A 124,506-nucleotide genomic window follows, 5' to 3' on the forward strand; every position below is an offset into this window, starting at 1 on the left:
GGAAGCAAGGAAGGTAAAACAGGCCACTGTGTTCTTAGAAACAGGGAGGCAAGGCCAAAGGAAGAAGCAGGACCCTAAAAGAAGGAGGAGAGACTAATAGGTGCCAATCAATGTGCCTATTGCAGGGAAGAGGGCCATTAAAGAAGGAAAGGCCCAAAACTTAAAAGAAGGAAAAATAGAATACTGTATTTTGCATGGATAATGTGCGCCCACATTTTTGGTCCAAACTTTCAGGGAAAAAATCTTTTAATTTTTTAATTCATTTTTTATGTATTTATATTTATTTTTAACACCCTAGGAAGTTTTCATGTCTTTTTTTAAATTACGTTTTATTGATTATGCTATTATAGTTGTCCAGGTTTCTCCTCTTTGCCCCCCTCCACCCAGAAACCCCCACTCCCTCAGGCAATGCCCCCATCATTGCTCATATTCATGGGTCATGGGTAGAAGTTCTTTGGCTATTCCATTTCCTACACTGTACTTTACATCCCCAGCACTATTCTGTAAGTACCTGTTTGTACTTCTTAATCCTCTCACCTCTTCATCTATTCTTGCCCTCCCACCTCCCATCTGGCAACCTTCCAGTTGGTAACTAGCTTCTTTTCTATTGCTTTTAAGAGTCTCTCTTTATCTTTGACCTTTGGCTGTTTACTAATGATGTGTCTTGGAATGGGCCTCTTTGCATCCATCATAATTGGGACTCCCTGAGCTTCCTGGACTTGCACGTCTATTTCCTTCACCAAATTAGGGAAGTATTCTTTCACTATTTTTTCAGATAGATTTCCAATTTCTTGGTCTTTCTCTTCTCCCTTCTGGCCTCCCTATGAGTTGAATGTTGGACCTCTTAAAGTTGTCCCAAAGGCTGTTTATACTATTCTCATTTTTTTTTGTATTCTTTGTTCTTGTTGTTGTTCTGCATAGTTGTCTTTTTGCTCCTTATGCTCCAAATCATTGGTATGATTATGGTCTTCTTCTATTCCACTGTTGTTTCCCTGTAAATTGTACTTTATTTCAATTAGTATATCCTTTCTTTCTAACTGGATCTTTTTTATACTACTGAGGTCCTTACTAAGTTCCTTGAGCATCCTTATAAACAATGTTTTGAGCTCTGCATCTGAAACATTGCTTATGTCCATTTCGTTTAGCTTTTTTTCTGGAGTTTTGATCTGTTCTTTTGTTTGGGCCATAGTTCTTTGTCTCCTCATTTTGTCAACCTCCCTGTGTTTGTTTCTATTTATTAGGTTGAGCTGCTATTACTCCCTATCTTGGCAGTGTGGCCAATATAGTAGGTGTCTTGTGGGGTCCAGTGGCACAGCCTCCCCTGTCACACAAGCTCAATATTCAAGGTATGCCCTTTGTGTGGGCTGAGTACATCCTTCTTTTATAGCTGAGACTTATCTGCTGTTGGCAGATCAATGGGAGGGATTTACCCAGGCCAGTCAGCTGTAAGGAGTGGCTGTGACCACTGACCACTAACCTCCACCCTCCATGGAGGATCAGCTATTCAGGAGCAGTGTGGTTGTGCTCCAATGTGGTCTGTAGCTGTCCACTGGCTGTGTTGGTCCTGGGGTTTTTCCCAGGTGGTGTAGGCCAAGTTCAACCCTACCTGTGTTTTTGCCCAGGTTACCCTGCCTGAGCTATAAAGCAATCTGAGATGGCTGACTTGTGCTGGGCTTGGAGATTTCCAGGTGAAGCCAAGCTGTGACTCTAGTCTGACTGCCTTTAGGGCTCACTGAAGCCAGCTATTGCTTGTTTGACAGGATTTAGGTACTAAAATCAGCCATTCTAATGGAAAAGCAGTTTGTGTGGGCCTGTAAGTTGGGTGGGATAGAGACTCTGTGAATCTCCAAGGTGGGTCACATTGTGTTAGCTGGGTTGATGGAGTCTCTGATATGGCACCAGCCTACCAGCTCTGTTGGGGGAGGGCTAGGAGAGGGATAATGGCCTCTGCTCACCCTGATGCCAGACACTTCAGTCTCTCCATGTATACCACTGGTGCCCTTAAAGCTGCCACCCCAGTGCTGGAACTCAGAGGGTGCAAGTCTGAATTGTTGTGTTCATGTGTGGGTTCTCCAAGAGGAACTGCTTAGGGATCCAGCAGCCTCCACCACCACCAACTCAATCCCTGCTGGTTTTTACAGCCAGAAGTTATGGGAATTTAGCTTCCTGGCACTGAAATCCTGGGCTGGGCAGGCCTTGTGTGGATCTGGGACTCCTGGCTTCTGAGATATCCCTCCTGAATTTTTATCCATGTGGGTGTGGGGCCAGCCTATTCTTCGTCTGTCCCCTTCCTACCAGACTGGATGGATGTGGTTTCTTCAATTCTGTAGTTGTTAGTCTTCCATTCAACTCAATTTCTGATGTTCCTGAGTGATGGTTGTTCTATATTTTAGTTGTAATTTTGCTGTGATTTTTCAAAGAGGTGAACCACGTCTGCCTGTCACCATCTTGACCAGAAGCTTTATTTATATTTAGAAACAAAACTGATATTTCAAAGTATTATTTTACATACAAATATCATTATTGCAGTTATACTTTTAACACATAAATATAAATAAAAGAATTAAAAATACTTATATAGATACAGAGTTCTTACTACCCATGTACAATGCACATCCTTATTTTTCCCTCAAAAATTTGGGCAAAAACATGTTCATTATACATGGCAAAAATGGTAGATAGTTTACAGCCATCTAGTAAATTTTAAAATCCTATCTTCCCTAAAAAAAGGACACTTAAGAGTAAATGGTTCATACTTCTCCCCAACCAGAGGGTAAATAGCTTAAATCACCCTACTCAAGGAAATAGATAGCCAAAATCCAATTAGTGCCATTTCTACTAACCATACCCAAAGACAAATGAAAGACGTGGAAGACACAAGGCCATGAACAGCAGCTAGCTGAACAATGGAGTGGTCCCTATGATGTCCTGTTGACAATGCATTCTCCTCTTGACCAGCTTGATCAGCAGGTCAAGCTGATGGAAATCAAGCCCTGGATCCACCACATACAAATAAAATTGGCACTGCCTGAGGAAGATGCAGACCCTGCTACTGTGGTTGATGATGAAAGGAAAAGCTTGACCTGCACTCCAGAAGAAGATTAGAAATTTTTCTTCCAGAAAAGAACAGTGACTACCCACTCCCCCAAATACAGGACAACAATTTTTTTTTAGTCATGTGCTTGTAAAGCTAAGGACTTTTAGCTGCCAGATACTGAGTTTGAGTACAGTCCTTCCCAGGGTGGAAAAGAACAAGAATTGAAAGTGAGTTATGGCTAAATCTGAATGAGTAAAGGTATATATAAAGGTTGTGAATGTTTTAAACCTGGTGGAAAGGAAACATCACTCAGTATGGTTATTCTTTGCTTGCTTTCTGATATTATGGGGATGTGGTTTGGATACAGTGAGAATTCTCTGTCTCTGCTGTTTTGCCATTTGGGAACTACAAAGAGTCATTTGGTGCCAAACCGTACTTGAACAATGATTAAAATAAAAATATTTTTAAAAAGTCATTTGGTGCCAGTGGAATCTGGCTTGGAGTGAGAAAGCATGTCTCTGCCATAAGACTGGGTGATAAGAGATCATGTCTCTGCCTTGGAAGACCAGTGGAGGAACTGGTAGGTGAGAGAGCCTCTACCAGTGAGGCTTTGGGCCATTTGGGACCTAGGAAAGGTTGCCTGTGTGACTGGTTAGTGGGACCGGTGGGAAATGAGACAAGATGTTAAGGCTAGTTTCAGTCCCCCTTCTTCTTTTGAAAATGTCTTTGCTTATATTTTGCCCTGTTTCTGTTCTGGAAGGAAATTGAGATTTCTGAGGGAGAGTTAAAACTTCACATCAGGTGGAAAGTAACCAATGAAAGGTATAAGGCATGGAGATGCAATTTTGGTGGATATTAGAAAAGCAAAGATTTTCCTTCATGGTTTCCATTTTTCTACCTGAATATTCCCTCCAGAATTTGGTATTCTGAAGATGGCATAAAATTTCTTTGTATGAAACCAATAAGACCAGTTTCTAGTGCTGGTTTTGTTAACCAAGACTCGGACTGGAATATCATTACTTAAGAAGGCATGCAGGCTCTAGTTGTTACCAGAAAGCCTTGAGGAACTGAGATTGACCTTCAAAGCTAACGCAAGCCCACTGGAGAATGGCCTGGTACCGTGTCATGTCATGTGGGTCATGGCAGTGTTTGCAGGGAAGGAACAAAGGTTGATTTCCTGAAAGATGGCAAGGAGGAACCTTAAGACATGACAGGAACCTCAAGGACTTGAGGAAGATAGGTCCTGCAGGCAAAGCCAGATGGCAGGCATGTGGCTTGATTTCTGTGCCCCGAAGGGTGAACTAAAGGGTCAATCTAAAGGTTCCTTGTGCTAGGTCCAGCAAAGCAGATTTAAGGATCCTGTGCAATTGATTGTTGCTCTTGTTGTGTTTATTCAAATGAACAAGCAAAAATTAAAACTACATAACACAGTCCCTTTGAGGACAATGAAGGTGATCTTAAGGAGAAATTTCATGTACAAGGAGAATCACAATGCTCAATGGTGGACATTGGTATAGTGCTGCTGTCTTCAAAGTTTTGCTTTCACTTGGAAGTTAAACTCAGTTTGTGACATCATCAGAGATATTTAATTTATGGACAGGAAGAATTTGTCAGATTGTCACTATTTAATATCATTCCAGCAAAAATCTTGCAACTGGATATCTTCTCAAAACACAGTCTGACAGACTCACAGACAGGTTTGTAATTAGTTGTGTTAATTAACCTGTGTGTTCTTACTCTATTTTCATAGGCTATATGCATATGACCTCATTACCTAGGTGGTTGTTTACATAATATAGAACTCACTTGAGAAGCCCATCTGCATCACCACCTCCTGAGACTCAACAGTTTGGCTGGACTAAGTAACTTGGTTGGTGAAGTATGGGGTGGTTTGTGGCCTTCACTTTAAAACTGGTTTCTTTTTCTGCCCTAATAGCTTAGAGAGAAGGGGCCCAGAGGTGTTAAAGGGTGACTACTAGAATATTTCCCCTCACCCTGAGCTAAGTATAGTGGGCAAAAGGACTTTGGACAGGTGTGACATGCTTTGCACACCTTCCTCCAAAAAAGCCACTTTTTCTAATTTGGAGACAGTGTAGAATTGATCCTTACCTTTGTCATTTAGTGCCTTCTAACTCTCTTGACAAATTTGTCACCTCCAGATTACAACAAGAATGCCAACTTGTCCATCAGAGCCATCCTTTGGACATTGTGCACACTACTTCCCAGGGACAGCCAATTGACCAGGACTTTGCAAGATCCTTCTCCCTAGTGTGAAGGCCTCCTTCCACCCCAGACCCCCTTTCTGTTAGGGATCTCTGGACCAGGAGATAGGTAGAACTACACCCATGACCAGAAAGAAGTATCTACAGAAGAATGAGGCTTTTGCCCATTTGCCTTTATAAGAATACAAAATTCCAGACATGTTAAAGAATGAAATTGACACACAGAGACCTGATCAGATCACTTGGAATAAGTGAGAAGGGACCATAGTAGGAGGAGTTTTCCAAGGCAATGGTGAACAACTTAGGAAAGGGTTGGCTGAGAAGCTGAATGCCTCCAGAGCACATGGAAATATAAAGAGGGTTGGCTCCCTGGCTCTCGAGCTCTCAGGCTCTCTCTGGTTCTCTTCCTCAAGGATGCCTGGATGATCATGCTGCAGCTTCCTGTGTTTCCCAATGAACAGTATTTTGGATGGGAAGGAACTCCAGGTGCAGCCTGGGATCTGGCCAGCCTGGCAGAGGCTGGCAGCATTATTATTTTTTGAGTGTTCTGGAGAGAGAGATCTCTAAGGCAGGAGACTGCCCTTCTTCCAGAATTGTGTTGCTTTTGTATCTTATGTTGTTTTAGTTCATAAACTAACCCTATAGATATAAGATAGTTAAAACCTAACAGGGGGAATTATAGGAGAACTCATGTGTTAAAGAATTTAGCCTTAATTGATAGGCTTAAGTGACTAATGCATGTGGAAAGCTGTTATTCCAAAATTGTGAAGCTTTTAAATAAAGACTCCTTTCCTTTATCACCAAACCTTTGCCTCTGGAATTTTGCCTAAAGGGTGCTGTGGACAGCAGGATCCCACTTGCTGCACAGTAACAGGGTGAATTTCAAAAATGAACATTTCAACTAATGGAAGGCTGGAGCATAATTCACTAACTCCTCTATCATTAGTTGAGAGTTACCTCTGAGGGTATTAACTCTGTATCTTCTTCTAACCATTCAGAATTGTGCCTGCCTGAAAACTGAGGCAGAAAAGGCTGCATATGTCTTAGCACCAGGCTTTTGATGTAGGACAACATCAGTGTGCCTCAGAACTGACTACAGACCTGCAGCTGCAGTCATGGATGGGCTAAAGGGATGTGGCATAAGAAACCAACAGCATATCCACAAGTGTTTGTGCATGACAGTGGGAAAGTAATGGGCTGGAAGAGACACTGAGGAATTAAGAGAATGTTCAGATTTTTTCTCTTGATTCTTGTCCTAACAGGATAGGGGCATTTGGAGAAAGGGCAAGAAAAGCAGTGTTTTGAAGAGAGAGGGAGAAGAGAAGTCAAACTTCTGGTAGGAAAGAAGGTGTAAGGAATAGCATTGTGTGAAGATGTTGAGGAGTTCAGGCAATCTCTTTACTGTGGAATTCCAGATGTCACAAAGGAAAGGGCTCAGAGAAGAACAGTGGGGTAGGGCAGAACATAAAGCAGTTACGGGGTAAGAGCATGAGACAGGTTAGGTGGCCAAAGGAAAATTATGGAACTAAGAGTCTCAGAAAAAAATTAACAGGTGTCAAGTTTCCCAGTTAATGGATAAACTTACCTTGGTGCCAGAATGACATGACAAGCCTAATCCTCCACAAGTGTTATTTTTTCATGAGTGAAATAAAATCTCCACCTCAGGCTGTGCTGGGTATTGAGAAGAAAGCAGCACCCAACCTCCAAAGTCAAAAATCTTGACTAAGGTTTTTGTTACACATAGGCACCCAGCTATTCCTTCAGCAACAGGTTGGATTGAGGAGCATTTTGCAAGACACATACTCTAGAAGGCGGAAGACAAAGTAAATGACAATTATAACAAGTGCTTATGATCAGGGGAGTTGCCTCACCTGACCTTTTGTTAAGGGTTTAGGGCAGGCTTCCTGGAGGATGATACCTGAAACACAATTATTAGTTGACCAAAACGAGGGTGAATTTTCTAGGCAGAAAACCAAGTGTATATAGAAGATTGGAAATAAGAAAAAGAAAAGGTATAGAATGATTAGGCATCTACTAATCATTTCCTATACCTAAAGCATGAAAGAGGAGGAGGAGGGTCAGGGACAAGATTCGACTTCCCACCTTCACCAACACTGGATTTTATAATGATCCTGAAAATGATGGGGGTGTGTTTCAAGCACCAACCAGTAGTGTGACAAAATCAATTTTTGGTGTATTTTTTTAACACAGTAGTTCATTTTTTGGTTGTTGTTCAAACACAATTGTCTCCACTTTCCCCCACCATGTTCCCCTGCTCCACGTACTCCCACCACCCATCCTCAATCCTAGCCTCTTTTGGCTTTGTCCATAGGTCCTTTGTACATGTTCTTTGACAACACTTCCCCTTCTTTTGCCCGTTATCCCCCTCCTCCATCCTGTCTAGTTACTGTCAGTTTCTTCTTCATTTCAAAGTCTCTGTTTATATTTTGCTTGCTTGTTTGTTTTGTTGATTAGGTTCCACTAATAGCTGAGATCATATGGTATTTGTCTTTCACTGCTTGGCTTACTTAGCATAATGTTCTCTAGTTCCAGCCATGCTGTCACAAAGGGTAGGAGATCCTTCTTTCTTTCTGCTGTGTATAATTCTATTGTGTAAATGTACCATAGCTTTTTGATACATTCATTTACTGATGGGCACTTAGGTTGTTTCCAGCACCTGGCTATTGTAAATAATGCTGATATGAACATTGGGGTGTGTAGGTTCTTTTGAATTGTTATTTCAGGGCTCTTAGGATATAATCCCAGCAGTGGAATTGCTGGATCAAAAGGCAGTTCTATTTTTAGTTTTCCGAGGAAATTTCATACTGTTTTCCACAATGGCTGCACCAGCCTGCCTTCCCACCAACAGTGCACTAGGGTTCCCTTTTCTCCACATCCTCTCCAACATTTCTTGTTTGTTGATTTGAGTATGATGGCCATTCTGACTGGTGTGAAGTAGTATCTCATTGTGGTTTTAATTTTAATCTCTCTAATGGCTACTGATGCTGAGCATCCTTTCATAATATGAACAACTATATGCCAAGAAATTTGAAATCCTTGGTGAAATGGACAAATTTCTTGAAACATAAAATCTTCTAAAACTGAATCAAGAAAAAGCAGAAATCCTGAACAGACTGGTAACAGCTAGTGAAATTGAAGCAGTAGTCAAAAAATTCCAGCCACACAAAAGCCCTGAAGCAGATGGTTTCACAGGAGAATTTTACAAAACCTTTATAGGAAGAGCTAACCCCTATCCTTCACAGACTATTCCAAAAAATCCAAGAAGAAGGAAGACTCCCAAATTCTTTGTATGAGCCAGAATTATCCTAATCCCAAAACTAGATAAAGACATAACAAAGAAAGAAAACTACAGGCCAATAGCACTGATGAACATAGACGCTAAATCCTCAATAAAATATTGGCAAACTGCATGCAGCAATGTATTAAAAAGATCATACACCATGATCAAGTAGGATTCATCCCAGGGAGGCAAGGGTGTACAATATTCTTAAATCAATAAACATAATGTATCACATAAACAAAAGGAAAGACAAAAATTACATGATCATATCAATAGATGCTGAAAAAGCATTCGATAAGATACAGCACCCATTTATGATAAAAACACTCATCAAAATGGGAGTACAGGGAGCATATCTCAATTTAATAAAGGGTATATATGAGAAACCTACAGCCAACATCCAAATTAACAAGCAAAAACTAACAGCTTTCCCACTAAAATCAGGAACAAGACAAGGGTGTCCACTTTTACCACTTCTATTCAACATAGTATTGGAAGTCCTAGCACAGCAATCTGACAAGAAAAAAAAAAACAAGAGGCATTCAAACTGGAAAAAAGTAAAATTGTCATTGTTTGCAGGTGACATGATAGTGTACATAGAAAACCCTATAGACTCCACCAAAAAACTACTTGACCTAATAAGTGAATTTGGAAAAACAGCAGGATACAAAGTCAATATTCAGAAATTGAAGGCATTTTTGTACAGCAACAATGAAATATCAGAAACATATCACATAAGAAATCCCATATGCTATAGCAACAAGAAAAATAAAGTACCTAGGAATAAAGGAGGTAAAAGACGTGTACTCAGAAGGCTACACAACACTGAAGAAAAAAATTAAGGAAGACACAAACAAATGGAAGCATATACTGTGTTCATGGATTAGGAGAATTAACATCATTGAAATGTCCCTACTACCCAAAGCAATTTGTAGATTCAATGTAATGCCTATTAAAGTACCAATGACATATTTCACAGATATAGAACAGATATTTCAAAAATTTATATGGAACAACAAATGACCCTGAATAGCTGCAGCAATTTTGAGAAAGAACAACAAAGTAGGAGGAATCACAATGCCTGATATCAAACTGTATTATAAGGCCACTGTAATCAAAACAGTCTGATACTGGCATGAGAACAGACACATGGATCAATTGAACAGAATAGAGAGCCCAGAAATAAATCCATGTCTCTATGGTCAATTAATATTTGCCAAAGGGGGCAGCAACATAAAATGGAGTAAAAATAGCCTCTTCAACAAGTGGTGTTGAGAGGTCTGGACAGCTACATGCAAAAAAAAAAAATGAAATGACCACCAACTTACACCATACACAAAAATAAACTCAAGATGGAAAAAAGATTTAAATAGAAGTCACAACACCACAAAAGTCCTAGAGGAGAACATAGGCAGAAGAATTTCAGATATGCCATGCAGTAATATTTTCACTGATATGTCCTCTAGAACAAGGGACATAAAGGAAAGAATAAACAAATGGTACTTCATCACATTAAAAAGCTCTACATGGCTAAAGAACACATATTTGGAAAATATATTTACCAATGATACCTTGGACAAGGGTTTTATTTCCAAAATATATAAAGAACTGACATGACTCCACACCAGGAAGACAAATGACTCAATTAAAAAATGGGCAAAGGACCTGAACAGACACTTCTCCAAAGAGGACATACAGAGGGCTCAGAGACATATGATTTCATTTATATAAGTACCTCAAATACTCAAATTTATAGAGACAGAAAGTAGAATGGTAGTTGCCAGGGGCAGGGAAGAGGGGAGAACAGGGAGTTGGTGTTTAATGGGTATAGAGTCTTAATTTTCCAGAATGAAAGAGTTCCGGTGATTGGCTGCACAACAATATGAATGTACTCAATACTACTGAGGTGTACACTTTAAAATAGTTTGGAGCAAATTTTATACAATGAGTATTTTACTACAGTTTTTTAAAGTGACAATCCTCGGGGTGAGGGGGAGAGCCACTACTTAGGAACTGAAAGTTTGCTAGAATCTGAGAACAGGTGGGAACCATTTGGGAAGCCTGAGGGGAGAACATGAATAAGTAGACTCCCAAGAAAGAATTAGCTTTTAAATTGGTCTAAAGGCTGTGATGCAGCTTTAAGGTAAAGTTCAGAAGAGTAGCTTCATTGCACAGCAAGTATTTTGTGCCCGTAATACTGATTTCCTAGTCAATTGCTATGTCTTTCTGTTCATTTTGGGAAGAAACTGGAGATTAGTATCTATGAACTCAGGATGGAGAAAGGCTTTAGTGATTCTTAACTGAGATGGTACTGTTCCCTAAAGGGTATTTTGGAAATGTGTGGGATGCTAGAGGCATATATATAGTCAACCAAATACTGACATCTTGCAATGCAAAGAGCAGCTCAGCAAAACAAAGTATTGTCCTACCTCTCACATGACTTTCTGTCCAAAGGGACACTCATGGACATAGCAATTGGAAGAACCCTCACTTCAGTTTTTTGACCAGCTAGTAAGAGCTATTGTATTAGCAAAAGTGAGTGGAAGCCCTGAAACTTTCTATGATTCTTAGTTAAGGTTGTAAATTTTAAAATATTGTATCCATTTAATTCACTAATTTGGCCTTTGCAAAAAATGAGGAATTGTTGTGCATGAGTGGACTACTAAAAACTTAACCAAGTAGTAGTTCCAATTGCAGCAGCTAAGCCAAATATAATATCTTTACTAAAGAATTCACAAACAAGCAACAATATACTTTCTTGCTCTTGCATAGAACTATGTCCACTCTCTATCATAACATAATTGAAAGGGTCCAGAATAATCTGGACATTCTTCAGAACATTACATTGGTTCCCTGTATCAATGACATCATGCTAATCAAATCAAAAAAGCAAGAATTGACAAGTACTTGGAGGTCTTAGGGAATGAAAGATAAACTCTGTGGAGATTCATTGGAACAGACTCCAATATGGAGGTGTAAGTAAACATGACTCACCTCCTCACACAACTACATTAAAATTATAACTAAAATATAGAACAACTGTCACTCAAAACCATCAAAAATCTAGTTAAATGGAAGTCTACAACTATGGAATTAAAGAAACCACATCCATGAAGATGGGTAGAAGACACAGAGATGCAAAGATGTAGAACAGGCTGGGCCCACACCCACTTGTGGTGGATAAAAATTTGGGAGAGAAATGTTGTGAATGACAGTCTCAGCCCCATAGCAGGACCCCAATCCCTGGGTTCCAGTGCCAGGAAAATAAGTCCCAATTACTTCTGGCTGGAAAAAAATAACAGGGATTGAGTTAGTGGAAGAAACTTCTGGAGCCCCAAGCAGTTCCTCTTAAAGAACCCACATGTGGACTTACTCAGACTCACTCCCTCTGAGCTCCAGCACTGGGGTAGCAGCTTGAAAGGTACTGGTGTCATGCAGAGAGAAACTGAAGTGTCTGGCATCAAGGCAAGAGCTGGGGGACAGGTTTCTCACAGACAGCAAGGGGGACAGAGGCCATTATTCCTTTTCTGAACCCTCCTCTCACACAGCCACAGAGCCAGCAGGTGGGTGTCTTATCTGAGACGCCATCAACCTGGCTCACACTGTTTCCCCCACTCTGGAGATTCCCTGAGGCTGCCACCCAACTTACCACCACACCCAAGGTGTTAAAAATGGCTTTTTCATTGGCTGATTTGGCTCATGCTTCACAACTTCCTGAATCCTATCAAACAAGCAACAGCTGGCCTCAACAAGCTCCCAGCCATGAACCTTTTGCTGAGTAGCCCCAGGTCCAGCACTAGCAGCAGCCAGCCGAGATTCACAGCTTGGTTTTGCCTGGGCATCAACAAGCTCAGCAAAAGTAACAGCCATCTCGGGTTGCTTTATAGGTTATGTAGGGTGGATCCAGGGAGAATACAGGTGGGAAGTGGTCTTGGCCTGCACCACTCGGGAAACCCCAGATCATGCACACCCAGTGAACAGCTATAGACCATATCAAAGCACCACCATCCTACCGCTGCCCAGCTGATCCTCCATGGAAGGTGGAGGTTGGTGGTCAGTGGTCACAGGTAGACCTTGAAACTGACAGGCCTGGGAAAATCCCTTCCATTTACCTGACAACAGCAACCAAGGCTTAGCTATAAGATGAGGGTGTACTCGGCCCACACAAAGGGTGCACCTTGAGTACCCAGCTTGGGTGATAGGGGAGGCAGTGCCACTGGACCGTACAGGACACCTACTACATTGAGCCACACTACCAAGACAGGAGTCATAGCAGCTCTACCTAATACATAGAAACAAACACAGGGAGACTAACAAAATGAGGAGACAAAGAACTATGGTCCAAATGAAAGAACAGATCAAAACTTCAGAAAAAGAGCTAAACAAAGTGGAGATAAGCAATCTATAAGGTGCATAGTTCAAAATACTGATCATAAGGATGCTCCTGGAACTTACTGAGGACCTCAACAACATAAAAAAAATTCAGTCAGAAACAAAGGATACACTAATTGAAATAAAGAATAATTTACTGGGAATCAACAGTAGAGTGGATGAAGCTGAGAATCAAATCAATGATTTGGAATGTAAGGAAGAAAAAAAACAACCAATCAGAACAAGAAGAAGAAAAATAAAATAAAAGTAAATGAGTATATTATAAGCAGCCTCTGGAATAACTTCAAACATTCTGACATTCACATCATAGCAGTACCAGTAGGAGAAGAGAAAGAGCAACAAATTAAAAACTTATCTGAGAGATTCAGCAAGATGGCGGAGTAGTAAATGGAAGTCACACTAACCTCCTCCAAGGACCAATTTGGAATTACAACTAAATTGTGGAAAAATCACCCAGAGCAAACAACTGAATAATAGTGAGACAGAAGCCCTACAACTTCCTACAGACAGAAGAATCAGCTTCAGCACAACCTGACTGGTAAGGAATACGGTGGAGACTCAAGAAAGCTGGCTGGGCACCCACAAGTGACAGCACCAGAGGGAAAATTAAGCACCTGATTGGATACTCCAGGAAGTAGTGAAGTCTAAACCCTAAGTTGGGATCCTGAGCCTAAAGCACTAGAGTCCCAAAAGTACACAGATGACAACCAGTGGCAAAAAGCAGCAGGGTTGCTCTCTGCCAGAGATGTAGGGCTGGAGACACAAAGAGCTGTTTATAGGGTCAACACACAAATTTTCATTTGCAGCCACTTACCCTGGGCTACTGTAAAGGTGGGGAAAGAGTGGGCTGGAGAAACCTGCAGATGGAAGGTTTGGGGAGAGAACTGAGAAACTAGGTGCTGGGATTCCATTGCTGAGTCATCCATCCCCCATATGGCAGCAACCATTATGCTCAGGCAGATCATTCCCCTCAGAGCAGCAACAGCCTGAGGAAAAAAAAATAGCCCTGATCCCAGGAAGTACTCTGCCCTTGTCCTATGAGTTTAAACCTGACAAGGGAGTGCAGAGCGACTAGAGTAACGACTGAAGGAGACAGCCAGAGATAGTAGATCCTTGGAAGTCTTGAACAGGATGCCTAGGGTCAGATGGGGTCAACATCTGACGTCACCACAGGTGGATCCAGAAAGAAAAAACAGTGGTAAATACTAGAGGCTACAGAGACGAAACCCACTGTGGTCTTCTCTGTGATTTGCAATATTTTCTTTTCTGCATAGCTTTTTAAAATTCATTTCTTGTCCATCAAGTGTGCATATTCCACCTTCTTCATTCCCTTTTTTATTAATGATGTAAATTTTACTTTCTCTCTTCCAATTGTTCTGACTCCCAACTCTTAGTTGCTCCAACTATTAGTGCTCCTCCCTCCACCCTCTCAAAATCATTTTTCTTTCAGTGGGTCATCTCATATTTGCTCTCCTTTCTTATAACATTCTTAATCTCCTACCAACCTTATTAACACTGGTTTATTTGCTGTTGAGAGTAGGACTGCAGAGAGGGGAAATTGTTTTTGTGAGTGTGGATTGTTTTCTGGGCTTTGTGATTTTGTTCTGGAAGAACCTACACAAAAGCATATAAGAAATGGTGGGCAGAATGATCCTCATTCTACCAGCTAGAAGGAAGGAACCACCAAAGAAGGATCCGGGAACAATCAAAACACAAATACATCCAGAAAGCCAACATAAACAGCATAAAGGGCATACCAAGAGCATCAAATTCAGGAGTTCAAGGAGACTGCCCCACTGAATCTCAGAGGTCTCCTACTGTAGAAGATCATACCACAAAATCAGGGAGTCAAAAACAGATCATTTTAAGAAGCAGAAGCAAACAAGAAGAGTCTAACAAATGACAGGAAGACAAAGAAACAACCCCAAAACAAAAGGAAAGGAGGAATCCTCAGAAAGAATGCTAAATGAAATAGAGGCAAGTAAACTATCAGATACTGAGTTCAAAACAATGATTATAAGAAAGCTCAATGAAGTGAGAATTACCAAAAACTACAGGGAAACTACAAGGAAATCACTGCAAACTATGTCAGCATGAAAAGGACATAGAAACAATCAACAAGAGCCAATTGAAGAACATAGTAGAAGCAATCAAAAGCAGGCTAGATTAAACAGGATCCAATCAGCAAGCTGGAGGATACAGTCGGGGGTGGGGGAGAGCAAGAAAAGGAAAAAATACTCAGAATGAAGTGAGGTTAAGGGAACTGCAGCACAGCATGAAACATAATAATATGCATATAATAGGGATACCCAAAGGAGAAGAAGAGGAGCAAGGGATAGAAAACCTGTGTGAAAAAGTAATGATGGAAAACTTCTCTAATTTGATTAAAGAAAAAGACACACAAGCCCAGGAAGCACAGAGAGTCCCAATCAAGAGGAACCCAAAGAGGCCCACTACAAGGCACATCATAATTAAAAGGCCAAAATTCAAAAACAAAGAGAGAATCCTAAAGGCAGCAAGGGAGAAATAGGAAGGGAAGCCACATACAAGGGAAGCCACATAAGGCTAGCAGCTGACTTCTCAATGGAAACAATATAAGCCAGAAGGGAGTGGCAAGAAATATTTCTAGTAATGAAAAGCAAAGGCCTGCAACCAAGACTACTGTAACCAGCAGGGCTCTCAATTAAAATGGAAGGTAAAATAAGGAGTTTTCCAGAAAAAAAAGAAGGCTAAAGGATATACCTCTACCAAACCAGTATTGCAAGTTATGTTAAAGGGACTGCTTTAAGAAGCTGAAGAAAGAGTGAGAGAGAGAGGAACAAAGGTACAAAGGGGGTATAATGGCAAGCATTAGTACCTATCAATAATAACATTAAATGTAAATGGATTAAATGCCCCAATCAAAAGACATAGAATAGCAGAATGGATAAGACAGCATGATCCACACATATGCTGCCTACAAGAGACCCACCTCAGAACAAAAGACCTACACAGACTGAAAGTGAAGGTCTGGGAACAAATATTCCAAGCAAATGGACAGGGGGAAAAAAAGCTGGGGTAGTAATACCCATATCAGACAAAATAGACTTAAAAAAAAAAGAGCCATTAAAAGAGACCCAGAAGGTCACTTCATAATACCCAAGGGAACAATCCATCAAGAAGACATAAACATTGTAAATATATATGCACCCAACATAGGAGCACCCAAATACATAATGTTGTTGTCCAAAATCCTGGAGGACTTCAAGAAAGATATCGACAGCAACACAATAATAGTAGGGGATTTTAACACCACACTGTCAAAAATTGACAGATCTTCCAAACAAAATATCAGCAAAGATATTGTGGCATTGAACAATGCCCTAGATCAAATGGATTCAACTGATATGTAGAGAGTCTTTCACCCCAAAAAGGCAAAATACACATTCTTTTCAAATGTACATTAAACATTTTAACAAAGACCACAAGATAGGTCACAAAACAAGCCTCAACAAATCAAGAAAACTGAAATCATATCAAGCATTTTCTCTGGTCACAAGGGACTGAAACTAGAAACCAACCTCAAGGAAAAAAAACCCAAAACATTCAAACTCATGGAGATTGAATAGCATGCTATTAAACAATGAGTGGGTCAAGAATGAGATTAGGGAAGAAATCAAAAAGTTTCTGAAAACAAGTGAAAATGAACTCACAACAAACCGAAACTTATGGGACACAGCGAAGGCCATCCTGAGAGGGAATTTCATAGCCATACAGGCCTACCTTGAAAACATAGAAACATTTCAAGTAAACAGCCTAACCATATGCCTACAAGAACTCAAGGAACAACAACAAAGACAACCCAGAGCAAGTAGAAGGAAGGAAATAATCAAGATAAGAGCAGAATTAAATGACACAGGGACTGAAAGCACAATTCTAAGGAACAACAAATTCAGGAGCTGGTTCTTTGGAAAGATAAAGAAAATTGACAAGCCTTTAAGCATGCTCATCAAGAAAAAAAGGGAGGACCCAAATAAACACAATCAGAAATGAAAGAGGAGAGATTACAACTGATACCACAGAAATACAAAGAATTGTAAGAAATTACTATGAAGAACTATATGCCAAAAAATTTGAAAACATAGGTAAAAGGAACACATTTCTAGAAAAATATAATCTATCAAAACTCAATAAAGAAAAAGCAGAAAGCCTGAACAGGCCAATAACAGCCAATGAAATTAAAACAGTAATTAAAAAGCTTCTGACACATAAAAGCCCTGGACCACAAGACTTCACAGGACAATTTTTAAAAGCATTTAAGGGAGAGCTAACCCTCATCCTCCACAGATTATTTCAAAAAAGTCAAGAAGATGGAAGACTCCCAAACTCTTTTTATGAAGCCAACATCATCCTAATCCTAAAACCAGATAAAGACATAACAAACAAAGAAAACTTCAGGCCAATATCGCTGATGAACATAGATGCTAAAATCCTCAACAAAATATTGGCAAACCGCATCCAGCAATATATTAAAAAGATCATACACCATGATCAAGTGGGATTCATCCCAGGGATGCAAGGATGGTACAATATTCACAGATCAATAAACATAATACACCACATAAAAAAAAACAAAAGACAAAAATCACATGATCATATCAATAAATGCTGAAAAGTATTTGATAAGGTACAGCACCCATTTATGATAAAAAACACTCAGCAAAGTGGGAATAGAGGGAGCATTCTTTAACATAATGAAGGCCATACATGAAAAACCTACAGCCAACATCATATTCAATGGACAAAACTTAGAGCTTTCCCACTAAGATCAGGAGCAAGACAAGGATGCCCGCTTTCACCACTCCCATTCAACATAGTATTGGAAGTTCTAGCCACGGCAATCAGACAAGAAGAAGACATAAAAGACAACCAAATTGGAAAGGAAGAAACAAAACTGTCACTGTTTGCAGATGACATGAGAGTGTACATAGAAAATCCTATAGACTCCACTAAAAAACTATTCAACCTAATAAGTGAATTTGACAAAACATCCAGTTACAAAGTCAATACTCAGAAATCAAAGGCATTTTTGTATGCCAACCATGAAACATCAGAAACAGAAATCAGGGGAAAAAAATCCCATTTGATATAGCAACAAGAAAAATAAAGTACCTAGGAATAAACCTAACCAAGGAGGTAAAAGACCTGTACTCAGAAAACTATACAACATTGAGGAAAGAAATTACGGAAGACACAAACAAATGGAAGCATGTACCATGCTCATGGATCAGAAGAATTAACATAATCAAAATGGCCATACTACCCAAAGCGATTTATAGATTCAATGCAACCTCTATTACAGTACCCATGACATATTTCACAGATATAGAACAAACATTTCAGAAATTTCTATGGAACCATATACAACTGTGAATAGCTGCAGCAATTTTGAGAAAGAAGAGCAAAGCAGAAGGGATCACAATACTTGATATCAAACTGTATTACAGGGCCACTATAATCAAAACAACCTGGTACTGGCATAAAAACAGTCACATAGACCAATGAAACAGAAGAAAAGGCCCAGAAATAAACCCAAGTCTCTACATTCAATTAATATTTGACAAAGGGGGAAGAAATATAAAATAGAGCAAAATAGCCTGTTCAACAAATGACGTTGGGAGATCTGGACAGCTACATGCAAAAAAAATAAAACTTGATCACCAACTTACGCCACACACAAAAATAAATTCAAGGTGCATAAAAGACTTAAATATAAGTCATAACGCCATGAAAGTCCTAGAGGGAAACATTGGCAGGAAAATCTCAGACATTCCACTCAGGAACATCTTCACAGATATGTCCCCTAAAGCAAGGGACATAAAGGAAAGAATAAACAAATGGGACCTCATCAAATTAAAAAGCTTCTGCATGGCTAAAGAAAATGGCATTAAAATGAAAAGAGAGCCAACGTATGGGAAAACATATTTGCCAATGGCACCTCGGACAAGGGCTTGAACTCCAAAATATTCAAAGGACTCACACAACTCCACTCCAGGAAAACAAACAAACAAAAAAAAACCCAATTATAAAATGGGCAAAAGGCTTGAACAGACACTTCTCCAAGGAGGACATACAGAGGGCCCAAAGACACATGAAAAGATGCTCAGCATCACTAGCCATCGAGATGCAAATTAAAACCACAATGAGATACCACCTTTCACCAGTCAGAATGGCCATCATAAATAAATCAACAAACAAGTGTTGGAGAGGATGCGGAGGAAAGGGAACCCTACTGCACTGTTGGTGGGAATGGAGACTGGTACAGCCACTGTGGAAAACAGTATGGAACCTCCTCAGAAAACTAAAAATGGAACTGTCTTTTGACCCAGCAATTCTGCTGCTGGGATTATACCCTAAGAGCTCTGAAACACCAATCCCAAAGAACCTATGCACCCCAATGTTCATAGCAACGCAATTTATAATAGCCAAGGGCTGGAAGCAGCCTAAGTGCCCATCAGTAAACAAGTGGATCAAAAAACTATGGTACATTTACACAATGGAAGCAGAAAGAAAGAAGGAGCTCCTACCCTTTGTGACAGCGTGGATGGAACCGGAGAGCATTATGCTAAGTGAAATAAGCCAGGTGGTGAAGGACAAATACTATATGATCTCACCTTTAACTGGAACATAATCAACAAAGGAAAAAAAAGCAAACAAAATATAACCAGAGTCATTGAAATTAAGAACAATTTAACAATAGCCAGAGGGGAGGGGGGAGGGGATAGTGGGAAGAAGGGCTTTCAGAAACTATTATAAAGGACACATGAACAAAACCAAGGGGGAGGGTGGAAGCAAGGGAGGGAGGTGGGTTTGGAGGGGGTGGGAGAGAGGGATGGGGAGAAAAATGGACAATTGTAATTGAACAATAAAATATTTTAAATTAAAAAAATATAATAAAAAGAGGTACAAATAGGTAGTTACAGAATCGCCATGGGGATGGAAAGTACAATATAGGAAATGGAGTAGCCAAAGAATTTATATACATGACCCATGGACATGAACAAAGGTGTGGGGATTGCCTAAGGAAGTGGGGGGTTCTTGGTGGAGGGTAGCAAATGGGAAAAAATCAGAACAACTATAATAGCATAATCAATAACATTTTTAAAAATTAATGTAAAAAAATTTTTAATCACATAAAAATAAAAGATTCATGGACCTGCCACATAAGTGACCTTTTTAGGAGTCCATGGTCTTGAACAAGCCATGCCATCTTTTCCAAAATAGAGGACATGTTACTGGACATTTCACTGCCCTCATCATTAAGGAAGAAATAAAATACTTTAGGTGTCGGTTATGTTTTGAAGATGCATATTCCACACTTGGTTTATTTACTATGTGACATGGAACTCTATTAGCTTTGAGTGGAGCCCAGAGCAGTCAACAGCTCTGTAGCAAGTTCAAGTCGCCGTGCTAGGAGCTCAGCTACTTGGGCTATATTTTGGTACACCTGGTGATAATTAGAAGAGTCTGGGGTAGGAAAAAACTGTCTTTTGGAGTTTATGGCAGGTTCTAGTAGGAAAGTCATAATATTGACACCCAGGTTTCTGACATCCCATCTGCAGCAGAGAATTATAAACCACTCCAAAAGCAGCTCCTGGCATGCTACCAGAGTAGATATACTGATGGAGTTGAGTGACTGACTATAGAACATCAATTGACCACTAAAACGGAACTGCCTGCTCCGAGGTGGACACTGTCAGATTCAAGTCAGAAAGTTGGGTAGAGGCAGCAAAAATCCACCATAAGATAGAAGGAATACAATCTGGATGAGACATGAGCAGTACCAAAGGAAACAAGCTGCAAGAATACCTGGGCCATACTCCCTTGTCATCTATCACTGCCGCATCAACACTTTACCCTCAGTCCAACCTACAACTGCATTACAGGCCTCCCCAAGGACTAGGTTACAGACAAGAATAAAGCCTGAGCTTTGTTGACAGATATTAGCTCAGTATGCAGATGCAAGCCAAAATGGGATGCTGCAACCCTACAGGCTCATGCAGAAGTGGCCTTAAAAGACTACAGTGAGGGAAAATCCTCCCATAGGGCAAAGCTTCTGGAATTATATCTGGTTATCCACTTCATGTGGAAAGGAAAGTGACCTGGTGCAAAAATATAGAGATTCATGGGTAGTGGTGAATGGTTTAATTTATTAGTCAGGAGCCTAAAAGGAGTAAGATTAGAAGAATGGGGGCACCCTGGCTGGTGTGACTCAGTGAATTGAGTGCTGGACTGCAAACCAAAGGGTCACCAGTTCGATTCCCAGTCAGGGCACATGCCTGGGTTGTGGGCCAGGTTCCCAATAGGGGGTGTGTGAGAGGCAACCACACATTGATGTTTCTCTCCCTATCTTTCCTTTCCCCTCTCTCTAAAAATAAATAAAATTTTTTTTAAAGAAGATTGGTAGTGACCAGAGGGGAGAGGGGAGGGAATTTCAGGGATAAAGAAGAAGGGTTTACAGGAATAAGTATAAAGGACACATGGACAAAAACTAGTGGGAGTGGAAATGGGAGGGAGGTGGGGAGGGCTGTGTGGGTGGGCTGGGATGGGAGTAAAAGACAGAAAACTGTACTTGAACAACAATTATAAAATAAAATAAAATAAAATAAAATAAAGATTGGCGACAAGGAAATATGGAAAAGAGGTATGTGTATGGACCTGTGGGAATCATTATAAAGGGTGAAGATCTTTGTGTCACATGTTAACACCCACCAGAGAACATCCATCATGGCACTACAACACAAAATAGAAGAAAATGACTTGGCCAGCTAATGTCAATTAGCCTCTGTCCTCATTCATCCCAATACAAGGACAATGGGGTTGTGAATGTAGTAGCTATAGTGGCATTAGTGGGTACAACAGTATGGGCTCATACTCACCAAGGATGATCTAAGTACTGCTGCTGCCTAAACAGAGTCCCTGCTAACCATCTGATTTAGGACCATCCCTGGAGGAAACCAACCAGCCACTTCTTGGCAAGTTGATTAAACTAGAACTCTTCCAAAACAAACTTGGAAAGGGCTCAATTCATTTAGTAGAAATTGATACATATTCTGGGTATAGATTTGATTTCGTTGCCTGCCATGTCTCAGTTAGCCCTACTACTTAAGAGTTCACATATCATCTGATCCATCGGCATTGGATCAACAGACCAAGGGACCCACTTTATAACAAAAGTATATACAGGCATATAACCAGGAGGTCCACTGGTCCTATCATATGTTACACCATCTTGAAACTGCCCCCTGATTGGTCAATATAAGAGCCAGCCTTTTGAAGATGCAGCTAAGTATAAGCTTAGAGGTGATACCCTGCAGGCTGGGGCACTATCCTTTAGAATGTGTCATACATCTTAAATGAATGACTGTAATATGGTACTGTGTCCCCAAGAGGCAGAATACATGCATCCAGAAACTAAGGGTTGGAAGTAAAAATATCCATGCTTACCATTACTCCCAGTGAACCATTTAGGGAATTTGTGCTTTCTGTCCCATTGACTCTAGACTCTGAGTTTCTAGAGGCCTTGGCTTCCAGGGGTAAGAATGCTTCCACCATGGTACATAGGAAGAGTCCTATTAAACTAAGATACACCTGCTGCATACTGCTGCCAACAGACCAGTAGGCAAACAAACAAAAATTCACTTGCCCAGCAGAGTAAATCTCTCCTTACTATCAGGAGGAGTCAGGGCTTCAGGGAGCAGGGAGAATACATTAGAACTCAAAAGTATACAGACTGAAAAGAACATGCCAACCAGGGGCTCAGTCTTCTCAAGCTATGTATTCCCTTAGGTCAGTGGAAGTGCTAGCAGAGGCTGAAAGCAATCCAGAATAGATAACAAAGGAAGATGATGACTATTAGACAGGACCACCAGAACATATGTCATAATTTGTCACACTAACTTCCCTTTTCTAAGTTTCTTCAGGAAAAGAGATCAACCAGAGTCCAAAAGGGGCTGTTTAAGGATGGGATAAAATTATTATACAGTAAGTAGATCTAAGCAGTGCAAGGGGTGAACTGTGTGTGCTGTGTGGGGCCACCCAAGTCACCCTTTAAAAAAAAAAAGACTATTTATTTTAGAGAAGGAAAGGGAGGGAAAAAGAGAGGGAGAGAAACATCAATGCGTGGTTGCCTCTCATGTGTCCCCTACTGGGGACCTGGCCCACAACCCAGGCAGGTGACCTAGACTGGGAATCCAACCAGTGACCCTTTGATTTGCAGGCCAGTACTCAATCCACTGAGTCACACCGGCCAGGGCCCAGGTCACCCTTTGAGGACTGTTCACTCACTCAGCAGATGGGATTGTCCCCAGAGGATCACAGCTGAGCCCTCTCACAGAAATTAACCTCAGCTTGAGAACTCTTCAAGGGATTGGCTGAGGTCTCTCTTGCTACTTTATTGTAGTTCACCTTCTCTTTCTGCCCAGTTCTGCTTCCTTTTCTTCCATTTGTGGTTCCCACACTCCCTCGCCAACCACCTGCACACAAATCTCAAACCTAAAAAACCTGAATGATAAAGAATGCATATTTAGAGATAAGAAAGTAACCAGAAAAAGAAACAGTTTACAAAGTTAAAAGTGATTTTCTTTAAGGAGAGGAATAGGGCTGAGGCAAGGTCAGGCAGGAGACTGTTGTTCCGTACCCTTCTGTTCTTCATTGTTTTTAACATGTTCATGTATTACTTCCATAATTGTTTTCATTTAAAATTTTAGAGAATTTGATACTGTCACTTCCCTATTTTGAACCCTTCAATTGCTTCCCACTGCCTTTACATTAACCCTTAATTAAGAATCTTTAGACTTCTGACCAAGATGGAGGCATAGGTAGACCCACTGTGCCTCTTCGCACAACCAAAATAAGGACAGCAACAATTTAGAAACAAGATAACAACCAGAACTGACAGAAAATTGAATTGTATGGAAATCGGACAACCAAGGAGTTAAAACAGACACATTCTTCCAGACTGGTAGGAAAGGTGGAGTTGGGCAGCTGGGCAGAGAGGTGTCATGGCACAAAAAGCAGTGGCACCCAGCACGCAAGGCACCCCAGGTGTGCAAGACCACAGTGGGCGGACACTGTGCACGCAGGCAGTGGCTGTCACACCCCAGGGTGGCAACAGGCAGACCCAGCGAGGCAGCAATTGTGAAGTGAGGCACTGCACACACAAGACAGCTGGCTGACCCGTCAGTCCCAGGGTCCCATCGCTGGGAAATAGAGTCTTGGGACACTGACTGAAAACACATGTGGGGTTGAGGCACCAGGAGAGATTCCCAGCCTCACAGGAGAGTTCATTGGAGAGACCCATAGGGTCCTAGAATGTGCACAAGCCCACCCACACTGGAATTAGCACCAGAAGGGCCCAGTTTGCTTGGGGGGAGTGGTGGAAGGGACTGAAATCTGGCAGAGGGTGGAGCAAGCACCATTGCTCCATCTTGGACCCCACCCCCACATACAGTGTCACAACCCAGCGACTTGGGTTGCCCCACCCTGGTGAACACCTAAGGCTCCAACCCTCATATGTAACAGGCGCTACAAGACAAAAAAAAAAAGACCCAAACGGAAGAATAGATCAAAGCTCCACAGCAAATACAACTAAGTGATCAAGAGATAGCCAACCTATCTCATGCACAGTTCAAAACACTGGTGATCAGGATGCTCACAGAAATGGTTGAATTTGGTTGAAAATTAGATGAAGAAATGAAGGCTACAATAAGTGAAATGAAGGAAAATACACAGGGAACCAATAGTAATGGGAAGAAAACTGGCACTCACATCAATGGAGTGGACCAGAAGGAAGAAGGAAACATCCAACCAGAAAAAAATGAAGAAACAAGAATTCAGAAAAATTAAGATGAAGAGAGGCTTAGGAACCTCCAGGACATCTTTAAATATTCCAACATCCGAATTATAGGGGTACCAGAAGGGAAAGAGGAAGAGCAACAAGTGGAAAAGTTATTTGAACAAATAATAAAGGAGAATTTCCCCAATCTGGCAAAGAAAATAGACTTCCAGGAAGTCCAGGAAGCTCAGAGAGTCCCAAAGAAGTTGAACCCAAGGAAGAACACACCAAGGCACATCATAATTACATTAGCCAAAGTAAAAATGAAGGAGAGAATCCTAGAAGCAGCAAGAGATAAGGAGACAGTCACCTACAAAGGAGTTCCCATCGGACTGTCAGCTGATTTCTCAAAAGAGACTTTACAGGCAAGAAGGGACTGGAAAGAAGTATTCCAAGTCATTAAAGGCAAGGACCTACATCCAAGATTTCTCTATCCAGCAAAGCTTTCATTTAGAATGGAAGGGCAGATAAAGTGCTTCTCAGATAAGGTCAAGTTAAAGGAGTTCATCATCACCAAGCCCTTATTATATGAAATGTTAAAGGGACTTATCTAAGAAAAAGATTAAAAAAACGTGTATAGTAAAATGACAGCAAACTCACAATTATTAACAACCATACCTAAAACAAAAACTAAGCAAACAACTAGAACAGGCACAGAATCACAGAAATGGAGATCACATGGAGGGTTAGCAACAGAGGAGTGGGAGGAAGAGAGAGGGGGAAAAGGTACAGAGAATAAGTAGCATAGATCGTAGGTAGAAAATACACGGGGGAAGGGCAAGAATAGTATGGGAAATGTAGAAGCTAAAGAACTTATGACACATGAACATGAACTAAAGTGGGGGAATGTGGGTGGGAGAGGGTGTGCAGGGTGGAAGGGAATGAAGGAGGGAAATGGGACAACTGTATTAGTATAACCAATTAAATAGATTTTTTTAAAAAAAGAATCTTTAATGCCATCTGGCCCCAGCTGAGTTTCCTGTCCCATTTCTTGCCATTCCTCCTCACTCTCAGTAACCTGCCATCCTGGACATCCAGTTTCTTGAATGGACCTCTCTTCCTCATCTAAGCATCAAACATGCTGCTCCCACTGACTGAAATATTTAACTTGTTTTTCCCCTCCCCCTAGTTTATTTCTAGTGATCCATCACATTTCAGCTTAGATGTCACGGTCTCAGGGAGATCTTCCCTACCCCCTGCACTATATTAGTTCCCTTTTATAACTCTGGCAGCATTTGTATGTCCTCCTTCTCAGTATCAATCTCCTGAAATAATCTGTTTAATGTCCACATTTCTTTTTATCCTCCACAAGGACTATCATGTTACTGCTATATTACTAGTAGCCAGCATATATTACAGCATAGAAGATATTAAATATTTACTAAATAAATGAATTTTGCCCAAATGTTTTATAGGATTCCAGCTTTGCAACAAGTTAGATAATTTGTCTGAGCCTCAGTTTGTTCAGTTATAAATGGGGATAAAAATAATACCTACCTTAAAAGGTTATTTTGAGGATTAAATGACATATATTGGTAAAGCCCTCAGCATAGTGCCTGGCACAGCATAAATATTTGATTAAAGCATTCTTAAATAATCAAGATAGACTGTATCAGTTTTCATTCAAGTCAGCAGATTTTGAGACTATCTTTACCCTTTCCAACATTGAATATTGCATTTTAAAATATTTTTTATAAATATTATAGGCAAAAAATAGTATCTCACAGTTTTAAGCCGACATGTATTTTTAAGCCAACAGATTTTGTTAATAAGATAGCTGCACCCTGTTGCTCCATGCTCACACCATAAAGTACTCCTCTCTTTTCCTTTCACAGCTTCTGCTAGAGAGGGAGTATTTGAGAAAGGGGCCCTCAGTGTGGAGGTGCACTGTGCAAGGCCTCAGCAGCTAAACTACATGTATTTCTCACCATACCTTCAGGCTCTGCAAGTCCTGTTTGTCCTATGAAAATATATGGGGGCCCAACTCCCCCCAGCCAACACAGGTGGCTGCTGCTGCCTCAAACGTTTCCAAGTGACGTTGAACCCTGCAGGCCCACAGGCCCCTCCACACTTCCTGTGTGGGGTTCAGAAATCCGCCTCCCCTCCCAGCCCTAGGTGCCTGCTTCGGAAAATGGTGAGTCTCCCTCTTACAAAGCCCCCTTTTTCATCCAAGTGTTGGAAGCAATGGCCACAGGGTCCTCATCTTCAGTAGGGGTTTTGAAAAAGTCTTTTGGTTTCTTTTTCAGAAGTAATAAGCCAACTGGCCTCCGCCATCTTAGGTTAAGTTAGAGTCCAGTGGAAAAAAAGATGCAGTCGGGGAATCTCTGGAGAGTTCTGGGACTCTGCCTCTTATCAGGTGAGTAAGATGGAATAAAAATGAGTGGTGTTTCTCCAGACTATGGCAAGGCTCACAGCCTAAGCTGGTGTTGCCCAGGGGAACCAAGGGCACTGTGGACTAGAAAATGTAACGAGCTGTTTCTGCAAGGCTAGCATGGGGAACTAGGGCTGAAGGCTAATGGAAAAGCAGGCCCCAAGGGCCTCAGAGACCTTTCAGGGCACAGCCAAAGAAAGGCAGTCAGGATGATTATATCTACAGAAAACAAAGTGATCTCTCAGCCTTCAAGAACGAGCTCTTTCTGTCAGTGAACTACCCAGCCTTTAAGAACTGATAAAAAATAGCCCCGGCCACGGTGTCCAGTTGGTTGGAGTGTCATCCCCTACACCAAAAAATTTGGGTTTGATCCCTAGTCAGGGCAGCAGGGCACATACCTAGCTGCAGGTTCAGTCCCTGGTTGGGACACATGCAAGAAGCAACCGATCGAGTTTCTCTCTCTCTCTCTCCGGCCCCCCCCACCCGCCACCACCACCCTCCCAAATCAATGGGCATATCCTTGAGTGAGGATTTAAAAAGGAATACCAAAGAAATTAGAAGAGTCAACCATTGCTCCTTATTGTGAGGAGACTATATAGTTGAACCCAAACTCTGCACAGGATGTAGCAAGCTTTGTGTGTAGGACAATAAAACACTTCCTAATTTTTAGTGCTTTTCAGTTAATCAAGATGTTCCATTAGTTTAGTCTTTTTTGAAGCAAGGTGGAGCAACTGATAAATAACCAAGAGCATTTCCAGTATCTCCTATAGGATAAATAAAATTTCTTTAAAAGATTCCATTTATTGAGTTCCAGATAACTACGTAAAAAAAATCTTTACAGGTGGTAACGAATTTAATCCTTACCTCCATCTTGTGAGATAAACATTGCTTCCCCTATTTTATAGATAAAGAAATTGATACTCAAAGAAGTTAAATAATTTGTTTACAATCACACGGTAAGTGCTAAAGCTGATTTTGGAAATTAGGACTACCTGTCTACAAGTCCTATGCTCTTAATAACTGTACTACAGGAGGCAGCTTGGCTTGCAATGGTTTTGTTTCAGAGCCCTAGGAAATGCTTCCCAGCTGGGGCTCCTATTAAAGCCACAGCCATGATATCTCCTCTTTCTGCTCCATCTTGAGTTTCTCAAGCTTACATGTACACACAAATCACCTGAGGATCTTGTTAAACTGCAGCTTCTGCTATAGTGGGTCTGCATTAAGGATTGTGATTCTGCATTTCTATAAGCTGGCAGGCTTATTAGTCTGCTACTTGTCCAGAAAACATGTTTGGATTGTCAAGGGGCAGGGTTCAGCTCCTGCAGAGAGTAGTCAGGCATTTTCTTAGAGGCCTATAATATCAATTATGCTTTAAAGAGAGAGAGAGAGAAAATGAATGAATGAATGAATGAATATAAAAGACCCAAGTTCTAAAGATTTGGCACCATGATTATGAGAATGTGCCCAGTATGCTATGGGTATTGGAGAGGGGCAGAGGGGTGCAGTCTCTAACACAGTGTAGAGGCTATTGGATTAAAGAGAGGTCCAGGTACACAGAAAACTTTCAGGCCAATCAAGGGAAACTTGTTCGGAATCCCAGTTATTACTGAGTGAGGGGATCTGAAGGGCCCAGTGGAAATGTGACCAGGCTCTTCAGTGCACAGGCTGCAACTGATGAGTAATCAGAGTTTCATATATTTTCATCTGTCTTAGTGCAAAACAAATGGAAAAACTGAAACATCAGACAAGCAGGCACCAAAGATGGAACAAGAACCCTAATGCTTGTACCCAACCAAGAGCTTGTGTTTCTTTCACAGAGACCAACTTTCAAAATGAAGATGTGGCTGCAAAATTTTGTTGCTATTTTTCCAGTCACCCAAAAAGCAGCCCCAGCTTTTTCTAACTTCTGTTTGTCAAATATCGTGTTTTCATGCTTAATACTAGAGGCTTTCTTGCTCTGTTTCATCCCAAATTGACCAGGAATTTGTGGTGCTGGAATGACTAATCTAGCAGTGTTTGGGCAGGACTTTAGGTATTCAGAAATGATCAGACAAGACCACAGCACTTTTTCTGCTTGAAATTTCAGGCACTCACAGATTTACTAACTCTTTTTTTCTTATTATTTATTTTCCAGTTGGTGCTTTTGGGCAAGAAGGTGAGATACACTTTGTTTCCTTTTTATGAAATTGGCCCCAAATTCTTTGTATTTATGAGGGGAGCTTTCTCTAGACCTCCCACAGAGCTTCCACAGAGACCAGTAAAAGGGGTTTCTATCGTTTTCTCCTTTACCTTTTCTTCATGAGTTTAGAGGTAGTTTTGTCTATAGCCAAGAATAGAGAAACAACAGAGGTCATAGGAAATAATGAGTTTTAACTATTCAAAAAGAAAAAAATTGAGACTATTGAGTTAAAAATGCCAACAGTTTTCTTTTGCTTGCACTTGATATTTGATGTGATATTTTGTAGACGGTATGTGGATTGAATGATGCAGCATTTGAGTGCGCATTCAGAAACTCATGTCCAAAAACACTGGATGTGTGCATATGTGCTCATGTGTGCACATGCATACGAGTGTGCCTGGCCTGGACTTAATTTCTCAATCATAGCTGTAGAATCAAAAAGAGTGTCCCAATATTGGAAGCCTCCTTATCTTTTGTGTTTAAAGATAGTCATGGTGCCAATCTACATTCTAGTGCACTTTCTAATTTGTAGTGTCCTTAGGATCCCCCTCTTTTTTTTTTGCCATGCAGCATACTTTAACGTTACATTCTTCACAAATGGTATATATCAAAAAGCACTGATATGTTTCAGAATGGCTCATCTCTTCTGCATGCTGTTGCCATTTAGAGGTGATTTTTGTTTAGTATTTGATTTATGTTCAATATAGATCTGTTTTAGTGCTTACTTTGGCAGCACATATACTAGATCTGTGTTTCCCAACTTTATTGAGATAAAATTGACATAATATGGTGTGTATATACATGTATATATGTGTATATATATATATTTGGTGTGTGTGTACATATATAATTATTATGTAGAATAATCATATGAAATTATATATGAAATATGTAACAGTGAAATGATTTAGAATTCATTTTTATAAATAGCAATCAGCTGTTTAATGTAGGATGTAGGGCCCAAAACAGCTTTTCATATACAGACATTAGGGAACTTAAAGAGCCATTGTTATCTAAAGGTTGAGGAAATAATCTTAACCCATGGGAGCAAGATCTGATCTTTGTTGCTGATAGAAGTATTGCTGACAGTTTCTTATTATTTTCTTTTCAGAGAATGAAGATAATGGTAAGAGGATTTTTGCCCTATACAACTTCTTTTCAAATGGTCATAGAGGACAATCATTGTAATAAACACTGAGAACCAGAACAATTAGAGGAAAAGCACAATTATCTTTCATTAGAACATGTATGTGAAGTGTCTATGTTTGTTTGTTGCTGTCATGTTTAATCATAGCTGAGTATGATAGGTATCCCTCAGTATATGTTCCAGGAAGAAGATACGTGTGGGTAAGGATTAAGGCCACCATGAGTTTTTTGTGTAAATCATGAGTTCATTTAAGGCAGAGGTGGTATCTTATTTACCTGGCCCAGTGCCTGGCACAGAACAGGTGCTCAATGAATATTTTTTAGTGAATAAATGATTGTAAACATGAATAAATCATTAATTCCCTCTCCTCAAGAAGCCAATGGTCTTGTGTGAGAGATAAAAAATTGGTAGTATAATGTATCACATGCTGTGATGTGGGTAGAGACAGAGCAAAATAAAATATAAAAAGAGAAGTGGTCAACTCTACAGAGAGTAGTTGAGGAAAGCTCCCCAAAGGAGGTGATTCTTGAGCCAAGTTTTTAAAATGAGCTTGTATTTTAAGGAGGAGGAGTATTTTAGGCAGAGGAGTTAAGGCTATGTAGTATGAGGTTAAGAGTCTAACTCTGAAGTTATACTACCATATCTGAATTATGGCTGAATTCATATCTGAATCCTTGCTCAGTTTCTTTGAATAATTTATTTAACTTCTCTGTTCCACAGAAACATCATGTGTAAAATGAAAATAATAATGCTACTTATTAGTAGCATTATTAGGATTGAATGAAAAATTCACCTAGAATATTATCTGACATATTGAAGGCAGTTAGTGAATTTTAGTTATTATTACATGGGAAGCATGCAGACTAGATAATAAGCATTAAAGTTTATTGAGCATGTATGTTGTAGGTATTGCTATAAATATTTTACCTGAATGTCCTATGCTAACATCCTTATTCTACAGATAAGAAAAGCAAGTTTAGAAAATAAATAGTCCGATCACAGAGATAAATGTAAATGTAGACTTAGCTGATACTGAAGCTCACATTCTCAAGCATTATAAAACACTGTCTCTGGATATGTGTAAAATTTTTCTGAGCATACATCCTATTTCTAAGCACAAAATTCTAGGCCCTTGTATGAGCATGTAAAAGTCTAAGCTCTGCTATTAAACTGTGCCAATAAAAGTTGTGGACAATTTTCTTTACATTTCCTTTTTCATCAAACACACCAAGCAGATGCCTATTTACTTTTAAATTCTTTCATTTATGATTTCTACTTAATAAGCATTTCTAAAAATATCAGTGCTGAAAAATTATTTCTAAGTCAAAATAATATTGACTATAAATTGTCATATACTCAACTCCCAATTATTAGCAGATGGATAAACCCGGAGAATGACTTGTTTACATTCCATATGATCTTAGCCACAGAGCTACTTGAGCAACTGGGTAAGAACTCACTTCTATTCTCCACTGTAGCAGAACCTTATGGAGGATAGGAAGGCATTCGCTAAAGTTTTTCTTAAGCATTGCTATGCCCCATCCATTTTTACTTTCATAATCCATTTAATTCCCACAGATACCTCGTGAGGCAGATGTTTTATCTCCATTTTCCAGATAAGAAACTGAGGCTTAGAAAAGTTAAATGACTTGCCCTTGGTCATACAATCAAAGGCAGATCTGGAATTCAAACACAGGACTTCTGACTCAGTCTAGCAATCTATCCCCAATAGCATACTATAGAAAAAAAAAAAAACAAAAGAGAGAAGGCTATCTCTGAGCACCACCACCTCTCCTCCTTTCCAGCTGTCATATTCAGGCTCAAACATAGCCTGGTGCTGTTCAGTGTCCCAACTCAAGTCTTCCAGGAAAAGAGGATGCACCCCAGCCCCATATACCTGGGGCAAAATTGCCTGCTATGGGGAATGTGGCTGGATCCCCAAATTCTATCATGGATTTCAGTTGTCCACACCAACAGTTCCTCCCTCTATCAAAAATAATTGAGAGATTATTATACTCAGCAAAGAAACTATTTAAATTGAAGCTGTTTTTTGTTAGAAGAGCCATTTCCTTAAGAAGTATATAGTGCTTCACATAATTTAAAGGCAATAACATAAATATGGTACAGAATAAGAAGAAAGATATTTGATCTCTTTTATGAAAGATGCTGTTAGTTTTCAGAAATAACTTCTGAATAATGAAAAATAGGTAAGCCCAAGAATCAGTGATACAAAAATATGAAAGCCTTTATCCCTGAGAAGGCTTTTCTGTATCTCTCTGGAATATGGTTCTTACTAATGCAAGAGGATAAGCTTGAAGACTTTTAGAACTTTTTAGCTTTAGGATTTGAAGATTTTTTGAGCTTTAGTGGATGTCAAAAAAAAACACATGCTGATATATTCTCAATTTGATGTATCTGAGTTGTTATCTTGTAAGCTTACCTCTTTGGGAATCCTTGGGGATAGTGGCCAGCCTACTTGAAAAATTTTACCTAAAATTTAAACTTAAACCAAGGTTATTTCCTTATACTCTTTCTTTTTTTCATTTTCAAGTAAATTTCCACATACTCTAAAAAGTAAGTTTATCATTCTTCTAGGTATTCCCTATCTGAGGATTCTCTGTTCTTGAGATTCTCTGAAAGAGAAGGAAGTGATTGAGAGAGATAATCTCAAGAACAGAGGTCCTCCTCACATTATAGTTTAGAAACACTGCAAATAGGGATTTTAACAGGTCTTTCTTTACTTCCATTCTCCCTTTCCCCAGTCCCCATGTCCATGCCTACACTTTAAAGTCACTCTCAAAAGGTCTTCTAGTCCCACTCTGGGTAACTTCTCTCCTACCTATTAGCAAGCAGAGTTCCCATTGACAAGAAAATTTGAGACCTAAAAGACAGATGATTTTTTACATTTGGTTGTTTCTTTTGTTACTAATTTTCCTCTCCTGAACTCTTAGTGGTTTCTTCTTCCAATTTCCCTTCTCTTCTATCTCATTCCTCAGCATATAAAATCTCCATCTCCGGAACTAGGGTAGAGCTGACATGCCCTAATAATCTTGAATATGAAGTAACAAATTGGAAGCACAATGGTGAACTAAAAAATCAACAAGGGAAACGCCTAATACAAGAAGATTTTTCAGAAATGAAACACAGTGGTTATTATCATTGCTACAGTACAAGCACCTCGGAGAAGTATCACAATTATCTCTACCTAAAAGCAAAAGGTAAGATAGGTCTCCAATGCAAGCACTACAAGACTCTTTAGGAAAAACCATTTCCAAAGGGTTTCTCAATTATTTCCCCTAACCCAACTCACAGTCCCCTGATATCTTTATGCCTCTCCTACACTCAATACAAGGACTCTCTGGGGCCACACAGCATCAGTGTTTTCTGAAATATTGACTAAATACCAATATGGGACTGTCTAGGTAAGCTCAGTCAGCACTTCATCTAAAACAGCTTCCCAAGAGACAAGATTGGATCATTTGCATTATAGCACTCCAGAATTATGGCATTAGGTACTTTACCCAGAGATAAATTCTTCAGAAGGATTTTCAAAAGAGACTCAAAACTACTCTAATAAAATGTCATAAGCTAAGGCATAAAAATAAATCTTAATGATAGTTAACATTTATTGAGTGCTTATTAAGTTTCAAGCACTATACCAAAGACTTGCCAGAGATTTTTTCCATGTAATCCTCTCAACAACTATATGAGTTAAGTACTATTTTATTCCCATTTTATAGATGCAGGAACAGAGTCTTTGAGGGCTGAAAACAAATTTCACAATTCTCACAGCTAGTAAGTAATAGAGCTAGAACTTAAACCCAGACTCTCTGATGCCAGAGCTTCTACCCATAACAGTCACACTTTGCTTATAGTTATTGAAAGGGAGGGCCCTACTCTTGCTATTGCCAGCATGTGAGTATTGAAAGGAAAATCACTTTCATTTGTTCCTTTCTCATCTCCAATGTCCTTTTGTCTTTCTTTCTTGGTGATTTTTCCTCTTCCCGCACACCCCCTCTCCCTTTCCCACTGCCCTCCAGTGTGTGAGAACTGCGTGGAAGTGGATCTGACAGCACTAGCTGCAATCATCATAGTTGACATCTGCATTACCCTGGGCTTGCTACTACTGGTGTATTACTGGAGCAAGAATAGAAAGGCCAAGGCCAAGCCTGTGACCAGAGGAGTAGGTGCTGGCAGCAGGCCCGGTGGTAAGAAACATGGAGTTGGGTGGGAGGAGATTCCCAGCCTGGGGCCGCATGGACAGCAAGTCCACAACTGGGTCAAGACAGCTTCTATGGAACATTCACTATGTTACCACAATCCCAACAGAGGGTTTCACATCTCAGATTACTCTTTCCTTCCCACCTTAGAAAAGTGTAAAAATGTTCAGTAACAGGATGGGCTTCCTCAAATGCCTGTTAATGTTCTAGAATAATCAGATTGTACCCCAGTCTGTGGTGAGAGAGACTTTGGGACATTAGTTTCTGCCTTTTCCTTTCCCTTACTCTATGAGAAAGGAAAATGTAGAACAACTTTGAACTGAAAAAAACCTACAGAATGATAAGAACAGTAGGTGGGGGCATTAGCAATGGAATGAAAAGAAATGAGAAAAGGTGGCTGAAATGGAAAAGGGAGACTTAGAGGAGAGAACAAATGGGTTTGCCATCCTCGATCTGGGTCTCATTGCCACAAGATTGGTTTTCCCACATGTAAACAACAAATCTTTCCCCTCCTTTTCTCTGCAGGACAAAACAAGGAGAGGCCACCACCTGTTCCCAATCCAGACTATGAGGTATTAAGGAATAGAGTGGGGAGACAGGGTCTTTCTGTGGAAGAAGGGGACAGGCAGGACTGCTCATCTAGCCTGCCAGACACCTTAAGCCCCCATTCAGGGCTCTAGGACAGTTCACCATGTGCCCACCTCTGCCTCCTTCATGGTAAAACAGGGCTATCTCAAGGCTGCCAGCCTCCACCACCACAAAGCAGGTGGGTGGTGGGGGCCGGGCGACACTCCACTTTCTCCAGCTTGCTTATTCATTAGCTGAGATATAGCCATGGGGAATAACACATATGTAAATTCTAATATGATCGACTCAGGACTGATGTGCCACCAGCATGCACTGGTACAGTCATACCAGTTGTTGAATTATTAAAATACTTCACTGATAAGAAACCCCAAGCTTCCCTGTCCCCAACACATACTGCTAAATGTCATAGCCACTCCCCACTGAACTGCCTCCTGATATGACAACTAAAGAGATAATGTCTGGCATAGCAGAAAACCATCCAGATTTTTCTGATTTGTTGCTGTGTGTATACTACAATTGTTAAATATTTTGAATATCATACTTGAATAAAGTCAACACATATTTATTGGGCACCAGCCAAGCATATAGTATTCACTTTCCCATGAGTGACTTTATTTAATTCTGACAAAAGCCCTGAAAAGTGGGTCTTTAGATTCCCATTTTTAATGTAGGAAAGTTGAGACCCACAGAAGGAGGTGACCAGATCAAGTCTATTATCAGTCAATGCCAAGTTAAGAGTTCCAACCTGCCTCCTGACTCCTAGTCCAAGGTTCCTTCCACTGCACTAAAACTAGATGGCTGCAGTCCCTAGGAACTACTGTCTGTCTTAGGAACTACTTCCTCCCATCCTGCTGACCAACTCCTCTATTCACCTCTAGCCCATCCGGAAAGGCCAAAGGGATCTGTATTCTGGACTGAATCAAAGAGGCACCTGACAGCTCCTGAGGACACCGCATCACCCATTGGCCCAGGCTTGGCTCCTTCCTCCCCAGGCACCCTGCTACTCCATTTCCTGGGCAAGTCTTGGATGCCACAGGAAAACTGTCCCTCTGCCTACTGTAGAACTAACTCACACCTGCAGCCTTGTTCCCTCCCTCTTTCCAGTCTTCCTTGCTGGAGCCTAGTCCTAGGGTATTGCTGCTTCATTGTTCTTTGAAATATCATTGCTACTCACCCCCTCACACCTGGCCTGCACTCTTGTCAAGATATTTATTTCTGCTACTCACCACACTGCCAATTCCTTTCTCTCCTAGTGGATGTTACTTCTCCCTTCAGTGCCCTCCTTTTCCTGCCTAAAAGTTGCCCCCAACCCTAACTGTTCCATCTACCTTTCTACTGTTGCAGCTCTCTATCGACCCTCTGTGGGAATACACTGCTGGGTGAATGTTGGCAGAGGTCTTGACCCCTGTCACAAACATTGGCCCAGAGCCAGCCCTTTGTTTTCTCTCCCCTGTCTGCACTGTAGGCTCCCCGGTGGTCATTTCCATCTCCATAAATGTGCTAGGCTCCTTGTCAGCTGGGAGAGAAAAGAAATAAAGTGTGTTTGGCTAAAAGAATTGCTGTCTCTCTTTTCTGGGAGGCCCTTAGAGGCTGCTTTATTTCCTGAAACAGCTTTGGTCCTCCCTTCCTTTGACTAAATTCTCAGCTGTGATCCCAAAGGCCAGTACTACCTGTTTTCACAGTGGGTAAGCCATTACCAGAAGCTCTCTTTAGAGAGGAGGCGTTAGGGAATAATTGAAAGAGAAAGAGATGGGATAATTAGTCTTTTGACTAAGTTCTCTTGGAGAAAAACATCAAGGGTAGTTGAGACTGATGTGTCCCTAACAACGTGGTCAGTTCAGAAAATGGATGAGGCAGAAACAGAGGCCTTAAAAGGCAGATGAGGGCAGCTGCTGAGAAGAGTGGAGGAACAAGGGGCTGAAGGCCAGGACATAGATTTCCACAAGCTGTACCACCAGCCAGGTGACCTTGGGCACATCACTTAACCTCTTAGTGCCTCTCTTTCCTCATCTGAAAATCAGATATGCTGAAAGGGTTAAATCAATTAATCCAGGTAAAGGGGTTCCCAGCACCTGGTTCCTAGTATGATCTAAAAAAAATAAATATCTGAGGTCAGATATTGTGTCTGTCTTATTTTCACAACTGCATTCCTACTGCCTAGAACAGAGCCTGGCAATCGTAGGGGCTCAATGTTGAATGAATGTGAAGAAACAGCTATATACAGTTTAATACCAAGTAGACGTCAGCATGAGTGATCATGATTTGGGGTGATACACACTACTATAACCAACTCCTTTGATAGGACTAATCAAGATGTGATTCACACCTTCTGTCTCAGCAACGGGTTTCATAGTTGATGAAGAGAACTAGGCACACTTCTATTCCAACTTCAAAATGTAAAAGAAAAACGTCTTTAATACTTGCTTGCTTTTTTCTTTTGCTGATTATGTTCCAATTAAAGATGAGACCATATAACCAGAGACACTGAAAGTAAGACAGTAACCAGAGGGGAGGTAGGAGGGGATAATGGGGGGAAGGGTTTTCAGGAACTACTATAAAGGACACATGGACAAAACCAAGGGGGAGGGTGGAAGCAAGGGAGGGAGGGGGGTTTGGCTGGGGTGAGGGGGAGTGGCAGGGGAGGGGGTGGAGGGGATGCAGACAACTGTAATTGAACAATAAAATAATTTAAATAAATATGTCAAACTTTACCAATAAAGTCTTTAATACAATCACTTTGATGTCAAAAAGGTATTTTTAATTATAAAAAGCAATCCAGAAAACAATTATAAAAACTTTTTTATATTTAAGTGTATTTTATTGATTATGCACTAAAAACTGGTTTTTATAAGACTAACTTTATTGTAAACGAACAGTTAAATTTCTATTAGAATTTTAGTAGAAGCTTTCATAATGAAGAATCTTCGTTATATGAAGAAAAGGAGAAAAGGGAAGGAAAGAAAGAGCTGCAGAGCTGGGGCTGGGGGAAATGGGGGAAGGAGTTGCCATCAAGCAGGCACCACTCCCTCTGCTATAAGAGGCAGCAACCTGCAGCCAGAAGCAGCTGCGGTTTAATAGCCAGGATGTGGGCTGTGGGTGGAGCGAGGCAAGAGAGATACAGCAGCAGCAGCCAAAGGCCAAATGTGGGAGGGCTTCTTCCTCAGTCTTCTAGGGCACACACTCAGTTTACAGAGAGGTGTCCAGAGCACTGAGGATCTGTCTTAGTCCAGCTCAAGCCAGCAGGCTCTCTTCTCTCCCATCTGCACTCAGAAACCTCCCTGCTGACCACAGAGCTATTTATGTATGTGACTAGGCCTGAAAAAGTAGCCCTCCACATACTATACACACTCAGCCTTGGGCTTGTGGCTACAGTTTCTATTTGATGATCCCTGTTGAAACACTGCTTCTTTTCCTGTAAGCACTCAATGCTTATGCTCACAAGGAGTCTCCATGATGTTGACCTTCACTAGCTACTAATCAGGCTGGCCCAAGGGTGGCAGTTTTGGACCAGGGTTGGCAGTTTTGTCCCAGGTATATTTGATGATGCCTGGTCAAGGGAAGATGTGGCTCAGCATGATAAAAGCAATAATAGCTAACATTTAGCGAGGATTTGCTATGCTCCAGAAATTATGCTTAGCACTTTACATGCGCTATCTCATTTAATCCTTATGACAGCTTGACAGGGTACATGTTGTTGCCCTTGTTTTACAGATGAAGATACAGGGACTCAGAGAAGTAATGTCATTTGCTTGTAAAGATATACAGTTAGTGAAGAACAGATCTGGAATTAGAAGCCAGGATTATCCAACTCCAATGAACAGTTTCTCAGGGCCAACTGTGATCATAAATAATGCTCTCCATTTTCCTGACTTAAGAGCTCTGTATGTAATTGTTTAGGTATTCTTCCAATGAGTGCTTTTCTAATCACTCATGTGGGAGACCAGCACTGTGCTAAGTGCTCAGGGGATACAAATAAACAGTTTCAGTCTTCCAGGAACTGGCAGTCATATAACAATGCCAGAGCATGCAGAAAGTTAAACAACAACAGAAGAACACATGTGATTATGCACCCATGAGCGCTACAGACAGTATTATAGGTGTTCTGAGAAGGAACTGAGAGAGCTGAAGGGGTCAGGGAAGCAACATGGATAAGGAGATACTTGATCTGGGCCTTAAAGGGAAGGATGGGTAGAATTTGAAGACAAAACAGAAAGCACTGTACTCACTAAATATGAAATAGATAACCTAGATAGTTCTATAACTATTAAATAAATTGAATTTATAGTTAAAAGCTTTCCACAAAAAAACTCCAGACCAAGATGGCTTCATTTGTGAAAGTTAGCAGGCATTTAAGAAAGAATTCCGATTCTATACAAATTCTTCCAGAAAACTGAAGAGGGACTATTTCTAACTCATTCTACGGAGACCAAACTTATCTTCTGTTATAGTTAATTTTATGTGTCAATTTGGCTAAGCCATAGTAACCAGACATTTAGTCAAACACATCTGGATGGTGTTCTGAAGGTGGGGTTTTTTTTTAGTTGAGATTAACATTTAAATCAGTAGACTTTTATTAAAACAGATTACTCTCTAGAATGTGGGTGAGCCTCATCCAATCAGTTGAAGGCCTTAAGAAAAAACAGAATGAGGTCTCTGAAAAAAAAAGGGAACTCTCTCTCTCTAGACTGCCTTTGAACTCAAGCTGAAACATTAACTATTCCCTGGGTCCCCAACCTGTCAGACCAGCAGATTTTGGAATTGCCAGCCTTCACAAATGCATGATCCAATTCCTTATGCATACTATTAGTTCTGTATCTGTGGGGAACACTGACTAATATGCCCTGATATCAAAACCAGATAAAGACATTACAAATAAACTGCAGACTAATATTCCTTATAAATAGATGCAAAAATTCCTCACAAAGTTTTAGCAAATTTAATCTAATAACATATTAAAAGAAGTATTACAATGACAAAAAAAAGTTTATTTCAGGAATGTAAGACTGGTTTAACAGACCAACCACCACTGTAATTTATCATGTAATACATTTGATGTAATTTATATGGTTTTCTAAGAAAGTAAAACCATATAAATATCTCAATGGATGCAAAAGAAGCATTTGACAATACTTTCCAACTATTTTTGCTAAAAATTCTCAACAAACTAGAAAGAGAAGGAAATGTGCTCAGCTTATTAAAAGGCATCTAAGAAAAACCTAGAGCCAACGTCACACTTAATGAAAAACAATACTTTTCCTCTAAGATCACAAACAAATCAAGAATGTCCTCTCTCCACTTCAGATGTTGTGCTGGAGGTTCTAGTCAGTACAATAAACCAAGAAACTGAAGTAAAACACATCCAGATTGGAAATGGAAAAGCTTAGGATGTCTTTATTCACAAACAACATGATCATCTATGTAGGATATCTAATGGGATCTACAAAAACAAAAAGCTACTAGAATGAGTAATTGAATTTAAGAAGTATTCAGGGTACAAGATCAATATACAAAAAGCAATTGTATTTCTATATACTATCAATAAACAATTGGAAATTGAGATTTTAAAAATACCATATACAGCCCTGGCTTGTGTGACTCAGTGAACTGAGCACTAGCCTGCAAACCAAAGGGTCACCAGTTTGATTCCCTGTCAGGCCATATGCCTGGGTTGCAGGCCAAGTCCCCATTTGGGGACATGCAAAAGGCAACTGACCAATGTATCTCTAAAGATGCTGTTTCTCTTCCTCTCTTTCTCCCTTCCTTCCCCTCTCTCTAAAAAATAAATAAATAAATAAAATCTTTTTAAAAATACCACATGCAATAACATCAAAAAATATAAAATACTTAAGAACAAATCTGAAAAAAGACATGTTCATGGATGGGAAGACTCCGTATCATTAAAATGTTGGCCCTGGCCAGGTAGCTTGGTTGGCTGGAGCATGATCCCAATATACCAAGGTTGAGGGTTCAGTCCTGGGTCAAGGCATACACAAGGATCAATCAATGAATGCATAAATAAGTGAAACAAAATTTGATGTTTCTCTCTCTCTCAGTCTCCATTCTTCTCTCTTTCAAATCGACTTTAAAAAAAATATCATTAAGATGTCAATTCTCCCCAAATTGTTCTATAAATTCAATGCATTCCTGATCAAAATCTCAGCACACATTTTGTAGTAAGAATTTAGAAGCCAATTTATATGGGAGTGAAAAGAAACTAGAATAGTCAAACTACTTTCTTTGAAAGTTTTATTCCCCTTCTGAGTGTTTACTCAATAGAAATAAAAGCATATGTCCACACAATGGCACATGTATAAATGTCCATAGCAACTTTATTTGTAATAGCCAAAACCAGGAAACAACCCAAAAGACTATCAACATGTAAATAAACAGCCATGTATATCCTCACAATGGACTACTACTAAAAAATCAAAAAAGAATGAACTATTGATAGATGCAACAAGGTGAATGAATCTCAAAATAATTATTCTGAGTGTAAGAAGCCAGACCAAGAATACATTATATTATTTCATTTATGTAAATTGTAGAAAAATGAAAACTAATCTGTAATAACAGAAAGCAGATCAGTGTGTTGCCTGGAGGGTAGGGGGGTAAGGTGAGAAAGGAGGGAGGGATTTCATGCAAAGGAGCACAAAGAAACTGTTCCAGATATTAAATATGTTCATTATCTTGATTGTGGTGACGTTCCACAAGTGTGTATATAACACCAAAATTTACCAAATTTTACACTTTAAATATATGTGGTTTATTCATGTCAGTTTACCTCAATAAATTTGCTTTTACAAGGTAGAGGGAGGGAGGGAGGGAGGGAGGGAGAGAGAGAACACAAATTTCCAGAAGTACTCAGATGGAGGGCAGTGTTTCTCAACCTTGGCTTCCCGTTAAAATCACTTTAAGTCCTAATGCCCCAAACCAATAAGTTTTGGACTCAGGAGGCAGACACCAATGCATTTAAAGATCCCCGGGAGATTCCAACATGCAGCCAATGTTGAAAACTGGTGAGAGATATGCAGGGGTATAATAGCATATGAAGAATAAAGGTAAAAGGAAGTATGCAGGACACAAGCATTGGTGTAATACATGACATGGAAGGGTTGCCCAAGGTGAAAGTAGGATCTATGGTTAGGAGGACTACAGTAGTAGGAATATAAAGGGTAGGAATAAATCATAACCATGAATGTAGCATGTGTTGTAAAGTGAAAGTTAAATCTGTCTACCAAAATTACAGTCTGTGTATATCTTGAAAAGACAGTGGGCAGAATCATTCAGATCTTTGGCTATGTTATTGTTCATTCTTTTCTTTTGGGGGGAAACCTGGTCTAGAAAAGGCCAACTCTCATTAAATGTTCCTGAAGTTCATTAAATTACTCTTACTCAGAAAATAAAAGGGGTTCCCACCTATGGTAGACAGAATAGGCATAAAGGGTACAAGACAGTAGGTGGTCTCAGTTCTTCCTCTAAACCAGAGATTCTCGGAATTGGGATTGTTTCAGAATCACCTAGGGACTACGTGCCGAGAATGGGGTCCAAGTGTCTGTATTCTTTTTTTTTTTAGATTTTATCTATTTATTTTTAAAGAGGAAACGGGGAGAGAGAGACACACACACACACACAGAGAAACATCAATGTGTGGTTGCTGGGGGCTGTGGCCTGCAACCCAGGCATGTGCCCTGACTGGGAATCGAACCTGCGACACTGGTTCGCAGCCCGCGCTCAGTCCACTGAGCTATGCCAGCCAGGGCAAGTGTCTGTATTCTTAATAAGTCCCTCAGGCTCCCAAAATTTCAGAACCAAAACTAGCCCACCAGCTAAAGAGGACATCTACTGAAAATATCCTAAGCCCCAACCCAGTCTCAAACTCCAGCTCTCCAAGTGAGTGAAAAGGAATGATGTGTTTTAATTGTTGAAAGGTTTCTGATGCTAGTTTATCACCCATGTAGAAGGCAGGGGTGGGGTAGGTTCTGGGGAAAGGTAGACAAATGGTACTTAAGGGGCCTAGGCTGAGACCTTCTCGCAGCTAGTGGCCTCACAGAGGTCAAAAAGCCAAGGCCAGCCCCTTAGCCGAAGGGGGACTTTCTCATACAAACATCTCTTGATAAGAAGTGAGTCCCAGGGCTCTTAATGTCCCTGCCACCTGCACTCATGATGTCATGGAAAGTTCTGTGTGACTGGGTCCCTGAACACCAAAGCCGCCCTCAGCTGTGGTGAGGAAGCCAACACTCAGAAAGGGTTGTAATAGAGCCTGACTAGAGGCAACAAGTAGCGGGGGGAGTGTGGTGGGACACATTCTGCACCCAGGGAATCCACCAGGTTAAAAACATCAGTGAGCCAGGATGTAGCAAGAGACTACCCATCACACTGTCCATGTGGGGCAGAGGAAGAGAAGCAAAGAATGAAGAGCGTATGTGTGCAGAGAGGCAAGGGCCCTGCCAGATCAGGATACATCCTATGCCTTGCCCCAGAACCTTGAAAAGTCCAGGCGCCTGCTGAGTGGGAGAAGACATCTTTATTGGCTGAGAAGGAGAGATGGTACAGTCAGTAACTGATGTTCCTATAAGCCATCAGTCTGAGGTTCACTTGTTCCGAGGCCAGTTTTCACCAAGACGACTGTACTGAGCATCATTCCGATCTCTGAGAGGCTAAGGAATAAGAAGGGGGAAGAGTCAGAACTCTCCTAGGGAAGACCCCCAGCAGGTCCCGGGCCTTTCCTGACCCTACCCCCAGTGATTTTCCCACTAAGACCCTTCATACATGGATATTACACCTAGTGCCAACTTCTCCTTCCCCACTCATTCCTTCCTTCCATTCTCATCTTTTTCTCCTCAGGACTCACCTGATAGAGTTGGTCATTCCTCAATAGAGCCTGAGTGTCAGCAGCTAGAAGAACCAGGGAAACAGAGTTATAAAGGTCATAGGAGGATGAGACAATGAGATCCCACGAACACCACAGGGAGACTGCAGCTGGTCACACCCTCAGAAGTCTGCATAAGCAATATGGGTGCACAAGTTCTTTCAATAATCAGTTGTAAAAATCCTTATGAGATGTCAAGAGTGAGTCCCACATGAGACACAACCCACTCTAGCCCTGTTCTTTAGTAGGTGCACATTCTCATCCACCCCACAACACACACACACATGCTCTGTTCCTTCCACTTACTCCTAGAAAGCCTTCCAGTCTCATGTCCAGCAAAGCAGTAGACTCCCAAAGCAAGGAGCAGAGTGGCAATGACATCAGTGACAATAATGCCTGCCAGGGTAGCTGAATCCAGCTCCACACAGTTCTGGCACACTGAGGGGGGGAGACAAGAGATGAGGTGGGGTATCTTTGAGATCAGTAAACCATCCCTGCCTCCCAGGGCAGCCCCAAGACTTCTCAAGCCAACACCTGAACTTAAGATCCTTGGAGAAAGGCCTACTCTTCATCCCAACAAATCCCTAGGGAGAGCCAAGAAGTAGTCTCAGCTTTGCAGGAAGTTCAACAAGGCAAGGCCAAATCCCTCTCCCAACAAGGCCCCTACTGTTCTTTCTAAATCCGTTAAGCTCTCTCCAACTCTGAGGGCCCCGATATCTGCTCATATCATTATAAGAGTGACCCCAGTTGGTTTAGAGAATAGATTGGTCCACCACAGCTCCCACCAGCAAGAAAGTTCTCAAATCCAGAGGACCCATCCACTCCCACCCAAAGGTTTAGGAGGCACATACTTCGATAATATACTTGCACGGTAAATGTTTTGAAGCTGTTTCCATCTGTCACATTGCATTCATACAATCCCCGTGGGTCCAGGGTACGTTTTCCCAAGTCCAGAATTGTATTGTCTGAAAATGATTTCCCCTTCATTCCACTTAGCCATGTGATGCCTCTATCACAATTCAAAATCACTTTGTCCTCAAATTCCTTCACAACTTTAAACTCACGGCTCACTGAGGGGGGAAAAAACACTATTGTAGCCACCTCTTTGGTCTGCCAAAGAGGTGGTTCTTTGGTTCTGAGGCTCATGCTTAAGAAGATCCACTTTACAACAACTACCAAGGGCCAATATGGTTGTGAGTATGAGAGAAGTTAGTATGAATTACCAGCCCAGTGAGTGGTCGAGAAGAAGACAAGGAAAATAGCATGTAAACATTTTTAGTTGTTCTACCCTTGCTTAAGGGGGTGGGGGTAGAAAAAAATTTTAAATATATTTTGTTGATTATGTATTACAGTTGTCTCATTCCCAGCCCCCTTTATTCCCCTCCACCCTGTACACCCCCTCCCACCCACATTCCCCCCTTTAGTTCATGTCCATGGGTCGTACATATAAGTTCTTTGACTTCTACATTTCCTATACGATGAAAAAAAATTATATCAAATCTATTCTTGGGGCTCCACACAAATCAAGTCTTGTGGGGAGTTTAAGGGCACCTTTCTAGATCCACTGAATTGCTTTGTTGGAGAGCATCTCCACATTGCAGAGGCACTGTGGAATCTATATTCTCCGTGAGCTTTATATACTCAGTTACCAGTTTGGATACAACAGTATCCTCTAGAAAACTACAATGCCTCTGAAGCAGGTCAGGAATATAGGTGTGTAAACTCAGAAAGACACAAGTACGTCAGATGCTCATGCCTTCCTTGGGAATCTGTTTCCAATGCAAACACTGAATGTCCCAAAGCAACTGACTCCTAGAGTAACCATTCACCCCAGTTTGACTGGGATTGAGGGGGTTCCTGAGATACAGGACTATCAGTTTTAAAACCAGGAAAACATAAATGAGCTGGTCATTCTCCTACCTCAAATCTGCCCTCCCTCATGCTCAACCTAAAGTTAATTTTTCTCTTAAAGCGTTCCCCTGAGTGCTGGGGCATGGCTCCATGAAGTGACATAATGATGACCTAATAACCAAGAGTCCTGAATCCCAGAAGCTACCTATCCTAAAAAAACAGTGGTCCCAATGTCAGCCCTAATTTCAGGCACACAGATACAAGCAATATCTCCTATTGATCTCTGGCCTAAGGCATTCAGAGAGATACTGAAGCCAAGATGTACCCCTAACTGGAATCTATCAAAGACAAGAGACTGTTTCCTATATCTGTCACTACATCCCAACCCTGCCCACCCTAACAACCCTGCCTAGTGAACTGAAGCCAGCACTGAGAAGAACTTTCAAGTGGACCTCACTCCCAGATCCTATCAGTTCCCCTGTCCAAGATGCTTCCACCCACCTGAAGAAGCCTTGCCTTGGGAGAGAAGTGCAGCCAGTATCAGACCAGCCAGAAACCTGCTGTGTTCCATCTTTCAACAGAACTCATGTAGTAGATAGACCCAGATCACAGAACTATCAGCCAGTGTGAGAGCTGCCCTCCCCTAACTGACTCACATACCGGAAAAAGGAAAGGGTGGGGGAGGAACAAGAAGACTCCTACTTCTCTGCTCTCTGCCATTGATGACGGAAGACTGTCAGGGTACAGTAGGCTGTGGGCGGGGTAGGAAGGAAGCAGGTGCCAAATGCTGTTCCTGAGCAGGGAGCTTAGGGTTGTAGTGAAAAGAAGAGCAGAGAATATGGAAAAGGTTGCCTAGAGTTCTGGGAAGTAAAAGGAGAATTAAAATGGTCGTTTCCTGAGTCACTGATGAAAAACAAAAAACTTCAGGGTTTCTGTGAACAACAAAACTTCATTTACTCACCACCTAAAAACTTCCACCTCTCAAAACTTGAGAGAAGCTGTAAGCCCCATCCCATACCAGCTGAGTTCCTCCCACTACTGGTCATTCTTGGGACCCTGGCCAATATCCTCCTTGAGCAGCTTGGGACAACAAACTAAGTAGTACTTACCAGGTGGAGGTTGGGCTTTAGAGCCCCCCAGCCAGAGATTTGAATCCTAGCTCCAGTACTACTGTCTACCCAATGGGCTGGGGCCAGTCACGGAATTTTTCAGAATCTAATTTCCTCACTATCATGATAACGTTTGGGTTCTTTTGCCTAATTTTATTTTTTAATTACAATTAACATTCAATATTATTTTAGTTTCAGGTGTACAGAATAGTAGTTAGACATTTGTATAACTTGCAAAATGATCCCCCTTCCCCAGTAAGTCTTGTACCCACCTAACACCATATATAGTTATTAGAATATTATTGACTATATTCCCTATGCTGTACTTTACACCCCCATGACTATTTTGTAAGTACCAATTTGTACTTCTTAATCCCTTCACCTTTTTCACCCATTCTCCCAACCCTCCTCCCATATGGCAACCATCAGTTTGTTTCTATTTTGTTTGTTTATTTAATCTGCTTTTAAGATTCTACATAAGTGAAATCATCCAGCATTTGTCTTTCTGTCTGACTCATTTCACCCAGCACAATATCCTCTTGGATCATCCATGTTGTAAATGGTAAGATTTTACTCTTTTTTATGATCTATAGTTATTGCCTTTTTATCAATTGATTTCTGATTGTTTTTATAGTTCTTCTCTGTTCCTTTCTTATTCTCATGCTCTCTCCTCTTGTATGTTGATGCCTTTCTATAGCATTGTGTTTGGATTCCTCTTTATTTTTTGTATTTCTGTTTGGTTGGTGGTTTCCATGTGCTTCATATATACCAAGTTATGTTTATAGGCATAAAAACTTTTTATGTCTACAACCATTTTGAGTTGATTGCTGAAGTTCAAACACATTCTAAAATCACTACCATTTTTACTCACTTCCTCCATATTTATGTTTTTACCATTATTGTTTCTTCCTTTGTGTGTTTGTGTGTATCTCTTAATTTACTATTGTAATTACACATGATCTTCCTAATTTTGCCTTTTAACCTTTGTACTTGCTTTAGTGTTGGTTGATTCGCTGCTTTTATTATGTGTTTGTCTTTTCAGTGAGATATTTTTCTTTGCAATATTTACTTATTCATATTTTTCATATACTTCTTCTTAAAGGGGTTTCTTTAACATTTCTTGTAATACTAGTTTGGTGGTGATGAACTCCTTCAGTTTTTTTCTAAGTTCTTTTATCTATCCTTCAATTCTAAATGACAGCATTGTTGGGTAGACCCTTGCTTTCATCATTTTGAAAATATTTTAGCATATTTTACGCTAATCCCTGTGGTCTGCAAAGTTTCTGTTGAGAAATCTGCTGCCAGTCATATAGCTCCCTGGAAGGTTACTAACTGCTTTTCTGTTGCTACTTTTAAGATTCTCTCTTTGTCTTTAACCTTTGGCATTTTAATTATGAAGTGTCTTTGTATGGGCCTCTTTGGGTTAATCTTGTTTGGGACTCTCTGTACTTCCTGGATTTGTATGTCTATTTCCTTCACCAATTAGGGAAGTTTTTCATTATTATTTTCCTCCAAGTGTATGTTTATTATACTTTTAATTACATTTTATTGATTATGCTATTACAGTTGTCGTGATTTTTCCCCTTTGCTTCCCTCCACCCAGCACCTCCCACTCCCTCAGACAATCCCCCCATCATTGCTCATGTCCCTGTGTCATGCATATAAGTTCTCTGGCTACTCCATTTCCTACACTGTGCTTTACATCCCCATGGGTATTCTGTGACTACCTTTTTGTACTTCTTAATTGCCTCAACTCTTCACCCATTCTCCCACACTCCCCTCCCATCTGGCAACCATCAAAACACTCTCCATATCCATGATTCTGTCTCTGTTCTTCTTGTTTGCTTAGTTTCTTTTTAGATGCAGTTGTTGGTACATATATATTTATTGTTCATAGTTTTGATCTTCTTTTTCTTAATAAGTCCCTTTAACATTTCCTATAATAATGGTTTGGTGATGATAAACTCCTTCAGTTTTTTCTTGTCTGAGGAAGTTTTTATCTCCCCTTAAATTCTAAATGATAGCCATGCTGAGCAGAGCAATCTTGTATGTAGGTCCCTGCTTTTCATGACTTTGAACACTTCTTGCCAATCTGTTATCACCTGCATAGTTTCTTTTGAGAAATCAGCTGACAGTCTTATGGTTGCTTCCTTGTAGGCAACTAACTTCTCTTCTCTTGTTGCTTTTAAGATTCTCTCTTTATCTTTAGCCTTTGGCATTTTAATTATTATGTGTCTTGGAGTAGGCCTCTTGGCATCCACTTTGTTTGGGACTCTGTGCTTTGTGGGCTTGCATTTTTATTTCCTTCACCAGGTTAGGGAAGTTTATGGTCATTATTTTTTTAAACAGGTTTTCAATCCCTTGCTGTTTCTCCTCTCTTTCTGGTACCCCTATGATGCAAATATTGTTATGTTTTATGTTGTCCCAAGGTCTCTTAAACTATCTTATCTAAAAAAAAACTATCTTGTCTTTAAAAATTATTTTTTTTGCCATTCTGATTAGGTATTCTCTACTACCTTATCTCCCAAATCTTGATTCAATCTTCTATTTCATCTAATTTGCTTTGGTGTGCTCTAATGTACTCCTTAATCATGATAATAATTTGAACAAAATGCTTGCATGATGCCTGACACATCATATGTACCCAATAAGAGATAGTTATTAATAACAATATGATTAACTTGTAGGCAGACTTGAGCCTTCCCAAAAGACAAATGGACATTTTCCCTCTGTAGCCAATGGGGATCTGAAACTCCCTACACTACCATAGTTGTACTATAATTTACCTGATGGCAGAGACTCATTTCTATATTTTCAACACCTGGCTTGTGCCTGGCACATAACAAGAGCTCCATACATTTCCACTGATTCACTGACTGACTGGCTGAGAGATACAAGGCCTGAGACCCTGGAAATGTATGACCTGTCTTTTTTTAAGGTATATTTTATTGATTATATTATTACAGTTGGCCCATTTTTTCTCTCCTTTATCCTCTTCTGCCCTGCAGCCCCCCTCCCGCCAGCATTCCCTTCCTCTTAGCTCATGTCCTGGGTCATACATATAAGTTCTTTGCCTTCTCCATTTCTTATACTATTCTTAACCCCTCCACTGTCTATTTTGTCACTACCAATTATGCTTCTTATTCCCTGTACTTTTCTCCCCCATTTTCCTCCCCTCCACTGATAACCCTCCATGTGATCTCTATTTCTGTGATTTCATTCCTGTTCTAGTTGTTTGCTTAGTTCATTTTTGTTTTTGTTTTTTAGGCTCAGTTGTTGATAGTTGTGACTTTCTTGTCATTTTACTGTTCATAGTTTTGATATATATATTTTTTCTAGATAAGTCCCTTTAACATTTCACAGAATAAGGGCTTGATGATGATGAACTCCTTTAACATTACCTTGTCTGGGAAGCACTTTATCTGCCCTTCCATTTTAAATGATAGCTTTGCTGGATAGAATAATCTTGGGTGTAGGTTCTTGCCTTGCATGACTTTGAATACTTCTTTCCAACCCCTTCTTGCATGCAAGGTTTCTTTGGAGAAATCAGCTGACAGCCTTAGGGGAACTCCTTTGTAGGTAACTGTCTCCTTTTCTCTTGCTGCTTCTAAGATTCTCCCCTTCTCTTTAATCTTGGCTAATGTAATTATGGTGTGCCTTGGTGTGTTCCTCCTTGGGTCCAACTTCTTTAGGGCTCTCTGAGCTTCCTGGACTTCCTGGAAGTCTATTTCCTTTGTCAGATTGGGAAAGTTTTCCTTCATTATTTGTTCAAATAAGTTTTCAACTTCTTGGTCTTCCCTTCTCCTTCTGGCATCTCTGATTTGGATATTGGAACATTTAAAGTTGTCTCAGAGGTTCCAAAGCCTCTCATAATTTTTCTGAACTCTTGTTTCTTCATTCTGTTCCAATTGGATGTTTATTTCTTCCTTTTGTTCCAAATTATTGATTTGAGTCTTGATTTTCTTCCCTCCACTGTTGGTCCCCTGTACATTTTGCTTTATATCTCTTTGTATGGCTTTCATTTCTTCCTTTATTTTGTGACTGTACTCAGTCATTTCTATGAGTATCCTGATTACTAGTGTTTTGAACTCTGTGTCTAATAAGTTGGCTCTCTCCTTGTCACTTTGTTCTTTTTCTGGAGCTTTGATCTATTCTTTCATTTCGGCCATATTTCTTTGTCTCAGAGCAGCTGTTACACAGTAAGGGGAGGAACCTTAGGTACTCACCAGGGCAGGGCCACCCACTTCACTGCGCTGTGACATTGTATGTAGGGGAGGGGTCAGAAAGGGAACAATGCGGCTTCCTTGGGTCTTGCCCTGCTTTCAGTCACTTCCCTGACTATCTTCAAGCAGATTGTGCCCTTTCAGGTGCTGGTTCCCATGTAGGTGGGCTTGTGTATGGTCTAGGCTCTGATGGGCCCCTCCAAAAGACTCTCCTGTGAGGCTGGGAGTTTCTCATGCCACCACAATCTCCCCAGATTTTTACAACCAGAGGTTTTGGGGCTTTATTTTCCCATGCTGGAATCCTCAGTTTCGCAGTCTTTCTCACTCCCCAGTTGTTCCTCTGGCTTATCTGCACATAAACGTGGAATATCCCAGTCTGCCAGCCACTGCCTCATACTCCCCAGTCTGCTAGCTGTCACCTCATTACATGGGCTCTCCACCCAGCTTCCCATTTCCACACCTCCTACCCATCTAGATAAATGTTTCTTCTTTAACTCCTTGGTGTCGGACTTCCATACAGTTTGATTTTCTGGCAGTTCTGGTTCTTTTCTGTTTCTAAATTTGTTGTTATCCTTTTTTTGGTCATGCAAAGAAGCAAAGCATACCTACTTAGAATCTTGTTTCTGCTTCCATATCTCTGACCTGTCTTGATGGAAATGTCTACCTATTTCCTTCCAAGCAGTCACTTCTTTGATGTTCTCATCTCAAAAAAAACAGTAAAAAATTTTCCTAAATGAGCACCTGGACAGAGGTGGCTTTCTTCTCAGAGCTCCATCCCTGAGCACCTGAGCAATCTTACCTAAATTTATTAATTCTAGCAACAACTAGCAACAAGCACCAACTGGCTGAGATACTGGCAACAAGTGGTGGCAGAGACAATTATGTCCCTCATAAAGAAAGGAACCCATGTCATTTACTACCCAGCATCCAATGCTATTCTCTGTGAAAGCCGGAGTCTCTGAGATGGGAATCCAGCACTCTCTCCCTCTCCCTCCTCGCCACCTCCCACCCTTCAGTCCTTAAAGGAAAAGCAAGAGGCATCTGCACCTGCAGCCCTGCTGAGGCTCCAGCTGCCCACACTTGAAGCAGAGGGTGGAGACTCTGGGTTTTTGCCTTCCTGCAGGGGCCCCAGCCTTAAGAATGCTGGGTGGAGCCAGGCTAGCCACTGCACAGGCTGGCTGGCTGCTGATAGAGGCTGCTCAGTGCTTCAATCAGTGAGAGAAGAACAGAGACTGACATGGAACAGGGGAAGCATTTGGCTGGCCTTATCCTGGCTATCTCTCTTCTTCAAGGTAAGGGCCCACTTAGGGGGTCTGGCAGCCTAGAGAAAGACTTAGAGTAAGAGGCCACCAGGGGACAAGAATATTGAGGTTGCTGACTTTGAGCCTACCTCAGCTGTTACCTTAGAGTTCAGAGAAAACGGCAAAAATGAAGCCTCTTACTATTCTCCATTAGAGAGAAGCAGTGTCCCATGAGAGAGATGAGGTCCTTATTTCCTGAGAAATCAAATCAGAGAACTTAGCTGGCTAGAGAGAGAACCTGGATGTCGCCATTTTAGGTTTGAATGTAGCCCAAAAGGACACAGGCCAGGATCCTGGAAGAAAACGGTTTTGTTTTTTGTTTTTTTTCACCTAAGAGCTGTGGTTAGGAGTAGATCTGTGAAACATTCATTCAGTTGATCAGTTCCATCACTAGTCAACAAGTACAGTGAGGTCCTATAATGTAATAAGCTAGGAAGATATAAAGCTAAATAAAAAAGAAATCTGCCCTATGAAAAATCATAAACTTCTGCCCTAAAGAAATCATAAACTACTTAGAGAAATAAGTTTCAGTATTTCCAGATTGAGTGTAAGGTGCAATATAAGAAACCTGTATGAATATTCAGTTGTAAATATCCATCTAGAAGTGGATGAACTGAGCCAATACTTACATTTGGGACTAGAGATGGTTCTCCACTCAATGGGGGAAGCTAACACCATGAAAGTTGTTGAAATCACATAAGTATTATGTTAGATATGAAGAATAGGTGCTGAGGGTGGAACTGTAAAGATACCAACCTTTAAGCGGTAGCTAGAGAAAGAATATCCATGAAAAGAGATATGGAAATCATCAAAGAGCTAGAATAATCAGATGAGTCTGATACTGTGGAAACAAAGCATACTATGGAAGTAGAGAGCTTCCAAAGGAGAAATTCACTGACAGTATGAGATATTAAGAAGTGATCCACTAATATAAGAATATATTTAAAAGTTTAAGTTTGTGGAACTTGGCAAAATAACATTCATGGATGATTTAGAACAGTCTCCTTGGGATACTGTGATTACAAGCCAAATGGAAATGAGCAGAAGGGGAAGGGAAGGTGATAAAGAGAAGCAATTATGGACTATTCTTTAAAGAAGTTTGAGTGAGAATGGAGGAGGGTTATAGTGGTAAATAGGGGGAGGGTAGTACAGTCTAAGAAGAAATTTTTTGAGTGTGAAAGAAATTTGAGCACATTTCTAAAGGAGTAGATAGTGACTAGAGTGAGGTCCTGGGGTTGATATTGAAAGGACAGACTCAAGAGCACAGAAGGGAAGGCAACCTTACCCTCTGAGACTAGAAGAAAAGAAGTATAGATGACCTTGGCTGTAGAAAGTCTTATAGATGGAAAGGAAGGTGAAAGAGAAAGCACCATTACAGTATCTATGTTCTCAACAAACTAAGAGGGAGGTAATACCACCTGTCAAAGCTGAGCTGGGTGATGGTTGAGTAGAAGACTTAGAGAGGTCAGTGAGAGTATAGAATTTTTTCTGAAGGAGTAGAAGCAAATAACACAGGTTTGGGGGCAATGCAGAAAGCCTGTGTGAGCAGCTCTTTCTGTAGAGCAGAAATCTGAGCTCAGCCACCAGTGATCTGTGTGAATTTGGGCAATGCCTGCTCCCTCTGGGATCAGTTCTCTCAGCAGGCAACATAAGAAATTTGGCTACATGAGTTCTCAAGTCCCAAAAGGAAGCAGAACTCAAGTAAGCAAGATTAAAAGATGTCAGCCCTGGCTGGTGTTGCTCAGTGGACTGAGCGCTGGCCTGCAAACCAAAGAGTTGCCAGTTCAATTCCCAGTCAGGGCACACACCTGGGTTGTGAGCCAGGTCCCCAGTGGGTGGCACATAAGAAGCAACCACACATTGATGTTTCTTTTCCTCTTTTCCTCCCTCCATTCCCCTCTCATTAAAAATAAATAAACAGCCCTGGCTGGCGTAGCTCAGTGGATTGAGTACGGGCTGCAAACCAAAGTGTCACAGGTTCAATTGCCAGTCAGGGTACATTCTTGGGTTGCAGGCCATGACCCCCAGCAACTGCACATTGATGTTTCTCTCTCTCTCTCTATCTCCCTCCCTTCCCTCAATAAATAAAATCTTTAAAAAATATTTGAAAATAAATAATAAACAAAATCTTTTTTAAAAAGATTAAAAGATATCAGCAATCACTTGGACCCTCTTTTCTATGGAATCTGAGTTAAAATGAGAGTCCTCTTTGTCCTTCCCATGGTGAGCAGGTGGTCAGGGAGAAGAGCTAGTGAGAAATCTGCTTAACTGTGTGTCTTGCCTTTTAAAAATTCACTCATTTATTCATTTATGCATTTATTCAACAAATATAAAGTTCCTATTATGTTCCAGGCACATGATGGGTACTACTCATAAACTGTTCAGCCTTGTGTGAAGGTCTAAGACAATTGACTCCAACTATTTTCATCATACTTTGATTCATGCCCCATTTTTCCCTCTAACCATATTACCTATCTTGTCTTTTTCCAAGTCTATATCTTTCCTTAGCTATTCTTTCTCCCCAGAATGTCTTTCTCTGTCTGGTGAATTCCTACTTATTCTTTAGGCCCAGTCAACACTCACCTTCTCTGGTAAGCTTTCCCTCTCACTCACACTTGGGCAAAATCAATAGTTTTCATCTGTTTTACATGTTTTCATATAAGTACTAAATGATAAATTATGTTTTATTACATTAGTTACATATGTGTTTTTTCCACCTCATTGTAAACTCTTTGGAAGCAGCAACTAGTTCTTCATATCACTACCCTTTTCTTTTGCTTTACTTAATCATGTCATAATAGTACATAGGAACATAATAGTACTCAGCAAATTTAAATTAAATCCAATTGAATTGAACTCCAGAGCTAGTTCTCTATAGTACTTCTACCATACAACTCTACTACTCAGGGTTTGGACACAAATTTGGGATGTATTAAATAGCTAATTCCTATACCTACCTGGCAGGGAGATACCATGATCATGAATAGCTAACTCCTCTGGACATTCAGGGTTTCTACAAGAACTGGATCATCAAAACTGAAGATTTTTGAACTCACCTCTAAAGGCTTTAGCTAGTGCACACACACTACTTCAGCTACTGAAGGAGAAGAGATTCCAGGCTTTACAATCAATACCCTTACAAAGACTGCAATACAATTCTGATGCTAGCATCAGACCCCATAGGTTAAGGGCACAGTCACCAACAAAACTATCTTCACTTAATTTTTTTTTTACAAGACAAACATGTAATAAAAACTGGTCAGTGGGTATGTAATAGTCCAAGGGGCAAAATAGTTTGGGACTGTATTACAAATTTAAAAATAAATGCTGAAGTAAAAATGTTACATATTATCATCGTCTGACTCATCTTCCTTCAAAGATTCCTTAGCATATTTCTCTATCTCTTCCCATATATCTTTTGGAACAATTTCATGTGTTCCTTTAGTTATTTCACCAACCCAGCTGAGCTTCAGTTCAAAGCTTTATCCTTAACTTCATTGTGTACTATGAATTATTTTTGCAAGTTGTTTAACAACACCACATCAGGTCATTTCTTTCATATGAAGCTTTTCTATTCCTGTCTTTGCAGCTTGCCTGGCTTTGCCCATAGCAAAGCCCCAATAACCATATGAAACACCCGATGGGTCAATCATATAGAGATGTGCACCAGCACTGTAAGACCCAAACATGAAACTGCAGCAAAAGGTTTAAAAGCACCATAGAGTATATATGCATGTACATATATGACCACTCTGTCTGCAAAATCTTTTAGTGTAACATTATAGCCAAAGTTAAATCTAATGTTGGAAGCTTCTTTTCTTGCAATGTCTGCTATGAATGAGCATCTACCAACAAACCTGCTACTGCCATTCCAACATTAAAAAGCCATTTGTGGAGGGTGGGCTGGGTTGGGAGTAAAAGGGAGAAAACTGTACTTGAACAATGATTAAAATAAAATTAAAAAATAAATAAATACACAAAACCAATGAAAAAATTTTTTAAAAAGCCATTTGTAGCCCTGGCTGGCGTAGCTCAGTGGATTGATTGCAGTCTGCAAAGCAGGCATCGTAGGTTCAATTCCCAGTCAGGGCACATGCCTAGGTTGCAGGCCATGGCCCCCAGCAACCGCACATTGATGTCTCTCTGTCTGTCTGTCTGTTTCTCTCTCTCTCTTCCTTCCCTCTCTAAAAATAAATAAAATCTTTAAAAGAAATTTTTTAAAAAGTTGAATGTTCGTTCATTTTTTTTAAAAAAAGCCATTTGTTGGAATCTTCCTCATACATTTTGGAAAGGACTAATTTTTCTACCCAAAAGACCACATCATGTTTACATCTGATTCCATTAGCTGTACTACTATTTTCCACAGCCTTCATAGCATGTTCAACTTGAAAATCTCTTCTATCAGGAGAGAGTGTAGAAGCTCACAGGTCATACTCAGTGCTGATTGAGCTCATCCTGCTATAACCAGCAGAACGTGTTTACTCTCATTTTAATTTCTTTTTTTTTGCCTTCTTAGTGAATTTATCAGGGTGACACTGGTTAACAAAATTCTACAGGTTTCAGATGCGTAATTCTACAGCACATCATCTGTATACTGTATTGTGTGCACGCCACCCCAAATTAAGTCTCCGCCCATCACCATTTATTCCTCGATACCCTCCTCTACCTCCTCCCACCTCCCCTTTTCCTGGAAAATATTACACAATTGTCTGTGTCTGTGACTTTTTTCTTTTTAAAATTATTTTTAATATATTTTAATTGATTATGCCATTACAGTTGTCCCACTTTTTTCTCCCTTTTATTCCCCTCCACCCTACATCCTCCCTCACACCAGCACTGTCCTGCCTCCCACTTAATTCATGTCCATGGGTCATGAATTACATATAAGTTCTTTGGCTTTCCCATTTCCTACACTATTCTTAACCTCCCCATCTATTATGTACCTACCATTATTCTTCCTATTCCCTGTACCTTTTCCTTCATTCTTCCTCTCCCCTTCCCCATTGATAACCCTCCCTGTAATCTCCATTTCTGAGATTCTGCTCCTGCTCTAGCTATCTGCTTAGTTCATTTTGGGGTTTTTTTTTTAGGTTCAGTTGTTGATAGTTGTGACTTTCTTGTCATTTTACTGTTCATAGTTTTGATATATATATTTTTTCTAGATAAGTCCCTTTAACATTTCACAGAATAAGGGCTTGATGATGATGAACTCCTTTAACATTACCTTGTCTGGGAAGCACTTTATCTGCCCTTCCATTTTAAATGATAGCTTTGCTGGATAGAATAATCTTGGGTGTAGGTTCTTGCCTTGCATGACTTTGAATACTTCTTTCCAACCCCTTCTTGCATGCAAGGTTTCTTTGGAGAAATCAGCTGACAGCCTTAGGGGAACTCCTTTGTAGGTAACTGTCTCCTTTTCTCTTGCTGCTTCTAGGATTCTCTCCTTCTCTTTAGTCTTGGCTAATGTAATTATGATGTGCCTTGGTGTGTTCCTCCTTGGGTCCAACTTCTTTAGGGCTCTCTGAGCTTCCTGGACTTCCTGGAAGTCTATTTCCTTTGTCAGATTGGGAAAGTTTTCCTTCATTATTTGTTCAAATAAGTTTTCAATTTCTTGCTCTTTCTCTTCTCCTTCTGGAAGCCCTATAATTTGGATGTTGGAATATTTAAAGATGTCCTGGAGGTTCCTAAGCCTCTCCTCATTTTTTTTTTAATTCTTCTTTCTTCATTCTTTTCTGGTTGGATATTTCTTTCTCCCTTTTGGTACACACCATTGATTTGAGTCCCAGTTTCCTTCCCATCACTATTGGCTCCCTATACAGTTTCCTTTATTTCACTTTGCATAACCTTCGTTTTTTTATCTAATTTGCAACCAAATTCAACCAATCCTGTGAGCATCCTGATTACCAGTGTTTTGAATTGTGCATCTGATAAGTTGGCTATCTCTTCACTGCTTAGTTGTATTTTTTCTGGAGCTTTGATCTATTCTTTCATTTGGGCCATATTTTTTTTTGTCTCTGATGGCCTGTTACATAGTAAGGAGCAGAGCCTTAGGTATTAGCCAGGGCTGGGCAACCCACGCCACTGTGTTGTGGTGCTGTATGTGGGGGAGGGGTCTGAAAGAGAACAATGTTGCTTGCTCAGCTCTCTGGGTGGCTTTCAAACATTTCTTCCTCTACCTACAAGCAAATTGGGCCCTTCTAGTGTTAATTCCTGGTAGGTAGTTTTGTGTACAGTCTAGGACCCTATGGGTCTCTCCAACAAACTGTCCTGTGAGACTGGGAATTTCTCCTGCTGCCTGAACTTCCACAGGTTTTTTTCACTCAGAGGTTTTGAGGACTTATTTCCCTGCACTGGAAGCCTGGGTTACAGAATCTGTCTCCCTCCCTAGTTGTTTCTCCCGGTTTGTCCACATGCAAATATGGGACAGCCTGCTATGCCAGCTGCTGCCTTGCCTATCCTGGTCCTCCTGCTGCTACCCCCATTGCCCATCTCCACCCCTCCTACTGGTCTGATGAATGTTCCTTCTTTAACTGCTTGGTTGTTGGACTTCCATACAGTTCAACTTTCTGGCAGTTCTGGTTATTTTTTTTTATTTTAAATTTGTTATTGTCCTTCTTTTGGTTGTGCAAGGAGGCAAAGTGTATCTACATACACCTCTATCTTGGCTGGAAGTCTGATTTTATTTTTTTGTAATAAAAAAATTGCAAAATTACATTTTTTGTGTATACTGCCTTCCTAAGTTGTTCTATCAAATTAACAGACTTGAGGGGGTCATGAGAACCCTCCAGATTTGTATACAGTTCATCAAAAGTGTGGGTGTACTGGAGGCCCCTGAAATTTTGCCTGACATTTAAAGTGAGGTGGGGTATATCCGGCCAAGACGGAGGCATAGGTAGACACACTTTGCCTCCTCACACAACCAAAAGAAGGTCAAGAACAAATTTAAAAACAAATAAGCCCTGGCTGGTTTGGCTCAGTGGTTTGAGCATGGGCCTGTGAACCAAAGGGTTTCTGACTCAATTCCCAGTCAGGGTACATGCTTGGGTTGTGGGCCAGGTCCCTAGTGGTAGGCACATGAGAGGCAACCATACATTGATGTTTTTTCTCCCTCTCTTTCTCCTTCCCTTCCCCTTTTTCTAAAAAATAAACAAATAAAATCTTTAAAAATAATAAAAACAAATAATAACCAGAACTGCCAGAAAATCAAACAGTATGGATGTCCAACAACCAAGAAGTTAAAGAAGAAACATTCATCTAGACTGTTAGGAGAGGAAGAGATGGGCAACCAGGGCAGAGAGGGAACATGGCAAGGCTGCAGCTGGAGGACCAGGTGGTCCCACATTTGTGTGTGAATAAACAGAGAGAAATAACTGGTGAGCAAGACAGACCTTACAACCCAGAGTCTCAGCATGGGAAAAGAAAGTCTCAAAAATCAGTGGGGATTGAGGAGGCGGGAGAAACTCCCAGCCTCACAGGAGAGTTCATTTGAGAGACCCACAGAGTCCTAGAACATACACAAGCCTGCCCACCCACTCAGGAATCAGCACCAGAAAGGCCTAATTTGCTTGTGGGTAATGCGAGAAGTGACTGAAAACCCGCCGAGAGCCAAGCAAACAGCATTGTTCCCTCATAGACCCCTCCCCCACATACAGTGCCACAATGCAGCAACAAGGGTTGTCCCACCCTGGCAAATACCTAAGGCTCCTCCCCTTACTATGTAACAGGTGTTCACACACACACACACACACAAATATATATATAGCCCAATATATACACACACACACACACACACATATATATATATATGTATGTCCCAAATGGGAGAACAAAACAAAGCTCCAAAAATAGAACTAAGTGATAAAAAGATAGCCAACCTATCAGACACAGAGTTCAAAACATTGGTAATCAGGATGCTCACAGAAATGATTGAGTACAGTTGCAAAATGGAGGAAAAAGTGAAGGCTATGCAAAGCGAAATAAAGAAAAACATACAAGGAACCAACAGTGAGGGGAAAGAAACCAAGACACAAATCAATGATTTGGAACAGAAGGAAGAAGGAAACATTCCACAGGAACAAAATGAAGAAATAATAATTCCAAACATTGAGGAGAGGCTTAGGAACCTCCAGGACATTTTTAAATATTCCAACATCCAAATTATAGGGCTTCCAGAAGGAGAAGAGAAAGAGCAAGAAATTGAAAACTTATTTGAACAAATAATGAAGGAAAACTTTCCCAATCTGACAAAGGAAATAGACTTCCAGGAAGTCCAGGAAGCTCAGAGAGCCCTAAAGAAGTTGGACCCAAGGAGGAACACACCAAGGCACATCATAATTACATTAGCCAAGACTAAAGAGAAGGAGAGAATCCTAGAAGCAGCAAGAGAAAAGGAGACAGTTACCTACAAAGGAGTTCCCCTAAGGCTGTCAGCTGATTTCTCCAAAGAAACCTTGCATGCAAGAAGGGGGTTGGAAAGAAGTATTCAAAGTCATGCAAGGCAAGAACCTACACCCAAGATTATTCTATCCAGCAAAGCTATCATTTAAAATGGAAGGGCAGATAAAGTGCTTCCCAGACAAGGTAATGTTAAAGGAGTTCATCATCATCAAGCCCTTATTCTGTGAAATGTTAAAGGGACTTATCTAGAAAAAATATATATATCAAAACTATGAACAGTAAAATGACAAGAAAGTCACAACTATCAACAACTGAGCCTAAAAAACAAAAACAAAAATGAACTAAGCAAACAACTAGAACAGGAATGAAATCACAGAAATAGAGATCACATGGAGGGTTATCAGTGGAGGGGAGGAAAATGGGGGAGAAAAGTACAGGGAATAAGAAGCATAATTGGTAGTGACAAAATAGACAGTGGAGGGGTTAAGAATAGTATAAGAAATGGAGAAGGCAAAGAACTTATATGTATGACCCAGGACATGAGCTAAGAGGAAGGGAATGCTGGCAGGAGGGGGGCTGCAGGGCAGAAGAGGATAAAGGAGAGAAAAAATGGGCCAACTGTAATAATATAATCAATAAAATATACCTTAAAAAAAGACAGGTCATACATTTCCAGGGTCTCAGGCCTTGTATCTCTCAGCCAGTTAGTCAGTGAATCAGTGGGAAAGAAGATGATCAAAAATATGAATGGCAAAATGACAAGAAAGTCACAACTATCAACAACTGAATCTAAAAAAAAAACAAAAATGAACTAAGCAAACAACTAGAACAGGAACAGAGTCACAGAAATTGAGATCACATGGAGGGTTATCAGTGGTGAAGGGGAGAGGAAAAATAGGGGAAAAGGTGCAGGGAATAAGAAGCATAAATGATAGGTACATAAGAGACGGGGAAATTAAAAATAGTATAAGAAATGGAGAAGCCAAAGAACTTATATGTACAACCCATAAACGTGAACTAAGGTGGGGGAATGATTGTGGGGGGAGGGTGCAGGGTAGAGGGGAATCAAGGGGAGAAAAATTGGCATTGATTGTGCTATTACAACTATTACAGTTGTAATAGTATAATCAATAAAATTTATTTTAAAAATAAAAACTATGAGAACTAAAAATAAAAAATAATATCAGCCCTGACTGGTGTGGCTCAGTGGATTGAGTACCAGCCTACAAACCAAAGGGTCGCAGGTTCTATTCCCAGTCAGGGCACATGCCTGGGTTATGGGCCATGTCCTCAGTAGGGGGTGCATGAGAGGCAACCACACGTCAGTGTTTCTCTCCCTCTCTTTCTCCTTCTCTTCCCCTTTCTCTTAGAATAAATAAATTAATAATCTTTAAAAAGAGAGAACTCACAGAATGAGAGAATATATTTTAAAAATAAAAATAAAATCAGCAGTAGCCAAATAAAAAGACACATAGGGTGGGATCTGTGCCTCTCCATATGGAATTAGAATATATCTGTCACCTTCCTGGCACATTGAAGTATTTACCAACCAAGAATCTCCACTGAGTTTCATTACATGGTCACGATTAATTGAATCATTGGCCATGTGATTAAATCAGTCTCCAGAGGCCCTCCCCTCCCAGAGCACGAAGTCCCAATCCTCTAATCATGAGGCTGGTCTTGACCAGCCCCCATCCTGAAACATCTCATTAGTATACACACATATATGGTTCTAGGTCCCAGTAAGAATAATAAAGGCACTCCTGAAATTCCAAGGGTTTAGAAACTCCCTCCCAGGAATTCATGACAGAAAGCAGACAAATTCTTTATCACACAATACCCTGAATTTAACTTGGTGATTTATGTTAACATTTCAGGGACCTAGGTCTAGATAACATTATTCCTGTAGATTAGTGCCTCTCTCCATCTTGACCTCAAATGACCATGTAAATGATACCTCAGGGCATCTGAATAACTCCATGCCCAGCTGATGATCCTCTGTCTCTCTTCTGTCTCTACAGGTACTATTGCCCAGTGGAAACAAGGTAGGGAAATGGCTTCTTTCTATGCTCAAAATCTGAGGAAATTATGGAAATATGGCTTCCTACAACAGTGGTTCTGGGATAATGTATGATAAATAGCAAATCTCCCCACTGTCAACCAAATCAGTGGCCAGTCATGACCAGCAATTAACTGTCTAATTCTTGGAGGAGAAACAACAGCACACTAGCAACTAGGAACTACTCAAAATGTTACCTATGAACCAAAAGCATTGATATAACCTGGAAGCATGTTACGAATAAGAATCTTAGCCCCTCCCCAGAACTACTAAATTAGAACCTGAAATTCTAACTACATCCCATGTGATTCATGGACACATTAAAATTGGAGAAGCACTGCTGTAATGATCTTCTTCTGATACCCTGGGGTAGAGAGAATTTTAGAGGCAAAATCCTTAACAGACCATGGCTTTTCCCCTTTCAGGAGAACCAATGGTAGTAGCAGTGGATGAAAATCAAGAAGATGGTTCAGTACTTCTGACTTGTAACTTGAAAAATGAAAATATAAAATGGTTTAAAGATGGAAAGGAAATAATGACAAATAAAACTACATTGAAACTGGGAAGTAGTTTGAAGGACCCTCGAGGGACATATTTGTGTCAAGGATCAAAGAACAATTCTGCAACACTCCAAGTGTATTATAGAAGTATGTGATCCTCTCTGGTTTGTTTGTTGTGAAATTAAGCTGTACTTGCTGTTGGTGATTTCCTGTCCAGAATGAGTGACAAAATAGATGCTAAACAGCCAATTCTCTTAGTCTTAGCTTGCCTCTTTTTGATTATATAACAAGACAGGTCTCCCAGCTTCTTGGTAAAACATAGCCAGTCCTGAAAGCCTGGTTTACCTTTGGGTAGGACTCCTGTATTGGTGCAGTGAGCAATTTATATAAACTGAGTTAGGGTGCATAGAGGAAACAGGAGATTACAAGGTGAACAGCAGTGAGATGTTGAAGGCAGTTGAACATGGAGAAGAGGATATAATCTTTCTTCTGTTTCACATAGTCCCTGGTAGTAAGTCTACATGGACTTCCCCAGGACTTCTGGAGGAGAGAGGAACATCAAGAAGCATTGCATTCATAGCCAGGGGTCTTCCTAGACAATTCCCTTACTGTACAACTCACAGAGGGAAAAGCTTGTTGTCCTAACTAGACAAAGGCATTATTGCTAGTGGCAGGAGAAAAATATTCAGAAAAGCAGCTTTCACACCCTGAAGTAAGTTTGTCCCTCCCTTTCCTCACAGTGTGTCAGAATTGCATTGAGCTGAATGCATCCACCATGTCTGGTTTTGTCTTCGCCGAAATCATCAGCATTTTTTTCCTTGCTGTTGGGGTGTACTTCATTGCTGGACAGGATGGAGTTCACCAGTCAAGAGGTAAAAGATGTTCTTAGATGAGATATGAGACCCCCTGCAACCCTCTGCTTTCTTCCCACCTAAAGAGTCCCAAGAGAAGAGACTGAGCTGGCACGTATTGCTAATGTGCATGGTTGGGTGAGGCTCTCTGTAGTCAGGAGAAAAGGACACTTGGTGTTTTCACAGCATACTACCTGTCCCAAGATCCAGCTCCCTCTGTGTTTGAAAAAACAACTCTGAAGTAAAACATACATACAGAAAAGTGTATGAATCACCAGCATACAGTTAAAAAAAAAATAGCCCTCAGTGGTGTGGCTTAGTGGATTGAGCGCTAGCCTACAAACCAAAGCATGCCCAGTTTGATTCCCAATTAAGGCACATGTCTGGGTTGTGGGCCAGGTCCTGGGTTGGGGGTGTATGAGAGGAAATCACACACTGATGTTTCTCTCCCCCTCTTTCTCGCTCCCTTTCCCTCTCTCTAAAAAAATAAAATATATAAAAACTTTTTTTTAAAAGTTAGGCAAGTGCACCCCTTAAGCCAGCACTCAGTTTAAGAAGATTACCAACACCTTACACGTCCCCCTTGTGGTCATTTCCAGGCTCTACCTATCCCCAAAAGTGAGCACTATCCTGACTTCTAACATTGCTTAATCTTACCTGTTTTTGTTCCTTCTGTAACATAGACTCATAAGTAAGTACTCTTGTGTGTGCCTTCTTTCACTTAACAAGATACTTGTGACAACCATCAATATTCTTGTATGTAGGTGTATTTCACTAATTCTTACTCCAATTAGTATTCCATTGCATGAATATAATCAAATTTATTATCCATTCTACCTTGTGTGTATGTGTTTTATTTATCTTTTGTGCAGCTTCAGACAAGCAGACCCTGTTATCCAATGACCAGCTCTACCAGGTAAGGGATTGGGGAATGATAGAGACATTGCTACAATTAGTGGTGATTTAAACTTTTGGGATGGGAGCAGGAGGCAAGTTATCTGGAAGATACTATATTGTAGATAAGAAACTGCTTAGAACATGCCAGAATGTGGCATATTTATCACTTTGGGTAGAATGAATGAAATAAGGAGAAAGGTTGAGCAAGATTGAGGTTAGGATCTAGTGAGAAAAACTAAAGAACAAATTGAGAGGGAAAGTATATACAGAGCCTTCATCTTCTTGTCTTGTCTGCCCCCAGGGCCACTAAGTACCCACTTTAAAGCCTTGCAAATAATTCCTAAAGGATGGGGGAAATGAGCTCATGACTGTGCTGTCCTTTTTAGCCCCTGAAGGATCGGGAAGATGACCAGTACAGTCACCTTCAAGGAAACCAGCTGAGAAAAAATTGAGCTCCGCACTCAGAGCAGGCATGTCCTTCCACACCGTTTCTAAGACAGTGCCTTTGCATCACCTGCCCTGCCAACTGCTGCTGATTTTATTTTCTTTCCCCAAGCAGCTATAAAGTCCAGGTAGGGGTGGGAGGTGATTGCAGAGGCCCATTTCTGAAAACACAAGAGCCACTGCTAATTTTCTTGGCATAAGAAAATATGAAAGCTGTGTATATCTTTAAATTCTTTCAGAAAAAGAATGCTGAATATTAATCTTAATTCTATATAAGTGTTTCTCAACACCCACACCATTAACATTTTGGTCTAGATAACTATTTGTGGTGGAGATACTGTCCTGTGCCCTCTGTATTGTGGGGTTTTTAGCAGCCTCCCTGGCCTCTATTCACCAAATGTCAGCAATACCCCTGTTTTGAAAACTACAAATACTGTATCTCCAGATATTTCAAGTGCCCCTCAAGGGCAAAACTGTCCTTATTTAAAACCACTAATAAATATTAACTTTTCAACCAACCAATCAAACAGTCTGAAGTTCTGACTCAATCAGTCAAAAGTTTCAACCAGGAAAACAGGGCCCAAGCATTATTTGGTTTTCTGAACCAATTGTATTTTGTTTTAATCCAGGTATTCTACTTTGTATCCAGTTCTCAGAAACAAAGCAATACATTTTGGAGCACTCCTACAGAGATACTTTCAGCTCTAAAACTAGACTCAGCCCTGGCTGGTATGGCTCAGTGGACTGAGCGCTGGCCTGCAAACCAGAGGGATGCTGTTTGATGTTCCTGGTCAGGGCACATGCCTGGGTTGCTGTCCAGGTCAGGCTCCCAGTGGGGGGCATGTGAGAGGGAAGTACACATTGATGTTTCTCTCCCTCTCTTTCTTCCTCCTGCCCTGCTGTCTAAAAGAAATAAATAATTTTTTTAAATAAAATAAAATAAAACAGAGTTTCAGAAGCAATAAATGGAGAAGAAAGGCCATCAAAACAAATTTTGGGTTTTCTCAAAAATAAAATAAAAGTAAAGTAGAAACATGTATGGTATTTCAAGAGTAGCACCTATTAAGAAGTGATTTTTCTGTAAAAGGTAAATGATAAGGTAAATAACCCCCACGATTTGAATATAATTTTTTAAGTTTTCACTTTTACCTACTTTTTGTATAGGTTATAATTCACATGAGTCGAATATGCAATGAAACATTTCCCCTCCACCTCCATCTGCAGTCATCCAGTTGCCTTCTCCAGAGGCAAACAACATGCTAGCTTTATATATCTTTACAACATGTATAATGTATTATATATCAGAAGTATTCTAAACATAAATGAGCAAATTCTTAAGAACACATTTTCTCTCTTCTTTTTTCACACAAATAATAGCATACTATACATCTTATATCTTACACTTTTTACCTAAGGAAACCTGAAGATTATTTTATGTCAGCATATAGAGAAGCTTATTTTTTTTAAGATTTTATTTATTTATCTTTAGAGAGAAGGGAAAGGAGGGAGAAAGAGAGGGAGAGAAACATCAATGTGTGGTTGCCTCTCATGCATCCCCAACTGGGCACCTGGCCCACAACCCAGGCATGTGCCCTGACTGGGAATCGAACCAGTGACTCTTTGGTTTGCAGACCAGCACTCAATCCACTGAACCACACCAGCCTGTGCAGAAGCTCCTTTTTTGTTTTTAATGTGCCCACATTTACAGATACACTACAATTTATTTAACTAATCCTCTACTGATAGACAGACATTTAAATTGGTTCCAATCTGTTCTTAGAATGAATGGGATGACTAACAGTATATGTGTCATTTTAAAAAATAATTGTATTGAGGTATAATTTGCTATAAAATTCACTCATTTTAAGTGTTTTCACCTGTTCTTAGTAATTTTTAGTAAATTTATCCAGTTGCACAACCATCACCATAATGCAGCTTTAGAACATTCCCATCACTCTCTTTTAAGATCCCCTGTGCTCTTTATAGTCAATCCTATTCCCACCCTTAGCCCCAGGCAACCATTAATCTCTTTGCTGTTTCTTTAAATTTGCCTTTTCTGTTGGAGTATCCAGTATACCAAAAGGTTGTGGGTTTGATTCCCGGTCAGGGCATGTAACTATGTTGTGGGTTCAATCCCCAGTTGAAGTGCATATGGGAAGCAATTGATCAATGTCTCTCTCTCTCTCTCTCTCTCTCTCTCTCTCTCTCTCTCTCTCTCTCTCTCTCTCTCTCTCTCTCTCTCCCCCACCCCCTCTCTCTCTCTCTCTCTCTCTCTCTCTCTCTCTCACACACACACACACACACACACTCTTCTTTTTCTTCCTCTCTTCTCTCTCCTCCTCCCTCTCTCCCTCCCTCCCTCCTTCTCTCCTTGTCTGCCTGTCTCTCTCTCTCTCTCTCACTCACTCTCTCTCTCTCAAATCAATAAATATAATCTCAGATGAGGATAAAATAAACAAAAATAAATTTGACTTTTCTGGATATTTCATTTAAATGGAATCATACAAAATGCTGGTCTGGACAATATTATGCAAGTCTTTGTGTGGACACATTTTTTTGTTTATCTGGGGTTGATAACTAGAAGCAAAATATTGCCAGGCTATATGGAAAGTTTATGATTAACTCTTTAAGAAAATTCCTGTTTTCCAAACTGACTGTCCCATTTTATATTCCCACCAGCAATGAATAAGGGTTCCTGTTTCCACATATTCTCACCAATATTTGTTACTCTTGTGTTTTTTAGTATAGTCTTTCCAGTGAGTATAAAATGGTATCTTATTGTGACTTTAATTTCAATTTTATGTGCTTATTAGACATTTTCATATCTTTAATGAAATATTTATTTAAATCTTTTCTTTTTAGTGAATTTATTGGAGTGACACTGGTTAACAAAATTCTACAGGTTTTGAGTTCACAATTCCACAACATATCACCTGTACACTGTATTGAATGTTCACCACAAGTCAAGTCTCTGCCCATCACCATTTGTCCCTCTATACCTTCTTCTACCTCCCCCTACTCCCCCCTCCTCCTGGCAATCACCACACTGTTGTCTGTGTCCATGTGTTTTTTCTCTCTTTCTTTTTGCTCAGTCCCTCCACCACCCATCCACCCCAAATAGCTGTCAGCCTGCTGTCTATCTATGAGTCTGTCTCTATTTTGCTTACTGGTTTATTTTGTTCATTAAATTCTACATATGAATGAAATCATATGGCATTTTTCTTTCTCTGACTGGCCTATTTCACTTAGCATAATGCTCTCCAGGTCCATCCATGCTGTCATGAAAGGTACAATTTCCTTCCTTTTATGGCCATATAGTATTCCATTGTGTTAATGTACCATAGTTGTTTTATCCATTCATCTACTGACGGGCACTTGGGCTACTTCCAAATCTTAGCTATTATAAATAATACTGCAGTAAACATAGGGAAGTATATCTGTCTTCAAATTAGTGTTTCAGGTTTCTTCAGGTAAATTCCTAGAAGTGGAATCACTGAGTCATAAGGCGGTCCATTTTTAATTTTTTGAGGTATCCCCATACAACTTTTCACAGTGGCTACACCAGTCTGCATTCCCACCAACAGTGCACTAAGACTCCCTTTTCTCCACATCCTCTCCAACACTTGTTTGTTGATTTATTGATGATAGCCATTCTGATAGGTTTGAGGTGATATCTTGTTGTCACTTTAATTTGAATTTCTCTGATTATTAGTGACACTGAGCATCTTTTCATATGTCTATTGGCCATCAGTATGTCCTATTTGGAGAAGTGTCTATTCAGGTCCTGTTCATTTCAGAGAAGCAGATGTTAAGCACCAAAAAAAGCAGAAGTTAGTATAGTGTGGCACATGTTATAGAGATAAACTTTTTGTACAGGCTTCAAATTTAGCTCTCATTGAATATTCACCAGTTCGTGAAAAGTGGTTTAAAATACATTCAAAGATTCATTTCACTACAAAAATGAACAGACTTTTTGGGGTCTGAAGGGATTCCTACTCAAAGATACCCCCATAAGCAGGGGGGGTCATATTAAGAATTCTGCAGACAGAATTATTTCAGATCTGCTGCTATGTGGGAAACTTTCACACTATTGAGCCCAGCCTCCAGCTGGAGCTGTTGAACCACTTTCTTCATAGCATTGACAGTGGAGGAACCAGGCATGGTGCACATGAAAGCCAGGCAGATATATTAGTAGTGGGTCAGTTGTGGGTCTGAAGGGCCAGACAGTGAGACCCAAAACTTTTTTTAATTGGGTTCTTGTCTTATTACTTTTTGTTGTTTGTTGTTTGCTGAGTATAGGAGTTCTTACATTTTTTAATACAAATTCTGCAACAGATATATAATTTGCAAATATATCTACAGTCTGTGGCTTGTCTTTTCATTTTCTTAATGGTGTCTTTTCAAATGCAAAGTTTTTAATTTTGATGAAATCCTTTTATCCATTTTTTTAAATGGATTGTGCTTTGGTGTCATATTTAAGAAATATTTGCCAAACCCAAAGTCACAAAGATTTGTCCTGTTTCTTTTTTTATATTTTTTAAGTTTTATAGTTTTATTTCTAGTAATTACTGTCATTTTGAATGTGCTTAAGACTATATGCAACAAATACAAATAAATGTGATTTATTGATCCAAATGAATTTGCACTTGTAATTCTATGAAAAGTGGCAAGTTGTACTTAATAGAGATTGGACCGATATGTACTCCCAAAAACAAAAATCAGAGTACCTCTTACTCCATACACATTATAACATTGTATTATTAAACTTTTTGAACTTTGCCAATCTGTTAAAAGTGGCATCTCAGCATAGTTTTATCCTCATGTGAGGACTTTTACTTTCAGTGCTTTAGAGAGAGAGGGAGAGAGAGAAACATTGATGTGAGAGAGAAATATCTATGGTTGCTTCCCACACACATCCTGACCAGGGATTGAACCTGCATCCTAGGCATGTGCCCTGATGGAGAATCAAACCCACAAACATTCAGTTATGAGATGAGGCTCCAACCAACTGAGCCACACTAGCCAGGGGTCTCAGTGTAGTTTCATTTTGCATTTCTTATTAAAAATGAGAGTGAACCATTTATTTTTCCTTCTAGGAAATACTGTTTTATATCCTTTTATCTTTTCCTTATTGACTTGCAAAAGCCCTTTTCATATTTGGAAAACTAGATTAAAGAATTTAGTTTGTGCCCTGGCCAGGTGGCTCAGTTGATTGGAGCATCGTCCCCTACAACAAAAGGTTGAAGGTTTGACCTCCAGTCAGGGCACATGCCTGGGTTGCAGGTTCAGTCCCTGGTCAGGGCATATATGAGGGGCAACTGATCCACTGATGTTTCTCTATCTCTCTCTCACTCTTTCTCTCTCCCCCCTCTCTTTCCTTCTCTCTCTAAAATCAATAAATATACACTCAGGTAAGAATTTAAAAAAGAAAGAAAGAAATTGGAAACTGACCCATGAACACCGACAACATGGTGGGGATTGACTGTGGGAGTCAGGGGTGGGCAAGTCAAGGGAGAGCAACAGGGGACAATTGGGACAACTGTAATAGAACAACAATAAAAAAGTAGATTATATGTTAAAAAAAGAAATAAATTAAAAGCCTAGTTTAAAATATAATGACAAAAAACTTCCCTAAGCTGGGAAGGAACTAGACATACAAGTTCAGGAAGTACAGAGAGTGCCAAACAAGATGAACCCAAAGAGGCCCACACCAAGACACATCATAATTAAAATGCCAAATGTTAAAGAGAGAATCTTAAAATCAGCAAGAGAAAATCAGATAGTTACCTACACAACAGCTCCCATAATACTGCCGGCTGATTTCTCAACAAAAACTGCAGACCACAAGGGACTGTCACAAAATATTCAAAATGATGAAAAGCAAGAACCAACAACCAAAATTACTCTACCCAGTGGAGCTATCATTTAGAATCAAAGAGCAGATAAAGTGTTTTCCATCCAAGAGAACGCTAAAGGAGTTCACCACTACCAAACCAGTATTACATGAAATGGTAAAGGGTTTTCTTTAAGAAGTAGAAGAAAAAAGATTAAATATGAATAAAAAATGGCAATAATTATATAATTATAATCTATCAACAATTACTTTAAATGCAGATGTATTAAATGCTCCAATCTAAAGACATACAGTGGCTGAATAGATAACAAAACAAGGCTCTTACATATGCTGTCTACAAGAGACTGTCTTCAGATCAAAAGACACAAACAAACTGAAAGTCAATGGATGGGAAAAGGCATTTTGTGAAAATGGAAATAAACAAAAGCTAGGGCAGCCCCACCTTTACCAACAAAATAAACTATAAAACAAAGGCTAAATAACAGGAGACAAAGAAGGACCCAGCAATTCCACTTCTGGGTATTTATCCAAAGAAACCCAAAACACTAAATCAAAAAGATATATACCATATTTTGTCCTGTATAATGCATGTGCACATTTTTTGTGCACATTATACACAGGATTATTATACCAATTATTAAGCCCATGTATGCAATCATTATACTCATGTATAATGTGCATCCTTATTTTTCCCTCAAAAGTGTGGGCAAAAAAAGTGCACATTATACATGGCAAAAGACAGTACTTCCATTATGTTCATTGCAGCATTCTTTACAATAGCCAAGATATAGAAGCAACCTAAGTGTTCATCAACAGATAAATGGATAAAAAAGTGGTGCCTATATACAATGGAATATGTTTTGGCCATAAAAAAATAAAACCTTGCCATCTGCAACAACATGGATAGACTAGATAGTATTTTGCTGAGTGAAATAAAACTAATGCCAGATGATTTCGTCTACATGTGGAATCTAAAAAAAAATAAATAAATAAAAATAAATGAACAAGCAGAAGAGAAACAAACTCATAGATACAGAGAACATTTTGATGGTTGCCAGAGGGGAGGAAGTTGGAGGGATGGGTGAAAAAAGTGAAGAGGAGTTCTGGGCAAGATGGAGGCATAGGTAGAAATGATTCACTTCCTCTCATAACCAAAAGAAGGATAACAACCAATCTAAAAACAATAAACAACCAGAAGTGCCAGAAAATCAAACTGCATGGAACTCTGACAACCAAGGAGTCAAAGAGACATCCACCCAGACTGGTGCACCGAAACAAAGAAATATGGTCCAAAGGAAAGAACAGCTCAAAACTCCAGAAAAAGAGCTAAGCAACATGAAGATAGCCAACCTATCTGATGCAGAGTTCAAAACACTGGTTATCAGGATACATACAGAACTAATTGAGCTTGGTTGCAAAACGAAGGAAGAAATGAAGGCTACGCTAAGTGAAACAAAACAACATATACATAGAACCAATGGTGAAGGGGAAGAACCCAGAACTCAAATCAGCCATTTAGAATAAAAGTAAGAAATAAACATCCAACTGGAACAGAATGAAGAAAGGAATTCAAAACTATGAGGAGAGGATTAGGAAACTATGGGACAATTTAAGCACTCTAACATCAGAATCATAGGGGTGCCGGAAGGAGAAGAACAAGAGCAAGAAGTTAAAAACTTATTTGAACAAATAATATAGGAAAACTTCCCCAATCTAAGCAAATAGACTTCCAGGAAGTCCAGGATGCTCAGAGAATCCTAATGAAATTGGACCCAAGGAAAAACATACCAAGACACATCGTCATTAAGTTACCCAAGATTACAAATAATCTTTTTTAATGTATTTTATTGATTATGCTATTACAGTTGTCACATTTCCCCCCTTTTATTCCCCTCCACCCTGCACACCCCCTCCCACCTCCATGCCCCCCCTTGAGTTCATGTCCATGTGTCATACTTCTAAGTTCTTTGACTTCTACATTTCCCATACTATTCTTACCCTCCCCCTGTCTATTTCCTACCTACCATCTATGCTACTTATTCTCTGTATCTTTTCCCCTTCTCTCCCCCTCCTCCTCCCCTGTTGACAGCCCGCCATGTGATCTCCATTTCTGTGATTCTGTGCCTGTTCTAGTTGTTTGATTAGTTTGCTTTTGTTTTTGTTTTAGGTGTGGTTGTTAATAATTGTGAGTTTGCTGTCATTTTACTGTTCATATTTTTTATCTTCTTTTTCTTAGATAAGCCCCTTTAACATTTCATATAATAAGGGCTTGGTGATGATGAACTCCTTTAACTTGACCTTATCTGAGAAGCACTTTATCTGTCCTTCCATTCTAAATCAGAGCTTTGCTGGATAGAACAATCTCAGATGTAGGTTCTTGATTTTCATGTCTTGGAATACTTCTTTGCAGCCCCTTCTTGTCTGTAAGGTCTCTTTTGAGAAATCAGCTGACAGTCTCATGGGGACTCCTTTGTAGGTAACTGTCTCCTTTTCTCTTGCTGCTTCTAAGATTCTCTCCTTCATTTTTCATCTTGGCTAATGTAATTATGATATGCTTTGGTGTGTTCTTCCTTGGGTCCAACTTCTTTGGGATTCTCTGAGCTTCCTGGACTTCCTAGAAGTCTATTTCCTTTGCCAGATTTGGTAAGTTTTCCTTCATTATTTGTTCAAATAAGTTTTCAATTTCTTGCTCTTTCTCTTCTCCTTCTGGAAGCCCTATAATTTGGATGTTGGAATATTTTAAAATGTCCTGGAGGTTCCTAAGCCTCACCTCATTTTTTTTTGAATTCTTGTTTCTTTATTCTTTTCTGGTTGGATGTTTCTTTCTCCCTTTGGCTCACACCATTAATATGAGTCCCAGTTTCCTTCCCATCACTATTGGCTCCCTATACAGTTTCCTTTATTTCACTTAGCATAGCCTTCATTTTTTTCATCTAATTTGCAACCAAATTCAACCAATCCTGTGAGCATCCTGATTACCAGTGTTTTGAACTGTGCATCTGATAAGTTGGCTATCTCTTCACTGCTTAGTTGTATTTTTTTCTGGAGCTTTGATCTATTCTTTCATTTTGGCCATTTTTTTGTCTTGGCGCACCTACGTATAAGGGGCAGAGCCTTAGGTGTTCACCAGGGTGGGGCAACCCACATTGCTACTTTGTGACACTGTATGTGGGGAAGGGATGGAGAAGGAACAGTGGCACTTGCTCTGCTCTCTGCTGGACTTCAGTCACTTCCCCTGCTACACACAAGCAAAGTCGGCCCTTCTGGTGCTGATTCCCGGGTGGGTTGGCTTGTGTACCTTGTGTACGTTCTAGGACCCTGTGAGTTTCTCCAACAAACTCTCCTGTGAGGCTGGGAGTTTCTCCGACTGGCACCTCAACCCCCACAGATGTTTTTAATCAGAGGTTTGAGGCCTTATTTCCCCGTGCTGGGACCTCAGGTTGCAAGGTTGGTCTCACTCCCCAGGTGTTCTCCCTGGTTCATCTTCTGCACATGAATGTGAGACTACCTGCTCCACCGGCTGCCACCACTCAGGTCCACCAGCTCCTGCCTTGCTGGCCGGCTGCAGCCTTGCCTGCTCCAGTCCTCCACCACTGATTTGCCACAAGTCCTCTCTGCCCGGCTGCCCATTTCCGCCCCTCCTACCCACCTAGATGGCTGTTTCTTCTTTAACTCCTTGGTTGTCAGACTTGCATACACTTCAATTATCTATCAGTTCTGCTTGTTTTTTGTCTTTAAATTGTTGTTGGTCTTCTTTTGGTTGTGCGAGGAGGCACAGTGTGTCTACCCATGCGCCCATCTTGGTTGGAAGTCCCTAAAGATAAAAAGAGAATGTTAAAAGCAGCAAGAGGAAAGGAGGCAGTTACCTACAAAGGAGTTCCTATAAGACTGTCAGCTGATTTCTCAAAAGAGACCTTACAGACAAGAAGGGGCTGCAAAGAAGTATTCCAAGACATGAAAATCAAGGACCTATATCTGAGATTGCTCTATCCAGCAAAGCTCTGATTTAGAATGGAAGGACAGATAAAGTGCTTCTCAGATAAGGTCAAGTTAAAGGAGTTCATCATCACCAAGCCCTTATTATATGAAATGTTAAAGGGACTTATCTAAGAAAATAGAAGATCAAAAACTATGAACAGTAAAATGATAAGAAACTCACAACTATCAACACTGAATGTATAAAAACTAATCAAATGACTAGAACAGGAACAGAATCACAGAAATGGAGATCACATGGAGGGTTGTCAGTGCAAAGTGGGAGGGGAAGAATCATGCAGGAAAGGTACAGGGAATAAGATGCAGAATTGGTAGGCATAAAATAGATGGAGAGAGGTTAAGAATGATATAGGAAACAGAGAAGTCAAAGAACTTATGTTTAACCCATGGACATGAACTAAGGGAGGGAATGCTGGAGGATTGGGGGTGCAGGGCAAATGGGGTGCAAGGGGAGAAATATTATGAAAACTGTAATAGCATAATCAATAAACTATATTCTAAAATATATTTTAAAAATAAAAAACAATGAAGAGATTAAGAAATACAAATTGGTAGTTACAGATTATTCACAGGGATATAAAGAACATCATAGGAAATATAGTCAGTCATATTGTAATAACTATATATGATATCAATTGGGCACTAGATTTATCAGGGTGATCACTTTGTACATTATACAAATATCTAATCACACTTGTACACCTGAAACCAATATAATATTGTACATCAACTGCAATTGAAACATAAATTATTTTTAAAATGTAGAACACGTCAAAAGACCAATACTGAAAAATGAGAATGGAATATTAAACACCTACCACTTAAAAAGGCAAAAAAGTAGTTCTCCCATGAATTCCTCTAAAAATGGTAAAATGTTAAAAAAATTAGCATTTTAATGGTTTTGTATTATACATTTAAATCTTTAATCCACCTTTAATTAATTTTAGTGTAAAGGCCTAATACGTTGGCTAACTTTTAAACCAGTTTCCCAGTTATTCCAGAACTATTTTTTGAATAATCCATCTGTGCTCACTGATTTTAGTGTAAAATTGATTTTAGCGTAAATTGACTTTATTTTTCAATTACTGTTAACAGTCAATATTCTCTTATATTACTTTCAGGTGTATATCATACTGGTTAGACATTTTTGTAACATAGAGTGATCCCCTCAGTAATTCTAGTATCCACCTGGCAATACACATAGTTATTACAATATCATTGACTGTTTTCTGCACTGTATTTTACATCCCTGTGACTGTTTTAAATGTTATGTTACCACTCCACTCTCATCAGATTGTAAACTCCACAAAGAAAAAGACTTGTGTTTTTTCACTACTGTATTTTTAGGAACTAAAACAATGCTGGAACAAGATATGTCCAGCAAGATTACACAGCACTGTGTGTGTGTTAAAATATACACAACATGCCCTGGCTGGTGTGGCTCAGTGGATTGAGCACCACACTGCAAAGCAAAGGGTCACTGGTTCGATTCCCAGTCAGGACACATGCCTAGGTTTTGGGTCAGGTCCTCAGTAAGGGGTGTGTGAGAAGCAACCACACATTGATGTTTCTCTCCCTCCCTCTATCCCTCCCTTCCCCTCCCTCTAAAGAGAAATAAATTAATTAAAAATCTTTTAAAAATATACACAACATATAATTTACCATTTTAACCATTTTTAAGTATAGTATTCAGTGGCATTAAGTACACTCACAATATTGGGCAACTACCACCACTATCCACTTCCAGAACTTTTTCATTATCCTAAATTCCTTACCCATTAAACAATAATTCCCTTCCCCTAGCCCCTGGTAACCTCTGTTCTACTTTTCCAACTCTATGATTTGTTTTTTCTAGGTACCACATGTAAGTGGAATCACACAATATTTGTTCTTTTTTGCCTGGCATCTTTCACTTAGTATAGCGTTTTTAAGGTTCGTCCATGTCATAGCACATATCAGAATCTCAGGCTTTTAAAGGCCAAATAATAGTCAAATGTATGTATATACCACATTTTGTTTATCCACTCACTTGTTGGGGCATTTTAGGTTGTTTCCACCTTTTGGCTATTATGAATAATGTTAGTGTGAACACTGGTGTACAAGTATCTATTTGAGTCCCTGCTTTCAATTCTTTGGGTATATACCCAGAAGTGGAATTACTGTATCGCATGGTAATTCTATGTTTGACTTTTTAGGGAACTACCAAAGTTTTTCCAAAGTGCTACACTATTTTACATACCCATCATCAATGCACAAAGGTTCCTACCTCTCCACATCCTTACAAACACTTGTGTTCTATTTTTTATAATGTTTGGCTTTTCGTTGAGTTGTAGAAGTTCTGTATGTATTCCAGATAGTAATCCTTTATCAGATATCGTAGTGTCCCTTATTGGCAGTTTTGCTTTTTGCAGTTTTAGTTACCCATGATCAGCTGTGGTCCAAAATATTAAATGGAAACTTCCAAAAATAAACAATTCATAAGATTTAAACTGCATGCTGTTCTGAGTAGCATAATAAAATCTCATACCATCCTCTTCCATCCAGCTTCCTTTTGCTCCACCCTGCCCAGATATGAATCATCCCTTTGTCCAGCGTATCCATGTTGTAAAATTTCTCCACCATGAGCGACTTAGTAGCCATCTCAGGTATAAGATGGACTCTTGGTATCACAGTGCTTGTGTTTAAGTAACATCATTTTACTTAATAGTGTCCCCAAAGCACAAGAATAGTGATGCTTGCAATTCAGATATGCCAAAGAGAAGCCATACAGTGCTTCCTTTAGGTGAAAAAGTACAGTACAGTACAGTACAAGATATGTTGAAAGACAACACATTAACATCATTTTAATTACAGCATATTATAATTGTTCTATTTTGTTATTATTGTTCATCTCTGTGCCTAATTCATAAATTAAGTGCTATCATAGTTATGTATGAAGAGGAAAAAACATAGTATATATAGGGCTTGGTACTATCTACTGGGAGTCTTGCAATGAGTCCTGCTGTTGATAAGGGGGACCACTGTACATGATTTACAAATATTTTCTCTCATTCTTAGAATTATCTTTTTATTTGCACGGTGTTTTTAACTCTCAAAAAATATTCACCTTCCATTCCCTTTTGTGTACCTCAAAGTAACCTTGTAGGTTGTGTTATTATCTCCATTTTGCAGACAACTGAAATCCAATCGAACATAGCATGTTTTATAAGTGGACAAAGGCTCTGGCGGGGCAGTTCAGTTGGTTAGAGCATCATCTCCTAACCCAAGGTTGTGGTTTCAGGTTCCATACCCAGTCAGGGCACATACAAGGAGAACCAATGAATGTGTGAATGGATGGAGCAACAAGTCCATGTGTCTCTCCCTCTGTCTGTCTCTCTCTCTCTTCCCCCCGCCAAAAAAAAAAAAATCAAGAAAAACAAATAAATGAACAAAGCAGAAAGAAACTCATACATACAGAAAACAAATTGATGGTTACCAAATGGGAGGAGGGTTGGGAGAGTCAGTGAAAAAGGGAACAGGATTAAGAAGCACAAATATGCAGTTATAAAATGTCACAGGAATGTAATGTACAGCATAGGAAATATGGTCAATAATAGTGTAACAACTATGTATGGTGTCATAGGGGTAATAACTTATCAGGATGATCATTTCATAAGGTACATAAATGTCTAATCGCTATGTTGCACACCTAAAACTAATATAGTGTATGTCAACTGAAATTGAAAAAGAACTTTAAAAAAATTTAAATGGCACACTTTACCATACTGCCTGGCAACCAGTAAGAGCTCAAATTTTTCAGGTATTGTGATTCCTGTTACTGCTCTCATTGCTACTTCACAGCTAATAATAATTAGTGAGGAATAATAGAAACTGGTTCAAAAGGCATTATACGGTAGAAAAATTAGAAAGCAGAAGCCCAGAAAAATTGTGGCAGTGCTAGGGACCACGAACTCATATATGTTGGCCGTACACTGCTTGCCAGGAACACACCTCACACTTCACTAAGTTTCGAACACCCGGGACTGTGCGCGAACCGGATTCCAGGACCACTTCCAGCCACCTCCGCGCCAACCCGTCCTGCCAGGTGGCGCCTGCGCTGTGGGCGTGTGGGCGGGCCAGTTCCGCGCTTTGGGTGGCACACCCTGTTTCCGGTGCCCAGATGGGATTCCACAAGGCCTGGCGCCTAATCATGATGTAAGCTCCGGTTGCTTGGCTGACTCGGAAGTGGGAACTCTGGCCAGTGAGAGTGCCGTGTGTCGTCGCTGCTGGCCCTTCAGGCTCTGGTAAGAAAGGAAATAGCTTGAGGGGAGGGGATCGTCGAGTCTGCAATGAGATTTTTCTCCCTTAGTCGAACGCTAGTTTAGGCCTCTGCATTCTTATCTCCTCCAAATTCCTTGTCCTGTGCTTTCCTGACCACTGACCCTCTCTTTCATGAACTTCGACCCTGTCTGATTTGGGAACTCCCGACGAACCCCAGGTCTGGCGTCTCTCCCACCCTGCCATTCCTCTCCTGGAAAAGGCCGGAATACTACTGGGCTCGCATTATCTGTGACTTCCTTTCTGTAGGACGTGCACCAGGTGGGTGGGTCTCCCTTCTTGCCGCCAAGCCCTTATGGAACCTGGAGGACTGAAAATATTAAGAGTGGACAACAGATAGCCAGACGCCAGAGAAGATAACATTAAGCAGGAGTCGTAGTACACAAATGAGTTGAAAACATATGGCAAGCTGCTGACATCTCTTAAGTGATCACTTCACCACTCAAAACTTAGCTGGCACTCTGCTTTAGCTAACTCAGCAATTAGGTTCAGAAGATGCTTATATTTGATGGATCTTCTCTTTGGGATCAGTTTTTCACTCCCCGAGCAAGGATGTGTTTCGTCTCTCTGTCATGGACTGTTTTGGCCTCACATGGGAGCCCTCCTGAGATAAAATGGGACCCAGGAAAGAATACTATCTGCTTTTTGATTGATTATAGCCTAGCTTGCTGATGTGTTGAAATGATCTATTGACACATAGAAGAGCCTGAAAGGATTGTTAGGTGGAACATACAACAATGAAAACGTTTTTTAATTCCTTTTTTTGTGTGATATATGTATCACTCATCAGGACAGGACCCTTACAGATTATGATTTAATATGGCCTGATTTTGACAATCCCAGTTTTATAAAGTACTCCAAGTATTTGTTTAAAAGCAATACCAAGCCTGATGTTGAAACATTATATACTTTCCTCTTTAAGACTAATAATGTCCCTTAGGATATTAACAATACTGTTTTAAACAAAATATTGAATTAGGAGATTGTGAGAGTATTTTGTAGGGTGGAGGTAGACAGCTATGAAAGATGAAGACCCTTGCAGTGAGTTATCAAAATGAAACATATTGTTTAAGGACAACATTAAAGAAGAATCAAATCCAAAAGCTCTAAAGATTAATGATTGTACTATCCCAAAGGCTAACAATAGGATAGTTCTGTATCTTTGTATGGCAATTGAAAATAGCAAACTATAAATTACCAGTGATGTTGAATTTAAAACAAAATATCAAGGTCCCATTTTATCCAGACTTTCAGAGTGGGTGTCTGTGTACTCATTTTGCATTTGTGAGGCCATTGAACATATCTAGACTGGCATCTCCACAAAGGTTCTTATCAAGTAATTAATCTTCCCTTTTCCTGTAAAACTTTTTAAGTAGTTATATGATGTTAGCCCTTTCTCCATGAAAATAGTTTTTGCACAGTTTTGAAGTCCTTATGAAAAAAAATGAGATTAGTGAGTTAGGCAAAAGCCTTTTTGTTTTTCAAAAAGACACACAGCAGAGGTAACAACAGATTTGTTTCCATTCTCTATGCTATACATTCTGAGATACCATAGAGACATGTGTCTGGCTTCACCTTCCAATTGCAATCTAAGACAAATAGTATTACCTTTACCTTGAAGTAGGTTCATGGTGCTGCTATTATGAGGTCAAGCGTAATTACATGTAAGACTGAATCATTCAATAAATATTTATTTGTGATTTTCTGATTATGATATACAATGCCAGGAGAAAAAGTAGTCAGATATGAACCTGTATTCCAGTTGCTCACATTCTAGCACAGTAGATGTGCATCAGGAATACAATGTAGAAAGTTATAAATCCTATTAAAAATATAGATAAATGTAGTGGGAAGCTAGCTCTATATGAGCCAGTATAGTATTCAAAAAAGGAGATGTAATGCCATTTATCCTTCCTCTCTCTTGATAGTCTTAAGAGCCTGTTTGTCATATGTTCTATATTGCTTTCATGGTTGACCCTTGAACAACACGGGTTTGAACTGTGCTGGTCCACTTAAATGCAGATTTTTTTCAATAAATATGTACAGTACTGTAAATGTATTTTCTTTCCTACTATTTTTTTAATATTCTCTAGCTTTATTATAAGAATACAGTATATAGTACAAAACACATACAAAATACATGTTAATTGACTGTTATGTCCTTTGTATGGCTTCTGGCCAACAGTAAACTATTAGTTAAGTTTTGTCAGAGTCAGGTTATAAGTGAGTTTTCCACTGCATGGAGTATTGATGCCCCAACCCCATGTTCTTCAAGGGTCAACTATACTTCTTTCTGTGTGGATGGTACTAGTGATGTATCTCCTTTGTACTAAACTGAACTCTTTTCAGTTGAATTTTTAAAAACCAGTTCAAACTTGCTTACACAGTATAGGGGAATCTATTGGCTTTTATAACTGAAAAAACTCTCTATCCCTCATATCTGTTTTCCTATATGTTGGCTTAGTTTTAGGCTAGGCCATTTCTAGATAGTGAAAAGATGGCAACTCCATGTGTATGTCTTAACCAGCCTAACAACTTAAGCAGGAAAAAAAGAGAACCCTGTTCTGTACATTCAGACAGAGGCCTGAAGCGAATGTTTATTGAATCTCATAGGCCTTGCTAGGGTCTTGTGCCCACTCTTGAATCAGTCACTTTGGCCAGAGAATGCTTTATTCTTTTTGGTCAGGCCAGATTCATATGCCCATTCCTGAAGCTAGTGGGTGAGGTCATCTCCTTTTCTTATTTTTATTTTTTTATTGTTGTTCAATTACAGTTGTCCCAATTTTTCCCCTGTTGCTCTTCCCTGCCCTGCCACCACCCCTCCCACCCCACTCTCTCACTCCCCATCCTGTTGTCCATTACCATGGTCCTTTATGCATGTTCTTTGACTAGACCCCTTCTTTCCCTCTGTTCCCCTTTCTCTCTCCCCCCTCCCCTCTGATCTTTGTCAGTTTGTTCCTTATTTCTATGTCTCTGGTTCTATTTTGCTCATTTGTTTTGTTCATTAGGTTCCACTTACAAGTGAGATCATATGGTATTTGTCTTTCACCACCTGGCTTATTTCACTTAACATAATGCTCTCCAGATCTATCCATGCTGTCACAAAGGGTAGGAGTTCCTTCTTTCTGCTTCATAGTATTCCATCATGTAAATGTACCATAGTTTTTTGATCCACTCATTTACTGATTGACACTTAGGCTGTTTCTAGCACTTGGCTATTATAAATAATGCTGCTATGAACATTGGGCTGCATAGATTCTTTTGAATTTCAGGATTCTTAGGGTATAATCACAGCTCTAGGATCACTAGATCAAAAGGGGATCATCCCCTTTTAAATATGTGGACTGAGAATGGGATGGATCCCCAAGAGAATAATGTGGGTGTTATGTTGAAAAATGAGGATGGTGTTTTAGAGACAGAAAGTAACAAGAGCTCACTATACTTTTTGCATTCCTCTGGACATCAGAGTACTTTAGGATAGAAGTAGGGTGGTAGTCAGGTAACAATGAGACAGTTCTTGTCCTCTACATAAATTAGGGTTAATAATTAAGTTTATGCAGTGATTAAGTGAGGTAAAAGGCCTCTACAAGATTGTTGTTAATTTTAACACTAAATATGCAATTTCTTTGCATTATTAAACTCAACTAAATTACATATAACAAAAAATAAAGTATAGCAACATCTAACAGCTAGCACCATGCTGGAAGGAGACTAGACTATCTGCCTAAGTCATTATGGCTAATTAGCCTTTAGCTCTTATTCAGAAAACATGACAGAGGAACATGAAACAACTGGTAGGGATGCCTCAGAATTGTCAAGAAGTTTTTTTTTAAGATTCTATTTATTTATTTTTAGAGAGAGGTGAATGGAAGGAGAAAGAGAGGAAGAGAAATATCAGTATGTGATTGCTTCTCTCGCACCCCTTACTAGGTGCCTGGCCTGTAACCCAGGCATGTGCCCTGACAGGAAATCAAACCTGGGAGACATTCACAGGCCAGCACTCAATCCACTGAGCCACACCAGCTGGGGCAGAATTGTCAAGAAGTTTTATAGTCTCTCTTTCTCCAAAACATAATGGTAACTTTTCTGATTTGCATTAGTTTATGTTAATATGATTCAGTAAGGAGTCTTATCTTAATAAATTAAAGGTAGACCAAATGTTCTTTTTTCTCCTTTCCTTATACTCCTATGCTCACCTCTGCTAAGGCCTCTGTTCTTACAGCAGTTCAACATCCTTGTAAGCAGAATATTCATACCTTTTCTCTCTTCACATGCTTTTCAGGGTTGTATTTCTATGCTGTGGCCTTAAAATTTCAGAAATGGGAGAAAGACTTTGAGGGAGTTCTATGTCCCCTTTGCACTTGAATGAGGACATGTAATCAGAAGAGTGCAAATACAGGTTTAGTCAGCTCCACTAAATATCTTTGAGGTATATATCTATTTCATATTACACATTAGGAATTTGTGTTTTTTCAGTATTGTAAGAAATCAGATAAATAATGGAAGTTAAATATACAAGTAATCAAAGGTCATTTAGGGTTTTTTTAAGATTTTATTTATTACTTTTTAGAGAGAGAAGAAGGAAGGGAGAAAGACAGGGAGAGAAACATCAGTGTAAAAGAGAAACATAGATTGGTTGCCTCTCGCACACCCTCAACTGTGAACCTGGCCCACAGCCCAGGTATGCGCCCTGGCTGGGAATTGAACCAGCAACCTTTCAGTTTGGATGTCGGTACTCAATCTACTGAGCCACACAAGCCAGGGCAGATCATTTAGTTTTTAGTGGAAGAAATACCAATAGTTGTAAGCCTAGGAGTAGAGCTAGATTTTATTTTTATGTATATATCCCTCCAGAAAGTATACAGCCATGTTATATGGAAAATAGAGACATTTATTGAAGAAACAAGAAACATTGTACATAGGATAATGATGCCTCAGTCCCCTTCAAAGTAGGCACCTTGGGATCTCACACAGTTCTCCAAATTGCCATCAGCTACCTGGTCATATTTTCCTGAATCTCATCAACAGTCTGAATTCTCTTCCCTTTCAAAGGTGATTTTAGTTTTGGAAAAAGCCAGAAGTTGCAAGGCACCAAATCTGGGCTGTTGGAGGGGCTGAGTCACCTGGATAATTTGATGTTTCACCAAAAAACTCTGCATGAGACGTGATGCATGAGCGGGCAAGTTGTCCTGAAGAAGCTGCCAATCACCAATTGCCCATAGCTATAGCCTCCTGAATCATCTGAATAGTTTCTGCAGAGGAATGTTCAAGCTTAATGCAAAATTTGATGCAGACTCATTGCTCTACTCACTCAGTCATTTTGAATACAATGGCCACACAGTACACACGCTCACTTCAGGGAGTCTACCACCCCCACTGACTAGTATAGTGAAGTTGTCAATTGTTCACGCATGTGCATTCCAGTTCACTCTCCTTGGCTACCAGGTTACATCAATATGTGCAAACCATTCTTATTCACATTAACAATGGCTGGACTTTTTCCAGACAGACTGTTTGGTGGGGAGGGAGTCTCCCACAACATGCTGCTAATCTGGTTTCTGTCCTGATTTGTCAATCCATGTCTGAGATACAGGCTTACATTTAGTTTATATGTAGCTGAGGAATTCCTAGCTCCAAAAATAGTCATGGAAGCCTGAGAAAGTGCCACCTTGTGCTCATGGTAAATGAGAACTAGTTGGCCAGCCTACAAATTTATGGGAAATCTGTAGCTTACTGTATTAATTTTAAGTGTCACATTGTTACAATTAATAGGTAGTTCCCTCTTTTTTCTTCCTACTTAACCTATCTTTTAAAGGTATAACAAATAGAAATATGTCAACAGATAAATTAATTCCAGCTGAACACTTTGTAAGCATTTTTGTCTTAGCCAACCCCAAAGCAGGCCAACTCGTCCAGTTGGTAGATTTGTAACCATTTTGCCAGAACGTCTTAAATCTTGGAATAGGAATGTTTAAAGTCTTACCAAAGCCTTTAAAAACATGATATAGTTGAGAAATGGAAAAAGAAACAACTATGGGTATATTACAACTGTTGTGTTATCTGACCTTCTGTGTCTAATACCTGTCCTTTCTGTAGCCCTTTCCCCAGGTCTGGATGGAGGACACTTGAAAGTGAAATGACAGACCAGGAGAATAACAACAACATCTCAAGTAACCCCTTTGCTGCTCTTTTTGGCTCCCTCGCTGATGCCAAGCATTTTGCAGCAATCCAAAAGGAGCAGCTGAAGCAGCAATCTGGTATGTGGAGGAGCCAATAGCAACAGATGAGATGACCTAGAATGGGTCTTCCCAAATTAAATATTCTTTGAGTTCTTAATAACAATTGGAATTTAAGTTTGAAGCAGAACTTCTTTTTGCTTAGGGCAGAAGTGGAAGTGGATGATTGTTCACTTTTGTCGTTTGTTTTGTTTCGACGTCTTTTCCTCCCTGTCCTCCCCCTCCCCCTGCATAAAAAGAGACCAGATAACAGATGGTTCTATAGTAACAGGGTTGTGACCCCAGACTCAAGCTTGTTTATTTTTAAATTACCTAGTAAAAGATATTTAAATAAATCTTTTAACATAGGAAACTGAAGTCGTAGGCAGAAGTATGGAAAGCAAGTCACATGCAATTATAGAAAACAGATGCATATAAGGAAAAATTATAATAGTTTTTTGGCCTGTAGACAAATAAATTAGATTTGTTCTCAAGCCCAGTACTACAGAGTCGATCTCAAGTGAAATGCTTCTTCTACTCCATGGAGTGGCCACTGTCATAGCTTACTGCTATTACAACAGACTTCCAAGAAAATAGGATCCCTAGCCTTAATATGAAAAAAAAAACAACTCACAATAATATCTCACTGATCAGAAAAATGGTTTTCCTCATCTGGGACCAAAATTAAGATCAAGCTTAGTTTCCTGTTGTGAGAAGACGTATAGACTAGAAGAATTAGCATGATGTTTCTCAAACTTACTGGTCTTCAGAGGATATTTACAGTCCTTCAAGCCAGAAATTGTTCCCCTTTTATTACCTGCAAAAAGAATAATAGTATTTTTCTTTTTAGGAAAGGAGAAATGTTTATATTTTCCCTTTATTTAGTTTCTTTCAAAAGTGTTCAGATACGTAGCTGAGTTGTGACCTTGCTCTTTGTTTAGGATTGAATACAAAGGAGGTAAGAGCAAGACAGATGAGTTGTAGATAGGGTGATAGTTGAAGCAAGGGAGAAATAAATATAATGCTGACTTTCTGGGGGTGGATTTGTAACCACATGCTTCCAGAGAGACCAGGAGAGAAACAACAAGCAGTGTGCCTTTCTTTTTTAAGATTTTATTTATTTATTTTCAGAGAGAGGAGAAAGAAAGAGAGGAGAGGAACATTGATTGGTTGCCTCTTGCATACCCCCAACCAGGGACCTGGCCTATAATCCAGGCCTGTGCTGGCAACCCTTCAGTTTGCTGGACAATGCCCAACCAACTGTGCCACACCAGTAAGGGCAGCAGTTCATCCTAACACTGACCTTTAATGTGACAGAAAGAGGCAGGTCTGGGTCTGAGTCTCTGAAACTTCTCCCAGATTTCTAGAATACTGTCTCAGAAAGAGAAATCTTGGATTAGGAAATTGTAGGTGAGAAAGGAGAATGAAGAATAAAAAAATAAGGAAATGAGAAAATGAAATTTATGAGTACATGGTTGAGGGAAATTTTGCTAAGTAGGTTCTTAGCTCCTATCCTCTTGGAGTTCACAGAACTTAATGGTATATGAGTAGAGTGACAGAACACCTTTCTTTCTGACTGCAAATGGACATAAGGCTGGCTAGAGTTTGAAGCATTGTAAGCACTAGGCAGTGGGGACAAATCAGGTACATGCCCTTCTGTTACTATTTTGGCATCTCATCATCTTAGTTTTTTTACAGTGAGTTTATCATGCCACCACGTCTAACCTGTTTTCTTTTCCACCAGCAGTTAGTATGCTGCTAAAACTTTGGGCTTTATATATTGAGCTTCCCTTTTACCAAACTCACCACACTGAAGCAACTCTTCTGAGAGTTTTGCCTGGACTTTCCAAATAACCATTTTGCCTGTAACGAAAAGCATATACAGACCTATGCGTGGCTTTTAGTGACAATACTATTTTTATACTCATTCACCACAAGTGCAATGCTGAGAGCCAGTCTTTTAAATTGCTTTTTAAAGCCACCTGTGTGTGGCTTTTAGTGACAATACTATTTTTATACTCATTCACCACAAGTTCATTGCTGAGAGACAGTCTTTTAAATCGCTTTATAAAAAAGTAAAAGGATTTAATCAATAAGAAAAGAGTAACAAATCACAAAGAAAAAAGTATGCACAAGCAGTTTATAGATAATCAAATTATTTTAAAAGTCAGTCTCACTAAGTAGAAATGCTCATTATAGATAGTATTTCTTTTTACCTATGATATTTGTGAAGATTTAAACAGGTGTTTTCTCATATATTGTTGGTAAGTATGTAAATTAGAGCACTACCTTATTTTTTGGACTATAAGATGTACTCTCCCCCCACCAGTTTGGGAGTAGTAATGGTTGTTAATACTGCTGTTGAGTTCTGTTTACATTTACATTGGTGAAATATTATGTTATTTATGTTATTAAATATTTTACCACATTTTTTGCTTCAAAATTTTTTTTTCTATTTTCCTCCTCTAAAACCTAGGTACATCTTATGGTCTGAAAAATACAGTATATCTGAGATAATTTGGTAGTATATGTGAACTTTTAAATGTTCCAGTTTTAAACCTAACAATTCTACTTCTACAAATTTAGCCTACAGAAATACTCATACAAGTGCACAAAAAGAGAAGAGTAAGAGTAAGTTAAAAAGAGTAAGAGCAGTCTCTGTGGTGCTGCTTGAAAGCATGAAAAATCAGTAACAACCAAAATGTGTATCAGCTGAGAAGTAGCTACATAAATCACAGTGCATACATACAATGCAATACACTGCAGCTGTTGAAAAGAATGAGGTAGGCCTATAAATGACTTAACAGAGAAAGGTGTTGGTACTGATTATGATTAAAAAGCAAACTGAGAAGAAGTATGTGCAATATGATCCCATTTTTTATAAAAACTAAAAATCATAGAAATAAACATTAGCACCAGAATAGGAAAAAAATATGTAAAACTTTGCTAAGTTAAGGGGTTGTCCATAGGGAACTAGTTTATTATAGGAGACTATTTCTATTATATTTTCCTATACAGTTTGGAATCATTAAAACAGATGTGCTCTGGCTGTTCTACTTCCTCCCCATTTCTCCGGGAGCTTCATCTCACTTCCCCAGTAACCTGGCTGGGAAGGGTTCTCAGACACCCAGACCCCACCATAAAGGTGTTTCCTGGTCCACAGGAGCAGGTGTTGGCGCCAGGAGCATCCCTCCAGACCAACTATGCAGTGGACAATGACCCTATAAATCAACAGATCCCAGATAAAAGTGACCACAGCTTGGTGGCCAGCTTCAGCAACATTAGGAATCTCTCCACTGTCCTGAAGGATATTTATTTCTGAGAACATGCCATGTGTTTTGCTACTAAAAATGGAATCAAGGTTACAATGGAAAATGCAAAGTGTGTGCAAGCAAATGCTTTTATTCAGTCTGGAATATTTTAAGAGTTTAAAGTTCAAGAAGAACCTATCCCTTTTTAATTAATTTGACTGCCCTTTTAGACTGCTTATCTATTCTTGATCAAGTCCTAAGCCAGGGAGTTTTAACTGCACTTTGAATATGTTACCAAGGTTATGGTTACCCCTGATGCAATTTCTGGAAGAAGGAGTGGTGATATCTGTAAAAGCAATACTCAAGAGCCTGAGGAAACTCTGGATTTTGATTTCTGCAGCACTAATGTTATTAATAAAATTATTCTGCAGTCAGAAGGTTGTTCCATGAAGCATTTTCTGAATAGGATGTGACTAGTGAGGTCCTACAGATCACCATCTCCTGACAAGTCTTATTTCAGGTGATCTTCTTTTGGGAATGCAGGAAGCTTCCATGTTGACTATCCCAAAAATTCTAATTTAATGAAATCATTTAATTGTAATCAGACTCAGGTCAACAGATACAAGATTTCTTTACCGAAACCCTCTGCAAAGGCATTAGTCCTGTCTTGCAAGGTATCTATTTGGATAGATAACTGAGGATTCCTCTCATTACAGTATATGATTAGAAATGAAGATGGACAAATATGTTTTGTGGAATATTACTGCTGCCCTGATGAAGAGGTTCCTGAATCTGAAGTATGACAGTACAGTGTGACATTTATATATACATTCATGATAGGTCATGTTCACATTCTTCATGATTTTATATTGGATTTTCTAAAGGGAAGAAGCATGGATGAGATAGGAGCAAGATCCTTGTTCCCTAAAGTTACTATGTATTTTGTAAGTAAATGTTTTTATATAGTCACAGATTACCTAATACTGGACTATCCTGTGGTTGTCTTTTGAATTCATGGGAATTATTATGAGCCAAGATGAGTAAATTACATATTTTATTCCATTTAAGTAGGACATTTCAAAAGCCTGAAAATTTAAAGTTTGATGGGGCCATATATGAAATGTTCATTTGTTTATTTACTATTAGAAAAAGCAAAGGTGTATGGGCATTGCTAAGTAGTGTGAATTCTGGAGAATATGTCTTAAAACAGTGATTCTTGAAGTGTTATGCCCATACCAACACCATCACCAACCCCTAGAAACTTGTCAGAAACCCTGCAAGTGGGCCAGCAACCTACAGTTTAAAAAGTACCCCCCTTATCCCTAGAAATTCTGATATATGCTGAAGTTTGGAACCACAGTGTTCAAGGATATTTTTTAAAAACTAGCATTTAATTTCATTGAAGTGATTGCTTTTCTGTGTGATTTCTTCACAAACCTTCTGAAGCTTAGACATCACCATACAAATCTGAATAATTATATGATTTATTTATAAAGTATTCATTTTGAAGAAATCCATGAACAAGTTATAAAACAGTCTTCAGAGTTATAGATTTTCTTCTTGTTCTCAAAACTGTTCAGTGTAGTGAGTACTGAAGTAAGTGCTTATTAGATACTTTCTATTTCCCTGTAAGAGTTTCTCAACCAAACTAAGGTGTAGAAAGCCAGTTATTAAGTGATTTTCCATTTCTTGGGTAATTTGCAATAGGATAATTTTGTGGCATATTTAATAACATGTAATACTAAAAAATGAAATAAAAGTAAATAAAACATTTGTTCTCTTAAAATCAGGAAGAGGCCATGTATTTAAAATAATTAAAGGCATACTGATCTACTGGGTAATTTTTTTATTCCTAGGTAATTTTTAAGATTCTGTAGGGAAAATCATGTTGCTAATTTTGGCAATGAGTAGAAAGAATAAAACTGTTTTTTTTGTCCTTTGATTTGTAAAAAGTGGTAGGACATTTAGCCAGAGACTTCAGAGTCCTGTACTCAAGATATTGCCTAATACAACTCAATAGGAAAACAAAAAACAGACTTCCGGCCAAGATGGAGGCATAGGTAGACACACTGTGCCTCCTTGAACAGCCAAAAGAAGGACAATAATGATTTAAAAACTAAAAACAACCAGAACTGACAGAAAATCGAACTGTATGAAAGCCTGACAACCAAGGAGTTAAACAAGACACATTCATCCGGACTGGTGTGGGCAGGGGGCGGGGCGGGGACAGACAGTTGGGCGGAGAGGACTTGCAGCAAGGCAGCTGGCGGACCCAGCGAGGCAGTGGCCGGTGGAGCCGGTGGTCCCACATTTAAGCACAGATAAACCAGAGGAACGGCTGGGGAGCAAGGTAGACTGAGCAGCCTAGGGCTCCATTGCGGGGAAATAAAGCCTCAAACCTCTGGTTGAAAACACCTGTGGGGGTTAAGGCACCAGCGGGAGAAACTCAGCCTCACAGGAGAGATCATTGTAGAGACCCAGAGGGTCCTAGAACATGCATAAGCCAGCCCACCAGGGAATCAGCACCAGAAGGGCCCATTTCCCTTGTGGGTAGCAGGAGAAGTGACTGAAATCTGGCGGAGAGTAGAGCAAGCAACATTGTTCCCCCTTGGACCCCTTCCCCACAAACAGCATCACAATGCGGTGACATGGGTTGCCCCACCCCTGTGAATACCTAAGGCTCTGCCCTGTTACTATATAACAGGTGAGCTGAGACCAAAATGGCCCAAATGAAAGAATAGATCAAAGCTCCAGAAAAAAATACAACTAAGCAGTGAACAGATAGCCAACCTATCAGATGCACAGTTCAAAACACTGGTAATCAGGATGCTCACAGGATTGGTTGAATTTGGTCACAAATTAGATGGAAAAATGAATGCTATGCTAAGTGAAATAAAGGAAACTGTAAGGGAACCAATCGTGATGGGAAGGAAACTTGGACTCAAATCAATGGTGTGGGCTAGAAGGAAGAAAGAAACATCCAACCAGAAAAGAATGAAGAAACAAGAATTCAAAAAAACAAGGAGAGGCTTAGGAATCTCCAGGACATTTTTAAACGTTCCAACATCCAAATTATAGGGGTGCCAAAAGGAGAAGAGGGAGACCAAGAAATAGAAAACTTATTTGAACAAATAATGAAGGAGAACTTACCAAATATGGCAAAAGAAATAGTCTTCCAGGAAGTCCAGGAAGCTCAGAGAGTCCTAAAGAAGTTGGACCCAAGGAAGAACACACCAAGGCACATCAGAATTACATTAGCCAAGATTAAAATGGAGGAGAGAATCTTAGAAGCAGCAAGAGAAAAGGAGACAGTTACCTACAAAGGAGTTCCCCTAAGGCTGTCAGCTGATTTCTCAAAAGAGGCCTTACAGACAAGAAGGAGCTGCAAAGAAGTATTCCAAGTCACGAAAATTAAGGACCTACATCCGAGATTGCTCTATCCAGCAAAGCTCTCATTTAGAATGGAAGGGTAGATAAAGTGCTTCTCAGATAAGGTCAAGTTAAAGGAGTTCATCATCACCAAGCCCTTATTATGTGAAATGTTAAAGGGATTTATCTAGGAAAAAGAAGGTAAAAAATATGAACAGTAAAATGACAGCAAACTCACAGTTATTAACAACCACACCTAAAACAAAAACAAAAGCAAACAACTAAAACAAGCACAGAATCACAGAAATGGAGATCACATGGAGGGCTATCAACAGGGGAGGGGGGGTGAGAGGGGGAAAATATACAGAGAATAAGTAGCATAGATGGTAGGTAGGAAATAGACAGGGGGAGGGTAAGAATAGTATGGGAAATGTAGAAGCCAAAGAACTTAGAAGTGTGACACATGGACATGAACTCAAGGGGGGGAATGTGGGTGGGAGGGGGTGTTCAGGACGCAGAGGGGAATAAAGGGGGAAATGGGACAACTGTAATAGCATAATTAATAAAATATATTTAAAAAACAAATAAATTAAAAAGTAGTCAGAGGATCTGAATAGTGCAGATGACCAGTAGATACATGAAAAAGACCGTTGGTATAACTGTCATTGAAACTGCAAATTAAAACCACAGTGTGATATCACCTCATATCTGCTAGAATGGCTATTATCAAAAAGACAAGAAATAACAAATATTGGTGAATAACGTGAAGAAAAGGGAACTCTTTTGCACTGTTGGTGCAAAATGTTGGTGGGAATGCAGATTGATGCAGCCACTACAGAAACAGTGTGAAGATACCTCAAAAAATTAAAAATAGAACTATCATATGATCCAGCAATTCCTCTTCTGGGTATTTATCCAAAGAAAACAAAAACACTAACTCGAAAAGATACATGCACCCTCATGTTCATTGCGGTATTATTTTCAGACACCAAGATGTGGAAACAACCTAAGGGCCTTTCATAGAAGTACAGATAAAGAAAATGTGATCTATACATATAATGGAATACTATTCAGCCATAAAAAAAGAAAATTTTACCATGTGTGACAACATGGATGGACCTTGAGAGTATTATGTTAAGTGAAATAAATCAGATAGACAAATAATGTATGATCTCACTTATATGTGAAATGTTTAAAAGTCCTGGCCAGGTAGCTTAGTTGATTAGAGGATTGTCCTAATATGCTAATGTTGTATGTTCAATCCCTGGTTGGGACACATACAAGAAGTAACCAATGAATGCATAAATAATTGGAACAACAAATCAATGTATCTTTTTCTCTCTCTCCCCCTTCCTTTCCTCCTCTCCACCCCCCTTCCTCTCTTTAAAATCAATAAATAAAAATATTTTAGAAGGGAAAAAAGAGCTCATAGGTACAGAGAACAGGTGGGGGCTGGGGATGAGCATAATGGCTGAAAGGGGATCAAAAGGTAAGGACTTTTCAATTACAAAATAAGTCCATGGGGATGTAATTGTATAGCACATTGACTGTAGTTAATAATATGGTATTCCATATTTGAAAGTTGCTAATAGAATAGATCTTAAAAGTCTTATCAGAGGAAAAAATTTTGCAGCTATGTATGATGAATGTTAACTAGATTTAGTTTGGTGATCATTTCACAATATATACAGATATTGAATCTTATATTACACACCTGAAAGTAAATAATGTTATATATCAATTTTTTTAATATTGCCTGACTTGAGATGTTCACTAATTAGCTGATTAACTTGTTTCACATGCAAAATTATCCTCCTCTTGGTTACATTTATTATTTTTGGTAATATGCATGGTACTCTTAAAAAAGAGGAGTATAACTGTTAATGGCTTACATTTTTTGACAGATGAACTCCCAACTAGCCCGGATGACTCAGATAATAGTGTGTCAGAGAGCCTGGATGAATTTGATTACTCTGTGGCCGAGATTAGCCACTCATTCCGTTCACAGCAGGAAATATGTGAGCAACTCAACATCAATCACATGATCCAAAGGATCTTCCTCATTACTCTGGACAATAGTGAGTTACAGACTTTCAGCCAGTCTATTCATTATACTGCCCTTCCTTCCTTGGCTAGGGACTTGCTCTTAGAAATCTGTTGTATCTAATAGTTAAACAAACCCACTGTAGTCCCTGGAACAGAAGGCTTATATTTCAGTGAAGCTTTGATATAACCTAAAATCAGTACTTAGACACAGATGGAACTTTCATTCCTACTTTGATACTGACTGGGCTATATAGCTGTTTGCCTTTACTACCTTAAAGAGGAAATGGGAATGAGTCCATTTTCTTCTCAGGAGTGACCTAAACATTTAGGTCGAAACTCCAAGATGTATGAGATGGTGTTTTCCCTCTGTGCCTTATCTGTTGTTAAACCCATAGTTAGTACTAATGTCTGAGGTTTACTCTTTTTGTTCTAAAATTTTTAAGATGTTATTTATTTATTTATTTTTCGAGAGGGGAAGGGAGGGAGAAACATCAATGTGTGGTTGCCTCTGGTGCACTCCCTACTGGGGACCTAGCCCACAACCCAGACATGTACTCTAGACTGGGAATTGGTCAGCGACCCTTTGGCTCTCAGGCTGGCATGGCACTCAATCCACTGAGGCATGCCAGCCAGGGTTGGGATTTACTCTTTAAATATCATGATGTTAGGTTTATAATAAGCCCGTGCTCTTTAACTAGGGGGGACAGCAGGGTTGAAATCTTTAGATACTGCTTTATAAGTCAAGATCAGTCTGATATTATCTGAGTCAAACTTGGAGTTCAAGAGAAGTGCTGTCAAGATCAGTTGTCTGTATAAAACAGAAGCATTATCCTTAACCTACCAGATTAAAACCATTTCCCAGGTGACCCAAGCTTGAAAAGTGGGAATGGTATCCCCAGCCGCTGTGTATATTTGGAAGAAATGGCAATAGACCTCGAAGATCAAGACTGGCTCGATATGAACAACGTTGAACAGGTAACATTCATATATTTCTTAGGTGTGCCTTCAACAAAAATTAGCCATGCAGTTGAACTCTGCTAATCTTTCTCCAGCCATTACTTTGCTTACCTCCATCTCTTCCATTGTTTGTGGTGGTCATCTTTTGGAATTTTATCAACCATGGTCATCTGTCCAAATCTACCTATTAAGGCCAATTAAAATGTCATCTTATTTCTTTCTTCTTTATATCTTTTCCAAAATCAAAACAGGCATTTTACCTTATAGGTACCTAAGTAACATTAAAAGAATAAAAGTTTTGTAGGGAAGACACTTGACAATTTGTAGTTTATCTTTGTGTGTTTAAATTACCTTTATAATACCAGAGGGATGGAAACAAGGAACAGACTGACAAGGAACAGAGGGGATAGGGGAGTGGGACAAGGGTGGAAAGAAGGGGAAGGGACTAGTCAAGGAACATGTATAAATGACCCATGGACATGGACAACAGGGTGGGTATTGATGGGGGTAGGGAGTTGCTGAGTGGAAGAGAGCAAAGGGGGACAACTGTAATAGGACAACAATAAAATAATTTAAAAATGTCCAAAGACAAAAAAAAGAAATAACCACAAAAACATAAATTACCTTTATAATAAAGTCTGAGTGAGATCAGCAATCACACAGAATAGTAGATTTCATATAAGTTTAATTGGTGATTCTCTACACTCTTCAGCAAATATTGTTTTCATGCCTATTCTGTGCTAGAGACTATATACTTGAGCTTGATTTAGGATAACTTTAAATATATACAATTATGTTGTATATATAATATTTCCTAAAGTAATTAGACACTAGGTCCTATTTTCCCTATTTAACTCTATATCCTGTGACTCTTGGCAATAACCTGTGTCAGAATTACTCTTTACATCTTGATGGTCTAGGGTTAACTTTGCAATGGTTTAGTGTTTTTGTTTTTGTTTTTGTTTTTCTTAATAGGCTGTCTTTGCTCGCTTATTACTTCAAGATCCAGGCAACCACTTGATTAACATGACTTCTTCTACAACGTTAAATCTATCTGCTGATAGAGATGCAGGGGAGAGGCACATTTTTTGTTATCTTTATTCCTGCTTCCAAAGAGCCAAGGAAGAGGTAATAATAATAATTCCCACTAAGTACTATATTTTCTTTATGGGTATGACTTGAACATGTAAGCCAGAGAGTTAGATCAATGTCTTTTATATCAGTTTATATACATCATAGTACATCTGTAACTAAATATTAGCCCCTATTAGTTGGCCTTTTAAAATTTTAGTTTTTTGTGTGTGGCTTGGGATCCACTCCTTTCCCTAGTGAACCAGAGCGTCTTATTCTCTCTACAAACCTCTTTTAAAAAAATCACACACTTAAAAAAGTTCTGATAAATTCATTTCCCCTGAGGTGTAAATAACAGAGTAGACCAAGCTTAGTCATTTCCATCATTGGAATTCTAATAAGTAGATGATTCCTTAAACCAAAGAATGAATTCTCATGAATTTTCAAGCATCCAATGGAGAGCACTATTGTTTTGGAACACGATATCTTTTCCATTCTCTTTGCTATGTACACCCTTATTCCAGATCATAGAACTAGACTCTTCCTTCTCTCCTTTATGCTGTTTCCAGATTACCAAAGTTCCAGAGAACCTGCTACCCTTTGCGGTGCAGTGCAGGAACCTTACTGTGTCCAATACACAAACAGTTCTTCTCACCCCAGAGATGTATGTTGATCAAAACATCCATGAGCAACTGGTAGATTTGATGTTGGAAGCCATCCAAGGAGCCCGTGAGTACATAAGCAAGATCTGTGAGCTTCTACATTTTGATTTCCAAATTTAAAATTCCTCTAGGTGCATTGGAAAGCCTCAGAGCCACTATGGTTCCAGTAAAAATTAAGGAAGAGAGTTCATACTTTCACTTTTGAGGTTGAATATTAGTAGAATTATCAAAAGCATATATAAAAATTTCTGTGACCTCCTTTCTTTCTCATTTGCCTTTTGTTAGATTTTGAAGATGTAACTGAGTTTCTGGAAGAGGTCATTGAAGCCTTGATATTGGATGAGGAAGTTCGAACATTTCCAGAAGTCATGATTCCAGTGTTTGATATTTTATTGGGCCGAATCAAAGATCTAGAACTTTGCCAGATCCTGTTGTATGCATATCTGGATATTCTTCTGTATTTCACTAGGCAAAAGGATATGGCAAAGGTAAATCTGAAAGGTGGTATATAAATAGTTCAGCTGGAGATTTAATAATTTATACTTCCTTATCCTGATGGCACTATAATATTACCTATTGAATAAGAGAAAAATGTATTAGTTGTTGTATACACTTAACTCTTTGAGGCCCACTCACCCCATTGCATTTACTGTGTTTTGCTGTGTCTAATGCTCACTTTTTGCCCAAATTTTTTAGGGAAAAATAAAGATATGCATTATACATGGGTAGTACTAATTCCGTGTGTATATAAATGTTTTTAATTCTTTTATTTATGCTTAATGTGTTAAAAGTATAACTCTAGAAAGCAATACTGATATCTGTATGCAAAGTAATACTCTGGAATACAATAATCAGTTTTGTTTCTGAATATAAAAAAATAATTGGATTAAAACATTAAAATGCCCCTGGCTGATATGGCTCAGTGGATTGAGTGCTGGCCTGAAAACCAAGGGGTCACAGGTTCAATACCCAATCAGGGCACATGCCTGCATTGCAGGCCAAGTTCCCAGTAGGGGGTACTCAAAAGACAACTACACATTGATATGTCTCTCCCTCTCTTTCTCCCTCCCCTCCCCTCTCTCTAAAAATAAATAAGTAAAATCTAAAGAAAAATTTAAAACAATTTTTTTCCTGAAAGTTTGGGCCAAAAATATGGGTGTGCATTATACATGGCAAAATACGGTGTGTCATCATACAAACAAATAAATAGGACTTACCTTCTCCTACAGGTTTTTGTAGAATACATTCAGCCCAAGGATCTTAGCAATGGGCAGATGTACCAGAAGACCTTGCTGGGAGTAATCCTGAATATCTCCTGCTTATTAAAGACTCCGGGTGTAGTAGAAAATCATGGCTATTTCTTGAATCCATCTCGTTCCAGTCCCCAGGAGATCAAAGTACAAGAGGCCAACATCCATCAGGTGGAACTGTTTACAGTCTATACCAGCCCCCTGTCCTAGATTAAGTAGTTTCCTCAGGAAGCAGATGCAGATAAGGCTGCTTGAGCCTCTTTGGGAAAGCAGGTTGATCTGGTTGGCTTTCTACTATAATCATGTAAAGAAGTTGCCCTCTTTATAGCATGTGCTAAGAGCCAAGGATAAACCTTAGTATGGTTTAAAGAGTAAGCTGCTGCTCTTCTTTGTCCTGTGCTATAGCACAGCCTCTTCCTTTCAACCCTTGTTTTTCTCACCAGCATATTTCTTACCACTTTAGCTCCTAAATCTTCTGACTGAACTCCAGCCTATAAACCAGTTTTTTCCCTTTCCCTCCTTCCTATGTCCTCTCTATTTGAGCTTCTTAGCATAAGTTATAGTAGGAGTCTGGCCAACATGAGGGAGTAAACTGTTGAATTGGGGGTAGTTTAAATCTCCCATCATCACAACTATCTAAAGCACAGGTTTACAAATTACAGCAGTAGCCAAATCCTGCCTGCTATCTATTTTTGTAAATAGTTTGCCCATTTGCATGTGTGTTGTTTATGGCTTGATTTCATGCCATAATGGTAGAGTTGAATAGTTGCTACAGAGACCATATGGCATGCAAAGCCAAAAATATTTATCATTTAACCCTTTGCAGAAGATGATTACTGACCCTACTCTAAATGCTATCTGCAGTTTGGCAGTTCATCAGAAAATCTCTCATAAGTGCCCAGAAAAAAAATTTTTTAATCAGAACTTGGGGTAAGGCACAAGGATAGTGAGAAAAAGATTAGGATTGACATATTTGTAGAAATTGCTTGTGGCTAAGGTTTGGGAGTAACAGATATTAGGATTGTGAAACTGGAATGTTCTGTGGTTATGTTTTCTGGTTAAACAGTTCATGGCTCAGTTCCATGAAAAGATCTACCAGATGCTGAAGAACTTACTCCAGCTCTCTCCAGAAACCAAACACTGTATCTTGTCGTGGCTTGGAAACTGTTTGCATGCAAATGCAGGCCGCACCAAGATTTGGGCCAATCAGATGCCAGAAATCTTCTTCCAAATGTATGCCTCGGATGCCTTCTTTCTGAATCTGGGTGCTGCTCTCCTGAAGCTGTGCCAGCCATTTTGCAAACCCAGATCCTCTCGTCTCCTCACCTTTAATCCCACTTACTGTGCCCTGAAGGAATTGAATGATGAAGAACGAAAAATTAAAAATGTACACATGAGAGGTAGGGGAGTACTGGGCTTCCCAAAAGTGTGTGTGTATGTGTGTGTGTGTGTGTGTGTGTGTGTGTGAGAGAGAGAGACAGACAGACAGACAGACAGACATCTAAGGTGCTCATGTCCATACTGTTTCTCACAAAGGTGCCTCTTTCTGGTAGAAGATGAGGCAGACAGAAGAGCCATTATAAATTTTACAAGGGCAGACTTTTAAAAATAAAACTGGTAGCTTTTAAATATTGTGCTTCAGTGAGACCTTTTCTCTGAATTTGGCAGCCTTAGGTATTCATGCATTCTTTCTTTTAAAAATGAATAAGGCATAGTCCCTGTCATTTATAAATTCAAAACCTCCAGAAGAAAACCAGGCAGATATATTAACAGATAATCATAATACGATATATGACTAAGCTATGGGAACACAGAGGAAGGAGTGAGAAATACATTCTACAGAAGTTACAGGTTTTCACAGCTGAGCCATGAGAAATGAGATGCATTTATCAGGCAAAGAAGCAAAAGAATCCCTTTATACAGAGGGAAAACAAACAAGTATAAAAGCACAAAGCTATGGAGAGGGTTGACTAAGGAATAGTGAAAAGGTCATTGGGGCCATTGCTGAAGCAAGGAGTAGGTGGGGGAAGGGAAAGGTATGGGAATGGCAGGAAACAAGTCTGGGGAGGCAGAAGGTTGTGGCCAGATTAGAGAAAACTCGAACAATACAGAGAAGTGAAAAGAAAATAAATCATTTATAGTTCTACCACTCAGAATGAATCCTGTTTAATTTTGGTGTACATATTTCCTCCCAGTTTTATAACTCTTTTAGCTATAGAAGTAATACATGTCCAAAAGCAAATAATCTTAAATACAGAAAAGCACAAAATAGATACAAATGACTTACTGTCTAATGCTTGAAAAATCCATAGTTATCTAGTATTTCTTTTAATTTTCGGTGATTTCATGATCAAGCTAAAGAAATTTAACTGCATTTTTATAGATCTCGAGAAGCCAAAAGATATTTTTAAACAAGGGAATAGTAATGTGATAAGAAGATATTACCCAAAAAAAGAAGAAGAAATGACGGTAGCAGTATGGAAGTTGAACTAGAGTTAGGGGGCCCTGGAGACCAGGATAGATGTTGTTGGCTAGCCATTTACTGTTCTTTTTAACTTCTTTAAGGCTTGGACAAAGAAACCTGTTTGATCCCAGCTGTACAGGAGCCAAAGTTTCCCCAGAATTACAACCTTGTAACAGAGAACCTTGTCCTCACAGAGTATACCTTATACCTGGGATTCCACAGGTAACTCTTCTGATGTCATTAGGAAAGAACTGTTTAGTTATACTGATAACCAGAAAGTTCAATGTGAGTCTTAATACAGTCTCACTTTCTTCTGAAGGCTTACATGGGAATCTAATAGGAAAAGGGCATTATATGCATGCATTTGTGTTTACCTGAATTGATGGTCCAGATAACTTGAATTAATTTTTTAATTATTGACCTGTTAAGCTGTTTACAATTAAAAATACACTCTTCATATTTTTCTCTAAACTTGCAAATTTTTAAATCACTATCTTCCTATTGTCATCTGTGAAAGTGGAATTGTTTTCATTTAATATTTCACTTTCTGCTCTTGAATTTTCGTTACTTATTACTCCAGATGAAAAAAGACCAAACTCCATTCTGTGATGTAAAGACAAAATTGATAAAATTAAAGAAATGTTTATAAGGGATTCCAGTAAGACCAGTAGGACCACAAAAGATCCTTGTTTCAAAGATAAAGAGAAGTCTAGAAGTATGAAGATTTAAGAACTAGAGTGTATGGCTTTTAAAAGTGGTCCTGGTTCTAGCTGGCTATAGTCATTCTAGGATTTTCCCCTCTCTGATTCAGCTGATTGTTGACTATAAGTATAAATAAGAGAAAATAGCTACTCACTCACAGTTATAGTCTATAGGTAGGAGTATTGAGGATAGCAATTTTTTAAATGTTTTACTTATGTATTTATTTTCAGAGAAAAAAGAAGGGAAGGAGAAAAGGAGAGAGAAACATCAATGTGTGGCTCTCTCGTGCCCCTCAAATGCCCCCTACTGGGGAGCCGGCCTGCAACCTAGGCATGTGCCCCCACCAGGAATCAAACTGGCTACCCCTTGATTCGCAGGCCGGTACTCAGTCCACTGAACCACACCAGCCAGGGCAGGATAGCATTTTTTAATACCTTCTCAGGATACTTAAATGGACACAGAGCACTTTTCAAATTTCTTAAAAAATGAAATTAAATTTTTATTAGAGAGTTTTTTTATCCCTGTCATTGACATTTTAAATGAGACAAGAGATAACAATTCAGCATGTGTTTTGACCTGTTCAAGCACCTAGATTCAAACACAAAAATGAATGTCATCTGGTTTCCCAATATAGACTACTTAATCCCAGACATTATCTACAGGGCTAACGAAGATGATTTTGGATTATACACACAGAGAAAACTATCCATAGCATTGAATTATGAGTCTTCCTTTCATTAGAGAACATTTAGCTGACCCTTTGTGGAAAATAATTTAATATTGAACAGCAAAAGGCTGGGAGCCACTGCTTTTAGATTGCATCCCAGGTGGCTACTTGTTTACATGTGGTCATTACCAATGTAGAGTCCTCTTTCACCTTTTAGTTTTCTTCTAACCACGGATAGACTGTCCGTTAACCACATCTAAGTACAATCACTGCATTTGTGTGTTGTCAGACTTTCCTGCTGGGCTTCTTGTACTTTGCTTAATAGTTATTTATTTGACTTTATAACAGCCCAATCTACACTCTGCTCAACCAAGCTAATGTTCTTTGAAGGCTGCTAATTACTTATAATTACCTTTAATTATGTTGAACACTTGGTAACATTTTTCCAGCACTATGCCCCCTGCCTCGGTCTTATCAGTAATTTTCATGAGTACCTTCTGTATCATCACAATTGCAGCTCCCTACCTACTAAAAGAGATACTAGAATAAAAAATGAGGATTTGTATTTCTAGAATGATCTGTACTCGACTATTCCTATATGAACTTCCTGACCCAGTCTCTTCTGCTTACTTGGGGGCAGACTGCATGATCAGATGGTAAAAATCAACCAAAATCTGCATCGGCTACAGATCGCCTGGCGGGATGCTCAGCAAAGTTCTAGCCCTGCTAGTGACAACCTCCGTGAGCAGTTTGAACGACTGATGACCATCTATCTTTCTACCAAGACTGCCATGACTGAGCCACAAATGCTGCAAAACTGCCTAAATTTGCAGGTGTCCATGGCTGTTCTACTAGTTCAGCTGGCCCTGGGCAATGAGAGCTCACAGCTGATCGAGCTGACTTTTCCTCTGCCAGATGGCTACGGCTCTTTAGCTTATGTGCCAGGTAAGTAGGGTCTTCCTCAGTAACTTCCTGTTTGTAGCCCTCTAAGTTTAACTGGGTCACTTTGGAAATTCAGTCCTCAAAATACTTTCTATAGTTATTATTTAACTGTTTTTGGACAGGCTACTCATACTTGAGTAAATAAATATCTACTGGTGAAAGTATAGGGGAACTAACAGCTTTGTACTCAGCCTTGTGTCCTCACTGCTCTGCATATCAGAAAACAGTCTTCAAAGGACTAAGGGCAGCCAAGGTTTTCAGAGCTGTTAGTTTTGATCATTAATATTGTTTGTTGTTTAACTTGGAAATTTATCTAACTCACCCTGTGCTATTCTCTAGGGGGAAAAAAATCATCTCCTATTGGTTAATCTCCCAGAAGAGAGATTATATGTGTATATATGTCAGTGAGTGGTTGACAGGTATTGTCCATCAAGATCAAATACGTTCTTGCCATGGCGGGTGTGGCTCAGTGGATTGAGCACGACTGAAGGGTCACCAGTTTGATTTTCAGTCAGGGCACATGCCTGGGTTGCAGGCCAGGTCCCCAGTAGCAGGCATGTGATGCAACCACACATTGATGTTTCTCACCCACTCTTTCTCTTTCCCTTCCCCTCTAAAAATAATCAAATCTTTTTAAAAAAAAATCAAAAACTGGCCCTGGCTGGTGTGGCTCAGTGGATTGAGTGCCGGCCTGCAAACCAAGGGGTCGCCAGTTTGATTCCCAGTCAGGGCACATGCCTGGGTTGTGGGCCAGGTCCCGGGTTGGGGATGTGTGACGGGTAACCACACATTGATGTTTCTCTCCCTCTCTTTCCCCTTCCCTTCCTCTCTCTCTAAAAATAAATTTATAAAGTCTTTAAAAAAAAAATTAAAAACTGCCCTGGCTGGCGTAGCTCAGTGGATTGAGTGTGGGCTGCGAACCAAAGTGTCACAGGTTCAATTCCCAGTCAGGGCATATGCCTGGGTTTTAGGCCATGGCCCCCAGCAACCGCACATTGATGTTTCTCTCTCTCTCTCTCTCCCCCTCCCTTCCCTCTCTAAAAATAAATAAATAAAATCTTTTTTAAAATAAAAAAATATATATTTTTTTTAAAAAATCAAAAACTTTCTTGATCACTGGATTATTCATCTATTTCTGAGTAACAAATTACCCCAAAACATAGAAACTGGAAAACAACCAACATTATCTCACAGTACCTATGGTGTCAGGAATCCAGGAGCAGCTTAGCTGCATGGTTCTGACTCTTGAGTCTCTCATAAGGTTACAGTCAAGGCCATAGGAATCTGAAGGCTCGAGCAGGACTGAAGGATCTACTTATAAGCCTAGTCATGTGGCTATTGGCAGACCTCAGTTGCATGCTGGCTTGTTTTCTAGACCACATAAGTATCTCCTTAGTACTACTCATGATATGGAAGCTGGCTTCCTCCAGACCAAATGACCAAAATGGAAGCTGCTGACTTTTATAAACTAATCATGAAAACAATATATCATCACATCTGTAGGCCTCACGGTATGTTTTGTGCCCTGGAAGAGTATAGGAGGGGACACACAAGGGCATGAATACCAGGAGGTAAAGGCCATCCTGGAGACTGGTGGGCATAGTCACCCAATGGATCTTTTACTCAGTATTTTTCATACTTCTAAAGGGTTATTTAGTACACAGTTATCCTTGAGTGTGGAAAAATACTGTATCAGTATACTTTCTTTTTTTTTTAAGATTTTATTTATTTATTTTTAGAGAGGGAAGGGAGGGAAAAAGAGAGAGAGAAACATTAATGTGCGGTTGCTGGGGGTCATGGCCTGCAACCCAGGCATGTAACCTGACTGGGAATCGAACCTGCGACACTTTGGTTGGCAGCATGTGCTCAATCCACTGAGCTACGCCAGCCAGGGCTTCAGTATACTTTCTTAAACTGCACTGGTATATTAACAATATTTTTGTGTCTATACTATTCTTATAGTACTTGGATAAAAATTAAAATTGACACATTTAAAGGAGATTCTACATTTATTAACTTACCACCATTCCTAGTACCTTCAAGACATTTGGGTTTTGTTAACCTTCATTAAGTACAGTGTAGAATTTGTAAATGTAAAGAGTCAGATATTTGGCTAATTCCAATGCAATTTTTTTTTCAGAATTTTTTGCAGATAACCTGGGTGATTTCCTCATTTTTCTCCGCCGCTTTGCTGATGACATCTTAGAGACATCAGCAGATTCCCTGGAACATGTCCTTCACTTTATCACCATTTTCACTGGAAGCATAGAAAGGTGAAGTGCTAAAAGCTTGACTGTCACTGTTTAGGGCTGCAAAACATTCAGAAGACTTATAAACCATAAAATAAACAAATCTGACTCATAAGGGGTTGCCTTCACAAGTTGTGTTAACATTAATAGATCACCTGACCATCCTTGTGGGCACCAAAAAATCTCATTCTTAAGAGGCAAAGGACTGTGCCCACAGAGAATTTGAATTTGCCTATAAGGTACCTGAGAGGAATTACATTGCTAGTCCTTGGTTAAAATGGTTACCTTAATGCAGAAACCTTACCAATGGCAGCCAGGTGCTAATGATCTTTTAATAATCATATGATACAGTTTGCTCTTGAAATCCTGAGTTGGATGAGCGATAAACCTAGGTAAATGACTTCTAAACTCAAGTCTTTCTCATTCATAGCTCCTAGTCTTCTTTCCCAAAGGAAGATACTCATTGACCTGTAGAGATGCTTCTCTTGACTTTTTTGGTCTAAGCCAAAGGAAACAAACAATGTGTATATAAATGAAGATTTGCTACACAAAGAAAAGAATGATCCACAGTCCCCAGAGCCACGTCAGTGAAAAGTAGGTAAAAACCAACCCTTCACTGAGCTGAGCAGATCTAATGAGAAAATATAAATCAGCACATATTTTAGGCACACATGGTAGGCATTGTCAGTAATGTAAAATAATTACATCCTGGCCCTTGATTTCAGAAAGCTTGGAAAGGCAGGTTTATCCCAGGTGAAAAAGAGAATAGTAAACAATAAAGAATGTCTTACCATAGAGAAGTACACAGAATGGCTAAAAATTAAACACAAACTAAGTACTCACCCTCATTCTTGGTAAGCTGTGACCTCAAAAGTTGAATGGTATCCCCTGCATTATGCCCCAGAAATTGACAGACTTAAAACTGCAGAATCCTGTTTTTCCCCCACATAGGTAGCATAGAATGGTTTGAGTCCTGTGGAGAGAATACTTATAAAAATTTGACTCCTTGGCTTGGACTGACTTAGTCCTGGAGTAATCTACATGGACCACTTACCTCCAGTGCTTTACAAAACTCAGATCTGAGCATTTCTCCCAGTTTGGCACTATAACGAGATTCTGACTGTCCAGAAGTAAAAACACTGCAAATAATAAAAGGTTATGCCTTCATGGAGTTTGAATCTGAAGATGTTACCAAGGTAGTTGCTAAAACAATGAACAACTACCTTTTTGGTGAAGTCTTGAACTGTTCTTTTATGCTTGAGAAAAGTACATGAGGAAGTTTGTAGAGAGTGGCATACCCATCTAAGAAGCCATCATATCCAGCAGTCAAACAGTAAAACCAGAACCAGACATGTCTTCAAAGGCTGTGAATGGAGAAGCCATTTGAAAAGAAAGAATTACTCAGGAAGAGATTAGCTAAGAAAGCTAATTAATTACAATTTTCCTTCATTGATTTTACATAAAAATTTAAAAAGCAATGCTTCAAACACTGATCTTCAGAAATCTGCAAACAGCCAGGCTTTCCCTAAGAAGAAGAAAAAAGAGGTTTCAGTCACTCTTAACACTCCTGAGAAGACTGCATGACCAGGGTTCCACACCAGTGTGTACACCAATGGTTTTGGAGAAATGAAAATCTAAAATGGCTGAAATAAATGATGATGAAGGTACTGAGAGTTTTCAAATCGCCCTTACTTGGCTTAAAAGAAGAAAAACAATAGACTGAAACACCTACATGTTCAAGGAAAAAAAGATGAAGAAAAAGTAGTCAGTGATTCTGAATATAATACTTCTGGAAAATGTGATTTTATTAGGAGGGCTAATTTTTTTTATATTTAAGTAGATACAATGTAATACAACTGTTGACAAGATTAATGGGGGTTGTGGAGGAACACTGTTGGGGTTCCAGTCAGTAAGGAAAGCAGTCAGTAATTATGGCTTTCCTGCCCTGGCTGAAATAAACCAGCTTGCAGGTTGTAGTAGTCAGGCGCAAGCTGCTTTTTTGTCCCAGTTTCTTAGTTTTCTTTGTAGATTCTCTGTCTTTAATTACTCTGCCTGGATAGAAGGGTCATCATTAATTTCAGGTTTAAGCACTAAACTGCAGTCTTTGTTGTTACCATCAAATAAAGAAAATTAAATCTTAAAAAAAAAATCTACCAGCTCATCTTGCTTTTTGCCCTATTTATAGGATGAAGAATCCCCACCTAAGGGCCAAACTGGCTGAGGTGTTGGAAGCAGTGATGCCCCACCTGGATCAGACGCCAAATCCCTTGGTATCCAGTGTGTTCCACCGAAAACGTGTGTTTTGCAACTTTCCCTATGCACCCCACCTTGCAGAAGCTCTAATCAAGGTCTTTGTGGACATTGAATTTACAGGTAAAGCAGTCCAGAACTGAAAAGCTGATACTTATGGAGTTTCATAGCTTGAACAGTATTTGAATATCAGAAAAGTATCATTTATTATGCCAGCCTTGATGCTAAGTGCATAGTCTCGTGAATTTGTCACTGTCTGGAAAGTTTTACTGTATTATCCTTATTTTACATGTGAGGACATGGATCCTGAAAAAAGATTAAGTTATTTGTCATACAACTGATAGGCTCAGGTCTGTCTCACCTTAAACACACACACACACACACACACACACACACACACCCCCTTATCAGCTGTGTTATATTACCTGATTAAATCATACTCAAACAAATTAGGCCGTCCAATTAAAACTTGAGCCTTTGTTTTCTCTGCTTCAAAATTGGAGAATATTGGATAATGAGACAGTATGCTGGTTGAGGTATTGTTTTATCCAGACTGTCTACTGTCTAACAGTCTAATTGTTAGATTAAGAGTAACAGCAGGTGCCCTGGCTGGTGTGGCTCAGTGGATTGGGTGCCGGCTTGCGAACCGCAGGGTCACTGTTTCAGTTCCTGGTTGGGGTGCATGCCTGGGTTGTGGGCCAGGTCCCCGGTGGGGGTGTTTGGGAGGCAGCCACACACTGATGTTTCTCTCCCTTTCTTTCTCTCCCTCTTCCCCTCTCTGAAGATAAGTAAATAAAATCTTTTAAAAAAAAAAAAAAAAAAAACAGTAACAGCAGGCAACATTCCCTTTCTCTGGCCTTTGGAGATCTACTCCTGAGATGCTGTGTTTGAGTAAATAGTACCCCATCTCAATTGGTAAACAAAATGTTAAGCAGTATTTAAGACCCCTTTTAAAGGGGGTGCCCTACTATCCAATGATATTTACAACATATTTTTAATTTTATTTTTCTATTACAGTTTACATTCAGTATTATTTTCATATTAGTTTCAGGTGTACAGCATAGTGGTTAGACCATCATATACTTTATAAAGAGACATTCAACATTTTATTGACTGCCTTTCCATATTTGGATTTTGACTTTGTCACTTGCTCACCTGAGCCTTGGTTTCTTCATGTATAAAATGGGTTGAAATGATGAATGAGGTAGTACATGTAAATCTTCGTAATACATAAGAAGTTTCATAAATTGCTGCAGTTATCTTATATGATCATTACAACAACCTTTTGGTTGTAATAGTAAAGGGTGTATTATAATATCTGTCTTATTTCTGAGGAAGTGGAAGTTGCAACATGTTAAGAGACTTGTATTATATGGAGCAGAAGGAACACTTAGGTCTTCGAACTCCGTATCCCAAGCTCTTGCTTTATTATATGACCCAGCCTATAGTGTGCTCTAGTGGTAACTTTGGTATGTCAAAAGCAGTATAAGCCTCAGATTTTTATCTCCTGACCTGATTTTTTCAGAGTAATCAAGAACCATTTGACTACTCAGTTGGTATGTTATCTATAAAGAATGTGGGGATTACTTAATATCCCATTCTACAAATGGCTGTCACTCCCATAGTGGCCAGCTCAGAGGCTTCATGCAAAGTCTGATAAATATTCTACATTTGAAGAGGAAGCATTTGTTTCCCTTGGCTTATATTGTATAGCTTGGTCCTTGTTCTCTTCTGTGTAAGGTAGACTTTTGTTCTGTCAGTAAGGAAATAAGCAAACACTTACCTACAGCTCTATGCCTTTATAAACTTACAAGGCAGATTTTGTCAATAGTCTTGACACATTCAGAATAAAGGAAAATGGCCACACATAGACAAAAGCTCTTTTTCTCTAATAGCACCACCTTTGCTGATGTTTTGCTCTTACCTTACTCCAGGAGACCCCCATCAATTTGAACAGAAGTTTAATTACCGCCGTCCCATGTATCCCATTCTAAGGTACATGTGGGAAACAGATACCTATCGAGAGAGCATTAAGGTGAGAGTTTTCAATGAAACCAAAACTTCATTATCTGAGTTTTGCTTCAGATAAGCCCCAATAAGTTGTGGTTCAGTACTAAAATGATTTCCTCTTGGGCTGGAACTTACAGGATTTGGCTGATTATGCCTCTAAGAATTTAGAAGCCATGAATCCCCCACTTTTTCTCCGCTTTCTTAATCTGCTGATGAACGATGCCATCTTCCTTTTGGATGAAGCCATACAGGTAAAACCAACAGATTAACTGCTCTTATACCATGAAATCATGATCAATACATGCTTTTCACCTTTTAATCATAATAGAGCAATCTTGCTTCTAGTATTAGTCTTAGATACCAAAAATTTGCCAGTAGTAGTATACCACCAACCTTGCCATTGCAGAGCTTGAGAAATGTTGTTCCATTAGAGATCAAGATCAAGGCCCACTGAAGCCTCAAGCTAGGATAATACTTTGGCAGAGGGTGGAAAAGAAAGTGTGATAAGGCCAAACTAAAGTACACTGGCAGAGCTGATCTGTCCAACACTAACAAAGAAATCAGCACCTTATATTTGGTCACTGAATTTCAACCTCTTCCATCCCAACACATTGTAACAGTAGCTCACTAAGGCAATGATTCTTGTCCCTCTCCTAAAAGATTCTGATATTTACACCACTACTTGGAAAAAAATCTGTTTTGGGTCAGTATACATCTCTCTACTGTCTCCTAACTCTTTAGCTGTATTTGAAGCATGAGTTCACAAAGTGTACAGTGGGTGCCTCTCAGCTCCTTCAACGTATCTTATCCTTTACCCTCCTTATGAAGCTGCCTATTTCTCCTATAAAAACTTTCCCTATCTGCAACAGCTATAATATAGGGCAGTGACCCAAAGGGAGGTGCACCAGGCAAGCCATGAGGGCAGCCTACTAGACAGCCATGAGCTCCTCATAGTGATTAGCAAATCTCCCAGCAACTTGCATTTAATTTCTTAGAAAAGTTTCCTACTTTTTTCATAATCCTATAAGATTTTTAGATAGATTTTCTTAGAAAACAAGAATAAGCCATGTAATAAATAGACCCTTTTAAGCAAGAGCTGTGTGACACAAAAAATGACAGATGGCATTTTCATGGGACTGTAAGTTTAACACATTTGCTACAACAGCAAGGAAGACGATTTTAAATATAGGTCACCTTCCAGACATATTGGATGTTTGATATAGCCTTGTTTTTTGATAAACAATTTTTGGGAGGTTTTGTTGTTTTTCATCTTTCAGGAAGGATTCATCCTTTTTTTCCATTGTAGCTTGTTTGTTTTTGCTCAGGTTTCATATGTTACATTATTTATCCTCCTTTCTGTTTTACAGACTAATATTTCTAGGGAAATTACCAGTAAGTCTACCAAGGCTGAAACAAAGTGATATGAAGCCATAGTGTCTTTTTTTTTTTCTTATTCTAAAGCTTCTTTTTTTAGCTTTAGTCCTATGTTGAGAAGTAAAGCCTTGTGTCTCTAATGTAGTCCCTGGTTTTCCCAGCATAGTGGACTCAATTTTAAGTAAGACTCCTTAAATATCATCTTCCCTTCAACTGCATTTTTTTCTCTGATTCTTTCCACCCCTGGTTTCTATAGTATTTGAGCAAGATAAAGATTCAACAAATTGAGAAGGACCGAGGTGAATGGGATAGTCTGACTCCAGAAGCCCGCCGAGAGAAGGAAGCTGGCCTACAGATGTTTGGACAGCTGGCACGTTTCCATAACATCATGTCCAATGAAACAATTGGCACCCTTGCCTTTCTGACATCAGGTAAGGAAGTAAAGCATTGCTTTCCCAAAAATACAGTGGTCAAGACCTGTTCATTTGAGTGATCAGCCCAGCTGAAACTCAGACTGTATCCCCTTGTAACTGTATCCCCTACAGTAGGAGAGAGAAATGAATCAGTAGAGAAGCTTCAAAAATGATGATGCCACCCTGGCCTGTGCAGGTTCAATTCCTGGTCTGGGTGCATGTGATCCCTAGTCCAGGTTCATAAGGGAGGCAACCAATAAAAGCTTCTCTCTTACATCAATGTTTCTTTCTCTCCCTTCCTCTCTCTCTAAAAGCAATTAAGAAGTGTCCTCAGGTGAGGATTAAAAAAAAAAAAGAAAAGAATTGATGATGCCCATCGTTGACATGGGAATGAGGAATTGTCCACCTCACACAACTTCCAGAAAGCTTAAGTGGGCATAATTTTTCTTGAGGACAAATTAGCCACATAAATATGTTGGAGATAGAGGGGAGGATTATTAACCTGAAAAATATTCCTGAACTCTGGTAGATCAAAGACATTTATCTCCACCCCTTCTAGAGCTACACTGTCTAATTCAGTAGCCACTTACCACATATGGCTAGCAAATATTTGAAATTGTGGCTTGTCTGAATTGAGATGTGCTGTAAGTAAATATACACTGAAGACTTAGTTTTAAAAAAGAAATATATGGCCCTGGCTGGTATAACTTAGTGGATTGAGTGCCAGCCTGCAAACCAGAGCTTTGCAGGAACCCAGTCAGGGCACATTCCTGGGTTGCAGGCCAGGTCCCCAGTAGGGGGCACTCAAGAAGCAACCACACATTGATGTTTCTCTCCCTCTCTTTCTCCCTCCCTTCCTCCTCACTAAAAATTTTTTTTTAATTTTTTTAAATAAAGAAAATTTGATGAATAACTTTTATGTTGCTTAATGCAAAATGACAACGAAGGATCATCTGATATTTGAGGAAATCTTCTAACATATGAAACATAATAAATGAAAATCTTTGTAATCTCAAAGGGATAAGAGAAGTACAGCATGTCAGCAGAAGGGTCAAAGATAAATTTAAGGAACTTTTTTTAAAGATTTTATTTATTTCCTTTTAGAGAGAGGAGGGGAAGGAGAAAAAGAGAGAGAGAAATATTGATGTGTGAGAGAAACATCGATAGGTTGCCTCTTGCATACCCTCAACCAGGGACCTGGCCCACAACCCAGGCGTGTGCCCTGACCAGGAATCAAACTAGTGACCTTTCAGTTTGTGGGATGATGCCCAACCCACTGAACTACACCAGTCTGGGCATTCAAAGAACTTTTCCATGAAAACAGAACAGAAAGGACTTAAATCCTTCTACAGCTCCATCAAAAATACAGCTAAACTACAGAACAGTCATCATTCAGAACTGCCTAAAGCCTAGCAGAACAGAAGTTCCACAACTAAGGATATAAAGAAGAGACTGCATTGATACTAGTAGGAGGGGCAGAGACACAGAACTGGCTGGTCTCACAGTCACATGTGGCAGATAAAAAGAGGGAGGGATGTCTTGGTTGCGGAGATCTCTTCTAAGGAGTAAAGAGTCCTAGCCCCACAAAGGGGCCCCCCCGCCCAGGGATTGTGGCTGAGTGAGATTCAGGGCTTCTGGAGTCCGAGGCAGTTCCTCTTAAAGGGCTCATGCATGGACTTACTCAGACTCACTCCCTCTGAGTTTCAGCACTGGAGCAGCAGAGTGAAAGGCATCAGGGACATAGTGAGAGGAACTGAAGTATCTGGCATCAGGGTGAGGAGAAGCAGCTTTCTTCTGGACAGAAGTACTGGCAGGGACCATAGTCTCTTTGCTGAGCACCATCGAGTGGCCTGCCCCCTGCTCCCTCCTCCCTGCCAGACACATACACAAAGAGCCAGCAGGCAGGCACAATATCTGAGTCTCTATCAACCTGCTATCACTGTTCTCCTTGCCCAGGAGATTCCGAGACCCCATTCCACCTACTCCATACAAATAGTCTGTCTTGGCTCATGCTTCAGACCCCTAAAATTTCAAACAAGCAGCATTTGGCCTCAGTGTGCCCCATACCTCTCACTAAGTGGCCCTAGACCTGGCAGCAGCCAGCCTTAGTTCACAGCATGGCCTCTCTTAGGTACCTCAAATCCAGCACAAGTAGCAGCCATATGTAGATTGCTTTGTAGCTCATGCTTTGTGGCTCCAGGTGGAAAACAGGTGCTAGCTGACCTTAGTCTACACTTCCTGGGAGACCCTATAGCCAGCGTACCTGATGGACAGCTTCACACCACATCAAAGCACTACCCAGCCACCTCCACAGGCAACACACTCAAGGGGTGGACTCAGTAGGCACCACAGCCCCACTAAAGTAAGTCCTGCTCAATGGGGTGGGCACCTGTACAGCTAATCCTGTACTGTGGTGGTAGCCAGTCATTGCAGCTGATCAGCCTGGGGGTAAATCTTTCCCATTGACATGCCAATAGCAATCAATGCTCAACTACAACAGGAGGGTATACAGAACCCACAAGGAGAGTGGGGGACATACCTGGAGTGCCCAGTTCAGGTGAATAGGGCAGCTGTGCCACTAGACCCTACAGGATATCTGCTATATTAGGCCTTTCTACCAAGCTTGGGATATATAGCATCTCTACCTAATACATAGAAACAAACACAGGGAGGCTGCCAAAATTAAACAAAGAAACATGTCCCAAGTCAAAGAACAGAATAGCCCTGACTGGCATGCCCATGGTGGGTTGGGCATCGTACCACAAAGTGAAAGGTTACTAGTTCATGTCCCAGTCAGGGCACATGCCTGGGTTGCAGGCCAGGTTCCCAGTAGGGGGCACGTAAGAGGCAACCACACATTGATGTTTTCTCTCTTTCTCCCTTCCCCTCTCTAAAAACAAATAAATAAAATCTTTTGTAAAAAGAAATAAAACCTACATATAACTTTTTTAAAAAGATTTTATTTATTTGTTTTTAGAGAGGGGAAGGGAGGGAGAAAGACAGAGAGAAACTACAGTGTGTAGTTGCCTCTTGAGCAACCCCCTACTGGGGACCTGGCCCACAACCCAGGCATGTGCCCTGACTAGGAATCAAACTGGCATCCCTTTGGTTCACAGGCAGGTGCTCAATCCACTGAGCCATACCAGCCAGGGCAACCTACATATAACTTTTGACTTCCCAAAACTTAACTACCAATGGCCTACTGTTGACTGAAAGCATTACCAATAGTATACAGTCAACACATATTTTGTATGTTATATGAATCATATACTGTATTCTTTCAATAAAGGAAGCTAGAAAAAAGAAAATGTTATTAAGAAAATCATAAGAAAGAAAAAATACATTTATGGTATTTATTTTAAAAATCTGCATATAAATGAACCCATGTAGTTCAAATCTGTGTTCAAGGGTCAACTGTATTAGCAAAATGTTAACAGTGTTTATTTCTGGTTGGTAATTTTTGTATTTTATTTGTTTGCTTTTGCTTGTCTATATTTTCTAATATTACTGCAATGAAAATGTATTGCTTATGTAATTTTAAAAAATAGTAGTCCCCAGAAGTCTCCAAGCAAAACTCTTTAACGTATAAGTAAAAAATTGCTAATGGATTGAGTTTTCACAGACTGGCTTCTTTTCCAGAAATCAAATCACTTTTTGTGCATCCTTTCCTGGCTGAGCGCATCATCTCTATGCTGAACTACTTTCTACAGCATCTGGTTGGCCCCAAGATGGGGGCCTTAAAAGTCAAGGACTTCAGTGAATTTGACTTCAAACCCCAGCAGCTCGTATCAGATATCTGCACTATCTACTTAAATCTTGGGTACCTGAGATTTAAATTGGGCAAGCCAAAAGGGATGCTAAGGTTTTAATTTGGGTTTTTGATAATGGAATGACTGGCTGGTAATTAGGTAGATATAGAAAAGAAATCATTCATTTCTAGTTGGTGGATGAAAGAATCTTCTGTAGTTTTAAATCATGAGATTTTATATGACCTGTGGTACATGTTTTAGAATTTCCAACATCCTAGATCTACCTAGATCTTTGCAAAATAAACTTTGCTGGTTGTACTGTTGTTTGGAAAAGCAGAATTCTTTAAAGGCCACAGAATACTTGATAGACTTCCTAAAAATTAGAAGAAATCTTTCTGTAGCAAAAGAACATTCATGGCATTTAAGTGAAGGGCATCCTTGTTCCTCAACCCGTTTGTCATCTCCTCTGACATTCCATTTCTTTCCAATGCTGACCTTCCAGGGATGAAGAGAATTTCTGTGCCACTGTGCCCAAGGATGGGCGTTCCTATTCCCCAACTCTCTTTGCACAGACAGTCCGAGTCCTGAAGAAAATAAATAAGCCTGGGAATATGATTGTGGCTTTCAGCAACTTAGCAGAGAGAATCAAGGTAAGGAGGATAGTTTGTTTATTAACATGTATAAAATGACATTGTTGCCCTGCCTGGTGTAGCTCAGTGGATTCAGTGCTGGCCTGTGAACAGAAAGGTCTCTGGTCAATTTCCAGTCAGGGCACACACCCGGGTTGGGGGCCGGGTCCCTGGTGAGGGCATGTGAGAGGCAGCCAATTGATGTTTCTTTCCCTTTCTTTCTCTCTTCCTTCCCCTCTCTCTAAAAAATAAACTTTAAAAAAAATCACATTGTTAACTCAGCTCTTCTACTTTTTACCCTATTTCAGGGGGATAAAATCATTGCCTTGAGAAAACATAAACATGATTCTTTCTGGTTAGTCAATAACCAGAACTACTGTATTCTTAATACTACCTTTTTCAATGTGAGGGTGAGAACTGAAAATTAATTTAAGAAGCTTCTGCTAGAAGAGAAGAATGTTAGATTTTTGTAAGCTGTTTTCATGAAAACTTTTGCGTAGTGTTACATATAGATTTGAAAATCCATATTGCTAATGCAAAAGAACTATTTAGAATAGAATTCAAGATGAGTACTTTTTAATCATTGATTTTTATTGACTTTCTCTGTTCTCTATATTTGTGGTTGGTAGTTGGCCTATGTGGGAATAGCCATACATTTAATTTATTTTTTTTAAGATTTTATTTATTTATTTTTAGAGAGGGGGAAGGGAGGGAGAAGAGTGGGAGAAACACTGATCAGTTGCCTCTCACACACCCCCAACCAGGGACCTGGCCCGAAACCCGGGCATGTGCCCTGACCAGGAATCAAATTGGCGATCTTTCAGTTTGCGGGACGATGCCCAAGCCACACCAGTCAGGGTAGAATAGCCATACATTATAAAGATTAAAATACTCTATTGTATTTAACTAATCCCTTTTGCTAGAGTATGACAGAGCTCCATTAGCAGTTATAAAAAAGGAAAAATCATGGCATAGCATCTGATAGAACACTCCTCTCATTGATACCAGTCTTCCCTTCATGGAGTTACTTATTTCTTGAGTTAGGCTTCATCTTGGCCTAGAGTTTACCTAGACAGGGCCCTGAGGAACTAGAGTTATGAAAGAACCAAATATTGAAGCCACTTTTAAATTCTTATACTTTTTTGTACCTAAAACCGGAAACTGCTTTTCATACACAGGCTGCATGAGTGGCTCTGTAATTATGCAAATAATAACCCTCTACCTCATCCCCTTTTGAATTACAACATTTACAACAGGACTGTTGCCAGAAAGATGTATGTGATGTGTGTCTTTTCAACACTTCAGCCCATTTTGAGTCATGACTGCTGGCAGCTGAGCCAAAATGAAGTTTCAGAATTGGGAATGAATGCTAAATTTGCTCTTATCCATCTTGGCTTATTTAAAAAATAAAGTTGAGAATTGTCATTGTCACTATAAAGTGTTATTACCTTTATATATACCTTTTAAGGTTATATACCCTTTAAGGTTTAGTCATTGAGCATTTTGAATTCAGCTGCTCTTGAATTCACCTCAGCTACTAGGTGTTTATGCTCAGTCTCTAGCAGACCTCCAACAACAGGAAGAGGAGACCTATGCAGATGCCTGTGATGAGTTCCTGGACCCCATCATGAGCACACTGATGTCTGACCCTGTGGTACTGCCATCTTCCCGAGTCACTGTGGATAGATCCACCATTGCCAGACATTTGCTCAGGTATGCCAGCCCAAATGAGCAGCCTCAAGAGTACAGATGTATGATTGTTTGCTGTCATCTTTTTCTCCCATATTCCTAATTACAATGTAGTATACCCAATAGGTGCCCATATTGTTGATTTACTGTGTTGGGGAAGAATTGGTAGAGATATATTACTTAAGTATTTAAACACCCAAAACAAGACACCCTGTTGAGAAATGCTGATTCTAACCTTACCTGTTCCTTCCTTAAGGAAATAATTTCTATTAACATATGTTATAAAATATATTAACCCAGAGTATAAGTGGATTTGAAATTGTTTTAATTTTATAAAAATGGGTATTTTTTTATTCAGATTCTAAACTATATGCATCATATAGGTTAACCTACATTCCGCTTCTGCTGTTGAATTCAACCATAGTGTCCAGGGGTTTTCCTTGTTTTATGTGCAGTGTTACATAGAAATGGTTACTGAGAGACTCTGCCTATTTAAAATTAAGTTATGTAAGTTGAACCAAATTTAAGGAAATACAGTTTTTTTCTCTTTTTTTTTAAGATTTTATTTATTTATTTTTAGGGAGGGTAGGGAGGGAGATAGAGAGAGAGAGAGAAACATCAATGTGCGGTTGCTGGGGGTTATGGCCTGCAACCCAGGAATGTACCCTGGCTGGGAATCGAACCTGGGACACTTTGGTTCCCAGCCCGCGCTCAATCCACTGAGCTACGCCAGCCAGGCAGAAATACAGTTTTTTAAGTATCAGTAAAGAAGGATTTTCTACTTTATGGTATTTAGTATCAAGCATTCACTATACACATAATGCATGACTTTTCCAAAGTGTGAATGAAAATGTATGTTTTATTGTGGCCTCAGAATAAAAAAGAGAAGATACATCAGCCCTTAAATAATGTTATAAACCTTCTTACCTGTCAGGAAACCATAATCTGCACCTACTTGTATAGCAATCAGCTAACTAAATCAAGTGTCAATTCACAAAGCTTTTTCCCTTAACATCTTATTCCACGAGGTCTAGCAGAAATAACTCCTGCTTGAGTATGATTGGTAGGGTAGGGTAATAATTTAGGTGTAATAATTTATAGTTTTAATTTGAACATTTCACCTAAAATGTCATGTGATCTGCTTGAGTGTGATATTGTTGTGTTACAGAATTCCATGCTTATGATTTTGCAGTAAAAGGTTTTATAATAAAAAGGGGGGCGTTATTTGTGCCAGACCCTGTATTTTGAGAGCCTGTCACTAAAACTACAGACAGCTCTTCGTGCTGACACGAGTGTACAGGGTCTCTGCCTTAAGGAAATGTAGTCAAATATCATCTGAACAACAATGTTGAAATGAATTTTGTTAAAAAGCAGGAAGACAAAGTAGCTAAATAATCTGAAAAAAAAAAAAACCCTCCAGAAACAAAAGGAGCAACTGGAATAAATACTGTGACCTAAACAAACCATTCTTTCTAACCTCAATTCAGCATTTAATTCAAACTTATAGTGCACCCTAGCTTCAGTCTCACAGTGAGATCCCAGGTGTTCTAATTTTGGCTTTGGATGTTAGAATTTATGGAAATAACCCCATTTTCCTTTCTCTCTTTGTCCCAGTGACCAAACAGATCCCTTTAACCGTAGTCCCCTCACCATGGACCAGATCCGGCCAAACACAGAACTAAAAGAAAAAATCCAACAGTGGCTCGCAGAGAGGAAACAACAACAAAAGGAGCAACTGGAATAAATACTGTGACCTAAACAAACCCCAAACCAACCCCAGAGTATAGATAAACAATTGTGATTTCTCTTTGGTTCTGCTGCTTCTTTTTTTTCTTTACTAAATTAGAGAACTATTCTTGCTCAGATAATGATAATTAAGATTTCTAAGATTTATTTACAATGTTCTCCTGGCTTGCAGGAAATTATAGTTATAGCATTACCAAGTTCAAAAATCATCACTAATTTTTACCCTCTGTTCTCTCTTCCTATTCTTTCTTCTCTTTTCTACCTTAAATTATATTAACTTCAACTACTAAAACTTCCTGCCACCTTACTCATTCTCTTCCAAGAACTGCTCAAACATCTTTGGTGAGCACTGCTTTAAGTATATATCATATATTTCAGTGACATCATCTGAAAGTTCTGCGTTATCAAGGTGTTTACTAGTTTTTATGACCCAGACTTCAGCGTTTTTCCTTGTTAACAGCTCTGCAGTATTACAGGATAACATTTCACATATCTTGATGTCTGAGTAGACTTTTGAATAAGATGGTAGATGAGATGAAAAAAGAAAGGAATCTTATGCAATTCTGTTGATAGCTCTTAATTTTGTGTTGTAACTCAGAGATACAGTGGAGAACAAGAACTCTCTCATGGGGTTGTCATCACCACAGAAAACTTAGACCTACAATATTTTTAGGAGGATTGACAAGACAAACCTGCAGTTTTTGACACTTCAAAAAACTCTGAGGCAAAAGAATATAGGAAGCTGTTGAGACCAATTTAGCTTATGGAAATCAGCTGCTACAAGGATGAGGCTTGAGCAGAGAAGTTGAACAACAAATATTATAAGCAGGAAGAATGTAATTTTAAGACCAACATCAACAGTATATCTCAGTATATATACACCATGTGCTTTTTTAGATTGGTCTAGTGTAAACTGAGTACCACTTTAAATCGTCTCTTCCATGGTAAGATGTATGCAGTGTGTGGCCACTAACACTTAGTCTAGACAAAATTCTGAAACTATGAAATATATATAGTTAATGTTTGAACTTACGAATTCCAAGAACTGCTTGTAACTCAGCTTTATATCAGCAATTAACAAAGAAGGAATTTGAGCATAACCTTGTCCACAAACCATTTTAAATATCAACTTAGCCCTGTGTAATTAGTAGGTAGGTAGGCTTTACTTTTACAAGTTAAGCTTGAGTTCTTTATTCAGATGTGCAGCTTAACATGTTAAGTGTGAGGCATGTTCTTGTATAGACTGTCTGTATCACTGTCCCTCTAAGGACAAAGATACCATAGGTGACAAAAATGGTATGATCTGGAAACGGTCATTGCTTCATTTAGAGGGCATTATTGTTAACCGTGGTGTCTTTCAAACAAGATGTCAGTTTTATAATATGCCAAGTTTCTATCAACAGCCCTTGGTATGTTTTTTATGGTATCAGCTGGGAAACTGCAAAGTCAGAGGGCATCCCACACTAGATATAAAGATATTGACTATTGCTGTGCTTATAAATGGAAAGGGAAGTCTAAGACTTATAAATGCCGGAATATAGTATGTAAATTCAGTGTGTTCCCTAGGCCTTTAAGGTGTGGTTGACAGGATTTGTTTAATTCCTTAAAATAAGCTTCATGTCATTTTTATTGTTCTCCTTTACTAAGAATGATCTGTGTATAAAATAAGTTTCTACCTACTTGCATTTATCTTCAAAACCAAATCTAATAGGATGTTTTCATTTTTAAAACAAGGAAAAGACCAGAGTCTTAGGGGAGAAAATTGAAGGAAAAATGGGCACAAAACCTCAGAAGGCAGCTGTTCCCAGGAGCTTTGTAGTCAACAACCTGCATGTTTGTATCTATGTCAGTATTCAGATTGTAAGCCTTTTCTGACAAGCTTTTTTTTTAAGCCCTTGTCCTGAAACTTCTAAGTGGCTGTGGCACCATTAATGCTGCTGAATGTCTTTAAACTCATTACAAAGGAAAGCGTGTAGCTTAAGGCCACTATTGGTAAGGAAACCAAGTCATTTAAGAACACCCCAAAAATAAGGCTAAAAATTATTTTGGTACAACACAGTGCATATGTGCACCAGAAGCTTGATTGAAGAACTGTTTTGTTATCTGGAACTCAGACACAGCTCTAAATCTATTAGAGCAGGCTTTCTGGCATACCTAATTTTATGTGTTAGTTTTGCTGGAGTGTGATAGGAAAATGAAGACTCTTTAATCAACTTTAATATTGCTTACTAAGAGGGTAATACTAAACTTGGGGAATTAAGTAGGTTTTATCAAGCAATCTGGATTTCTTTAATGGATATGTAAAACCTGAAAGAAACTTGAAAAGTTTGTAATGGTGTAGGTAAAGGTGCCACTTGCTATTTGGTATCACACTCTGCAAAAGCTTCATTACTTTATTTGATGCTGGTTGCTAAGCAGCCATTACACAGAGCGTAAGTTTACTGAGGTGCCTTTGCCAGCGGGAGACTGATGCTGCAATGTTGATGACATGAGGAAATAATGCACATGCTCTAACTGCTAAGCAGGAAAAGAACCTGAAAAAGAAAATGAACATAACAACAAAAAGACTGACTGAAACAAAACAATCAGCATAATAATTTTGAAACATTCCAGGAAAGTTATTTCTTGCCAAACTGCCTGGGGGTGTTTGTTCAAAGCTTGTATTTAATAAATGAACACCTAACTTATAATCCTCGCTATCCTTTCTTTTATTACAGTATTAAAAGCTAGTGGCAGTTTTAGAAATCCTGCTGGAAACTTAACGGACTCTCCTTCACTTTTGTTAGGGAGTATCAATTGTGACCTGGCTAACCTAACCTGCCTTACCAGATAACCTATGGATCCTGTAGTTATCTTTGGAAGATGAGTCTCCTAATCAGTTCACTTTTGGTTTCACTTTTCTTTCTCTGACCTAAAACCCAAGTCTTTCATTTTAATCTTTTACTATCTTGTTCCCCTTGCCCTTTGTTCCTGTACCTCTGCCATGCAAGATCTTAGCCTAGATTAACCCAACCATTTCCTTCTGCTCCAGTATCCAAACTACAGACCACGGTTGGAGAAAATTGACATAATCTTTAGGATACAGCCACAAACTTGTGTTTTCTAATATTGCTCAACAACCCTGAATAGTTTTTAATTTTTTTATTTATTTATTTTTAGAGAGAGGGGAAGGGAAGGAGAAAGAGAGGGACAGGAACATGAATGTGCAGTTGCCTCTCAAGCACCCCCTACTGGGGACCTGGCCTGCAACCCAGGCGTATGCCCTGACTAGGAATTGAACCAGTGACCCTTTGGTTTGCAGGCTGGCACTCAATCCACTGAGCCATACCAGTCAGGGCTCATTTTTAATTTTTTTAATTGATTTGAAAAAGAGAAAGGGAGAGAAAAACCTCAATTTGTTATTCCACTTATTTATGCATTCATTGGTTGATTCTTGTATGTGCCCTGATGGGAGATTAAACCCACAACCTTGGCATATTGGGAGAATGCTCTAACCAGGACCTACACTTCTGTGTCTTTAATTTCAACAGCTATTCCAAACTTTAATGTCTTTCCTAAAGTTCTTGCCCATCCTGCTATTTATTCTTCACACTCAGATGACCTTGCCTCTACTTCACTAGAAAGATACAGACTTCTAATTTCCACTTGCAGATTTTTCTCCTGTTATACCATCTGTGGAAAAGGCCCCACCATTCCAAAGCTAATCCCTCCAACTTTTGTGTCTGATCAGGGATCCTGTCAATGCCCCTTCTGTCTTCAATTTGTCCTTTGACTTCCACATCCCTGTTTGGTGTTCTGACTTGTTTTCCTTTGTAGTTGTATTCATTCATTCACTCTGGCTTCTATCCTAATTTTTTTAAATCGCTGTAGCTAATATTACCATATTGCCAAATTAACTTCAACATCCTTACTTTAAGTTCTCTTTAACATAATGTAGCTGAATCACTCCACTGAAATTCTGCCCTTGGCTTCTAATTTTTCTTTCCACCTCTAACCATACCCTCAACCCAAAACTTTTACTTATGCTCAGGCTTCCCCAGGATACATTACTTACTGTGTCTCTCAACAAATGCCACTTCCCGACTATATGTTTTCTTCCAGTCTTGTTTAACCAAAAAGTTTCCACTCTGTAGTATATAGCTGTTCTATTACACATCAACTCAAGGATCTCCTTTAGGAAATCTTCCCAGGTCAACAACATGCCCAATCTGAAACTGTTCTCACTTCTGTTTACCTTACAACCCCTTCATATCCATCTCTGCCATTCACTAGTTATGTGACCATTTATCAAACCTGGTCTTAAATAATGAGGACACTGCCTAATTTACAGGCTTTGTTTGCTTGCTTGTTTATTTGTTTTGTAAGATTTTATTTCTTTTTAAAGAGCGAGGGGAGGGAGAAAGAGGTAGAGAAATATCAATCTGTTGCCTCTCCCCACCCCAACCGGGGACCTGGCCCCCAACTCAGACATGTGCCCAGACGTTTTGCAAAGGACGTCCAACACACCAGTCAGGGCATACTTTAAATTCCAAAACTGCTGGCATACTGGGCGCTTTAGTCAATGTGACTTTGTTCCTCATATTTGCATAGTTTCCTGTGGCTGGTAAGGGAATTGGAGGAATTGGTTTCCCATCCTGATACAGGATGAGGGGAAAACCGGGAAAACTAAAGAAAGGCAATGGGCTGAGCTGGAGATAGGTTGGCACCTGCTCTGCCCTAACTTTACGTGTTTGGCTTAGGACCCTCTGTGTCTTCGTAACACGATCACGGCCTAGTAAAAGCGCTACAGTGCCTCCCAGGG

General features: G+C 39.6%; 4 protein-coding genes and 4 pseudogenes across 11 annotated transcripts; 5 read left to right on the forward strand and 3 right to left on the reverse strand.

The window, feature by feature from the left end:
• Window positions 1-26,861: 26,861 nt before the first annotated feature.
• On the forward strand, window positions 26,862-36,888 carry CD3E (CD3e molecule). Its single transcript, XM_045838927.1, has 8 exons — window positions 26,862-26,961; window positions 27,074-27,183; window positions 29,333-29,353; window positions 30,489-30,503; window positions 33,521-33,742; window positions 34,565-34,732; window positions 35,270-35,316; window positions 36,211-36,888. The coding sequence occupies exons 2-8, from the start codon at window positions 27,135-27,137 to the stop codon at window positions 36,265-36,267; spliced, it is 579 nt and encodes a 192-aa protein (XP_045694883.1). The 5' UTR covers window positions 26,862-26,961; window positions 27,074-27,134; the 3' UTR covers window positions 36,268-36,888.
• Window positions 36,889-41,635: 4,747 nt separating this feature from the next.
• Window positions 41,636-46,713, reverse strand: CD3D (CD3d molecule). 4 transcript variants are annotated; one of them, XM_045840669.1, is made up of 5 exons: window positions 46,554-46,713; window positions 45,053-45,166; window positions 44,508-44,639; window positions 44,184-44,227; window positions 41,636-43,989 (listed from the first exon to the last, which is right to left on the reverse strand). In XM_045840669.1, exons 1-5 carry the CDS (start codon window positions 46,621-46,623, stop codon window positions 43,924-43,926), a joined length of 426 nt encoding a protein of 141 aa, XP_045696625.1. In that variant the 5' UTR covers window positions 46,624-46,713; the 3' UTR covers window positions 41,636-43,923. The 4 variants fall into 4 exon arrangements, with proteins under 4 accessions (XP_045696625.1, XP_045696607.1, XP_045696616.1 ...); XM_045840651.1 differs by having other exon boundaries at window positions 45,053-45,271; XM_045840660.1 differs by having other exon boundaries at window positions 45,053-45,271; window positions 46,569-46,711.
• Window positions 46,714-52,533: 5,820 nt separating this feature from the next.
• On the forward strand, window positions 52,534-66,642 carry CD3G (CD3g molecule). 2 transcript variants are annotated; one of them, XM_045839189.1, is made up of 7 exons: window positions 52,534-52,676; window positions 63,104-63,127; window positions 63,567-63,788; window positions 64,382-64,513; window positions 65,365-65,408; window positions 65,776-65,859; window positions 66,463-66,642. In XM_045839189.1, the coding sequence occupies exons 1-6, from the start codon at window positions 52,622-52,624 to the stop codon at window positions 65,839-65,841; spliced, it is 543 nt and encodes a 180-aa protein (XP_045695145.1). In that variant the 5' UTR covers window positions 52,534-52,621; the 3' UTR covers window positions 65,842-65,859; window positions 66,463-66,642. The 2 variants fall into 2 exon arrangements, with proteins under 2 accessions (XP_045695145.1, XP_045695138.1); XM_045839182.1 differs by lacking the exon at window positions 66,463-66,642 and having other exon boundaries at window positions 52,535-52,676; window positions 65,776-66,347.
• Window positions 56,027-57,139, reverse strand: LOC123818848 (annotated as a pseudogene).
• A 3,060-nt stretch (window positions 66,643-69,702) lies between the features above and the next one.
• LOC123819761 lies at window positions 69,703-69,994 on the reverse strand (annotated as a pseudogene).
• Window positions 69,995-79,812: 9,818 nt separating this feature from the next.
• UBE4A (ubiquitination factor E4A) lies at window positions 79,813-119,766 on the forward strand. Of its 4 annotated transcripts, XM_045837919.1 has the most exons (21): window positions 79,898-79,966; window positions 80,161-80,261; window positions 86,097-86,257; window positions 94,740-94,913; window positions 95,744-95,856; window positions 96,814-96,966; window positions 97,479-97,638; window positions 97,857-98,059; window positions 98,801-98,992; window positions 99,888-100,221; window positions 101,387-101,507; window positions 103,295-103,599; window positions 105,737-105,869; window positions 108,031-108,218; window positions 110,030-110,130; window positions 110,243-110,356; window positions 111,736-111,910; window positions 115,532-115,712; window positions 116,144-116,291; window positions 117,805-117,983; window positions 119,574-119,766. In XM_045837919.1, exons 3-21 carry the CDS (start codon window positions 86,137-86,139, stop codon window positions 119,701-119,703), a joined length of 3,225 nt encoding a protein of 1,074 aa, XP_045693875.1. In that variant the 5' UTR covers window positions 79,898-79,966; window positions 80,161-80,261; window positions 86,097-86,136; the 3' UTR covers window positions 119,704-119,766. The 4 variants fall into 4 exon arrangements, with proteins under 4 accessions (XP_045693872.1, XP_045693886.1, XP_045693875.1 ...); XM_045837916.1 differs by lacking the exon at window positions 80,161-80,261 and having other exon boundaries at window positions 79,813-79,966; XM_045837930.1 differs by lacking the exon at window positions 80,161-80,261 and having other exon boundaries at window positions 79,813-79,966; window positions 117,826-117,983.
• LOC123817407 lies at window positions 87,464-90,404 on the forward strand (annotated as a pseudogene).
• On the forward strand, window positions 106,405-107,617 carry LOC123817416 (annotated as a pseudogene).
• Window positions 119,767-124,506: the final 4,740 nt, after the last annotated feature.

The sequence above is a fragment of the Phyllostomus hastatus genome, unplaced genomic scaffold (genome assembly GCF_019186645.2).
Source record: "Phyllostomus hastatus isolate PE091 unplaced genomic scaffold, TTU_PhHast_1.1 phas_contig_113, whole genome shotgun sequence".
Lineage (NCBI taxonomy): Eukaryota > Metazoa > Chordata > Mammalia > Chiroptera > Phyllostomidae > Phyllostomus > Phyllostomus hastatus.

Coding starts and splice junctions, on each gene's coding strand:
- CD3E (XM_045838927.1), top strand. CDS start 27,135: ATGCAGTCGGGGAATCTCTGGAGAGTTCTGGGACTCTGCCTCTTATCA. Junction 33,743..34,564: donor TCTCTACCTAAAAGCAAAAG/GTAAGATAGGTC, acceptor ACTGCCCTCCAG/TGTGTGAGAACTGCGTGGAA. Junction 35,317..36,210: donor TTCCCAATCCAGACTATGAG/GTATTAAGGAAT, acceptor ATTCACCTCTAG/CCCATCCGGAAAGGCCAAAG.
- UBE4A (XM_045837916.1), top strand. CDS start 86,137: ATGACAGACCAGGAGAATAACAACAACATCTCAAGTAACCCCTTTGCT. Junction 98,060..98,800: donor GGCAAAAGGATATGGCAAAG/GTAAATCTGAAA, acceptor CTTCTCCTACAG/GTTTTTGTAGAATACATTCA. Junction 98,993..99,887: donor AAGAGGCCAACATCCATCAG/GTGGAACTGTTT, acceptor CTGGTTAAACAG/TTCATGGCTCAGTTCCATGA.
- CD3G (XM_045839189.1), top strand. CDS start 52,622: ATGGAACAGGGGAAGCATTTGGCTGGCCTTATCCTGGCTATCTCTCTT. Junction 63,128..63,566: donor TATTGCCCAGTGGAAACAAG/GTAGGGAAATGG, acceptor TTCCCCTTTCAG/GAGAACCAATGGTAGTAGCA. Junction 65,409..65,775: donor CCAATGACCAGCTCTACCAG/GTAAGGGATTGG, acceptor TGTCCTTTTTAG/CCCCTGAAGGATCGGGAAGA.
- CD3D (XM_045840651.1), bottom strand. CDS start 46,623: ATGGAACACAGCAGGTTTCTGGCTGGTCTGATACTGGCTGCACTTCTC. Junction 45,272..46,553: donor CCAAGGCAAGGCTTCTTCAG/GTGGGTGGAAGC, acceptor TTCCCCCCTCAG/TGAGCCGTGAGTTTAAAGTT. Junction 44,228..44,507: donor GACTGGAAGGCTTTCTAGGA/GTAAGTGGAAGG, acceptor TGGTTCTTCTAG/CTGCTGACACTCAGGCTCTA.